Source organism: Cyprinodon tularosa, unplaced genomic scaffold, assembly GCF_016077235.1.
Source record: "Cyprinodon tularosa strain WSP-4 unplaced genomic scaffold, ASM1607723v1 ctg277, whole genome shotgun sequence".
Taxonomy (NCBI): Eukaryota; Metazoa; Chordata; class Actinopteri; order Cyprinodontiformes; family Cyprinodontidae; genus Cyprinodon; species Cyprinodon tularosa.
In genome coordinates, this window is record NW_024038982.1 from 1,150,789 (window position 1) to 1,263,017 (window position 112,229).

The window sequence follows — 112,229 nt, forward strand, 5'->3', positions numbered from 1 at the left end:
TAGATGAAGTTGGTCAGTCCGTAGACTGCTGGTTAGCAGACGGTATGCTGAGCTTTATGGGAAGATCCAATGGGGTGATACTAGAGCTTCACTCAGGGACCTGTAAGATGAAAATCCAGTTGGATAACACAAGTTGAGAGAACCTGTCCATGATAGGCAAGCATGGAGCGACAGTAGAGAGGAAAAACTTCCCATTGGGAAGAAACCTCTGGCAGAACAAGGCTCAACATGGCGGTCTTCTGCCAGATGAAACAGGGAACGCAGTAAGAGCCAGGGAGGAATGACACTCTTATGAAGCTTTAGCTACGATGGTGGAGGAGGGACTGGAGGTGGGTTGAAGCACATCCACCACCTGCACACAGAAGCACACAAGTGCATCGGAGGCCTTTTAAGATGAACTTTGGATGTAGGAGAGCAATGAGTTTCTTCAGTTGAACGTCCACCTAGGCTCCATTATCAGGAAAGGTTGACTCTGAGTTAGTTCAACTTTACTTAATGACGCAAAACTTCCTCAGATACAGGCTTATTCCTCCTTACCACTCCTTGGTAAAAAGCTTTAGGGTTTATTGTAGGCATCGCCAAAGTCGGTCCTCGAGGGCCGCTGTCCTGCAGGTTTTAGAGGTTTCCCTACTCCAGCACAGCTGATTTACAATGATAGTTGATTAACAGGCTTTTGCTTTTGATGAACTGCAATAATCAGAATCAGCTGTGCTAAAGCAGAGAAACCTCTAAAACCTGCAGGAAAGCAGCCTTTGAGGACCAACTTTGGGTATGCCTGGTTTATTGTGTCAGTTAAACCTACAGAAGTAGATACCTATCTTTTAATCTTAACTCAACGGGGAAATAAAGACAAACCTTTAGCCCTGGTTATGTAAAAGAGAACAGGCAAAACTGTCAAGAGTGTCCAATGTGTTATTAAAGTATGAAATGTAATTGTACAACGGCTTTGATCTGGACATATATGGAAAAAATAAGAATGGCATATGCACACAATTTATAATTCTATATTTCATTTCCAAACATAATTTTTTGTGTGATTTCCACTACCTTTGAACAAAAAGAAAACCCCTCATATCAGCTGTTTCAAGCTGAGTCTTGAAAAAAGTATAAAATGCAAGTAAGGAAAAGGGAATCGTTAATTTACATTTTTTTTTTAAATCAATTATCATATTAGTAAAAAAAAAAAAAAAAAAAAAGATTTTAGGGAATTTGGTTGATCCAATTCAATCAATCATTCTTTCTCCCAAAAATGTTGGTCACTGTTTAACAGTGAACTAAAATTGTGCTTTAAGTTTATTCAGAATTTTTCCACTTTTAAAGTATGAGACAAAACTGAAGTAAACTATCCAAATCTTGTAAGGGTTTTATCGTTACTATTTTCTATTATTAGAAAATCTGTTAATGAAAGAATTAAATAAATAAATAGGATGCAGCTTCAGACTTTTCTCTGTTGCAGTCAGTAAAACGCATGGGCGTAGGTTTGCATAGGGACCATAGGGACATGTCCCTACCAAAATTTTGAACCGACCTAATTGTCCCTACCAATAATTGGATGTGAGCAACATGTTTATAATTTACAGCAGTAGTTGTTGCAGCAGTGGCTTCTTTTCCTCTCGCAGCTCCTCTGCCTGGTCTCTCCTGTCCCTTTCATGTAGCAGCGCATGGAACTGTGCTGCGCTGTTTAACTCAACTCTCATTGGTTGTTATGCCTTAGGTTCCGCCTTCTCTCTCTCTGATTGGCTGTTTTCTAGTCCGCGTGTGCTTGGAGCACAACATTGAAAATGTATTCACAATAGAATGCAGCGGTTACTACAATTAATATTAGGCTACAAAACTAGTCCCAATAAAAAAAAAAAATGAATATCATGTTCACTAAAAAACAAAAACCTTTTTTTTTCTTTTATAAAACGAATTATTCTGAGTCAGCCAGGAGTTCTGAAGACTGCTGGAAAAATGGGCAAATAAAGGCTGTAAGCTATGAACATTTCTGATTCTTAGCCACAGCCAACTAAAAAAGAAAATGTGAGGATTTCCTTTTTACCGATATTAAGTTGATATTACTGTTTTCATTTTTTTGTTTTTATTTTTACAATTTTGATATAATAACTGATCTAAGTGGGTTGCTCTGTGGGGAAAGGCACATTTTACATTTATATTACTGTATGTTTTAAAGTCTCTATACTCCAGGTAATGATGAATCACGTACTAAATTAGTTGACGATTATTAAAATAATCAATTAATATGATTCATTTTTTTCAGCCCCAGATGAAATACATGAAATGGACGACACAGAGTAACTACAGCCCAGATGTTCCACTTTTATAGTGAAGTTAATATTTTAATGAATGTATTATTTTGCTTGATACAGAGAGAGAATAGTAGGTAAAAATATAAGAGTGGGGTTTAACTCTGCACAATTCTATATCTTCAAAAGAAAATACTGTATTTACCTTCTCTCTTAGTCGTTCAAATGAAACCGTTTTCAAAGTGGAAAACAGTCCTAATTCCACATTCATCAGAGCCGGTGATACTTCAAACATTGATAAACAGCATCTAATGAGTGTAGAGCTTATAACATTTTTATTAATGGAGCAAAATGTTACTTTTCTCTTTTAACAATGAATTCCTCTTATCAGTACGGATGCTCACATCGAGCATAAAAAAGGGCATGCATATTGCATAGCACCAATGACACCAGAACAATAGTGTCCCTACCAAAGTTCAAATCAAACCTACGCCCTTGGTAAAACGAAGCTTGCAGCTTTACTTTAGATCAGTAATGGCCCCTTATTGAAAGCCAACTTGATTGATGTAAAAACTGGCAGTGCCGAGGGATTGTGAAATGGAGCTCCCCCACATTAAAAGGCTGATGGGCCTGAAGAGCTGCAGTGGACAGAGCAAGCTGCAGGTGGTTTAACTGAAAGTGGAAAACAGCCGCTTCCTTTAAACCCAACTTGACCACATGAGACTGGAAAGGGGAAAAAAAGAGAAGCTTGTGTTTATTTGTTCTGCACTTTCATGCATTAGAAAGACTTTAAAAACTAGGTAGCATTTCCATCTGAATGCATGCTTCAGCGAGGTTAAAGATGTGAGGGGCCCTAAAAGACCTAGCAGACCCGCGCTGCTATGAACATATATACACAGAAACCACACAGGAGACCAACATGTGGAAGAACTGACGTTAAATAGAGTGTAGAAGCTGCTGCATTTGCAAACATTATGTGTTGAAGTAAAATCAGACTGTTTTTTTTGTGTGTTTTTTTTTTACATTAGCAACTCTTATAAAATAAAAAAAATATAGATAAGTATTATTACATTTTACAGACAAAGTCACTCAAAAAAAATGTTCCAAATTATAGTGAGATTTCAATCATTGACTCAAAGGTGTCTATTTTAGGTTGGAATGAATGAACTACCTAATTGATAAAAAAAAAAAACTGCTGCATGAATGAGAGTGAATTTGCCATGAACCTCTAATCTTAAAAGTGTTAACATTATACATTTAGGCTTAGATATATACATAAACACAGGCTCTGGCTGAATAATTTACATTTCATTACAGCTCTACAGTGCCCAAGTATCGTACATTGTTCAGGTAATTATAAAGACTTATTTAGAAAACCTTAAAAACTTGGTCAGTACAAAGATATCAGCTCCCAAAGGATAAAGAAGACTGCTGAAGGTCCATTCTTAGTATCATTGCTAGGTTATTTTAATTTTCTTGTAATGTTACAAGTAGTGGTGAATGAGGTGTTGCCTTTGAACAAATTTGCATGTTTTCCTTTATTTAACTGTGATGTTGTGAATCACCAGCATTCATTATAAGGATATTACCATCTGGACTTCTTTGAATTGATTATCAGCAAACAAATCTCATAGTGAATATCTAAGGCAAGCAAAAAAAAAAAGGCTCTATTTGTCATTTATCTGAAGGTGAAGTCATTTTTTAGCCCCAAGTGAACTAAAACAGTTTTTTTTCTGGTTTAATTACTGGTTCATGTGCCATTTTATCCAGAGTAAATATATATATGGTTTAAGCTAAACATATTTTGCCCTGAATGTTCGATTTTCAAAAGCCCTTTTTAATGGGCCATCGTCCCCGTATGTAAAAATAACAGCTGAACTACAACATTAAAAGCTACTAATAAACATGTTAAAGCTTTACATTTGATGACTGCATGTGAATCTGACTGGATCTGGATTGCAGAAAAAATAAGAATAAAGGGACAAAGTTTTGCTAATAGGACCATAAGGAAAAAAAAAAAACTCACAACAAAATACATTTTGTAGCTCCATGTAATTAATTTAATTCCTCTTAAATCAAATAACAATTCAGTTTATAAAAAAAAAAAAATCATCCATTAAACCCATATTTGCAAATATGGAACTTATTTTTGTTCAGGTTACATCAACAACAGGTAGATATGGCATTAAACATTAAATATCCAATTTAATATCTAATTGCAGTAGAGCAAAGAAACCCGCCTTGAATCAGACAGTGTAACTCTGTGGTCTGCAGTGATGCCAGAGCAGCTTGCCTCTCTGTGATGTGGAGGTCATTACTTTTTAATGTTGGGCCGCCACACGCTGCAGTCACTTCTGAATGCAGACGTGTGTTCAAAGTGCCAGTTCGGGTGGCATTAGTCGACGAGACAAACAGTGTTTACGAAGGCCTCTTCTATACATGACAAAGTTGTGATATTCGCATGGCGAGAAACATCTCACAGTCAAAACCAACCACAGCCACCACATGGTGGAGTAACAGCCAGCGTTCACACCTGACAGGCAAAGATCAAAACCTATAATAGCTAGAACACAAGATGCAGGAAACTTAGAGAGGCACCAAAAGTTAAAGGCTAACAATGTTCTTTCTTTCTAAAATTCTAACGTTTCCGTCTTTTTTCAGCTACTGCCAGTACATATATATTTTTTTTTTAAATAAAGTGACCTGGACTGCTTTGCTGCAAAATGACAAATTCTTCTTAGCAAAGACACAATACTGCACACTTAAATATTTGATCTTAAAAATTAATTAACCTCTCCATTTCTTTTACATCTATTATATTTTCTTCCTATAATAAAAAATACTCACACAGACAGAAAGTATAGAATCCATCTCAGAAAAAAGCTCTTAACATTAAGGTCCCTGTGTAATTCCAATAAATAACACTTTGTTCAATAAATACAGTTAAAAAGTGTACTGTTTTTGTGTTAGTACAAACGTGCAGAGAAATTCAAATTGATACTATTACTAGTAACATGTTAGAGTATAATATAAGAATATAGTCATTAAAGTTTTTTTAAGATGAGCTGGAAAATATGTTCATATTCCAAACTAAATGGATCCCACGCTCACAGACGTGTTATATCCTCTGTATTAGAGGTGAGCCTGGCTTGTCTGTGTCACCCTCTCAGTAGGTGGCTGACACTGATTGACACAAAAAGGGCTGCAAGGAAAAACATAAACAAAACATAAAAAAACAACAACAAAGGGATTAAAAAAATAAACAGAAAAAAGTTTAATAGGAAGAAACAGCAGAAAAATGTACCTGTTGCTTCTGTGTGCAGTTTGGAGCCGTCAGTGCTGCTTACTTTACATGAAATGAACTTTTTCTTGCCTTCCTCCTTGTCCAGAGTGGACTCGATCAGCACAGTGCTTCCTAGTGGGATGGGACTACAGACAAGGCTAATAAATCAGTGATCTCCTCATATATTAGCCCATTGATCAACATGATAACTGCCTCAAGATAAGCTCTCACAGTCACCAGTACTATATTTTATTATACCAAAAACAACAATCATACAATAAATAATTAATAAGATGGTGAATACAATCCATAAGAATCATTTAAAAATTACATTTGCACACTAAGTCATCCTACCTTTTTGGTAAGGCACTAAACGGTAGCAAATTCAACAAAAAAATATCTGAAAAGTATGTACCAAAGGACTTTGGCCATTGCAAAGTAAGAAAGGAAGTGGCTGCTCTGTTGAACCATTCAGAAGAAGAAAACTTACAAGAAACTAGCAATGTTCGAATTGAGTTGTAACTGTATGTAAACAAACAGAATTATGTTTTCTTATTTTCCTGTTTACAAAAGTCAGCAATTTTCATTCAGGCCAATTTTGGGGCGCTGTTGGATGAGCAGTTTGTTGAAAAGTCAGGAAAGCAGTGTGGAAGGTGTCATAGTTTGCAACACAGCTGCCTTGCAGCATGGAGTAAACGTTGCCTAGTTTTATAACTATTAAAATGAGATACACTTTATTAATAAAACTTAGTAAATTCACGTAACCAAACAGAGTGCAAACTGTTACCCATCTACCTAAAACATATTTCTATCTATCTGTCTCAAAACCAACATCTAACATGTGACCAATATTATGAGGCTCTGTTGAATTCCAGGCCATGGTGAATCTGCAGAACTGCACCAAAACAGTAAGATGGTTAAGAATAAAAAGTAACTTCCACTGCTAAATTCACATGTTAAACATGTTTTACCTGCGGTAGTTGATGTTCAGGTTGGCAGTCATAACTGGTGCAGAAAGCAGAGAGGCATGAGTTCCTGTGACTGTATCTATCATGGTGGCTATCGCCCCCCCGTGGACATGCCTGGAATCACACACTCCCATTTAGATGATCATTAAAGTTAAAGGAATAGTACACCCAAAACATGATTAGCCTTCATTTTCTACTCACCCCCATGCTGAACAAAACTCTGGAGTACTTTTTTGATATCTCAAATGCATCTGGAGATCTGGGAGGCTTCTTGCTGTCTGCTGACATTCAAATAATGGAGGTCTATGGCGCCCGAGACAGAAAGGTCCACAAAAGTCCACAAAAACTTGTCAATATTCCTCCATACTGCTCGTCCAATGTAATCCAAGTGTCCTGAGTGGGTAGCATCCAGAATTTACTCGAAACGAAGTCATTTAGAACGTTTTAGAGCCTAAACAGTAGTGTATAGGATTTCCTAATAGCGCCCCCATGCGCGCTCACGATTCTACGGAAGCCGGCAGACCAAACCAGCGCATTCAGCTCGGCAAAGAACTCATGCTCTTCCTCAACACTGAAGTCCTCAGACATTTTTCTTTCGTTGTTTCTTTCTTTGCACAGGTAAACAGCACATTTCTTCTTCTACGCTTGCATTATCGGCAGACCAGACGCTGAATGCGCACTTTCTTCCGGTTTGGTCTGCCGGCTTCCGTAGAATCGTGAGCGCGCATGGGGGCGCTATTAGGAAATCCTATACACTACTGTTTATGCTCTAAAAACATTCTAAATGACTTCGTTTCGAGTAAATTCTGGATGCTACCCACTCAGGACACTTGGATTACATTGGACGAGCAGTATGGAGGAATATTGACACGTTTTTGTGGACTTTTGTGGACCTTTCTGTCTCGGGCGCCATGGACCTCCATTATTTGAATGTCAGCAGACAGCAAGAAGCCTCCCAGATCTCCAGATGCATTTGAGATATCAAAAAAGTACTCCAGAGTGTTGTTCAGCATGGAGGTGAGTAGAAAATGAAGGCTAATCATGTTTTGGGTGTACTATTCCTTTAACCTAAAGATTTTATGACATATGAAGCTTTCCAACCTTTCTACTGGGACATGAAATTTACCTTTATTTCAAGTTAACGCATGTAACCGAAAACCATTAAACAATAAAAGGAATCAAAGGTTGAATATAGATATGTAAAGATGCTCAGGAGTAACCATCTCACCCTGGTGGCCCCTCCAGCAGGTGACCAGCTTGGAAGATGCACAGACACCTCTGCTTGTCGTTTCTGAAAAAGAGAACATACTCAAAGGCTGCTCCAGGGTCTCTGATGTTCCGGGTAAAAAGGCGAGCTTTTGACTGGATCATCTTGCTGAGATAAACTCCTCCTGATTGAAAACAAGAAAAACACAAACAATCATTAGCAGCTAAATGTGTACAATTACTTTCAAATATACTGTCTGTGCATAAGAGCTCAGGTACAAAGGCCCCAATGAGAAATCTCAATCAAATCATTTAATCTAAAGGTAAATCTGCATGTGAGAGTTTGTATGTTTGTAGTAACACCCCCCTAAGATAGTCTAAATATAAGGAGGACCAACTCTGACATCATTAAAAATATCCAAATAAATGAAAAATAAAAATATTGTAATAAAATATTTTTTCCCTCCCTATACTTTGTTATATTTTAAAGGCTACTGGTTTTTCTTCGTATTCTTTATTTTCAAATGGAAATATCTTTAAATCTAGATCTGCCACTGTTAAAGATGAATTGGGTTATTTTATTAATTTGAGATGTTTGGTCTGACCCATTCATGTGGGACTATTTACATCCATCCATTTTCCATCACGTTTTATCCCTGCTGGGGTCGTGGTGGGGCCGGTGCCTATCTCCAACCGTCAATGGGCAAGAGGCGGGGTACGCCCTGGACAGTTCACTAGTCCATCGCAAGGCAACAGAGACAAACAGCCACTCACGCACACACTCACACCTAAGGAGAATTTAGAGAAGCCAATTAACCTAACAGTCATGTTTTTGGCCTGTGGGAGGAAGCGGGATACCTGGATAGAACCCACGCATGTATAAGTAGAACATACAAAAATCCACGCAGAAAGACCTCGGGCTGGGAATCGAACCCTGAACCTTCTTGCTGCAAGGCAAAGAACTATTTACTATAAAAACATTTTCTTACATGAAATGCGGACTGATATTTTCAGAAATGTAGATGGATTTTTGATTTCAGCAGACAGAACCTAAGATGTTTGACAATCGGTGCAAATAGTATTTTTGTCAGACATCTGGAAAAAACCTCAGAGACATGTACAGCAGTGGTTCTCAATCTTTTTGAGTCGCAATCCCCAATTTGACATGCACTGCTGTTAAATTGTCTACAGTCTACAGACTGACCAACTGCTGTTAAACCCCGCCATGCCCAACCAATATATTAATACAGTGCATTTGCAATGTATAGATATGTACAAATATAGATTGTGCAATTACTATTTGATTCCTTGTGCAATAACCTGTTTCTTTATTTTTGAACCCCAGTGCAATAGCTACATATAAATATCATTTATATCAATAAAGTAAATCAATCATTTAAATAATCAGACAAGCATTTATGAATCTAATCCAGCCACTAGTATCTTTATCATTCTATTCTGAAACCAGAGGGATTTTTTTGAAAATCATAAAGCAACATCAAAATGCAAACTTTTTGAACAGACTGATAATGGTTGCGATATCCCATCACTTTGCAGTTAAATGTAAACGAATAATTCAAAATGTATTTTTCTTAATGGAATAAAACAATAACAACGTGAGTTGAACTTTAACAAAACCCACTAGAAGACAGCCTAAGTCTCCTTTTAAATGTTTCTGAGAGCTTAAACATGAAAAATATCTCTCCTCGTGAAAAGAAGTGTTGTTTTTTTCTGTAACTTGTTTGAACAGAGCGGCTGTATTCTTGGCTTTATGCTGGAAACGGCCAAATGGATATCACTCAATTCTAAGGTGTTGCTTTTCATGTATGTCATCGCATATAAAGGACTTCTTCCACAGAAATGTGAAAGAAAATGGAAGCTAGGGCTGAAACAATTAATTGGATTAATCGTGATTAATCGATGATTGAGATTATCGTCAACTAATTCAGTAATCAATGAATCATTAAATGGACTATAAAGACTGTAAAATATTCTTTTAGCTGACAGAGCGACCTACTTACAGCAGCAATTATGCCAAAATTATTAAAAAAAATGTAACATTTTGCATTTATTTTAGTTTTTGTTTCACCTGGTTTAAATTCATTGAAAGTCTTCTCTTGGCTATCCAATTATTAATTGATTAATCGAAAAAAATAGTCGACAGATTATTCGATTTGCAAAATAATCGTTAGTTGCTGCCCTAAGGGAATCAGATCATCAGTTGCAGCTTTTGACAGTGGTGCGTGCTGTCTTGCTTTTGACAACCAGAATTCTTCCATCTATAATGCAGAGAAAGCAGTCTGTAATGTGGAATCAGAGGAGAGATCGAACAGGGCGTCCTGCAGCTCTGATGAACAGGATAGGTGATGCGTTGTGAAAGGCTGGCATTTACAGTTGTACTTTTCCGGTGTGTTATCATTCAAGAAATCTTTATGGAAACTTTCAAGCAGAAATCTGAAGTAAGAATCAACAATTCCTTTCATAGTTTGAATGGTTATGTCGTAACTCTCCCTGAAGTCCTCCATTTCAACACTTGCCCAAACCATTCATACAGCCCAACAGACTGGACATTGCTTCTCATGTCCAGTTTCTGCATCTATATTCTTCCAAGATGATAAAGTGATGCCCAGAGATCATTTTGCGCCCTCAATTGGGGTCAGGACCCCAAGGTTATGAAAGGCTGAGAATAACTGAGAATTACATGCTGGGGATGTGATATATGGGAAACTGTGAATGCATTAGTACCCCAATAAACTGAGACTCTATTAATAGATATTTGGAGGATCCTTCTACAATCAGCTTTGATCCCACTAGATTTGTGCAGAGATGTGTATGTTTTGATATTGACCTGGTTGAAATAAAACCCTCCTTTGTTTAAATAAGTTGCCATCAACAGTCTTTTCTTGGGGGTTTTCTCACATCTGCAGTTTGAGGGTTACAAACCTCAACGCACACCAATATACACCGTTTAGCCAAAGACTGGACCCTAACAGGTCTTGAGGCGCATGTAAGCTTAGCTGACATCCCATTCTCAATCCATGGGTTCCAATTTGAAACCTGTGATGCCACTGAAGCTAGGAGTGCGTTTGTGACTTTTTTTATTTACCATTCTTCCAGAAGTTAATTTGTGAGGTCATAGATTAATGCTGTTTTGCTGGGCTTCACTAAACTTGACACTGCCAATCCCATACATAAGATTCCCAGATGGAGAAGCCTGTTGCAGTGATTTGAGTCCAGAGGCAGCGTGCTTTGCAACCCAACACTTGATGCCTCTCGTTGCACATGAGGCTCTCTTCGCACTGTTCTAGAGCTGGTCTGAAGCCCACATGAAGTTTGGACCTATGCAGTGATCAGCTCTGCAGAAAGTTAGTGATCTTTTGATACTATTCACCTCAGCATCTGCTTCCCCCAGTTCATCAGTTTTATGTTGTCTAAAACACTTTGTGTCTGAGTTGGTGTTTCCACTTTGTAATAAAGACATCAAAATTTCAAAACTGACCACTTTGTATAAGGGGCATCCTATAAGATCTATAATAGCATACACTGAGCTCCTGAGCGTGACCCATTCTTTCACAGATATTTGTAGAAGCAAGCTGCAGGCCCATATGCTGGGTTTATACAACTCTAGACATAGAAGTTAATAAAACACCTTGTCTCAAATAATAGAATGGGTGTGAGAATTACTTTGGAATTATTATATGTCAGGATATCTGATATAGATTTAAGCTGTTCATATCATCCAACTAGTCCAAACATAAAATGTATATCTAAGTCAAATTTTCTTTAAATAAATGCATTTCTCTTAAATAAAGCAAGTGAAAAAGACACTTTGCAAATGGAATAAGACAATTTACATTTAAAATAAGAAAGTGCATTATATCTAATTATCCTATTTTAATGGTAAAAATGCTCATTCCATTGGCAGATCATCTTATTTACCAGTTCAAACTAAGGCTAAATACTTACTAATTTACAAATAGTTTTTGATTGTTTTTGCAGTAAGCTGCTTTTCCATCAGCAACTGCAGCTCCAACAACTCTACCCCGTTAGGTCTGTTTCTACTCTGCACTAAATCTGTTGCGTTTCCATGGATTCAGTGACGGCTGCAGCAGTGGCTTAAAGCCCCACCTCCAGCCTTCAGCATTATGTGCATTGCCATAAAAAATTAAAGAAATCTGTTTAAAACAGTAAAAAATAAAAGATAAATAATAAAAAATAATAACTTTAATAATTAGAAATATCTATTTTCTGTCTGCTGTGAAGGTGCTTTAGAGTATAGCTTAACAACAAACACCCCAGTTTGCACACGTACCTGTTGCATACTTCAAAGATCGATTGTAGCTTGGCAATCTCGTCCACCGCTCTCCATCCTCCCCTTGTCCTGCTGCTTCCTCACTTTGGAGATTATAATGCTTATACAGCCGCATCATCTCTTCCCCCCATGAAGGGTTGGGCAGGCTGAAGTCTCTAGGTTTATGGGAAAACATTGAGGCCTCCTGAACATGAACATAAAGCAGAGTTGCTAAGTTTTAATCCTATGAACATTAATTGCTGTTATTTGCATCTTAAAAACTGGTGTTTTTAAGATAAAAATTTATTTGGACGTGTAGAGCTATAAATTAAGAGTTCAGTTTAAACCTTTTTTTAAGCTATACTAGATACAGACATAATTTTTTTTTCCAACTCCAAAATGCTATTTTTGGTGGAAAGCTAAAACTTAAAATCACCCTGTTAGAATTTATTTTAAATATTATTCATGTATGTGCTTGTTAAACGCTAATTAACTTAGCACAGAGCGTTTTGTCACTGTGCATTCATATTGCTCTAAAACCTGCTCCTCCACTAAAGCTGCCCTGCATGTTTTAGATGTCTGTCTTTTACAGATGTCTATTACAGATGGAGTAATGTAAAGAAAGTAATTTCTCCCTGGGATTATTAAAGTATTTCTGATTCAGATTCCTGTTTGATGGGACAGGTGTTGTGAATGAAACGGTGCCCAGCTTAAAAGAGCTCCTGTGTGAGCATTGATGACTGAAAGATATCTTCTGCTTCCATTTATCTGTTTACTACAGTGTGTTGAATTAATGGTAATGTGTATTTAGACATTTCAATTAGTGGAAAAAATTGCAGGGGGAATTAAAAAAAAGGTTTAGGTTACAGCTATCTTATACCTGTTTGACCTCTTTTCTCTGGTTAATTTGTCATTTATGTTGAAGACTATCTCGAAATATAAGTAATGTTTGCAGAATTTTAAACAATGTTATAGTGCTAATTCATATTTCCAAAAAGAGAGAAACTTTTTAAGATTAGATATTTTATGCGTCAAATCTTTATATTCTTTCTCTGACTTTTTGAAGAACTAAACAAAATCTAGAGTCTATGTTTCTGTTCTGACAATAAACTTATTGGAACAACAATGAAATTTTTTTTTAATTTATATCTTCTCATTTCCGCTCTTTTGTCAGATATTTGACTTATTTTTACTCAGAAACAGATCTGCATTGATGACTAAAAGACACCTTCTGCCTCCATTTATCTGTTTGTGTTGAATTCATGTTAATGTGTATTTATTAAAAGATGGCACGGGGGAATATTAAAAGAAAAAAGTCTAATCAACAAAAACTTTCTCGACACCCAGGTTGTACCTGGTAGTTGAAGGCCAGGATTGAGAACCACTGATCTAGAACACTGTTATCTGGAACCATCTCCACAGTGGAGCATGGTGGTGGCAGCATCAGGGTGTGGCAATGCTTTTCTTCAAGGCAGATGGGAAGTTTAAAACTGCACATTTTTCCTATTTCTAAACAATTTTGTACTACTTTGAGCTTGTTTGTACATATACCAATGAATGTAAGGTAATGAACTGTTAATGTTTAGGGGTGTGAATACTTTAGCAAATTACTATACTATATAATGGTTATTGATTATTTTCTGCTATCAAGGCAGGCATGTGTACATTTTTAAATAGCAAACATTTTATCCTGTAACAAGCAATTACAATTACAGTCACATCAGAGCAGAAACCCCTGGAGCCCAGCATTAGGTAAACAGCTTCATTCCATTGAGCATAGAGTAGTTTATTATAGAACCTACCACCCCGGTCCGCTCTGAGCTCCATCTGGAACATTGTATCTGTAGCTGTGTATTCCCGACAGGTAGGCACCGCAGTCCAGCAAATAATCGACCGATGGCGCTTCGTGCCATCTCTAAACTCCTACAACTCTGAGCAAAAACACAATATTTGGAGATAACGGCGAACGATTCGTTTTCTAATGCTGTAACCAAACTGCTGCCGCTTCACTAAAACCGATCTGCTAAAACTATTTCTATAAACGCCTCCTCCGTTTTTCTTAATTCAACCAACTCAAAGTACTCTTCTCATTCATTAATGTTGTTTTCCCGGTGACTTTCATGTGTCACGGTGATCCACGGGTTCTGTTAACTTCCGCTATTACGCCGATTCGCCGGTGTGACCGGTTCCAGAGTCCCCTCCTCGCTCCGCGCGCGCTTGTTCAGCGCTCGTTACCAGAGCTGCGCGCGTGCAAGAGAACTACGGAAACCGCCAAAGCTCAAACAACTCACAGTATGTAGGCGAAGTTGCCCAACCTTTTTTGGCAAATGCTGTCATCCAAAACATTTTCTCTATCTATCTATCTATCTATCTATCTATCTATCTATCTATCTATCTATCTATCTATCTATCTATCTATCTATCTATCTATCTATCTGTCTGTCTGTCTGTCTATCTGTCTGTCTGTCTGTCTGTCTGTCTGTCTGTCTGTCTGTCTGTCTGTCTGTCTGTCTGTCTGAGTAGCCCTGATGAATACTTGTTTGCAGCCTTTAGCAGCAGTCAAACTGTGCAAGAAGATTACAAAGAATCAAATGTCATTTTCCAAAAGTATAAGTCAGGAGAAGGGCAGAAAAAGAAAACATAAAGAGATAATTAGATGAAGCATTTAAACGGTTCCCCTTCTAGGGTTTCTTTTCTTCAGACGGAGCTTGGCATTCATCAAACTGAATACATTTATAAAGACATTTGTGAGTCATTATAAAACTATAAATCCCTCCATTTTATAATTTCTGTCATTGTGAAGAAATTTATACCACAAACGGTACAAAAACTACAATTCTAAAACACTGAAACAAGAGTTCAAGACTAATTCTGAAAGAAAACTGGTGACTTTGAGATTGTAGATGATAGATGCATTCACAACCTGTGGGATTCTGGAAACTTTTACAAGGCAGAATGAGCCAATAGAGCCATGCTAAGATGTGGTATACTATTAAGACTGCAACACAAGAACAAAAAAGTGATTTAGCAAAGTTCTACGTCATGATTAAGCATGTTTTGAAACACATTTTTTTTGGAAAATATTTGAAAGGTTGTTTAAATTGAATAATATGTATATGTAAAGTGTTAACATCTATCTATCTATCTAGAAATATGTTTTGGAGGACAAATATTAGGGAGAAAAGAAGTACCATTGTTTGAATTTTAATTAAAACAATAACAACATACACAATATGTACTATAGTCCACTTATTTGATTTGCTTTGCCTTCTCGAGACAACCACATAACTATCACGTTATCACGGTGAAAACATTGTTTTCTAGAGATAGCAAAATAATTAGCTTGTTATTACAAGAAGAAAGTTATTGATTTCATGAGATAACTAGATGATTAAGCTGTATGAGTAATGAATGAGGCTGGCCAAGAGCCAGTGTTCAGTTTTTATTTTCCTTTTTCTTTTCACTCATCGTCAGGTTGTGGTGGATGATTGGGTAGTATGAAATACAGTAGAAACAAATCTGACAGGTTTTTTAAATGAATATTATTAATCTTGACTCCTTTTGCGGGTTAATGCATCCATGGGTGTAGGTTGCATAGGAACCATAGGGACATGTCCCTACCAAAATTTGGGACCGGTCTACTTGTCCCTACCAAAAATTTGATGTATATAACAATAAATAATAATTTACAATGCGGCATTGTTTCAGCAGTAGAGGAGTTCCGTGTGATATTGGAGCTCTTTCAGACCAGATAAGCCCGCTATATAAATATACTTTAGTATATTGTACTGTAGCATGATAACAGGTGGAAAGAAGCCAATCTAGATGGAATTGGAAGATTGGGTGTTTGATTGCTACTTGATAATTATCTTTGCTTTTATTTCTTTTGTTTGTCCATTTATGAGGTTTACCTCTGTGGGTCAGATTGCAGGATTCTTCTGTGTGATTGTCATTTGTTGTGTTTTTATGTAGATTGTGATTTTAAAATCAATCAAAGCACATTTAACAGTTGGTTACAAAACATCTGTTCCTGGGAGGTTGAGTTCTTCTCACCACGGCTGAAGGTTTATCCCATCTAAACTACACTGCCCAGTCTATATATGTCAATAATTCAGTTTATAAAACTGATAACAAAATGTTGTCTGACTTTTTACAGAAAAAGAAAACAAATTATTTGTGCAAATATGTTGTCCTGATTAATGATAAAGGTGAAGGCCTAAATTTAGTTTAAGAAAATCTTTACATTTTTAAATATAGAAAACTAAACTCGATCTGGAACTTTATTTCACATCTCCTTTCTGTCCCAGACAGCCTTGAGTTTCTCTTACTCTAATCTCTCCAACTTCCACCAACAAGTAGCCTGCTTTTAGCAAGGCCCCTTATCTATAAACATAATTTTTCTCTGCAATGGTGTCATCTGGAATAATAGTTATATTGTACAAAAAAAAGGTCCATATTCTTTCAGAAATTGCTAAACTATGGTGTTAAATTAAATATTTCCAAAGTTTAAATCTGCTTGCACATATTTTATGGGGCCAAATATTAAGTGCCCAAAACTAGAATTAGTTTTTTTTTTTTTACAATGTATTACAATAGACATATTTTTTTTTATTTCAAATTAAGTATAACTATATATATATATATATATATATATTTATATTTTTTTATTATTTTTTATTTTTTCAAAATATGTGCATTTAAACAATACCAGTACTTCTTAAAAGTTGGGATTGAAAATTACATTTATGCTACTTAAAGCCCACTTTTTAGCACTAGCAGCCACAAATTTATGAGTTTATCAATTCACAAAATTTAAAGATTTCTTTCCATAATTTGAAACCCTTATAAGAAATATTAAGTTTATGCAAAAAATAGAAACATCCCAAATTGTCCACTAGAGGGAGTCACAGACCAAACAAGAGAGCTACACTGGCAAAATGTATGATTTTAATGTTTTAACAATTGTCATGTTTTAAACATAAAGTTCTGTGATGACCTAACAGTGCAAGTAATTTTTTAGATTATAATTCAGGACAGTTGAACTGTTCAGCAAATCAAAATAAAAACCTCAACACAATGGAGCTCAAATACCTTTGAATGCAATAGTTAACAGCCTCATTTAATTAAAAATTATAGAAAAGAAGCCAAAAGAGCTCAAACTGAAACAAGCACTTTAAACAAATATACAATGTGTATAAAAATATGAAAAACTATTTCCCCCACCCCAAAAGTCAGCTCCATTTAACCAACACGTTTAATGTGCATGACACTCATTTTAATCAAAAAACAAACAAACAAACAAAAAATATATATATATATAAAACACCAAATTGTTCTTTTTAAGAGGTGTTCCTTTGTGGAAAAAGGGTCTTCAAGGTTTAATTGTACTTAATTTTATTGTGCAGCACCGGACTCTCCACACAGTTTCCTACAAAGAAAAGAAAACCAAAAAAATCAGACTTGGCAGGCTCTCTGTTGCAATTTCTTGCCGCAGCTCTTTTGCATAACTCATCTTACCGTGCCTCCTCCTTGCCCATATCTGCATAGACACAAATAGCTTTGTCTCTGTCCAAGATCTGTTGTTTCAAGCTCCCAATCTCCCCCTGAGCCTTGGTCTTTTCCGCTTCATGGTCAGCTGAAAAAAATAAGAAATGTCTATACTGGATGCTTAAAAAACACATTTAAAGGGTTGCTACATCATCATGTCCAACACCCAGAATCATGCTTAAAAATAAAAAAATAAAATGTTTCTCCACTGTGGGGCAATAAAGGCATTTGTAAGCTTAGATGAGTTTAGAGAGCAGCACCAGGAAATAGCAAACTATGCTATTTAACTACACGTCATGGTTGAAGTGTTGGTTTACAGTAACAGCATTCTTCTCTCTGCGGCTGTTCCAGAAGATTTTCATAGGGTTTGCTGAGCACACATTAATTTGCACTGAAGGATGGCCAAAACTAATGAGCCTATATATATGTATATATATATATTTAGATTTTCCAAATAGGTCCTTGAAGACAGCCCTGTTTTTAATAATGTGAAACTATAGCTATGAACAAATTTATACATTGGTGGCGTTAAATCAATTGGTGCTTCTACATGCATTGTTCAAATAAATAAAGGGAACAATCAAATAACACATCCTAGATCTGAATGAGTATTCTTATTGAATAGTTTGTTCTATACAAACTTGAATGTGCTGACGACATGACACAAAAATCATCAATGGAAATCAAATTTATTAACAAATGGATGCCTGGGTTTGGAGTAACACACAAAATTAATGTGTCAAAATACCTTACAGGCTGATCCCTGTAATGTCTTTAAAATGGGTTAAAATGAGGCTTGGTATTGTGTGTGGCTTCCATGTGCCTGTAAGATCTTCCTACAAAGCTTGGGAATGTTCCTGAAGAGGTGGCGGATGGTCTCCTGAGGGAACTTCTCCTTAGCCCTGTACTAAAGCATCCGACTAACGCATCCGCCAACTCCTGGTTAGTCTGTGGTGCAACGTGATGTTGTTTAGTTGTTGCCCTCCTACAGCCTCTTCCATGTCTTCTGGTGTACTGGTCTGTCTCCTGGTAGTGCCTCCAGCCTCTACGCCATGGGTGTCAAATTGGTTCCAGAAAGGGCCATGTGGCTGCAGGTTATCTTTCCAACCAAGCAATATCACACCAGACTCCAGTCATCTCATCAAGTGACTCCAATCTGAACATGACTTGATGAGATGACTGGAGTCTGGTGTGCTTGGTTGGAAAGAAAACCTGCAGCTACACGGCCCTTTCTGGAACCAGTTTGACACTCGTGCTCTATGCTGACAGACACAACAAACCGTGCCACAACTTGATGTACCATCACGGATGAATTGCACTACCTGAGACACTGGGTTATAGAATCCGACTCATGCCACCTTGACTGTTCATTCAAAAGCGACCAAAACATCAGCCAGAAACCATAGGTACTAAGAAGTGGTTTGATGTCCCCACCTGCAGAACCACTCCTTTGTTGAGTGTTTCTTTCTAATTGCCAATCATTTTCACCAGTTGTCTATTTGATTTGCAGACCAGCATGGAAAATTGATTGTCAATGAGTGTTCGTTGTCTAACTGTTTGATTTCACAGAAATTTGTTTTAATTGACGTTTTTTTTACTTGTTCCCTTTATTTTCTGGAGCAGAGTAATATATACATTGAACTGGTTGAGCAGTTGGTCTTTATTACTAATTATGTGGAAGACTTCCAGATGACTGCAAAAACAAACTCTTCTCCATAAAACCTAAATCTAATTTGTACAAGAGCAAGAATTCCGCATTAGTCCTCTTTATCTATAGTGACTAATTTTTGCTGTGTTTTATGTTGTCGGTTTTAGATTAATACACTAAGTTTGAAATGGCAAAGTAGGGCATTCTACACAATGGTATCACTACTGCCACCTTCCGGTTTAGAAGAGAGCTGCTTGTAGCAAATAAGGTTGTGGGAACAAACAATCCCACCTGTGCCTTCCCTCTAGATCAGCCCCTGCACCTCACTTACTTTTGAGCTTATTTATGGAATCTTCCAGCTCATTCTTCTTCTGTTCAGCTTTTCCCTAGCAATTTAAGAAAGCAAAAGCATTAGTTAGCAATGGAAATGAGACTAGACACATGCAGTAGAATACATATGAAAAAAAAACATAAATATGTATGTTAATCAAACGGAATAATGATGCTCAGAACCTAAAAAGACATCATATACAGTGTCATATACTGGAATATGCTGACTTCCTAATTAGTTTTTGTTGGCCTTATGAGGTTTTATCCAAAAGGAGTGGGCACTTTCATGAGCTCTTTGCTCTATAAGCTATAGGAAAATATTTTTTACTCCAAGTAAAATTCTCCAGAAATCATTTAAGCTGTTTCCCCTTGCAAAAATCTTCTTTTTCATTAGGTATTTCACTTAAATGTGCCCGGATATAGCTTATAGCTGGGTGTTATTTTAATTAAGTCGAGGTAACTCCATAATAGCTACTGTCTTATTTGCTTTAAACCTGAGTGTTTTCCTTTATGTGCGTGTTTGCGTGTCTTACCTTCTCTGCGTTGCAGGTCTCCAGACCTTTCTCTGCCTGCTTTACCGCCGCCTCTTTCTCAGTCTTCTCCTTCTTCAGCTCCTCCAGCTTCTGGTTGGTGGTTTCCACGGAGGACTTGAGCTCCAAGATTTTAGATTTCAGCTCCATGATGGAGTCCTCTCTTCTTTTGACTTCCACGGTGCTCTCCACCATGCGGGCCTTCAGGTTGCGCAGACTCAGCTCCTGGCGCAGAGTCTGGAAAATCATCGCTGCCATCACCGCAATGCTGACGGCTACAAAAAAAATCAGCAGCTTCATCTCCGCTTATTTATATATTTTCCCCCTTAATTGATGCTTAATGTTTGCATGAAGGAAGTGCGTCTGTTGAACCGAATAGCGCAGATAGTCACTGGTTCATCCCTGGATGAATGTCGCCTGTTCCTCCCCAGTAAAGCGCTGGGAACACCGGTTCTACCTGTGGAACAAACTGGGCGTGTCGATCCACCTGCTTCCTGGGTACCTGCTCTCATTGTTTCGCACAGACATCAGATAACCCAGCATATATTTACTTTCCAGCGAATGAAATCTTTCATAAAAGAAGCTGATAAAAAAAATAATAATAAAATCATTAGTGTGTGCCTGCTACTTATTTATGCTTTCCTACAACTTTATTTAAAACCTCACAGCGATTTTAAATGAAGTAAAATAAGGGAAATAACTTACATTTATATTTCAGAATGTTTTGTGAGGGTTTGTTGCTCTGATGGTATATACTTAAACTTCCAGAAAACTGTAGAAATGCGAAAAGCCTGAGTTCCTTCAAATGAAGACTATTTGTTTAGGATTGCCTCCGACTGTTCTAGTTAAAAAGTTCAACTGAAACATCATTAGTTCATTTTTTTTTCTTTAGTCCAACTGCTTTTAATGTTCTTTCTTGTATCTCCATTTTTTTTCTACTTGCTGTGATTCTTTTTTACTTCCCCATATTTTAATCGTGTAAAGCACTTTGCATTGTCTTTGTACTGAATTGTGCTATACAAATAAATTTGCCTTGCCTTGCCTTTCCTTGCCTTAAAGATTGGGGCCAACGCAAAATAGGAGCTTAAAGTCTCAAAAATTGCTTCATCTAAAAAAAAAAAGGAAAAAAAAGCTATTTAATAAAACTTTGACTGCTATTATTTTTGCTTTGAATGGCTAAAAGTGGTTATTTAATTAGAAGATTAAGAGCTGAAGTGGTGCACCCTCAAAGATCTTCCTGTAAGATGTGCTATTGGCTGAATTGATCAATTAATAGCCCTGATACACTAAATGCACTTTTTCATTGGATATTTAAATGTATATTATTTATAACAATGACATATCAACATCATTATTTTTGGTGACTATCACTATTAACTGCATTTTCTCTTTTTTATGCCTTCTTCGTTTGAGCCACAAATAGGTCAGTACCCTCTTCATTTGGGAATATGTTCATGCATCAAAGTATATAATCCATGCTTTTTTTCCCACATTTTCTCATCACATATATCAGGCATTTACTCTGACATGTAATATTTTATATGTTCCGTTCTCGGTATGTGTTTCTCAGGGATACATTGTTAATGATGCACACTCTAGTTAATCAGTTACCTTGTTATGTAAGGTTCAGAGCAGTTGTGAAGCTATTTTATGGGTTTAAATAGTACTTGTATTGTTTTAAATGGAAGTTGCCTCATAGGAAATGAAGTGCACTTTAATCTCAGTCAATCTAGATATGTACTAGAAAATAATTAAGAGTATAAAGGTAAAATATATTTACTCCTGATAAGCTTTTAAGACAACCTCAATCAAAAACTCAGAAGTTTTTCATTCAAACTGGAAAAACACGTTTTGAGGTGTTACCAGGGTATGGTAACAGGTGCAGCAACCTGTTCCTCTTTTAGAAACTATTCAGGAAGGGGGCGTGTCTTTTTGTCCAAACAGCATCAATCCCAATGTTGAGCAAAAAAGAAAACTAAGGTGAGTCAGCTACAGGTGAGTGATCGATTGGCTTCAGTTTGCCAGCGATGCGCAAAGAGGAGGCGCAAACGGTGACGCGGAGCTTTTCTCTTTAAGCTGAGGATTTCTCATGGCGGATGAGGAGTAAATAACCTGGAGAAAGAACAATTAACACTCTGAACTTCAAGGGAACTTAATTTCATAAAAAAAAAAAAAAAAACAGGAAGGTGTTTATTCAGGATGAAAATCGCGTTTGTGCTTCCTCTCACTTTGCTGGTGTCTGTGGTTTTGGTGGGATACATCAAGATACGCAAAAAGGAGCACGAGAAGGAGGAGAAGCGCAACCGGTTCCAGGATATCAAACTGCGGGTGACCAGCGATGTTCTCCAGGAGTACGAGAACGAGAAGGTGGAGACTAGGAATGAGCTGGACAACCTGCAGAAGGAGCTGAAGGCGTTAGAGGAAGAAGTGAATGTTCTCAAGACCAAAACAGAGAAGTCGACGGGGGATTTAAACGGTTGCGATGGCTCCAAGGTGACTAGTTGGTTGAAAAAAATCTGTGTAAATCACTTAAAACATAGACTACATCTAATGCATCCAATTAAAACACACAGATCGGCTATTTTATTGAAAGTTCATCTAAATATTTTGATACAAATTTATCATTATATTAACATAAAGCAGTTTTGCATAATTTGTTCTTCTATATCTAATTAGAATCTGGGTATTGATTTATTTTGTTTTTCTCTGTCACTTTCTCCCCTTTTCCACTCCCAAAATACATCATCAGCCCTCAGTTGGAGCAAGCAACCTGTTGCTTTGAGGGCTGCAGCATCTAATCGATATATATTTGTCCAATAATGGGGAAAATATAAACAATTGGTCTAATTTATTCCACATTATGTGTAATTATGAAATTATTATTTTTCTCTGTAAATATTATAATTTGCAAAATGATCAGGGTGGTGTGAAAAAAGGCATACTTACCCTTATTAGAGAAAAATGGAAGGCGACTACACTAAATCTGTGTATTTTGATCAAAAAATTTATAAGTGCCTCTCATACCTTTTTAATGGAGGAATAATTTATAGTAATAATAATTTTTCTCTTGATATTAATTCTGTAGGATCCATTTTTTAACCTAAAAACTGGTACACATTGTATCGTGTTAAGGAATGTCAAATGACTTGTTCATTCAGCACTAACCAGAAAAACAAGATGGACTTCTTGCTAGGTGGACAATTGCTAGGGGTTAGGAAGTTCACTCTTCTATATTATCATAGAGTCAAGGCAGCTCCTACTTCCAAGAGCAAATCAGTGGTTTTCCCAACATATACCAAGTGCCTGAATATAAATTTCTATAAATATCTATGCAAAGTCGAATGGAATCAACATTTTTTTTTTTTTTTGGCATCTGTTTGTTCATTGACAGAAATCTGGTGCAGATCAAGTGGCAGCGCAGGAGACAAACCTGAACAACCTGAAGGGTAAGCGTACTTCAAATGTTAGCAATGGGGTTATGCTTGTTTTTGTTGTAACACCTACAGTAACCCTAACTTATTAGCAATACATTTAAATCTCCTATTGATGTACCATTCACAGCCGAAAAGGAGAAGGAGAAGACTGAGTGGAATGCAGAAATAGATCGACTGAAAAAGCAGCTGTCCGAAAAAAGCCAAGTCTGTAACTTCTTGAAAGAACAACCAGACCCCATAAAGTAAAGTTATCATTTTACTTTTATTACATTTGCAGAATAAGATCACAATGATGTGTTGTTTTAAAAATAGTTTCGCCTTTTCTTTAAAGGACTATGTGCGGCATTAAAGACGAGCCAAAGGCAGAGGCTCCAAAACCAGAAGAGAAAAGGGAAGAGCCCCCCAAACAACAGGAGCAAAAAGCAGAGGCTCCAAAACCAGAAGAGAAAAAGGAAGAGCCCCCCAAACAAGAGGAGCAAAAAGCAGAGGCTCCAAAACCAGAAGAGAAAAAGGCAGAGCCCCCCAAACAAGAGGAGCAGAAAGCCGAGGCTCCAAAACCAGAAGAGAAAAAGGCGGAGCCCCCCAAACAAGAGGAGCAAAAAGCAGAGGCTCCAAAACCAGAAGAGAAAAAGGCGGAGCCCCCCAAACAAGAGGAGCAAAAAGCAGAGGCTCCCAAACAATAACTAAAAAAGGAGAAACTCTTTCAAAAGAGCAAATAACATATCCCACTGTAGAACAAGAAGACATAAGGACAGATGCACTGAAATATACATATTCACTACCAGCATTTTTTGCACTAAATCTCAGGGTCATGTAGTTGTGTAGATATGTCATCAGGTACACCAGTGTCCTTGTTTCATTTTGGGTGGGATACAATGTTTCCGTTGACATTAAGCATATCCAAGTAAACAGAATAAATGTGGGTGTCGGTCTCTCCACATTATTGTAAACTGACCTTTTAAAGTTGTAGCTTTAAAATTATTAGTGCAGCAGCCCAGCAAGTGGTCAGTGAATTCAACCAACTAAAGCAACATAATTGCAACTGAATCCATCATTGGTGTAACATAGATACAGACACCAAGTCCAAAGAAAATCCTGTATATCTAGGAAAATGCTTTGTTCCTGCAAGTCTGAGATAAAGACCAATTCTCCATTCACTAACATCCCAACTGCCAAATGTCCCAGTTTCTTCAAAAGTGTCATCGTAATTTTAATTGCCATGTATGTCAAAACAATAAATGTTACATGTAGTGGAGGTAGGTCCTAGTACTGGTTAGAATTACTCTAGATCCTTTTTCATTAATTAAATAAAAAAAAATAAAAACGTGGTGTAGGGTTTTTGTTTTGGCACATATTTCATTTTGTGAATCTAGTTTTTTTTTATGTGTTTTTATTTTCTTAACATGAAACACTTTCCTTAGGAATTTTGCTGTAAGCATGCGTCAAACTGATGTTGCACAGCTGAAAATGCATAAATTATTTTAACGCTAAGTTTAGTTTTATATTGCTGAAGGAAATGGGTGCATTTACTCTTTTTAAAAAAAAATAAAAAAAAATATGTTTAAATTGTGTTATGCTTTTTATATTAAATTGCCACAGGACTTGACCAAAGCACTTTACACTGCATTCAGTCATTCACTCACACACTGAGGGTAACAAACTACATTGTAGCTACAGTTGCCCTGGGGCTTAATGACAGAAAAATTTTTGCCCCCCCCAGTCCCCCCAACCACCGTCAGTTGCCTACAATGCCGGTGAGGTGTTTTGCCCAAGAACACAGTGATACTAAAAGCTGGAGCAGGGCTTGAACCAACAACTCTCTGGTTAAAGGGTAAACTCCTTATCTGACGCCATTGTCACTCCTACTATATGAAGCCTTTTTAAGTTAACGTCCTTGAAAATAACCATAGAATTTAGCATTCATTGGCAGTTATCAGTCCTGTAGAATGGCTTCAGATTGTGCCTCCTACTTCCCAGTAATATTCCTAACCCTAAGGTAGTTCCTTTTTCGCCACAAAATTGATAAATCTATTCATGTGTGAGCCGAAAATAATTTCTGTAGTTCTAAAATAAACCAGAAAAATCTCATATCCTGTTAATTGAGTTGTTTTTAATCGCCAAATTAAATCTGTGTGACTGAAATGTAAAATTTTAAATGTAAAACTGAGACATGTATTTGTTTTTTTGTTTTTTAAATAGGTACACTTTAAATAAAATCAAAACTATAAAGTAGGTACCGGTAAATAAATCTTACGGTTTAAGACTCAGCCAAAGTGGCTGTTATCAATGATAAATTGCATATTATCAGCTGTAGGAAATTTAGCTTCTCAGGTCTGATTTTTAGGAAGGCCATGCATCATACACGTCTTTCAACATTTTATTCTCTCTCTCTTGTTGAAGACACTGAAAACTACAAAAATAAAGAATATAAAAACATTTCAATTGCACGTTCACAAAACTAAATGTCTCTAATCACACAGATTTAAAAGAAAATTGGTTAAACTAGATTAAACAGGAGATGGATCCTATATGCTAAATTATCAACATGAAACATTCAAATCAACAAAAGTGACTGTGTGTGCCTTTTAAACCAGAACAGAATCATCTTTTTCTCTTGAGTGGAGAAGTAACGTTGCTGCAGTGCTGGCATGTGTCTCTGCAGCCATATTGGATTACCAATAATTCAGTTCAAATCCACTAACTGAACTAGTCATGTGACCTTTATTCACATACAACTCAAAAACAGTAAATGAACTTTACTAAATGAATTAAAATAATTATTTATAAATTATAGAACGAACCTAACCAAAGACAAATTTTTTAACTCTTAACTATCACCTGGATACCTACAAAAAACCTATTAGAAGGTAGAGGAGGAACACCCTGAAGTCATTCTATGGGACTGGTGCCGTATGACTGCAGTTTTATTTTCTGTAATGCTGTTTTCACACTAACCAATGCTCCTAACTGATATCAAGTTCAGTTAAATAAGTCTTTGTAATGCTGCAAATCGGATAAGGTCTTGAATGTATGTGATGGATTTTGAGGTGAAATGGTAGTGCTCATAAACATAATTTTCTGAATATGAAAGTTACATGTTCATTCTCTGTCAATCAATACGGGTAATTCTTTTATAAGAACCTCCTCAAAAGGAAATGCAAAGTTTGCTTTTAAAACCAAAGGTGCCCAACAGACCTTGTGAATTATTATTTTTTTGTATCCAAAAAACTCTGACAAAAATCTCCAGACTAAATTAGGAAAGAAACCAACATGATTGGCTCTAAGGATAGCCGACACAGAGGACACTCCAAATTTACTGAACAAAATCTGCTCCCACCAGGTTAGCTCTGGGGAGCATGTTACCATGGTCACAGAAACTGAGGATGAATAAACTCTTAATTGGAAAACTCAGAGTTTCCCTGATATCAGGTTTAGTTTTCAGTAAACCTGCTTTTTGAAAGAGACCCCTGGCGTTTCATGTGCAGCTGAAGGTCATTTCCCTTTTAGACAATTGGTATGTGTAAACATAGCAACCATACCAAGGGATTTTCTTTTTAATCAGGAGCAACTCTATAACATCTCAAAAGCTAAATGATACTTCAAGTGCTTCTGCAAGTCACAGTTGAGTTTAGTGCAAAAGATGTAAAGCAGGAGCAAGGAGAATAAGGTGAGCAATGTAAGATCTTTCGAAATCAAGTTACATGCAGAATAACTCAAATCCCCAGCAAGGACCCATACAGAGTATGGGGAATGGAATATTATGTGTTTTACTGTAACGTGGCTGCAGGCTCACACAACAGCTTCAGTTTTATTCACACCTCGTTATTCGATCATCTTTTCAAGCTTGTTGTTGCTGTTATCTTACCACTTTTGGTTTAGTTAACAAATACAAAGTAATTTGAGGAGATATGTGTTTAATTATACATGTATCAATATCTAAAAATGAATAAAAAGAATAAACGTATCTTTCCTTACAATAACCGGAAACTAGAATGATGATTAGCCATATTTTTAAAAACAATACTGTGTAACTTTTATCCACTAAGGGTGCTAGACCTTTAACTTCAAGGTTTCCCTCCCATGAATACAACCGACCTTACTGAACTGTTGCAAAATTAAAAACTCCTTCTTTCACTTTTGAAATTTGATAGCAGACTTCTTTGGACAAGCAGAAAAAGTGATACTTGTAAAGACAAGGCCACACCTTTCAGCCCGGTTGAATCCTACATCCAGAGCTCAACATATGCCTGATCAAATCGTCATATCTGTTTTATTGCCTAGCAAAACCTCTTTGCCTATTCGGCTCTCATTAGCTTATTCTGTTCTCAAGTGGCGATCTGGGTCACATGACCTATTCAGTGATGGTTATGTAAGGTGTAAATTAACCTGAAAAATCATTTATTATATCTCAAACCCAAGCTTATACTTGGGTTAAAAGTTAAAGTTTTGTCCCAAAGAGAACTCTTGCATTGCATCGTAATAGCAATGTTGTTAGAATATTTACCCTTGACAAGACAAATCATTTAATTCTATGTCATATAAAACCAACAGTCTGAATAGAAAATAGAATCACAGTAATATCTAAAAGATAAAAGCTAGTTGCTGTTTGAAAAGGTCTGACAAGCTGGTCTGTAGTTACCACCTTATTTGGTTACCTGGACATAATTACAAGGAAATGACTTCTTTATCACCTGAGGGTTTAGAAAGACGTTGGTTAGTTCCCAACTGTTACAGAGACATTCTCTGAATATTTTTTTTTTGTGCATGAAAGAAAGATGCAGTTCTTCAAGTTTATCAACAAATTTGCATGAAAGAAAGACGCAGTTCTTTAAGTTTATCAACACATTTGCATACAGGTCAGTCCTCCCAGGGAGGAATCCATTATACCTGAAATGAACTTTGAGTTTACTATAGAGATATTCAGGTATAACCACACAGTGCACTGCAGTCAAGGTGTGTTTAATGAGTGGTTGTGAAATACCTGTTAAACCTGAATCTTGGTCGTGCAGGTAATGATTAATGTGTGTTCACAACCAAAGAAAGCAGAGAAAGCTATTCTCCAAATGTGACACACAGAGGCACACAGAAGTGCAGATAAAAGCTGATTTGTTTTTCTATTTGCTTGATATTTGACTTCATGTAAATTCAGACGACAAGCAGAGAAACACAAGTTGCTACCAGAGAGAGAAAATGAACAATGTAGAAGATCTGTTTAGTTTTCTGCACTCTACAGTTTCTCAGCAGAGTCACCTTTCCACTTCTGCCTTGCAGGTTTATGTCGTGCATTTTATTGTTGGTCTTTGGTTTCGGGTAGGGGGGTCAATTTTGGCTTCAGATGTGTATTTTCCTCTCTGTTACATAATTCATTTGCCTTCAGTTCTGAAAAAAAAGATATGTATTGAATAATCACCATTAACCTTGCCTCCCTCTCTCTTTCTCTTTGACTCTGCCTCAGGCGGTGTGTGTGCTGCTGAGTATGTTTAACAGAGAGAGGGGGGGTAATAGATACAGGGACAGGATTCCTGGCCAATCATATGACTGAAAATGTTTGTAGCTCCTGATGATCTTTACATTTCCTGTTTAAGGTCCGGCTCATCTTTTGCACAGACTGATCCTACAATATCATTATCTCTGCCTGAGTGTTAGCTTTGAATAAGTGGATAAAACCTTGCCTTTTGAGTGTATCTGTTTGTGTGATCATACATTTTAGTTTTTTTTTTTTTTGTGGTTGCTTTCTTCTTATATTAATTAATAACTGAGTTCAATGACCTATAAAAAGCCCTATAAAAGTCCTATAAAAATAAAGATCTTTGATGATAACAAAAGAATGTTGGTGATAACAAAATCCTTTAGAAAGAATTTTGTTATCACCAACAGAAGAAATAAAAATGACTGCATTATGATATATAATATATATATATATATATATATATATATATATATATATATATATATATATATATATATATATATATATATATATATATATATATATATATATATATGAACATCAAGAAGGATGAGAGGTGCGTATAACCTATCTGAACAGTGTGTGTGCAAAGTAACTCCATGAAGCCAGGGGTCAATGTCCTTGACAGATGTAACAGTTCGTCATCCGACCAATAAGGCAGCTTCACAGATGAGCCGTTGTGTTATTTAAGTCAAAACTGTTTTTGATTACTAACAATAATACTTTTCAGAATTGATGAATGCCTAAAAAAAGGATTGATAGATGGTTTACTTCTTCTCATCTGTTCTTGACATGATGTGCTGCTTTTTGAGCACTATGTTTGGCTGTGTGCAACATTTAGCTTTTTGCCAGCTTATGTTTCTAAAACATATACTTAAAACTCACTAGCATTACATTTAGAATATATTGTCATTGCATCTGCCAAAAATCCCCCACTTGAACTTTAAATGTTTTGTTGAAAAGAAAAGAGTTTTACAAGAAGTCTCCTTTTTCACTTGGCCAACAATGAATGGGTGTTGCCCAATCACTTAAAAAACAAAACAAGTCATGCTTCAACAGAGGATTATGTTTAACTGGTACACATATGTGACTTTACAGGATGTACATAAACATCCCTTGCAGCCATGGTCCAATCCCACCAAACAGTCAACCATTTTAGATCAAGGGCAAATTTAATCTCATGTTGTATCTGAGCAAATTCCTCCTAGAGCGTTTAATACGCAGACTTGAAAAATACTCAGCTTACACTAAATGCATTTGAGATCAAAACATATCAAAATAACTTTGCTGCTTCAAAACATGTCTTTGTTGAAGAGTTCAAAATTTCTACCCCTTGACATTTGGATACGTGTGTTTCTACATCATACATGCTTGATCCCACTGGCTTCAGACCTTGATATGAGTGATCCTTTGCAGACTGAAAATAATTCCATTGGACTCAATTTAACTTTGACTTAGCAGCACCCTTTACAATTGGTGAACAGTCATATCCCCCAATACTTTTGCTCCAAATATTGTGTGCTTCATTATGGACGATCAATGACACATTGGCATGCTCCTTTGATGACATCACTCTAGTCTCACAAAAATAAGTCATGTTTTACTTTTGGAGGTTCTCCTTCTACACTCTCTGTCACACAAGTTTCAGGCTGTGTCTGATGAAAAAGTACAAGGTGATAAACTACTCCACTCTAAGCGGTGTCTGTTTACAGGACCATATAGATGTGTCAGAGCACCAGTTAGATAATTTCACTCTCTCCAAGCTGCTGGCTCAAAATTAAACATGCCATGATCGAGGTTGCTTCAAAACGTATATAAATTATGTTTGGCTACCTTCCAGGAGCCACACTGAATTTTACAGCCATTTGACTCAACTGCACCTCTTAAATTATGTAACTAATAATTCTCCCCTGAAACATCATCATATCTGCTCCAGATTTTGTGCTTCTTCATACACCACTGTTTAAAGTATTGGCAAGCTTATGTGATGAACTGACCTTAGCCCGGCCCACACAGAATAGGAAGTACTCACAATGACCTTCAGAAAAGTCAGATGTAACCCAGATTTTGGATGAGATTAAGGGGAAGCTGAAGGCTTCCTTGCTGTACGCCTGGTGTAAATGCAGAACATGGCGCCTGCTTCTGTAGAGACATGAAGGCGAAGGCTGTCCATTGCAGCTTGTGGCTTTGATGATCATTTGATTTTTGTTTTTTAATATTTAGCATGATTAATGGCACACTCAGATTAACATTATGGTTTCACAGAATATTAACATTTGCAGCGTTAAAGCACCTTCCAACAGCCCTCCTACTAATCAAGCATTTTTCCATTTCCATTATGTTACAACAACAAATATCAATGTTTCATGCTGAGTTTTACTTTCAAAGACCAACTCAAAGAAGTGCAAAATACAGAGGAGAAATAAATTATTTATTTTTTTTATTTTTTTTTTACAAAAAAATGACTTGGCCTAGATTAACACTTCCGCCTCCGACCCTAAAAAAATTAAGACCTTCATAGAAATAGAGTCTACCTGTGCGTTATTAAATCTCACTTTAGAGAAACATAGATTGTTTTCTTACACCTCAATATTTTTCTTCATTTTTTCAATCGATCCTGAAGCCTCATAGTAAATTACATGGAATTTTGAGGTTAGAAGTTGACAAATTGTATATCTATATGTGTTGTTTAAAGGGCAATGCATATTTTTTTTTATTCCTTAACTGTTTTATTATTTTTCACACTGCCCTCCATCTGTTGCAGATTACAATCTGCCCCTGCCCCAGGCGTCCAATTCGCCGATCAGTACCAGGGAGCTATCATTACGCCCCAATAGGCTGACAAGGTCATCCACACACATGTGCTGGAGAGGGACAGTCAACCTGACTATTGTCTGTGCTATTTTTTAACCTGAAGCTCAATTTTTAGACATGAAGAATACAGAACTTGTTCTATTTCACTAGTTTTAATGCCTAATCTCTTAAAAGCAGAGTAAGAAAAATATTGTTTCTTTCTGCAGTGTGTAAATTTAAAGCTGAATGCCTCATTAATCCCATTAAACATGACACCGTTTCACATCTGTGTAATTGCTGCAATAAATAAAACAAACACAGTCACGACCCACTTTGTGTGTAGAGGTGAAAGTCATGTGCTGTTAATAGCAGGTATCTGGCATATAATGTTGATTTAAGCTTTGAGAGTCTAACCATATGTCTGCACACAATCATAATTTAACTCAATGTCTGAGGGCTCAGATGGACTGAGAACAGAGGACACTACAACCTCTGAGTTTGTCCTGTTTCACCCCATATGTAAGAAACTTTCTGTAAGTGGAACAATGTATATAAAATAACAAGAGACACATACTGTCAAACAGCAGTTGAAATTTGATTGACCAGGGAATTTGAATGCATTAATTAATGGAATACATTTGATCAAAAAAAGTAACGATAAACTTAATCCCTTATATTCATATACTTGAATTTTAATGTGATTATGTGTGGTAGACAAACAGGAAGTATCATGAATTTGAGCTTGAGAAGGAATTATTTTCACAACACTTCAGCATTTTGGATCAGCTGAAGGCTTTTAACTACAGTTTGTGGACTTCCTGATAGTAAAGAATTGCAATAGTCCAGCCTTGAAGTAACAAATTAATGGACTAGTTTCTCAGCATCACCCCTGGACAGGATATTTCTATTTTTTTCAATATTCCGCAGATGAAAGAAGGAAATTCTAGAGACCTCTTTGATATGGGTTTTAATTGACAGGTCCTGATCAAAAACAACACAAAGACTTTTTACTTTATAGTCTGAGATCAATTTAATCCCATCCAAATGAAGTGACTGGCAAATCAGCTTCTTTTACAAAGACTCTAGATCAAGAACTATAACTTCTCTTTTGTCTGCATTCAGGAGCAGAAAGTTAAGAGAAATCCAGATTTTTATGTCTTCAAGAGATGCCTGTAGTCTATGTAATGGGTTAGCCTCATCTGGATTTATAGACAGATATAGTTGAGTCTCATCAGAATAGCAGTGGAAGTTTATCCCATGCTGTCCAATAATTCTACCGATTGGGAGCATGTATATAGTACTTTGACTAGGCCATTCCAACACATGAGTGTCTGTTGATCTAAACAAACTGAAGTGGCTCTAGCTGTATGTTTAGGCTCATTGTCCTGCTATCAGTTACTCGGCAGATTGAACATCTGCCGTAGTCTCAATTCTTTTAGCCACCTCTAACTGATTTTGTACCAGAAATACCCAGCTTAATCCATCACTCAATCAGAAACCTACCTCCCATTCATGATGCCGACACCACCATGTTTCCCTATGGGGATAGAATGTTCGAAAGATTTGGTGTTATTCAACCATTTTTCTATAGTATCTCCTTGAATTATCTGCTTTGTTCATGAAGTTATTTGCTTCATGTTTGCTAATTGCTACAAACAAACATCCAAGGCCTTCATGAAACAGTTGTATTTAGCCTTATATTAAATTACACAGCAGGACTCTGGTAACTTTTTATGCAAGTTCTACGTGCAGTTAGTTAAACTGAACATATCTCATTTTATCCTACATTTAGTTTTTCTGTCCCCATGACAATGGACACAGTGAAGTGACCATCATGCTTGTGATTTGTCCTCCCTACAGGCAAAAACTGAAAGTTATTTGACTCTGACTATGCTGTGGTGTGTGTGAATGTATGCATGTGTGTGTATTGAGTGAGCATGTTCACAGTAGGATGAACATCACAAGTATTGATCAGACTAATGTGTGGAGGAAAGGCTGCAGGCCACAGCAGCTGATCGATACATGTCTAATTACATCTGTGTGAGTTTGTATGGACCCAAAAAGGGCGATTATTGGTACCCACACCCCCTCAACTCAAAGAAGGGGTATAAATATACGCTGCACTACCAATACAAAGCATTTTAACTCGTGAGAGACTTTTCTTTTTTGAACTTTTCAGGTCAACCTTAAAATGAAGCTTTCCTTTTTTTGTTCACTGAAATGCTTCTTTAAAAGATATCCATCTGAGAAGAGACTGTGGCATCATGTCTGGATTAAGAAAGTAGGTAAGTCTTGTTTTATGTTTGTACATGACGTTCAACCCTGTGCTCCCAGAAGCATTTAAAATGATGATCTGAAATGCCAGCCAGGTCTCTGACTTCCTGTGTTAGAGGTCCAGAGCCCTTAAGGCTGATCCTCTGTCCTTTCCTTACAGAGCCCATTGTTCTGCTTTTTTTTGTTGTTGTTGTTTTTTTTCAGTCCAACTGACACCAATGATGTCTCTTTTGTTTTTGTTGCTTTATTTTCTTTCCTTTAATTGCATCTTTTTTCCTTTACAGCATCTGCTGGACCTTACGGCCCCACTGAATCGCCAGAGGCTGTGTGATATGTTTGATATTCGGTTGTTCTTGTGCATCATCGTATCAACTAAATATCAGACATATTCCTACAGAGTCTGGCTCTGACATCTAAGCTACTCTGGCGAGGCCACTCGGGTAAAAGGACGTTACTCTTTAGACCATGGCTTTAAGTCATCATAGGAGCAACTTCTTAAGTGAGAAACAAATGCACTCCATACCAGTACAACTTGTTCCAACATTTATTTACCAAAGGTTAAAACGATAAAAGAAACAAAAGGAGTCTGAATTTCAAGTTTCACATCTGAACAGCTCTTTTTTTTTATATCCTTGTTCTTAATTAGGCACACACCCACTGACAAACTCACATATGGTTTCTAGTTGCGACTGTAAATAAATGAACAGGAAGATCCTGCTACAGCGAGGAATGATCAGACCCTCCAGTCCATGTTACTGACAGCAAACTCATTGTCTAGTTCAGTGAATATTCTTTAAAAACTTTTATTTTATTTATTTTTTTAGGAATTTGGTTGTTCTGTGAACAGTGCATTGTGCATGACTTGATTATGTTCTTGAGTTACTAACTTTAACATTCTATCAGCTATTTTTATATAATGATATGATGCTTTTTGGCTTTAATAGAGCAACTCCCCTCCTATTCCGTTCTTTTTCTCAAAGGGCATCTTATTATGTAAGGTTTTATTCAGGGAAGCATTATTTCTACCATCCTAATGAGCCTGTGGGAACAGATGTGAGCAATAATGGGATTTTTAATCAAATAAGACACTGAACTGTTATAAGGATATTTTTAAAGTAAATAAATAATTGAGTACAATAACCACAATTTGTCTTTATGTAACTTATCTGAGTGATTTCTTGAAAAAAGGTCAATGATAACATTGTTTTTGCAGCAACCAAAAATAAAGGTTGGTTGCAGCAGAGTTTTTTTAGATTTATCTGATTGAAGGTGAGCAGAAAGCAAAGATAAGACACACATTTCAAAATAGTATAGCTATTCTCCATCAGAACAGGCTGTCAGTAGTGTTTAAACATCGACTTGGTGATGCATATGATCAATCAGCAGTCACTCTAAAATCACTATAAACGTTATATTTGTCCATAGTCTGATGAATGCCTGTTGTTTTTATTAACTCCTGCAGGTACTGCATAAATAAATACGTTTATTCAAAAATGTTTTCTGTTATATTTTCATTTTGTTCTTACAAATTGTGGTTGGTAATGAAAATGTACAGTAAGGTATTATAAAAAGATCCATCCATCCATCCATCCATCCATCCATCCATCCATCCATCCATCCATCCATCCATCCATCCATCCATCCATCCATCCATCCATCCATCCATCCATCCATCCATTATGCTGATTGTTTGAAAGATCAACCCAAATCCTGAAGTTCAACTAAATTTTTCCCTCTAATATGAAATCAAATAGATATAAGCAGTAAATATAACATTGCTGTGTATCACTGTGCACGTCTATCTATACACTAACAATATGAGGTGTGCATATCTGAGATTTTTGGTAATACCGATCAAGATCTCCCACCAGGTGGGACTATTGGAACTCCAATAAAAAAGTAAATGTTAAGAAGCACCAACCATGACCAACAATAAACAATTATTATTGTTTAGTCTCTGATAATCTATGTTAAAGAAAGCTTTAATGCTCATTTTAATATTTTAATTTTGTTTGTTCGATTGTATACATTGTAGTGTTCTTAATCCACATTATTAACATAAGTGTTGGTACAGGTCACAGAAAAGTTTGGACAGGACTGATGCAGTTAAATAAAACAGATAAACTGTACATCATAACACACGACAGGCACCGTACGTCCTAGATGAAGCCCTTAAATAACAGTACCTGTCACAGAAAGAAAGATAATATCTTGTGTAGTTAATTCACTGCTGAATCATAAATTAGTTTTTTGTTTTACTCAAAGAAAACTCACAGGGAAAGGGATAAATTGATACCTTAAGGCCAAACAAAAGGATTTTTATCAAGAACAAGCCTGTTAATGTTTATACCATATTCTTAAAATTTAAGCTCACTTGATCAAATAAGACATTACTTCAATACATTAGTTACATTTATTTTATACGTTATTTTTGCACCAGTGGTTGTGCAAAAAAAAAATTCTTGTAGTGGGTTTTCCTAGAAGTGGTTGTAGAGGGAATCGTTCATTATCTCATGTTAGTGTTGGAAAATATATGAGCTGCATTGAGGTGGTCTAATGAGGATTTATCCAAGTTATTTAAGCCTGTATTCACAATGATTTTAATAATTGGCTTAGAAATCAGTGAAGAACAAACTCCATATGTATTCAGACATCTGAATGCGTCTCACTGAGTAGGTGGCTTAGACCAAAGTCATGACTATTTCCTGCTTTAGTTACACTTGAACGATTATTTGTAGGGAGATCTATATTTGACAAATAAGATTTGGTGTGCTCCAAATATAGTTTTACAGAAGAAAAAACAAAGTTTTGAATTAAACATTAAATATGTGACTCTTTATTTCCTTTAAACAAACCCCACATTGGAGGTAAAGGAAAAGGAGATGTAACTTTATTGAGAATCAAATTTGGTTACGGTAATAGATTATTCTTTCTCTGAATTATCTGAACAAAATCCCTTTGAGAAATGATAAAGAGAAAAGTAATAGATCCAAAATTTTACAAAGATGTATTTGAATGTAAGACAAAATATTTCCTTTTTTAGCTTTATCTAAAGTAGGAGGTCAAAGGTTGATGTAAACCTTCTACACACACAAATGCAGTTGTCCTATGGATGATGCAAACCAAGCAGTAACAGATGGGGTTAAATGGGATCCATTGAGACAAACACTATCTGAAAGGCTGCACACTGTATGCTTAGGAGGGGAGAAGCAATGGTGAACAAAATGCTTGTGGGTTTATGGGTCTCTGTTTGTGTGCAGATAGTAGAAGGTAATACATGAGTGGGGGATGATGAGTCTGGGGCGTTACAGTATAAATATAAGAGACCAAAGGGAGAAAGTGCGTCAGTTCAACCGTGGCACTGAAAAGGAGGTGCAGACATTTAGAAAGAAAAGAACAGGAGAAGAGAGGAGAACATGAAGGCAGCACGACGGTGAACGAAACGAAGACGAAAAGGAAAAGCTGACTGAACTCACTAAAAGGTCTGAAGGTTTTTTAAACAACCGGGCTTGAAAACCTATCTAGGTTTGTACCTTTTATCAGATTCTGTTTTCAGTGTTTTTGTTTTTTTCTTTATTCACCTTTGCACAGTTTTTCACCAGAAATAACCAAAACAATGGGAGTACTACTGGCTTCACTGCTGCTCCTGGGAGCCAGTCTGCCATGTTTCTCTGTTTACAACAGTGGCGAATGCTTCTTCAACACTAAAGGTACATAAAAAAAAAACTGTTTTTGTTAATAAATGCATATCATTTAAAAAGCCTGGTCTCAGCATGTGGGGCAAAATGTTTGAATAGTTACCATGTTTGTGTTTTTTTTTTTATTTTTATTATACTCAAATCTTACCTTTATTTATTGTTCTGCAGATTCAGATGAATTATACAGTTTTGACTTGAAAATTACATTGCATAAATACATGAAAAATCATAATCCTGATTTCAGTGCTTAAAATGAATGGCTAATAATCTCATCAATGATTTAAAAAAAAAAGAAACATGTTTAAAGTTCTGTTGAGGTGAAAATTAATTTTCTGTCCATATCAGCAAGTTGTGAACACATGGGTCAAGTGTATGGGATTGGGGAGAGCTGGATAACCAGTGACTGCTACCAGTGTGTCTGCATGGAGCCTTTTGGAGTAGGATGCTGTGACCTGTGAGTTTGTTTACTTGTGCAGTTAAGATCAACCCTTTCTAAACATTTGCTATTCATATCATTGCTGTAATTTGAGTCTCTTCTGCCCTACAGTGCAACTAAGCCCATTGACTACCCAGAATGGTGTGAGATCATTCGTAAACCGGATTCTTGCACCAGTGTTGCTGTGATGAGAGTGAATCACAAATTACCCTGCCTGTGGGGACAGGGTCGTCTGAGAACAGCTGGCCAGCCTTGGAAATCCGACAATGATCCTTTATTCTAAGTTCTGCTAATGAGACAAAATAAAAAATGTGATGCATGCTTGGATATGTCAAAAAAGAAAGGAATCATGTAGAAATTTGATTTTCATATTTAATATTGTGAGCAATATTTTGTTGTGCATCTGTTGATTACAGTAGAAGAGTTTTTTTTATTAGTTTTTTTAAAATAGTATTTAAAATTAAAGTCATTAATAAAACTAAATGCTAATACACTAGATATGTGTGTTATGTTTATAGCCCTGTGGCTTAGAATTAGACCTCATTATTTAAAATTTATAATGGTGTATTTTTTATTGTTTAGTGTTTGACTAAGCAACAATAAAAGACAACGTTGCATATTTGTACTTTATTTTAATCTATTTCTACTTGGGTTTTGTTTGTTTTTTTTTCCAGCAAAATTCTACCACAACAACAAAAAATTCAACGCAGAAATAAATTGAGCCGGTTTTTATGTTAGCAAATGAATAATGGATTATATGATTTTTTAAATATTGGATTGTTTTTATTTAAGAAAAAAAATGTATTCTCCATAGATTCATTGTTTATTTCTTTGTTGTATAGCCCATAAGTACAATTGAGTACATGATTTAATACATTTTATGTGCAAGAACTACATGTTACCTCGTGTGTCTGATGGTTAATTAAGTCACAACCAGTATTTTCTGAAATGGTTCTCTGATACAAACACAAATTATTAGGAAATATTTTTAAATACACATTTTTGTTGGTTTCCCTACTACTTATCTTGTTTAGTGTAACTAATTTGATGAATGATGAACAAATACAACACTGTTGTTATACTTTATTGTGTTTTCTATTTTGGCAGGGCAGTTTTTTTATTCAGACATGCTTTAATGTATTTATTATTACAGCGCAACGCGCTTTCACTTTTTACCTTTCTTTTATTTTGAAAGACGATGCGACGCAGAGTGATGACGTCTCGTGGCGCGCCCGCGCGTTCAGCATGATGAGGATTTGTTTATCAAAAAAAATGTTTCACAGTCCGAATGTTTTTGTTTTTTGCAATTAATGAATCGTGAAGCAAAGACTGAAACATGTGGATATTGACTCCTCAGCAGTCTGGAGGTAACTTTATTTACCATGGTCGACATTTTGAAAGCTAGCTGCGGGCTAACGGGTCAAAGTTAGGCTGCATGCAGTCTCACGATGGTGATTTTTTTTCTTCTGCTGAATACATTCCTTAAAGTTTTTGCATTGATTGTCTGATGATAATAAAAGGATATAAGGGGTCTTAAACGCACATAATGTCTTTAACAACAGGCTAAAGGCTGCAGTGAACCTTTAAATTGAAATTTATCTTATCTTAGACATAAATACTTTTCAGTCATTCACTGAACTTAAACAGCATAGGTTTTTATGGAAAAACAAAATACACCTGATGTTTTAACACAAAGCAGACTCCAACTTTCACACAGAGGGGAGCTGACACCATACTGTGTGGGGAAAAAAAGCCCTCATCATTACTACCCCACTACTGTACCTGAGAGTTGCAATTTGGTCTTTTTTGTTTTCTCTCTAAGGGGTGCTTTACATTACAATGAAATATAAATACTTGTTTTCCTTCTGTTTAATTTTTCTTCTTTTTGTTGTTTGTTTCTCTTGTTGTTCAGTACTGATGGCTTGGCAAACCTGAAACATGATGCAATATTCTATACAGAACTTCTCTTCAGGAAACTTACAATACACACTTTTTCAGTTCTAATTGTACTGTCAGACCCTTTGGCATTTAAGATTCAGAGCCTTGAAGTTTGGGCTTTATGCAACTTTCCTTAGCAATGCATAGTTAGATTTTATGGTTAAATTTTGTTGGGAAACAAACCGTATATTTGCAGATTAGATCCAAGTTTTAAGCTCTGAAATTACTTTTCTCTTGTTAGATGGAAGATGTTGAACTATAAAATGGCTGTATTTTAATTTCATAACAATGATCCAAACGTCTTAATTTTTTTTTTTTTTTTTTTGTTAAACCATCAAAGCTCCTTTTAATTGGGCATTTATACATTTTAACGTTGTCATTGCTGTTGCCTGAAGACTTTGTACCCTTGAGAACCTTTAAAGACAAAAACTAGACTTTACCCCTTGGTTGAAAGAAGATGCTTTAGTGCATGTATGTCTGATAGCTAATAACAAGTGCAGTATAATGTATATTTGTTGAATTTGTCATTATAGTGAAACAGAATTAAATAACTGACTGAACAATTTAAAAAGAAAATAACTTTTAGAGGCTATCCAAAGGCTCTCTGGCTGACTGCATTATCTGGTGAGTACAAAAGGAAAACATCAAGTACAGGACAAAGTCCATCATTGAAGTCAGTATCAACCATATCTTTTAATAATGTAATAAGTTGTGAGCAATGACCATGTTCACCTATGACACTGATGTAAACTGCTACACTTTATAATGTGAATTTCACCATAAAGTTGCGAGTCTGCTAGAGAAAAATCAAATCTGTTTCTGCACTGAATCAGGGATTTATTAAATAAAACGCTATTTAGTGAGTTTTGAACTGAACAGATGTAGGTTGAAGGCTTAGAAGCATAAAACACAGCAACTTTTTACTCTTTTCAGCTTTCCTAGTGTTGTCTCTCATTCTGAATGAAGCTTCCTACTGGGGCGAGGCATTTAACTACAGAACCATCGGTTTGGTCACATTAAATCTAACAAGACTAAGACCCTTACTTTCACTCCAGCCCTTCAGGTAATAATTTGCAGCATACAGAAGGGAAGATAGTTGCAGCTTGCACACCGATCAACGTATGCCTGGAGAAGTAAGCACCTTTCCATATAACAGTAACAGTAAAGCCCTGTGACATAGGCATGTTAAGATAATCAAAACAATGAATCCCTGGAGTGAAAGATCTACCTGCTTGTTGGAAAATCAAAATAAAATGACATTTGCAATAATAGTTGGGGAAAAAAAATCAGTAATTTCTACTTTTGGCAGAATCATTTGGCATTTCTTCTTAGACCTCTGTACTTCTGTGTTTTGTTTAGATGCAGTTTACTGAGGCTCAACTGAGCTAGCTTTGAGTTTTCTCTCAGCAGCCATGTTCTCAAAGGAGAGTATTACTTTCCATGTCTGCTGGTAGAGCTGAGAATAATGAATTCATTGATTAGAAGAACAGCAGTTTTTCTGTTCCCTGCTGCCTTGACTGAGGTCAGGGCTGTTATGCAAAAATATGAGGAGTGTTGAATATGTTGAACATTTCATCTATTACTTGCTCACCAGTTGGGCTTCATTACTGAAAAGTCTTTTTGAATTATTGTTAGTATCATTATTTTTAAATGACCAAGTACTCCAAAAAATTGAAATCTAAATAAGAATTTTTTTCTTAAAATAAGTGTATTTATTTCTTGAATTTAGGAGGTGAGTGATACACTTTTCCAATGGAACAAGACGATTTACATTTAAAATAAGAAAAAAACAATTACATTGTCTGTTTTCAAGTGTATATTATCTAATTGTCTTATTTTAAGAGTAAAAAAACTAATTACATTGACAAATCATCTTATTTACCTGCTCAAATTGAGGGTAAATACAATTAATTTAAGACATTTTTACTTATTTATTGATGGTTTTTGCAGTGTATCAGGTTTTTAGCTGACGTTTCTTTCTTTTCAGGTGCAGCTTTCTATCTCCTCCCTGGTAAAACGTGCGTCGTTGGCCGTAAGGCTTGTGACATCCTTCTGCCCAGTGACCAATCCATCAGCAGGTCTCATGCTCAGCTTACTGTGACTGAGCAGGTGAGAGAAAAAAAGGAGCGGTTGCATTAACTTTTTATTATCTTTCAAGTTTTGTGTACAATTTTTTTGGTATGTTGTGCACAATTCGTTTGCATATGAATAAACCAAATTTATAGATTTGCAGATGATTAGATTTGCAGTTTAAAGTTCAGCATAGATGCCCCCCACCCCCTTGCACACATACACACACACACACAAACACAAACATACACACACACAGACAAAATGAATAAGCTCAGGGTTTTCCAGACAGATGTCATTTTATTCCTTTAATTCATCCTCATCTAAGAGTTTCTCCTGCATAACTATTGTGTTTTTATTCTGCAGTAGCACCTGACTGATTAGAGATAGTGTAACCTACCCAACAAGTGGGACTGTAGCCGTATCATGTGAAACAGTCTGGCAGAGAGCCTGCCATTCATACTCTAACAAACAGGAGCAATCTAAGCAATCTAAGCAGCAACTGAAGCTTGGTAGTAGCTTCTTTTTGTTTTTCTTTACTGACATACTGATACAATAAAATGGAAGGTTAATCATTAAAAAATTAATAATAGTTAATCAGGTCAAGTTTGTTAATCACTTATTGAAATAATCTCAAACTAATCTTTTAATGAAATGAAATCAGTTGAGTATGCAGACTCTAAAAACACCAATTTGCTGCAAGAATAACCAAAACTGTAAAAATAGAAACATTTTCCATTTGAAGTTTAAAAAACACACTCTTTATTTTTAGGTATTCACTATCCAGAACTCGTCCAGTGCCATAAGTCATATTATACAAGCTTTTTAAACTGACTTCTAGGTTTGAAAATGTCTTTATGCTGTTATACTTTCATAAACCCAGGTAAAGCTGTCATCTCTCAAACAGTACATTCATCCCTAATTTATAGTATTGGCTTGCCTCCATTTTTTTCTTAATAGTGCTTTTTGAAATTTCTAGATGTCTCACAGACTTTCCCGCTTTCTTCTCACTTTAGATGTTGTGAGTGTTTCATGCGTGCTAACTGTTGTGCTTTGTTTAATCTGTGTTCAACACCTTTTTTTTTCTTTTAGACCCTGACACTTAAGGACACGTCCAAATATGGAACCTTCGTTAACAATCAGCAGCTAACGGCGCCCGTTGAACTGTCATCGGGGGATAATGTCACATTTGGCGTTTTTCATAGCAAATTCACGTGTGTAAAAAAAAAAAAGAAAAAAAAACTTTTGTAAGTACTGATAACCTCCAGTTTGGTCATTTTACTGCTTTGTCTGCCTCAGTGTGGTGTTTCTAGAGAAGCCAGTGGTGTGTTCGTCATGTTTGGATGCTGCTGGCAAGACATCGCTTTCTGAGGCCCTTTCAGCTATGGGGGGGAAACTGGTGAACAGCTGGACTCAGGACTGCACCCACCTGGCCATGCCAACTGTTAAAGTCACCATAAAGGTCAGAGCCGCTGTCTGTCCCTGATTTCACCCAGTGGATGTTTTAGTTTCCAAACATCTGCTAATGTTTTTTCCACCTTTCTTACTTAGACCATCTCTGCTCTGCTGTGTTGTCGCCCCATCGTGAAGCCAGAGTACTTCTCAGTGCTGAGCAGCGCCATTATGCAAAAATCTGCCCCTCCCAAAGCAGAGAGGTAACAGCTAACCCCCCATTTTTCAGTGAGGTTTCTGTTTAAGGCCCCGTCCACACGAAGACGAACCCTGGCCTAAACGCACAAATTTTTCACCAAACCAGCCTCTCATCCACACGAAGCCGGTGTTTCGGGGGTCTGTAAACAATCTTTTTTTTATTCACCCTTCAGAGTGGGAAGATTCTGAAACGCCGTTTTCGCGTTTCCATCTTTACACCCTAACCGCATTTTTTTTTTACACGCATGCGTCATAGCGTCGCCTCTAAACACGCAAGCGCGACACATCACAACAACAATGGCGCCGTTGCTGCTAATGCTACTCACCCTGCTGTCGGGCTGGTCGGGCTTACAACAGAATCTTCTTCTTCTGGAATATCTCCAGGAAGAACAGAGCAATATCGACCACATAGTTCAGCACCTGAATTTGACTTAACCACGAAAATAGACCCGCAGGGCAACCATGTATAATATTAGTGCGCATGCCCTACATTTCGTCGCTTATTTTTGCTTTGGCACCACAGCGCCACTTACAGGCCTGGCATACATTTTGCAGCGTTTTCATGCATTCGTGTGGACGCTCACATTTATTTTACGTCTCCGTCTTTACGGCAAACGTTTTGGAAAATATCAGCGTTTCGTGTTCGTTTTGACTTCGTGTGGACGGGGCCTAAAGTAAGCTACCTAACTGTGTTTAAATGTCTGTTCTTGTTTGAAGTTATATCCCCGAGATCGATGAGCCCAGCTTGAGTAAAGAGGATGTTAACCTTGGATTGATGCCAGCTCGGAAACAGCTTTTTACTGGAAAAACCTTTATTTTTCTCACTACCAAACAGGTTTGTATTTTCTTATTTAGTTCAAGGTGATCTTTTTCTTTCATTCACCACCAAATGCATCCACCCTCTTTGATTAAAAGAAAAACTAATATGACAGTTGTCAAGGCTGTCAAATAATACTTGAAATGTTATAATAATCTGTGTTGAACAGAAAAACCTCCTCACTCCTCTTAGAGCCATCACCCGCCTAATTGACAAAACATTTGACAAGGTCATTTTCTGCATTTGAAATATTTGCAAACAAATTTCTCTCTGTTCAATTTGTGCATGCAAATATAGAGTAAAAACAAATGTACTTACATAACTGCAGTGGATAACAATTGAGTTATAAAATTGATGTCTGAAAAAATGAGATTGTATTTCATTCTCAGGCAAACCATAATAAGGTGCATTATTGCAGCGATAAAAACATGATGGGGAAAAATTATGTGTATGAGACTGTTATTATTCTCAATGCGCTCAAAATTTTTACTCTAAGAAACTAAAAGATGTGTAATCTGATGTATGGTAAATTCCAATTTTTCAGAAATATATTTGCTATGTGACTATTTTAACACCTGTTTTGAATATCAAGTAGATGTGGGTGAGATCTGTTATCAGTGCTAAAATTAATTTAAAGCATTTAAAATTTAAAATTCTTTAGCATTTATTGTCGATTCAGTTAAAGATATGAGGGCAAAAAAGGAAAAGATTAAAAATAGTGAAGAAGAGGAGAGGCTGAAAAGTACTTTAAGCAACATGTTTTTTCCTTTTCTGTTCTTTTCTAAGGAGGAGTTCTGCGTTTATTCCACATAAAGTTGGTCCCACTAGGAGCGTCCTGTTTGCCCTGAGCTTTACTATTAGCGTAAAGAGATTGTCCCACCCCCTCTTTTTTTTTTTTGGAAAATAAGGAATAATGGGATAAAAATGGGAGATCCCACAAATGGGTTGATAATGTGGCGGAGAAATGTAATATAAACAATCTACTGCAGAGGGCGCTGGTGGGCTTTATTGATTGGTTAGCTTTTTGTGACCTTTTGTTTGCTGGTGCTGGTCATGTTATAAGAACATCATAAAAAAAAGGTGATTTATTTTTGTAATTCCATTAAAATGCAAAACCTATATGTTATGTTTATTCATTACAAAAAGTGTTTTATTCTTTTAAGTTGTATGATTATAACTAACCACTAGTAAAAACAAATTCAGTATCTCATAAAATTAGAATAATGTGAAAAAGCTAGTCACTAATCAGCCATTCAAAGGCCTTTAACTGCAACCTGATTGTGATACAAAGCAATTAAAAAATTGGGGGGAGTTTCCAATAGGCTGCAGCTGGAGTCAGGACTGCAGCACAAAGACATGTGTTTCTGCTGTTTATTCCTTATGCCTCTTGAGTGAGACACAACGTCCGAAGCGTTTCACCTGAGCAAAAGGACAGGACTGGTCCAGTGTAAAGTTTTTCCACAGTCAGCGATGGTTTTCTGTGCCGTCGACCAGGAGGGTTTAGAGCACTATGCTGCCTTCTCCTGACCAGCTTTATGGATATGCAGATTTAATTTTCCAACAGGACATCACACCTGCACACATTGGCAAAGCTACCAGTACCTGGTTTAAGCACCATGGTAGGGCTGCAACTAACGATTATTTTGCAAATTGCTCTAAGTGGGTTGCTCTGTCAGCTAAAGGCATGTTTTAGAGTCTTTTTACTCCAGTTAACAATTAATCGATTACTAAATTAGTTGATGATTATTTCAATAATCCTTTAATCATGATTAATCTGATTGTAAAGAGGACTGCTTTATGACAGATCTAACAATGAGGAAGAACTGAGGGCCTTTATCAAAGCAGCCTGGTCTCTCAGACTAATCGGCTCCATGCAATGCCGCATTGCTGCAGTAATCCAGGCAACACAAGTCCCAACTATGCATTAATTGTTTTACATGCTCATTGAGTTTCATGTTTGTGCCTTTTTTTAGTTGGTCAACATTTTTAGAAAGAATTTTGTTTTGTATTGGTCTGAAGTAATATATTTCTGAGAGACTGATTTGTTCTAAATCTAAATTAGAAGAAACAAACACTTGGAATCTTTCAGTCTGTGTGTAATGAACGGATATAATATTTAAGTTTTAGTGGAACTACTGAAAAAAATAATTGTTGATATTGTCAGTGCTTTTAATTCTGCCTGTTTTAACTTCTTACAAACGGTTCACATTTTTCCAAATAACACTTTTTAATGATGCTTTTTAAAGTTTTTTGTAACTATTTTTGTTCCTTCTTTTTGTTTTTATTTGCCAAGTCACTCTAAAAGATTGTTAATGTCAATGCTCTTGGTTAAATAAATATTTTATAAAATTAATAAATAATAACTAAAGCATCTTAAGAGGGAGCTGCACTAAGTTTAAAGTAAAAAAACTAACTTTACAAAGAAGCATTGTTACTTCCTGTTTGGAGAATATTTCTGTTGCTTTGATGACCGTCAGAGGGTTAAATCTCATGCTAACTCGGAGCTCTCCTCTTCTGTGTGCAGCTAAAGCGACTGAGCACAGCGGTTAGTTTTGGAGGAGGCAGAAGTCAGCTGCTGGAGGAGGGCTCCCTCCCCCGCGACCTGCTGGAGTCTCCTCACAGCTGCGTGGTTGAGGTCACCTCGGGCAGCTCCCAAAATCTCCTCTCTCCATCAGCCACAGAGTGGGCGAACTCTGTGAAGAATGTCGTCCACAGGTTCCAACTCGATCTGCAACTTTAAAAGAAAGATCTTTAAAGTTTGTTTTTAATAATTGCGAGTGCTTGAAAATTCTTCCCTTTTTTTTTTCTTCCTTTAAACAGAAAAGGTCTCAGAGTCATCACAGAGTCTGAAATCGGTCTAGCTGCCATATACGCTTCTTGTGACAAATACTGCAATCCATCCCATTTGACCAAAGACTCAGGTGAGCGATCACAAAGAAGAGATCCAACTCTTATTTGATCCCGTTTCTTCCTGCATTTCATTTCATTTGTGCTTAATTTGCTTCGTCTTTTAGAACCTGCATGTGAAATACCACCCAGAATCCCAAGTGCTTCACTTTCACAAAATATGACTGTGGATGAAACTGTTTTAGCTGCAGCTTCTCAGAACGTCACAGCCTATGCAGCCAACACGGAAACGTCACAGAGGTACAGAGTAGAGCTGCACTATGTCAGAAAGACCTGACTTTACAAATACATGTCGGATTGTTGATAATGATGAATATGCCGCCAGTATCAGTGTTAGTATCTCAATAACCAAGATCTAGTTTCGCTGTTTGGATATATTAAAGGCTGACGTATATTACAATTAGTGTTGCACCGATACCAGTATCGGGCGGGTCCCCGATCCAGCACTAAAATGGTTGATACCATTTTGATGTTCGTATGTCACTTTAAAGGAATAGTACACCCAAAACATGATTAGCCTTCATTTTCTACTCACCTCCATGCTGAACAACACTCTGGAGTACTTTTTTGATATCTCAAATGCATCTGGAGATCTGGGAGGCTTCTTGCTGTCTGCTGACATTCAAATAATGGAGGTCCATGGCGCCCGAGACAGAAAGGTCCATAAAAGTCCACAAAAACGTGTCAATATTCCTCCATACTGCTCGTCCAATGTAATCCAAGTGTCCTGAGTGGGTAGCATCCAGAATTTACTCGAAACGAAGTCATTTAGAATGTTTTTAGAGCATAAACAGTAGTGTATAGGATTTCCTAATAGCGCCCCCATGCGCGCTCACGATTCTACGGAAGCCGGCAGACCAAACCGGAAGAAAGTGCGCATTCAGCGTCTGGTCTGCCGATAATGCAAGCGTAGAAGAAGAAATGTGCTGTTTACCTGTGCAAAGAAAGAAACAACGAAAGAAAAATGTCTGAGGACTTCAGTGTTGAGGAAGAGCATGAGTTCTTTGCCGAGCTGAATGCGCTGGTTTGGTCTGCCGGCTTCCGTAGAATCGCGAGCGCGCATGGGGGCGCTATTAGGTAATCCTATACACTACTGTTTATGCTCTAAAAACATTCTAAATGACTTCGTTTCGAGTAAATTCTGGATGCTACCCACTCAGGACACTTGGATTACATTGGACGAGCAGTATGGAGGAATATTGACACGTTTTTGTGGACTTTTATGGACCTTTCTGTCTCGGGCGCCATGGACCTCCATTATTTGAATGTCAGCAGACAGCAAGAAGCCTCCCAGATCTCCAGATGCATTTGAGATATCAAAAAAGTACTCCAGAGTGTTGTTCAGCATGGAGGTGAGTAGAAAATGAAGGCTAATCATGTTTTGGGTGTACTATTCCTTTAACGCAGCCTTCTCTCTCCCGACAATCACTAGAGTTAACTATCGCTATTGGCCTGCTCCAGACCAATGAGAGCGGGCCAACAGCCGCTCTTAACCAATGCCGGGGCAGCTTTTTCATGCGGTGGGAAAACAGACCAGGAGAAGAAAATGTCTGCGGTTTGGAAGTATTTCGTTATAGAAACGCCGGCGACTAAATTGGTTAAATGTAAGATTTGCGAACTGAAAGTTTTGAGAGGCGGAGTTAAACCAGGCAGTTTCAGTACCTCGACCCTGATCAAACATATACTGTAAGTCGAAACATGTGAACGAACACAAAGAGTTCAAGACTGCCAAGACAAACCGGGAAGGGTCGCAGCTGCACTTGGAGTAATGCACATCAGCCTAAACCTAATTTACAGGAAGAAATTATTTATGTCAGTTCTGATTAATCCTATTTGTTCTTACCTCAGATATGTCTTAATGCAGCCATCTCTCAAATATACCTCATATATTAATTCTTATTTTAATATAATCTTACGTTCTTACTGTTACACCAGGATTATACATGTTACAGTTTTATGAAAGTTGCACTATTTTGGCATTTGGGTGCCAAAACTCAGGGCTTTTAAGAGTTTATTCAATTATTAATGTAATTTTACTTTTTGCTGTTGCACTTGTATTATACATGTTATATAGGTTCATGAAAGTTGCACTATTTTGGCATTTGAGGGCCAAATCTCAGGGCTTTTAAGAGTTTATTCAATTATTAATGTAATTTTACTTTTTGCTGTTGCACTTGTATTATACATGTTATATAGGTTCATGAAAGTTGCACTATTTTGGCATTTGAGGGCCAAATCTCAGGGTTTAAAAGAGATTATTCAATTATTATTTATTTATTTATTTGTCTTTTTCCTGCTTCACAAAGGTAGGCAGCTGCTTGACAGAGGCATGATGGTAATTATTTTACATCCAAGTAGTATGCAGTTCTTTACCAAACACACACACACACGCATCAATTTCAAACAGATGGTATTGGTATGGTATCGGTATAGGCCAATACTGCACAGCCAGGTATCGGTATCTAGGCCAAAAAAATGGCATCGCCGCAACACTAATTACAATGACTCATTACTCCATACAGCTTTAGTTAAAAGTATCCACTAGTGAAAGATATGCAGAGAGCAACTGCATTATCTGGACTATGAATTGTTCTTTGTTGTCAGGATGGAAGTTTGCAATGTGACCGGAGTTGTAGCTGTGGGAGAAACTCCTGAGAAGAAGCAGAATGTAGCCAAGTTACCCGGATCCAAGTTCATGGCGGAGAAAAGGGCCACAGATTCCATGGTGGAGGACACAATGAGCTCATCTCTCAGTGCTGGCGGCAACACTGACTCACAGGGAGTGAAACCAAAACCCAAACTAAAAGGTGAAGTCTTGGAAAAATGTGCAGCTGTGTCCCTGTTTCACAGATTGAACAGTTCATCTCCAAATGGATGATTTTCACTTATAGTACTTTCATTCAATGTTTGTTTCTATTAGAAAATAAGAGAGGGGAGACATAAATGACAATTATGATTAAATGACATAAAGTTAGTTGATTTTTGGAAAAAATAAATAATTTATTTAATATTACATTTGACATTAAACTGAAAATTATTCATACTTCCCTTTGTGATCATAGATGAATAGACAGGAAAGCTTTTGATTATTTATCGTTCCAAAGACAGGAGAGTGTAGATCAGGATGTTCTTTCTCCATCCTTATACCAAACTATGAAGTTATTTATCTTTAAATATCAGGCAGGCTGACTCACTCTCTTTTATTAAATCTCGTCTTAGAAAGCATTTTTCTCCTTAGCTTTTAACCCAGTTTTATATGTTGGCTTCAGAGGGTGCATTGTTCGTTTTTAGGCATAGGTTTTTAAGTTTAAGTTATTTTATTGTATTATTTTTTGTTTTACATTTTAAGTTATTATCTTTTTAGGTAGAGCCTGCTGAGTTGGATTTTAGTCTCCTAGGAACGATGAGTCCCCTCTTTTTTTTTTTTTTTTTTTTGCTTCTTAAAGATATAGCGCAGGATGTTTGTGAATTTTTTAAAAGACCCAGCCTCTCCACTTAAAAAAGAAATTGTACATGCACAACTCTGTACCCACTTCTGAGAGGGAACATCTATTAAATACATGTGAGAGCACGCATGAGCCCATTTCTCCTTGTGCACGTTCTTTTTTAAAATTTGCTGTTTGCATCGTTCATACAAGCTTACTTTCCTAAAGAAGATTTTGAATATCTCCACTATGTCAGATTCACCATCGGTAAGTGAAAATGGGCACAAGCCTTATATAAACATATCACCAGAATGATTGAAAGTTAGGAGGACCATTTATGATGATGATCCTCCCGGAAAAAGAACATCCTCTACTTTACCTTTAAGCTCTATAATTTTCTTTACCTGAAAAGAATAGGAGGAGGTTTCCTCACTGCAGCAACCGTTCATTGTTGTTTTATGTCTTTGTTTTGCTGTTTAAGGTTTAGGGGGACACACCTTCAAATCCCCGCTGGCTTCTCCTAGAACCAATGGAGGCAGCAGGCCGTTCCTGCATAAACAGTCCCCACAGAAACAGAGAGCTCCTGCACACACATCCCCACAGAAACAGTCCACTCTGACCAGCTTCTTTCAGCCTGCCAACAAGAAAAGGTAATAGTCTGATTATGCAGGGAAAGAAGGAGAAACATGCCTTTGACTAAAACCAACAAAGACAGACAAAGTTCCAGGTTAAGGGATTGGTGCAATTATGCTTTCTTTCTGATACTCTAAACAAAGTAGGTACTGTTTTGTTTTTTTAGAGACAAGCGGTACATAAAATCTATTCTCTGTAGCATGTCCAAACTATTGGGTACCATCAGGATTGTAGTTCTGAAGAAATTTTGTAAGATAAAAAAGACTGTCCAAATGGGACATTTTTACTGTTTTTCTTTCCAGAAAGACGGACAGAAAAGAAAGATTGGAAAAAACTTTTAAAAATTTTACTTTTAAAGAACTGGTTTTAGTTCACATCACAAACTTATTTAATCTTGTTTATTTATATAAACAAAAACTCTTTTCACTCCTACCCATCTTTCCGTTTTTTATTTTATTTTTTTGCTTCTCTGTGTCATTAAGACCTTTAGAGGAAGATTACTCAGCGGTCGTGTCTGCACCGAAGCGGCCGGCACCTGAATCAACCATCACTTCGCAGGATACAGACTCACCTAGAGTCTCTGGAAAAAAGGCCTCACTTCCCTCCGATGGACCTTTAGCTGTGTGTGAGACTCCGCTTGAATCTTTGGAGGATTTTCATGCTGAGCGAGCAGACGCTCTGGCAGATCAACGTCTAAGCAGAAAGAGGAAGGAGATGGAGGAGGAGATAAAGATGGAGGAACTGGAGTCCTTAATGTCAGAGGATATGGACGTCTTCTGTGATGAGCCCCCAAGCCGTCATTGCCAGAAGGAGCAGTTAATGGTGCCCAGTTTGGACAAACATAAGCAAAGTTCACACACTGCTGCGGCCTCGACTAAGAAGCAGCGCCTGCAAAGTGAAGGAGCCACACAGAGACCTGATTTACACCTGGAAAAGGAGAGTTCCAAACAAAACCACAGGGGAGAGTCTGTCTCCAGTAGGACAGAGCGGCCTCGTCTTACAGAAAACCCTACGCCTTATCCTGACTCCAATAAACCTCCCAGCAAGGCTCCTAGTAGTCCAACTAGGTCTATTGATTTTAAAGATGACGAGTCATTTATTGAGGTGAGGACAATTGTACTCTGAAAGGGATTCAGTTTACAAATGCAGAAAACAGTAAATATGTTGGCTTGAGTTTACGGTTTTATTTCTACAGGATGTAGAGCTACTCCAAGTAGATCTTACCCAGCCAGCAGAAGAGACTAAAGCATCTGATAAACCCGTAAAGATCAAGGAGGAGGTGCAAGTAAGTGTTCAGGAGAAAATCTGTAGTTTTTTTGCTCCTGCTGAAACATCAAATCCTGCTGAACAGAGAAAAGAAACGTGTCTCTTAGTTTTGTCTGACTTTGTTGAGTCTTTTTTATAAATAATTGGATATTTGAAAATGAGCTTATTGAGGTTAACATCCTGTTTCCTGTGTGATCTGAGTAAGTTTCCTCAAGTTTAGTGTTTGATCAATTATGCTGCACTTAAATGCATACAGATGTTACACTGCAAAAACAATCTAGAAATAGGTAGAAATGTCTCAAATCAAGTGTATTTTCCCTTAATTTTAGTAGTTAAATGGGATGATTTGCCAATGGAATGAGTATTTTTGCTATTGAAATACAATAATTAGATAATATGCACTTGTAATAAGACAATGCAGTTGCTTTTCTTATTTTAAATTTATTTGTCTTGTTCCATTAGCAAAGTGTCTCACTTACCTCCTCAATTCAAGAACAAATGTACTTAGTTTAAGAAAAAAAATACTTATTAAGATTTCAATTTTTTGCAGTGTACAACATTTGACGATCAAGTTTGAGTTTCCTTTTTAACACAGACTTACGAAATGAATCTTTTGAGGAGTTTTTTTTTTTCCAAGGAATATTAATTTGTTTAGTTCTGAGTTGATTTCCATGCTTTTCCAGGAGACTAAGATCGATCCAGACCTTCCCAAGCAGCTGCTGATGGTTGAGTTCAGGTCTCTCACTGTTTCTGTGCCCACAAAACCCAAAGCGGGACAGGCCCAGCAGAGCGGACACGCCAAGAACTTCAAGTGTTTCCGAAAGGTCGGACTTTAATCTGACACGTACAATAAAGGCTCTAATTGTAGTACAGTCTCAACAGTCATTCCTTTTCTCCTGTTAATTTGGACTAAAGAAAATTATTTTGATTTATTCTGACCAATAATTCAATGCTGCCCAAAAATATTCATAAACACTTTTTTGCTCTTATCTAATTGCATCAGAAGCTAAACAGTATTTCCTTTATTGTTAGGCCAACATAAGGCCCCGTTCCTTTGAATGAAAATGTTTTCCCTTTTAAAAGTCATATAATATCTCCAGCCTTTGTAGTCTACGTGTTAATGCAGTTGTACATTTATACTTAAAGGCCATTTTTAAGTGTTTATTTAATCTGATTACCTCTGCATGTTGTGTGACAGAAACACCTTCCAGGCTCAGAGAGTTTCCCTCACATCATCGGAGGATCTGATCTGCTGGTTCACAACAGGGGGAAGAACTCTGATATGGACGAATGGCTAAAAGACACAGCTGAGGTACCAATATCCCTCCTGCTTGGTTATTTCTGTCTTTTCTGGGATGACGGGTCTCTGATTTAAACCGATGTTCTTCCAGGAGGAGCGTCAGAACAGGAGAGATGAAGCCATAGGAGACGATCTGTTCAGGTAAGAGACTGGAACATGTTGCTTTTTAGAAAATAATCTGAAGTTTCCAAACATAACTGGCCCCAAAGAGCCAAATAAGGGTTATCATTAAATTGCTGCAAGGGTTATCATTAAATTGCTGCAAAAGTTCATTTAAAGTTTACAAAGTGGCTCACATTGCAAAACAAATGGGAGTAAAGTTGTAACACCTGCTTTTTATTACTGACATAATGAAATCAGAAGTTTCATCCAGGCAGAGGCAACTCGCCCCTTTAAAGAGTTGATATATAAAAATGGGTTTGACATGCCTGCTTCAGAATTTTGGATGAATCTAGACGGATTTTTTTTTTGTTACTTAAACTTTAGTGTTTTTGTTGAACAGAGACTAGAAATGTCCCTCATTTGCTTTTTGTAACCTTTAAAAAATATTTCTAAAGAAACAGCTGGCAAAAAAGAAAAAGAGGTTTGCATTCTTAGGCAATTTACTCTATGTTTCAGATGGATTTTCCGAAAGGCAAGCTTTTAACGTCATTAACCAGAATGATACATTGGCCTGGGCTTTATTTTTGGCGATACTAGCGTTTTTTTTTTTTTTCTTGATTCGTATAATCTGACATGCATATATATATATATATATATATATATATATATATATATATATATATATATATATATATATATATATATATATAGTTCACATGTCAGTGCGGTTTTAGATTTTAATAAAAGGAGGTTGAGTTCAGTTACACGATACATATATATATTCAATATATATATATACAGTTACACTATATATATATATATGTGTATGTATATGTAACTGAAGCTATTAGTTTAATGGTTCCTAATGATGGGAGGCGCCCCAGTGTAAATGAAGGGGGCGTGGTAAAAATGAATTGAAGTGATCCAGTTTTTGCAGTTTTTTTTTTTTTTATCTTATTTATTGATAATGATAATATTAAATTTGTTTACATATTGGAATAAACAGGTGTTATTTGCATTTTAAAGTTTGGTTTATTGTGACTGGTTTCTTTTTTTTTGCAATATTTAATTTTCTGCTTTAGACTTTTTTTTGTTTGAATGAGGGGCCACACTAACTTGCTTGCGAAAAATGGGAGCTCAGATGATTTGATTGTTTTTTTGTTTAAATTTAGACTTGTGTAAAGTTTGAAATCATTGTGTCGTTTTTATCATGGAAATGGATGGACTCTATGACTCCATGAATATCAGCAGCGCATATCAGGGATCATTTAAGCTGAAGTCAAAATAAAAATACCCCGTTTCCATCGAGTTCTAATATTAACAGGCAGCATCCGTTTTGTGATTAAGCACTGTTTCTTAATGCCAACCATGTTGTACTGCTATGTTTGGATTATTTTCTTGGTAGAATGGAAACTGCTGCATCGGTTGTGAAGTTTTTTAGGTGTATATGCAGTTTGTTGTATTACAAATGCAACATACCGGCTCAAACAGATTAAGTTGTTCATCAAAGTCGATCAGCCCCTCAAAAGGCTCCCACACTGGCTGTAGCTGTTTGACTTAAAAACCAGTCCCATCTCTGTTTTCTCCAAATCTAAACTAGTTCAGTTGCTCGGCTCTCAGGCTACACTCTAGGTATGTAAAAAAAAGTCCATGAGGCCAATAAATAGCAGCCACAAAAGTTCACTTCTTGCTACGCTGAGGAAACAAAAAGGGTAGGGGTGAGTGGAGACTGATGCACAGGAGTGAAACTTTTAATATTTCTCAGTTTTTTAGCAGAAAAATAAGGAGAAGCAATGAAAAAAAAATGCACTCTGATCAAGCCCATCTAAATTTATCACATGAATTATTTGTATCATGCAATTAATTGATTTATTGCTTTTAGGGACATAAGGGATGATAGGATAAATTAGTTTGGGAACCAAAGCTGCAGTTCAGTGTGGCATAAAAAGAAAGAGCGGATATGTAGAAAAACAACCTCTTAGGAGGATCTCTGATACTAAGGCCCTGACTCCATTAGGAACCTTGTGAAAGTGTACAGGAAACATGTTAAAGTACTTGGACTTTTGATAAAAAAAAAATATATATATATATATATATATATATATATATATATATATATATATATATATATATATATATATATATATATGAAAAGGCTATCATCATATTGATGATAGCCTTTTCCAGAAAACTGAACAGTAGTGTTTTCTTGGATCTTTTGAGCTCTACAAAGATCCAAAACATGTTGACGACATCACCAGGAAAAGTGTTCACTGGTAACGGTCAACCTTTTTTCCATGGTGATGTCACCCCTCAGACCTTAATCAAATAGAAAACATGTGAAGTGAGCTGAAGGGAAGATAGGCTGACCGATGTTAAATGTTACCAATAAAGACTAAACATGCTCCTATTAGCCAAATGATTTCTGTTACCTCCTGAGATAATTATTACAATTAAAGGTTGTTTGTGAAGTTATGCTTTTGCATTGTATTGTAAATTTAATTTTTTTTTTTTCTTTTTACATCTTTAGCCATGATGCCAGTAATTCTGGAGACTGCTGTATTGGCTTAATTACTTAACTTAAACATAGATGCTTTTAAAAAGCTGAAAGATAGCTTCAGCTTGAATCAATCAGGAATTCACTGTGGTCGTCAGGGCGACAGCGGTGATGTAAGCCTACGCTGCCTTGTTTTCTTTGACTAAGCAGTAAAGAGACTGTCTGAGATTTTTTTCCCCTGCATGTCAGTGCTGAGGTGTTTGATCACCGAGTCATGCTCAGCCAGTCATACATAACATGGTAGCAGACCCCGCTGCTGAGAAAATAGTTTATAAAATAGCAAACAAGTTTCCCAGACGAGGTTTTATAGGAAGCTTGTTTACTTTGAGCTGTTCAAACATCATCGTTGTTTTACAGCACTTGGTTTGGGCTGTTTTTTATTGTTTCAAAATGCCTTAGAGCTCAATAAGCAGTGATAAATTAGGAATGTTAAAAACCCATCCTAACATGGACAGATGTCTGAGATGCTCCTTTCTGTTGTTTATTTATTTTTTATTTTTTTGTTTAGGTACAACCCAACCAAACTAACCAGGAGAAGATGAAGTGCCCTCATCCTTGCACTCCAGCCTTTGGCTTTTGAAAATCATTTGAAAATAAATCCAGCAAAAAACATCATACATGTCAAATACATGCAAGTTTGTGTTTTAGCTGTTTGCAGTTGTTGCCGCTTCTTCTGGCACGTTTCTAATAAAGTCACTGACAGCCAGCAATGTAACAAGGAGACGCATTCAGAGGATTTTTCAACTTTTTTTATTTTTGAATAATAAAAAATAATTAATACAAAACATTAAAAAAAATATTTCGCTTGTATGACAGATTATACATGAAGTCTATTGCCTTTCATTCACTTTATTTCTATTTCCATGCCTCTTGAGAGACGGGAAGCAGGGGAGAATTCAAGCATTGCTTTTTTCTTTTTCTTTCAGCTATCTCAACCCTTCAGGCACTTTTCCATTTTTTTAAACAGTTCAAATGAGTTGTTTTCTTACCAAAGAAACAACAGTTGACCTTTCCGTGCACATGCTTTTTACTTTAAGAGAAGGTTCTTAGTTGAATTAAGTCAGTATTTGGTATGAATGTTACAGCAATTAAAACTTCTTCTTCCTCAGAAAAGCTACAGGCTGTCCAGGAGAGTTACCAACTGGCTCTAAACATTTATTTCTAGATTCAGAATAAAAATATATGGGATGTTATTTAAGCTTTTGCAGTTTGAATTTCATGTCAAAGTTCATACACATCTATGCTAATGTTTCAAGCTCACACATTCAAGCAAAATGATAATAAAATAATTAATTCAAAAAGCAGTATGTCTCATCTTGAATTCTTCTATCCCTGTGCAAATAACATCCTGCAGCATCACTCTTCCAACACCTATATGATTTCACTCTCATCAGCAGTCACTGCCAGGCAATGGCTCATGCAGACATACATGTATTTTGTATTCCATATTGCAATAAAACGAAGCAAAAGAAAGCAGTTAGTTATATGGTTGAGCTGAAAATGATGGTTAAAAACCGCCAAGGTCTGTTGTAGGCAGCTGATTTTGGTTCCACTTAGATATTTTGTTAGTTGGAAAAAGTAAATTAACTACAGAAATGGTAATTTGCTACTACATTAACCAACTTAAATGACTGAGTTAGCAGCAGAAGTTGACCCTGCAATCGAACTAAAGGGTCACATCAAAAGGAAACAAAAGAACAGTGGAGTTGTACATCTCAGTTCCTTTGTTAAATCATCAAAAACTTAACATTTTGCCATAATTTAACTCAAAAATGAAACTCGTAAGATTTATTCCACACAGAGGAATATATTTCAAGCAATTGTATCTGATCATTTTGATGAAAACCCAAGGTAGAGGTTCTCAGAAAGGGAGTAAATTGCATAGTGCTAATAAATGAAGCCATTTTTATTGTGTATATATTGATGTTCAGGGTATTCACTTTGCTTTATCCTTTTTTCATGACCTGCTCTCTCCCTGTTACATGGCCTGGAAGTGATAAGCTTGTGGCCCTACAGAGTTGTAACAGAAGCTCACAATGCTTTGAAATCAGCCTTCAGATTATCTGCACTGTTCTGTCTTGTGTCCCTCATCTTCATTTTGACACCTCCCCATAGGTTCTCTATGAATCAGCATAGTGATGCCATACTCATTCTTCTAAATAAATGCTTCATAAAGCTGCACCATATCCTGCATATGACATCAAAACACTGATCATCACTGACTGAAAACATAACTTCTGCTCCTCTAGATTCTTACTTCAAACTCTGAGACCTTGATTTCCAATTTGAAAATTGGAATTTTGTACCACTGCACTACATTCCTCTCTTCTTTTTTAAGATCAGAATAGATGCTTTCTGTTTCATTAGCTTGCTTGCTGATTCTGAAAGCTCTGACTTCAGCCTCGTTCAAATTTTATGGATGTTCCTTTAACGTTAAGGTTTCAATACTTTCCAAGTTGTGTTTGTCGCCGCTTTCTGTACCCGTTTCAGTGATCCATGCTGAATGCTAGAATCTTCCCTCTGAATAATCTTGCTATGGATAACATTTTTGCATTAAAATACTTTTCCTTTATTAATTATGCAGGTCATCTGAGACACTGTTTTTTTTTTTTTTTCTTTGATGTATTCCTTACATTATTCGATATTAAGACTTTAGTGGTAAAAATGCCCTATATTTATGTAGTGCTTTTTCAAGCCATTCAAGCACACTGATGGTGGCAAGCTACATTGTATCCACAGTGGCCCTGCATCCGACGCCACTGTTGCCCCAATGACATCACTCTGGCATGAGTTTTACCTTCTTAAATTACTTTTTATAAAGATAAAGTTTTAATAATATTCTGGTTGAGATGTAACTAATATAAAAAAAAAATCAAAGGAAATGATATATAACAGCCATCTAATCTTTTTTTCTGCCGTCTAATTTGTACTGCCGTAATGATAAACAGCAGAAGGCAGAATTTATTCATTAACATATACAAATGTAAGAAAATCAAAATGTGGTACATTCTTTCACATTCTTGGGTAACTATTTTCTATTGCATTGAAGGATCACTAATAATAGATGTGGCTGTTATGATAATGCAAGTTTTATAAGTATAAAAACTCCAAGGCTGAGGTCTGAACTGGTTAGGTTAAAGAACCTAAGATGCTGGATGGTTTTAATATAAAATAGGAATATAAAAATAGAAGGTGAGACTGATATCTGTAGGTGGTAGATTGTAACACTGGCTGTTTTATATTTCCCTCTACCTATTCGCTGTTAATTGAAACCTCACAGCCAATAAGATTATTTAAACATCAGAATGAACTTTTTGGCTTTTTATTTTTGTACTCGGAAACTAGCAGGGAATCTTATGGTGGCTTTATTTTCTACATTTAAGTCAGTAAGTGACATAACTGGGATCTGAAAACGAATTCATACTCAAAAAATTTTCACATTTGATCATGTTATAAACAAATTTTTGTTTATATTGTTTGGATTTTCAGTGACAGAGCAACAAAAAGTATTGCTTATTGTGAAATGAAAGAAAGATATATTTTTAAGAGGTTCCTAAAACGTAGATTGTGGCTATATTCAACCCAGCTCCTCTAATATTTTAACCAAATCAAGTGCTTACTGGTGTATAGTAACAAAAGATCTGTGAACAATCGTCATCATGAACACCAAATAACAGAGGAGTGAAAGGATAAGGCTCTGGAGAAGCTAAAAATGGACAACACAACAAAAAAAAACCTGTAACGCTTTCTTTACAGTACATCAGTAACCATGTAATGACATGGTAATAACATAGAAAGTTACACTATATTACTAAGTGACAAGAAACACTTTATGGAGAATTTTAGTAAGTGTGTCGCTTCAAATTTTAAACTCAGACTCGGAATATTTTTAACTAAACTTATATTTATATGTCTCTTGAGTTCAGATTTATAATGTTTTATTTACCTGATCATAAGCTACACTTTACTTTGTAAGCCTTTCGTAGGTGGTGGCCTATAATACAAACTGTTATGTGGTACCCTAATGGTAATTACCCACCAAAAGTTTCAAATGTTACATATTAACATACAATTATAATAATTACATGAAGGTAATTACTTTGAAATTATATACCTTAATTTGGGGGTAATTACCAAATAAAGTTTTTCTTCTTACCTAGTAATATAGTGTGACTTGCTCTGTTACTGGCTTGTTATTACATGGTTATTGATGTACTGTAAAGGAAAGCGTTACCAAAAGATCTAATGTATTTTGTTGCTAAGTCATTTAGTAATAAATAGACTAGCCTGACCCTGTTCACTATAGTAATGAACCATGGTCAACACTGTGGAGGGCTGTGCCATGATGCAATAACAACATCACAGAGCCGCTGTGAGCACCAAAACCAGAATGGAGGAAGTCAAAAAAGGTTGTCAGATAAAATGCTATAAAGTTAATTGGTTAAACAGTTTTAAAATGCACTTTATTTGCATAGAAGAAAGCATTTTAAGTTGTGATTTCAAAATAATTGTACTAAATTGGCTTTAATTACCTACATGATATTCTAAACTGAAAATCTACTGGAATAAAAAGAGAAAAGCTTACTAAACCGATACTGTAATACCTCTTTCAGACATTAGCGTGTAGGGTCAGATGTTATTCATCTGTTGCAGAACCCGCTCATGACTGGTACTTGATATGCTTTGCAAATGGGATCAAATTAGTGTTAACATCTAGGACATGTCTACAGTTATGGGCTGTAAAGATAAATATTATCTAAACTCCTTTGTTTTAAATGTGTAAACTGCCTGAAGACACACCGTGAAATGACAAATAACCCTGAATAAAACTAGGTTCCATACTGTTATGAGATGACAGATCAGCTATATACCATTGGCATGCGGTATCCTGAACCTAAAGAGACTTCATTTGAAGTCAGACAAATGTTTGTACATCCATTGTCATTTTGGCTTCATGAACAAATAAAACCCATAAGCCTCAATAATAAAACACTGCATCAATGATTAAAGTAGATTAAAAGAAAACATGTTTTACCTGGGGGGGTTTCTCCAGGAAATTGTGCGTTAAGACTTGACTCATGTTTTACTTCATTGTTTTTCAAATGAAGCTGTTCCCTTCACTGCTGAAGAGCTTTTCTTTCTTTTTGAGTCTTTTCAGCAGACAGGAGGCAATGCCTAAAGCACCCCCCTTCAGAAATCGAACAAAGTTGTCTCCCACTAACGGGCCCATGGCAAACAGCCCTGGCTCCTTGGTGCACTCAAAAGTGTAAGGGTTTATGTCGATAGGGTTCTGCTTGCAGGAGATGGGATTTGTTGGATCTTGTCCCAGGTACTGGCCCTGACCTTTCAGGAAGAACAAATTTGGATTGGTCCCAATCAACACCAGGGCCATTGAGATCTTGAACGCCTTTAGAGAGTTGTCCCCTTGTAGCAGACACTTCATGTCAGACTGAAACGAGACAACACAGTGCTCGGGGAAACTGGTGTAATCAGGGAAGAGGTTGACACTAGAACCTCCAGTGATACTCCCTGCAGAAAGCTGGGGTTTAGGGCACATCTTGGCGCATACTGAAGAAGCAACACTAACTGCCTGGGGTCTGTTAGACGAGGACGAGGAGACCACATTATGACAGGTCTGGGAAGACATCATGTTGTACACTTTGTGGTATTCTGGGTACAGGGTCTTGGGAAGCTGCTTAAAGATGAGATCTGGGTTGTCAGTGTTCTTCCGGAAAACATGCAGTACTCTGATATTGCTGTTACATGCACACAGAACTGCATCAGCTGCACTTAAACCTGCACCTACAACTAAAACTGGATCAGAGTTCACATCAAGTTTTCCCTGGCTTACAGCCAAGCCCAGGTCTGAGATGCTGTGGAACACAAACGGTAGATCTTCCCCCTCTACACCCAATCGGACTGGAGAATCTGATGCACCGGTAGCCAGGACAACATTCTCAGCAAACAGGGAGAATGGGACATGAGTGTCACTCTGTAGCTGCCGATAACCTCTGACTTCCCAGAGAGTTCCTCCTCCTCCATTGTTTTCCCCCTCTTTGTCGTTCTCCTCAAAGTGCCCGTTCTCACTATCAACCGTCTTCTGATCTTCTTGCCCATTCTCTAGCCCTTTCAGCTCTTGCCCACGGCAAAGTTTGTGAACAGAGGTAACGTATGTGTTGTCAACAAAATTCTTTTGCAGACCCTTTAGCTTCACATAGTCTTTGTAATAAGATGAGATCTCCTCAGGGGTGGCTCTGTCACTTGTCACATTTCTAAAGAAGGAGATGTGTACAATCAAAACATGGGCACAGAATAAAGCTAAAGCTTGGGCCATCTCAGTAATGTTAAGACCGTTTTACCTTCGCAAACCATTGGTCAGGTCTCTATAGTTGACTCCGGGAAGCTCCATCCAGATGCCAAGGCTAACAGTTAACATTGAGCCTTCCATTGCCTAAGAAGAGGCAACCAACAATGTGATCAATGTGAAATAATCTGTTAGGACAAAACCCCAGATAATTACGCGGATTCTGTAGAATGAACTTACATGCCAGGCACCCCCAGGTGTTCCCTTTCCCAGAACCAGGTGTGGGATTTGTTGATGCTTGTCTTTCCTCCACTTGAGGACTGGTGGGAAATCATAGCCAAAGTCAGCATTGGGGTGTAGTAGTGTATCAAATAGCACAGCAACGGGATTCCTTGACCTCCCCTCAAGACCTTCGCTCAAATATTCCATAGCCTGGGGGGAAAAAAAAGAGTCTGTTGACACACCTGAGATCCATGTATTAAGAGCTCTTGTGTGAAGATGGAACTTTTTCTACCTGTTCAGTGATGGGGATGTGCTTGGCCTCCTGCAGTTTCCTGTACAGAATGGGGTTAGGGTGAACCGTCGCAGTATCAAAATAGGGCTTGTATCCACTTAACAGGTAGGACAGGCAAATACCCGATGGGCCATTTCCTGTAAACAAATAATTGGAAACTCAGATACAACTAATACCAATATGGAAAGAAAAAGGTGGGCCTGATGAATGTAATCATTAAATTCACCTATAATTACCACAGGAAGGGTAGGTGGGTGTTCTTGAGGCAGAGTGGTCTCTTCCAGAAGAGGCATGACTGCAGCCTGGGCCAGAGCCGGCACTGAGGGGAAAACACTAGAGATATGGGAAAGGTTCCAGATATTTCTGGACTGACCTATCAAACATTCAACTAAACGTTTCATTCATGCTTTGTCTCTCTTCTGGGTGAGATTATTTCAACAGGTTTGAACTGGTTTGCTGTCTTTGTCTATTGATGTTGTTTTTATCTTAGATCCTGTCTCTGTCTACCATCACCAGCTGACTCAGAAACATACACAGAGAGGGAGAAAAAAAAACTTTTTCTGTGGCATTGTTTCCATACACATCATTGACCCACCCTGTCTGTCTGGGCCTTCAGCCACGTGGAAATACCCCGCCAAAACACAACGTGCCCCCTGATTTTTTTTCCAGCGCTGTTCATTGAAGTCCATACACACCCCCTGTCTTTTCACTCATGGCCCGTGGCGAGGCTAGCCTGTATTAACCCCACCACTGCGCCCAAAACAAAAGGGAGTTCTCATGAGATAACATGGGCCTGGGTCAGTTGTGAGCATGCGTGGTGTGATTTTGTGCGTTTCGAGACAATGCCATTGTGTGCCCGTCGGGAAACAAATCCCCTCTGATCACTTATCCAACTGGGTCCTAATCCCACTCTGGCTGTTTATGTCTTTGCTGGGTGAGAATGTGGTCCTGGCATGCTGACAGACTGAACCACTCAAACATAATCTGGCCAAAAATGCTCCCACCACTGCAGGCAAACATCGCCCACTTGCCTCACATTTATGCCAACCAAAGCACTACCTGTAATGAGTTACAGCCTGAAAACCCACATATACATGCACACAGTACCCCCTCCTCCTGTCTGACCTCTGTGTACAGCCAACTGGCTATATGCATTCGCTTGTTTACACATTTAGGACAAGACAGTAGGATTCCATACATTCCCTGACCTGTTTGGCCTCCAGCTGGCAGGGAAGTAGAGATATATCCTAGTTTCAGTTGAAAGCTGTTATAATGGCTATATAATCACTTTCATTCTCCTGTTGGGACTTCCTCTGGTTATACTTAGTTGTTTTTTTTTTATCTTGGACTATGCGGCTTAACAGCAGGCAGGACTTTGGACCTTCTCATTTTTCATTAAACAAATAATATCAGACAGATATCAGCAAATATTATAAAAATAAATAAAAAACACAACTTTCAAGGGATGTTTTTTAAGGTAAAAACAAATAAAAAATTCAAACCAACTGCATGTGAAAGAGTAATTTTCCTCAGAGACCACTGTCTTATAAAAATGACGGATTACCTTTGATTACAACAAAACCTAATTACAGCCAGACCTGCAGGATCAAAAACAGAGTACAACAGGTTGAGGTTCAGGGTTCATAATTTGAGAAGCAGGACTAAAATACCAGTTATGGGAGATATCTGTAGTCAAAACAGCCGGTGACCAAAAACAACAAAAAAGGACAGGCATACAGTCGGAAAAACAACATTTTGATGATTGCAAAGTCTTTTTGGGAAAAGGTTCTTTGGATGAGAAAAACGACAAAATATATCAACAGAAAAACCTGATGGCGGTAGGGTGGTGATCTGCCGTATCTTTGCTACTTCAAGACCTGTGGACTTTTTAACAGAGCAACTGATGTTCATATTAAGAATGTCAGGCAATCAGTTTAGGATCATAAACTTAACCTGGGTTTATCCACCAGGGCATGAAGCACACTATTGGGTACTTGTCTGAATAGCTAGGGGGGGAAACAAAACTACCTGAAGGTTTTGGAATGGTCTAGTCAAAGTCTGCGCTTAAATCCAGTTCAGATGCTGAGCTGTGAACTCAAATAGGCTATTTGTGCTGAAGAAAGCTGAAAAAAATAAACCAACTGCATTAAAACAGATCTACATAGAAGAGGGGATCACATAATTTCCTCCACAGCAATGTAGAGGAGCCACTGTCAGCTATCACAAAGGGTTATTAGTTTAATAGACACCTACTTTTCACATAACAGGTCAGTTTAGGAGCATATTCTCTTAATAGATAAAACCAAAAATTAAAACATGATTTTTATTCTCTCATAATATGGCGATCTAAAAAATGTGTGTGTGAAAAATCAAAATAAGAACAAAATGAGGGACAGACCATTGCAAACCTGGAAATAAGAGGCTAATCAGGGTTTACTTGCAATCTCTTTAGATAACAAATTCATTCAACAATCCCATTTGCAAATGGAATAAAACTGTTCAGCCAAACAGTTTATGGCTGTTTTTTTTAAACAGTTTGTGCAGTCTGTCTTTCTGCTTTCTCGCATTTGCAGGTCATACATGAAATACCTTTACTCTAAAGAGACAGGAAATGATGCAACAACTACTTTCCAAAGCATCATGTGCATGTGTTTTCAGATGTTACATCACAAAAGGATACTTGTAGGCAGCATATCGACATATGGTAAGGAGCATAATGTCTGTGTGTGTTCGGGGTAAAATTACAATAGGAATAAATAAAAAGTTAAATGGAGTGAAGTAAATGGGACAAAAAAATGTCAAACTTCTGATGAAGACCATTATAGTAAGATGGAAAAAAACATGGATTTTAGATTCAATTTCTGGAGCTTTCCTGCTTTTTATTCTGTTGTTTATTCTCTATCCCTTTGCAGCACTTTTCTTGAAGAAAGCTCTATACTGTCAAGTTATGTTGAAAATAAGTTAAAGGTCTTTTCAAATAAGGAACAAAGCATTACTCAAGCATTTAGACTCAGAAATACAGTTACAACACTGCAAAAAGTTGAAATCTAAATAAGTTTTTTTTTCTTAAAATAAGGGATTTTCGTCTTAAGTTGAGGATGTGAGTGACACAGTTTGCCAATGGAAAAAGACAATTTACATTGAAAATAAGAAAAAAAAAACAATTGTATTGTCTTATTTCAAGTGCATATTATCTAATTATTGTATTTTTAGAGTAAAAATCCTCTTATTTAGCTACTCAAATTAAGTGTAAATGTATTTAATTTAAGAATGTTTTACTTATTTCTAGATTGTTTTTGCAGTGAATATAGTTCTGATTTCATACATCGATACATGCCCTATCTAATCATATCGGTTGCTTGCAAAATCAAACTAAATCCAATCTGGGATGTTGCTCAAAGACCAGACCGGATGAAGTGATGCAGCATGCAGCATCCTCACTGTAACAGGCTCCAACATCCTCCTGCTCCTTCAGACTCAGTGCAGCTTCAGGTCCATTAATAAGGAGCACGTACCGCAGACGCTCGTTTTCATCATTGCATAATTTAGGTCAAGCTTCCATCCATTCGCCTCTTACCGTGTTCAGATTTGTTTTATTTGCGTCCACGCTCAGTCGCGTCCAGTTATCACGACCCACGGTAGTCCCGTTCAACCGTATAAATAGACACAGACCGGTGGGAGGATCTATTACTGTCTGGGGTCTCTTGAATGAGCTGATGAGCCAAACCTCTCCCCCGACATCAAACGCGCACACATAAAAACTCTCACCTCTGCACGGTCAAATCCGACCAGACCCAGAGTGCGCAGGTCTGATCAGCCTAGAAGTTTAAACTGAGGGTTGGATCTTCGAGCAGCGGAGTGTGAAAGAGACAAACCGGGTGATGCGTCTGCTTCTCCACAACCACATGCGCATCACGGCGCGCGCGGCGTGAGCGCGTTCACGCGACCAGATCAGAGCATCGCAGCATCTTCACAGCGCCGCTCACCAAGCAGCCGCTTTTACCAACAACACACTCAAATGTGTACTGAAATATATATATAAATATTTGAGTTACACTTTACACATCACCTTTTTCACATTGTGTCACGTTGCAGCCACTATTGTGTTGTGATATTATGAGATACAAAGAAATTAATTAATTTTTTTTAGTTCAAATAAAAATCTGAAAAGTGTGCCTTTCATTTCTCTTCATCCAGGTTTATGAAAATACAGTGCAATCAATTATCATCAGATATTTTGTAATTGGTAAACAGATTCCACTCACAGAGATGGTTATTTCATAAATATACCAGTCAGGGAATAGTAAATGTAGTTCATTGGTTTTTTTCTAAAGATAACACTTTAAGATGCTAAAGGAATCTTATGGAGCATGAATTCATTCATGCACTCATAAAAATGTTTACCCAAATTTTAAGATTTATGGAATTTTATTATTAAAAAAAATTGATATTTGCTTCTTCTTTTAAAAGTTTTAACTCAAACCTGTGAAATAAACATCAAGTGATGCATATGCATTAGTTTATTATACAGAGAGGAAAATAAGTATTTGAACACCCTGCTATTTTGCAAGATATCCTACCTAATAAATCATGGATTGGTCAGAAATTGTTATCCTAGGTACAAGTCCATGTTAGAGACATAATCTAAAAAAAAAAAAAAAAACTATCCAGAATTGATTTATTTGTATGATACAACTGAAAATAAGTATTTGAACACCTATCAACCAGCTCTAACAATTTACCCTCAAAGACCTGTTAGTCTGCCCTCAAAATGTCAACCTTATTATACTAAATTAGATGCACCTGTTTGAGGTCGTTAGCTGCATAAGGACACCTGTCCACCCCATTCAGTCAGTAAGAATCCACCTACTAACATGGTCAAGATCAACACTAGAGACAAGATTGTACACCTCCACAAGGCTGGAAAGGACTACGGGGAAATTGCCAAGCAGCTTGGTGAAAAAAGATCCACTGTTGGAGCAATTGTTAGAAAATAATGTGTGTCTATCATACATTGGTTTAATCTTAGACTAAGACGAAAAAGTTACCTGAGACTAATTTTATGTTTTTCCTATGCTACTATAATTGTTTTAATTACATGTTTATTATAAATATGGTTCCAGCAAGATGATCCTTTTCAGCGCTACTTCTTCATCCAGGTAAAAGACATAAATATACAAAGGCTGGTAAAGGTAAGTCTCCGATGTTTTATGATAAAATGCTTTCTACACCTAATCTAAAAAACACAGTCATGTTTTCAGATGCAACAGAGGAACAAGAGAGGCGGGGCATCAATAAAGCTCCGCCTCCTCATCTAATCATCCAATCAGCGGAGAGGATTTATTACTTCCGGTTGTTTTTCAGACGACCTGAAAACACATGTTTGTTAATAGCTAGCGATGGAGATGAACTACAAAAAGCGAGCCTAAACGTATCTGAGAATGGTCTACATCAGTAGAAGTTGTTTTCGGAAGGTAATAAACACTTGGTCCCGGGTGTTATGCTGAATGATTTATCGTTGCGGTTGTAAACTAAATGACATTAGCAGACAGAGCTAACAGTTTGATGTTAGGGCAATGTTAAAATCCTACAGTCATACGTTTATTTGCTAATTGATTCTGGGACTGATATTTACTTAGATGAAATGCTTTTCTCCAGACAATTTGTTGTGTTGTTACACATTTTTACTTTCTTCACCACCATCGGGGCTGCATAATACCTTCAACATCACCAACGTTTTTGTGTATTACTTATTTATTGCGATTTGCAATTCTTTTAGGGCAAAAGAAGTCAAAGCTGTTGAGCTTGTTCCACATTTTTCTTCTCGCTGTAACTTCTAAGGTTTCATAGAGCTGAACAACAGGCGCGGAGCTAGATGGGGGGCCAGAGGTGGCCATGGCCACCCTTACCCAATCATTTATTTCCCTCTAATACAGATGGTGGTAATAATCTCAAGTGGAATATTCAAAACATTTACATTTTGCATATATTAACAATTACTTGACAACAAAAACACTGTGGTTAATTATGCACATCAATTGTGAATTTGAAGGAAAGTTAAACAGTTGCTGATGTATTTTTATGTCTTGTCTAGGTAGTGCTTGGGAGTGTGTATATAAAACACCTATCTGTACGAGGACATACTAAATATATACATAACAAAGATTAAAAGCAATCCATGTGTTTATTAAATTATTTTTATAAGTTGTCTTCAAATGACATTGGGGAACGAATTGTTCGATCTGTGGTAGGAACCTTAAATCTTTAGATCAATCAGTGCATGGGGGGCGACTGATAAAAACGTTAGTTAAATGCGTCAACATTATGCTTCAAAACTTACGTTTTTATTCAAATACATTTTTTTTAGGCTTCCTTTACTGAGGCGCAAAAGTAAATAATAAAAGTCAGCTGCAGAAAACCTTACATATCCAAATCACTATGACTGACTCTTTTGTAGCAAGAAGGATTTCGATTTGTAATTCAGACACATAAAATAGATTTGTCACCACGAAGTATAAATATGTATTTAATAAAAAATGTTTCCCCTCTATTGTCATTACACTGTTACAAGTACAGAGCAATTAAATTAACCCTCTGGGTTCAACCCATCCCTTTGGGGAGCAGCGGGCTGCCATTGTGCGGCGCCCGGGGTGCAGTGTGTGGTTAAGGGAGCTCAGGGACCCAGAGTGGCAGTCTGTGGAAGTTGAGCTTGAAAGCACTTGGCCACCATCCCACTTAAATTATTAATTATTTAGATAGATTTAGACAGAAAGCAAACTGTCTCTAGGTCAGGCATCCCCAAACTCGGTCCTCAAGGCCCCCTGTCCTGCAGGTTTTAGAGGTTTCTCTGCTGATGATAATGATTGCAGTAGACCAAAAGCCTGCTAATCAGCATTCAATTAAAATCAGCTGTGCTGGAGCAAGGAAACCTCTAAAACCTGCAGGACAGGGGGCCTTGAGGACCGAGTTTGGGGATGCCTGCTCTAGGTGAAAGGGATACAAAGTTAGGCTGAACCTGCTGCTTGAGGTATGTTTATCATATGACAGTCTGGATACCGTTTATTTACCTGTAGGGCAGAAGGCATATTTTAGGAAAATAGGGAGGGATTTTTTTTTTTTTTTTACTTTATTGCCTTAAATACAGATTAACAGGCAATTAGTATAACAAAGAGGAACATGAAAAAACAGGTCTGTACTCCAACGAAGTATATTTTAGGTTCAGAAAAAGTTAAAATAATGATAATAGTAGTAATAATATTAATTATACTTGACTATAGTGTGTGTTTGAGAGTCCTAAGCAAGATACTCAATAACTTGGGTGTATATTCTCATAAATACAGATACTTTTAGGTGTAATTGGGCAGTTATATATTCCATCATGTAAATATTTTTTACTTTCGGTATCCACTGAGAGCTAATAGGACTTTCAGTTTTCATCCAATTAATGGTAATATTTCGTCTTGCAATCATCAACCGAATAAGTCATATATATATAACATTGTTCTGTGGGAAGCAGATGGTCAGGGAGCACATCCAATAGAAATAACAGCGGTCCAGAGGAAGGTCCACTGCCAAGATTTTTTCCACTTCTTTTTTGACACTTTTCCAAAAATGTTTGTAGTTTTGGGCAGTCCCGGAATATATGAGTATGATCACTGACAGGGAGGGAATATTTTAGCAACTTAAATATCAGACTTGTTTTTTTCTCTAAAAGCATTTGTTTTGTATAAAAATAAAAGTTTTGCGCCATAAGTTTATAGTTGGAGGGGCCTTTTCCCCTCCCATGCATGATAATAGGTTTCCTACACAAAAAGCACTTATAATGAAAATTCTCCTGTTTTAATGATTCCATACAGTATGGAAACTTCATGGACAACCTCCGTTTGTATGTACGCGGAGGCACCGGCGGGATGGCTCTGCCCCGTCTGGGAGGACATGGAGGAAACGGGGGAGACGTTTGGGTGGTGGCAACCAAAAACATGACTTTAAAGAAGATCAAGGATAAATATCCGCTCAAACGCTTCCTAGGCGGACCAGGAGGCAACAGCAGGTCTGCTTCTGCAACCAAAATGGAAATCTTTATTCTTACTGCTCACAGAAATATAACCATTCCACTTATCAATCATCGCTTAATGAGTTTGTTGGTCAGTAGTGTTTTTATTTCATTTTTACACCAGTGTCCGAGCACTAAAGGGAGAGAGAGGGAAGGACGAGGAAATCCTGGCACCTGTTGGTATCACCGTCACCACTGATAATGGCAGAGCTATTGGTATGGGAGAAATCTATCATATGTCAGAAATTTTGTTTTAATTTAAATATTTGTGTTTCTTTGGCAAAACCATATTTTTCTCATCAATTCTTCCACAAGGGGAACTGAATGCTGAGGGGGACCGGGTGCTGGTGGCGAAAGGAGGATCTGGAGGCACTCCTTACACTGGCTTTGAGCCCAAGAAAGGCCAGGCCAAACACATCAGGCTGGACCTCAAACTCATTGCCGATCTGGGCCTTGTAGGGTGAGAGCAGATCTCACATTAGCAAGTTTTGAATGTTTTGATTTATGAGAACAAATTTAAACACATTTAAATTGTGTGATGGTGTGATTATGACTTAGGACAATGCTGTATGTTGAAGAAATACTGAGCTATATAAAGGGCAATGCTTTAGTTATCCATTGCTAAAAACCTTAATGTTGCAAAAAGGGCTTAGCTTTAACCAGGAAAGCGTTCCCTTTAAAGTTACATTTAGATTTTTGTTTGGTCTATCACACAAAATCCTTTTTAAAATTTGCAGTCATGGCATGATAAAAAGGAGCAAAAGTCTTGAGTCACAAATTACCGAGTCTTTGCTGAAATGTTAATGCTGCATAGGTCCTGATTATCTTAAAATTGGCTTCAGGTTTCCAAATGCAGGAAAGTCATCCCTCCTCACAGCCTTATCCAACGCCTCACCTGAGATTGCCAGCTATGCTTGTAAGAACATACATTTCAAAGCTCAGCAAATCCGTCATTCTTTTTGTTTCTAAAGTCTTTTGTGCTTATCTTTCAGTCACAACTTTACGGCCTGAGATAGGCAAGCTGATGTACCAAGATTACAAGCAAGTATGTGAATTCTTACTAGTGCCTAATTTATGTTATTTTTTCCTTTCAAAAGAGTCAATAAACAATCTACTGGACTTTTTTTCCCAAGTTATAAGATGTATAAGATCCCATCCAGGAAGCTTTTTCAATAAAAAATTTCAGAATTAGCGTTTAGATCCAGGCTTAAATGAGCCCAACAATGCTAAGTTTTGGCTTAGAAAACAAGGCTTTGTTTTGAATGTTTTTATTTTTTTGGAATGACTAAGACCTGGATGACGGAGAATCTTCACAGCATACATTATTTTTTTCTTTTGTTTCCTTCACTGTTGCTTTTATTTTGGCAGATCTCACTTGCAGATCTGCCGGGACTGATCGAGGGGGCTCACATGAACAGAGGCATGGGCCATAAGTTTCTGAAGCACGTAGAACGGACCAAACAGCTGCTGTTTGTGGTTTGTAGAAACCAAAATAACTTTCAAGGCTGATGTGTCAGTGTTGCTGGTTTAACTAGCAAAAGGGTTGCTTACTTTTCTTGCAGGTGGATGTTAGTGGTTTCCAGCTGGCTAGTAAAACACCGTTCAGATCCGCTTTCGAAGCTGTGCAGCTCCTTACCAAGGTAAGTCTAATGCTGCAAAATGTTTGCATTGTTTTTGGGTTTTTTTTCTCCAAATCTCACCTGGTATCAGGTTAAATATGATCTCTTATATCGCTTAATAGAAAATCAAGTTTTTCCTAATATAAAAATATAAAATAAATGTTTGCTCACTTTATTCTCATTATGTAAATGTTGTAAATCCTTCCATCCTGCAGGTTCCGAAACGCTGACGTTTATAAAAATATCTGCCATAAATTTACTGTTAAATTCGTATTTATAGTTTCACAAAGGCTTTTAAAAAGATAATGAAAACTGGAAAATATATATCTGATGTAATTTCTTTTTATCTTCTTATCAATTCTCATTGAAGGAGCTGGAGTTGTACAAGGAGGAGCTTGTGTCAAAGCCTGCATTATTAGCAGTTAATAAGATGGACCTGCCTGATGCTGAGGACAAACTAGAAGAACTGAAAGAGCAGCTGCAAAACCCAGAGGGTAAGTTCAACAGTGACCTCTGTTTGCAAGATATTTACTTTGGATGTTAATCTAAATAGTTCAAAAGTGTTATCTTTAAGTCTCTGGATTTTTAACTAATTTGACTGAATGTATTTGATTTAGCTGATGTTAGTGTGTAGTGACATCTGGTGGCAGGTACAGATACTGATTTATTGAGAGTGTATAGAGTGTACAAAACATCTCAGTTTTGTGATTATGGCAGCATCAAATACAGTATTTTTTATACCCAGTATTTATGAATCAGTTTGATTAGAATATATTTATGGATTTGCTTGAGTTGAGTTGAAATGATATGCCTTTATTGTCTCACAGTGAGGAAATTCAGGTGTGATGAGGAAAAAACAAAAGAAAGCTTACAGGAACAAATAAGACTAAGTGACATTAAAAAAACAAAATTTTAAAGCTTACTTTCCAAAAGAAGAATTGAAATTTTTCCACTATGTCAGACTCGCCACCGGTAAATGAAAATGGTGACCAGCACTTAGGACGGCCTCACTTAAATATCTCATCAGTATGATTGACAATTAGGAGGACCACTTATTTTGATGATCCACCCAGAAAAGAACATCCTCCACTATACCTTTATGTTAAACTGTTCAGAAGAGGAGAAAAACACATCTAAGAAATGGAAAAGATGCCTTATTTATTGTTGTTAAAAAAATCTGGATAAAAGTTAATTTAAAAAAAGTTTAGGTTTGTGTAATTTTGCCTGCATATGAAATAGCTCACATCAAAAATTATGTTTGAAAAAAAATGTTTATCAAACCTAGCCTGTGTTCTTATTTTCTACCATCCAGAGTTCACTAATTTGCTCCCAGATGACATGATCCCCAATCACTTCATAACATTCAGACACGTGATCCCCGTTTCTGCCCTCACCGGGTTTGGCGTCGACCATCTGAAGAGCTGCATCCGACTCTCGCTGGATGAGTGCGCCACCAGGGAAACCAGCGCCGAGCATCAGGAGAAGCTTGAAGCATTGAGGCACCAATACCAGGATGCGTTTGTGAGAAACGTGGACAAAAATCTCCCTCTTTCAAAGGGAGTCGGCAGGACGCAGTGAGAGATGTCTATAGCACACCGTCCAGCAACAGCTTCAATGGAGGGAATATTGCCTACATGTCCAGAATGCAGGCCTGTTTCTTCTTTCTGTTGCAAAGCGATGCAATATACATATAAGATTCACAAACATTAATATCATATTAATGTGTAAACTTTAAAGCTGCTTTGATACTAAGTGTATGACGGATAACTTTGCATTGAAAACAACTATAATTGAGGATTAGTCATGTTTGATTGATCCCAACTTAACAAACTTGTGTTTGAATGAAAGTTTTATTTTGTATTAAATATATTACAATACTTAACGATAAAGAGAAAAAAATAAGTGGTCTGATTTTTGCATCAATAGTCTGTACAGCACACAGGTAAAAATAATAATAAAAAAAGAACTGCAGTGTTCCTGGAGTTGAGGGCAGACGGGTCTGGCCAGACAGGAGCACAACAAAGTACTTTGTCTGCTCGAGTACACAAATACATTCAAAGCTTCTGGCCAGAGAGGGAGTCCACAGCTCATCTGGAGGGTTTGACACTGTGTCCTGTTTGGATTGGTCAGTCCAGCTGTCTGTGCAGGCTGAATCCACAGACAGGTGGGAAGGAGACCCTCCCTGCAGCCTGCATGGTCCCGCCCCTCACAGACTGTGCTCCCAGGGCTGTGCAGTGCAAAGTCCAGGACGCCACAACAAATGTTTTCATCCAACACAGTGTTATTGTGTTAAAACGTTACTCAGCAACTCTAAAGAGGAGGCTTGCCTCAGGAAAAAGGAGTGCAAAAAAAAAATGATACAACAAACCACTTTTTTACAACAAACCACAGTTGTATATTCTTTGTACATAATGTCAGGGTTCCTACATGGTCCGTGAAGTTTGTAAAAGTTTCTAACAGGAATTTGTTTCCTTGTGTGGGTCAGTAAAAGAAATTAAATAAAACTGTATTAAAACAATTGCGTTTCCAGCTATTATAATTTTTTTTATTATCAAAGATGAATATGCATGTTTACTTTTTGCTTTGTTTTAGTTTAATTCTAGATTTGTAATAATCACAACCTACGGTTTCATCTAGTTTATTTGTGGTTATAGTCTGAATGAATGTAAAGCCACAGATAACATTTATCTAGAGCTCAACATTGAGGATTTTAAAGTAGACTTGTGGTTCTTAAACAATCTGGCTTTGTGTGGAACAAAAAGGTTATTTTATTTGTCGAAGAAAACAAAACCAACCTGGCCCTATGTGAAATTATCCCACTCCAGTTGTTACCAACGGTAGAGCCCCATTTATTAGATTTAGGGGTAATTACTTTTTCAGGTAGAACCACTTTTTTATTGAAATTCATAGTAATTTAAAACTACTTTTTATGTATTTGTTTATTTAATCTGAATATCCTTCAGTAATGATGGAAAATGCATGAAGATCTCAATAGAAATGCCAAAACAGAAGAAATATGTAATGGAAGCCCATAATCTTTTTTTTTTTTTTTTTTTTTTACAGTGCCTTATGTCAATATTTTTGATCTTGAATGTCCAAAGTAGGTTTTAAACTGCTGAGACAATTTGATTCTGAAAGATTCTGGGATTTTCAAATAATCTGTAGGAACCCTGTAATGCTAACAAAAAAAAAAAAAACATACAAAAAGACATTGAAAAACAGGATGTATGAAGCAGTATCAGTTCAGTATTGTGAAGATGGGTTCCCCTATGCAGATCTAATGCCTATTTGGCTTACAAATGTAAAAGCGGAACAGAAACACTAATAAAATGGCAAACTCAGGGCTTTAAGAAGACAGCTTCCACACAAGGCAAAGCAATGGGCCTTAACCGCACATTGGACTTGCTGTTAGGAAGCAGGCACCAAGACGCCCACCTTAAATAGCTGCACAGGTGCCACAGAAACACTACTTTGTGAGGTCCCACAGCTGAGCGGCAGTGGGACAGAAACCTTACGATGAAGGGAGCAGGGTTAAAGACCTTCAGTGACATGCTCTTTTTTTTCCCCTGTAATGATCTCACAATTAGCCAACCAGAGATATAACCGAAGGTTCGTTATAGAACTGCCATGCCATTGGTCTTCACAAGCTCAAACAGCAAGCACTGTACAGCATAATTAATCATTTACAAAGGCTTAAACATCTCTAACCCTCACAGCTGAATCCAATAATGCACATTTAAAAATATCCAGATCCTGGCACAGTTGAACCAACCATCTGACATTCAAAAGAAGTGAAGGGAGGGATTCCCTGTGAAAAAAAGGGCAGCAGATTTTTTCCCAAACATTCCTACGTACAATCAAGGGGCACATTTCCAAAATACTACATGAGTGATAAGTGGTACATCTACAAACTACAGCAAACACATCTGAATCCATTTACCTGAATGAGAAAAGACACGAAAAAAAACCCCTCAAATCTTAATTATGCTAAAATAACACTTGTCCAGAAACATCTGAGCTATAGTCTCAATGTGTCACAATCATCTGCAAGTTTATCACAGAGATTATTAGAAAATAATGCAAAGATGACATAAAAAGACACATTCTGTTGCTGATGGATAAAGTGAGGACGAACTCCTGGGAACAAAAGAAACCCTCACAGAACATTGCATTGCTTTATATTTATCTACAGACATCAGCCTCTGTCTACAGAAAAAAAAGAGAGCCAAGTATTCTCTATGCTTTTGTCTTTCAAAATAAAAGCACAGACATACTCTGTGTGTATTTTACTGTACATATTTACACACACATTAGCAAATTTTTGGGGGGAGAAGAATAAAAGGTGGGCAGGACTGAATCAAAATGTGACTTTTGGGTTATTGATAATGCAGATGCATGCTTTCCCTTCAGATCAAGCTGCTATTCTTGTCTTGTTTACACCAAGAAGATGTAGCTGATAATCAGTACTTCTCTCATGCACACAATGCTGCACTTTCTATATAAACACATCCTGCAAAAATCAGACAGCGCAGACTTGGAGTGATGCCGTGGCTCCTTCTTGCCTCCTCTGCTTTCTTCTTATAGGAGCTTCAAAGGCTTAGGCAGGGTGGGATGTGTGTCTGCAGAGACTGTGATGAGAGAAAAGCTGGGAAAATGGTATGGAGAGTGGGGTCCGGTTCCATTTATGATGCTTGAGTAAAAACGAACAGCTCGGGCCGAGCTCCTGGAGGCTCGTTTCTCTGCATCTTCTTACAGAGGCCGCCTCAGACATATCTGTACACCCTAACTCAAACGGATTTCCTTCTACATCCTTTCTATTCAGGGGTCTCACTTTCTCTCTCTTTAGGAGCCGTGGTGCAGCTTTATTAGTTTTTTTTTCTGTTGTCCATTTGTAGTAACGGAGCACGAATACTTCTTTAGGATATTTCTGCAGGGTCAGAGTTATATTGATGTTTCCCACAGCTGGAAAGAAAACAAGGGAAGGCAAACAAACATAAAAAGAATAAACATCTGCATTAATAATTATAGTGATGTTAATAATTTATTTATAGATCAACTTTCATGATGCAAAAAGTCACTTTAAAAAAATCCATTATAAAAATACAAATCTGGATTAAAAAGTGCAAGATTTTTCAAAGGCTCAACCAAAAGTATTCTTATTTAGTTTTTAAAAAAAACAAACAAAAAAACATCAGCATTTTTCAGATTGAGCAACATTTGAGTAATATTTCAGTATATTTTGTTGCAATGTTTGTTATGCGTCCTTTGCTATTCTTTACTGTAGTTTTCAGTTTGACATTGTTTAAGTCGCAGATACAATAACTACTATCAAATACATAATTTTGTTGTTCTTGGTTGTTCATCTCTAGTGAAATTCAACTTCTTTTTTTATCTGATTACTCAGAGTCACTTAGATCACTTATGGATGATTTCTCTCTAGATTACGTTTCTCATATTAAATTTGGGGAATTTTTAGAACAATAGTGTTGATGGTTAGTAAACTTTTCACATAAAAACAAACATTTACAGCCTTTCTGTATTTTTTTTTTTTCATTTCCAGTTGACCAAGTCCTTTTGTTAATGTCAGGATACTATTGTCATTGCATAAAAATCATACAATGCATCTGATGTTCAAGTCTAGATCTACCAAGGACCCGGACAGTAGTTGTGGCTAGATTATCCCAAAACGTGGAGAATGGTGTGATGTCATAGTCCAAACTCATTTTCATTGTGGTCATAACCTATTTAGATGTTTCAATCTGGTTTTAAATTGTGAAAACTGAAGGATGCTCACCCTGGCACTCTGCCTATTGGCTTTCCTCTGGTCGTCCGGCAGTGGAGGCATGGGGTATGGGTATCTTCTGCTGGATGCAATGGATCCAGTAGATGAAGTAGGGGACTTGGCAGGGGACAGTGTCCTGAAGTGAAGGAGAAGGTGACACCGTTAGATTTTCTTCTTTCTCCCTTCATATCTGGTTCACGAACATGTTGACCAAAGAAACAGATGGCTAAATGAGGTTAGACACAAATATGCTGAGCTAATGTTAGATCTGTGACTTTGGGCAACATCCTTCCTTAGCTGCTCCAGTAACTCAGTTTCACCTTCATGGAGACAGAAGTTGCTCTTAAAAGTTGAAGCTGCTGCTCACCGAAGGCATAAAAAACTTGACCAGGGCCCAACTCTTCAGAGCGACCTCTGTGCTCAGAGGTTCCCAGCTGCTGTCTTGCTCAAATATAATCATTTAATCGCTCAACAACACAGTGAGGAAGAACTAGAACTGATGAAACAGGAATTTTATTGTGTTGCTGACAGACTGTATCAGTCAGAGAAATGCTAAGTGGGATTTGGACAGCAGACCAGACAGAAGCTGGGAATCAATAACATACAGTGGTGCTTAAGTTTTTCTAAATGCAAATGTCATTATTTTCACAGTAAATGCAAAAAAGTTGTATTTTTAAAACACCACTGTAGTAAGAACAAAGGAGGAGAGGGAGACCGACATGTGCAGCAGCTTGTACACATGAACCACCTGCTGTGAGATGGTCGAAAAGACTGATGAAAGAAGCAAAGAGAGTGGAGCCTGTTTCTTCTAGATACCTTCCTGCTTCATTTAAATACGTAGAATCAATTTATATTTGAAGGCCAAGTAAATACAGTGCTGTTGGAGACTAAGAACCAACCGTCTTAGGGACAATTTTTACCCGACAGCAATAACAAAAGTAAATGCAACCAAAAATAACCATTAATCATCATGGATGATGTGTGTGAGAATGTACTATTCTTATTAGTTGTTTTGTATCAGTTATTGTTATTTATTTCTTATATTATGTGTAAATGGTGGTGACAGTGATTTTTGTTTTTGATTTTAAGCATATGCACTGGTCGATGGCACTTTTTAAAATTTCGTTGTTCTTGTGACAATGACAATAAAGATAAATTGATATTTGTCCAGTTCAGGTTTCTTATTGTTTGGTGTATTTTAATATCATGCTTATAGAGTTCCGAATATAAAAAACATCTAGTATTTGTTTTAAGATTATTATTTAACTTATTAAGGCAACATATTTATTAAAGCTACTGATAAAAAATTTTTAAATAAAGAACTACACATAAGCTAAACTATAAATAACTGTGATTAATCACATTAATTATGTTTGCTGTAACTAACTGACCTGCAAAATCTAATCACTTTGACAGAACCTTTTGTGACAAAAGGAAATATGTTAAAATCTATCAAAAAGTAACTAAACATGGTCCAACCCAAGACATTCAAGACAGAATAGAAGATAACCTTGATAGGAGTTACGAACCTATTAAAATCAAAGACCCACCCAGGGGTCACAAAATAAAGAACATTTTAAATACTGCAGTCTTTAAGAACAGAGGAATAAGCCTGAGACTAGGTAAAAATAGCCTTCACTGGATGGTTTTGACCAAAATAAACACAAAGGTCTGTCTCACGTGGACCAAAAACCATCTTATCAGAACACTCTGGATGGATGACCTAAAATTGAAAGACTCTTCAATATGGCATAAAATCAGAGGCAAAAAAAAGAGAATGCCTTTAGATTGAAAAAAAAAAGCATCAAATTGACAAACATGGGGTGGCAGGATTATGATGTGGGGCTGCTTTGCTAATTTAACACTTGGATGACTTCCTGTAATTAATGTAACCATCGATTCTGGTTTAAGTACTCAGGCTCCAGCCCATGTAGGCAATGCATGTACCTCTGAATGATTCCAGAAAAAGGCTCTGGAATCACCTAGTCAAAGTCAGGCTTAAATCCTGTTGAAATGCAGTCGCATGACCTATACAAGCCGATCAAGGTTGAAAAATACTCCAAAATGATTAAATCATAACAGATAACAGATAAAAAATAGAGGCTAATTGGTGTGGATCGTTTTTTACCTTCATATAATAATGTTTTTAAAGCAGCCTTTTGTAGGTCATCTTAAATGTTCCAAATTATGTCAATGAAAAGAGAAGAAAATCTGCAAGGGGGGGGGGGGGGGGGGGGGGGGGGAGTCTCTTAACAACACAGTAAGTACACATTTTAGGCCTTTTTTTAGGTAAAGATTGCAGCTGTATCTATTTCCAGGCTCCACATCGCTTTATTCTTTTGTTGGTTTCCTTCTCTAGTTGTTGTAAAATAGGGATGGTGAATAATGAGCTTCTGGACACGGTGAAGGTCTATAGATTCCAGTGCTTGTGCTTATCTTTTGGTCATTGGCAGTGAGAAAACTTGCAACCATCTATAGACTTCAGACACAATCAAAGAGTTGACTTTGTTTCAGCGGGATGGGCGTGGTGTCAGAGCTGCAGCCTGAAAATTGTTGGCCCAGCTGTGACATCAGCCTGATGCACGAGAAGTCAGGTGGGGCGGAGCGAGGCGGGGCGGATCCACCAACACTTACTTAAAGAACAACACTGAACATGCAGAAGTAACAAGAGACTGGGGGGAGAAAAGGAGCAAAGAAGGGAATAAGGAAAATTAGGAGGAAAATAACTTTCAAGTTGCTTTTATATGTTGGATTTTTATTTGTGTATGGCATTGGAGCAAAAAATAAAGGCTGCAAATTAAAAGGGGGGCTTCTTAAACATGGTAATAATCTCCACTTACTCTCTTAAATTGTTTTCCCTTCTGAGAATTCAACACAGCAACATGCCAGTTTCTTTTTCTCAGTTTCTCTCAGACTTGTGGGACCAAATTTGCACAAACTCTTCCCAAACCATACATCAAATCAAAAGTGAGGGAACTTAATACAAGCATGTGAGGTAGGGGGCATGATCTGAGTTAATACCTAAGGAAAGGTCCTTCAGTGTTTTTATTCACATCCTCTACCCATTTAGTTACATCATAAAACTCAGTTTTGTTGCGAGGGGTTAAATACCTGCAGGGAGGAGGTGGGGAAGGGTGGGGATCATGGTACCAACAAAGGAGGGGAGAGGAGAGAGAGAGATAAGGAAAGAAGGAAGTGAATAGATCTACAAGTAAGCAAATGAGGGAGGATAGAGGAAATATTTATAGGAGAGCAGAGTGAAGATAGAATATGAGCTGCATCTGAGAGAAAGGTGGAGATGTTGAACAGACCTTTGTGCGGTTTCAGACGAACATAGCACCACCACGGACAAACAAACAGTGTTGTGTGTCAGGCTCGCTGCGCTTTAGTCACATCATTCCAACATCATTCCAAGCAGCCAGCTTCTCAGCCACTGAGTCGGCAACATGCTCAGATTGACAGCTAGTGCACCACAGAATGCGTCATTGGCAAAATAGGGTGATAGATTTCAAACAAGCAAACACGGCAGATTGGGGGGGAGCAATCGATGCACGCTGAAGATTCGTTCAAAGTTCATTCAGTCAAAAAAAAGAAAAACAGTGGATTAATTCATAGGCTCGGAGCAAGGCAGCAGTACAGCTTAAAAAGCCAGATAAAACAATCGCCATGATGAGAAGAGCAATTAAAATATGTTTTCATTTAGGATAAAGACAGAAGGGTTTCTTTAAAAGTTATCAAACTTAAAGTAAAATAGACTTTTTTGGTTATTAGAACCTGACATCAGATCAGATCAGATTGTCACACTATTTAAAATACTAACTCTAAACAGTGGCATCGCAGATAATTCTCAGTTTTCTTGAATATAATAGAATAAGTTAAAGATTTTTATGTTTATGTATCCTGAGGAAAAAACAGGAATAAAATAGTCAACATTCTAAGACTAAAAATTCCGTTATTCCTCAGATGCCTGGAGTCGCTAATTCACTTCATGCATAAATATAAACTAATTATAGCTGCAATGTTGAAATGAACGATCTCTATTTAATCTACCATCTGACTGACAACAAAAATACTGATCATATTTTTTGAACAAATGCTTATAAATTTGAGCATTAAAACATCTATAAAACTATATGGGCAAATCCCCTTGTTAAAAATCTGACAATCTAAATTCGACTGCTGACGTCAGTGTTGCATAAATGTCTATTAGGCACAATTCAGGTATATAGCAATCAAGTGAAACAGTACATTGCTGCTTGTTTGCAGCAATACTGTGACACCAGACTTTAGTTTGCTCTACTTTTCTGGATTGAAGAGGATCAGCACTGACTGAAGTGAAGCTGTAAAACTGACAAAGAACAGGTGGGCTGGTCTGACCAAGCACAGCCAGTTCTGCTCTGAGGAATTTTTCAGCAAACTGTTTCGAAGAAAAAAGTTTGAATTATGGAGAAATAATTTCAGAGGACCTGATATGTTAGAGAAGAAGAAAGACCTTAAAGGGCTTTTTAGTGCATATAATGTTAAAGGCTTGCGAAGGCCCAGCTGGTAATAATACATCCTTGTCAATAAAGTTACTTTATATACCTATTTTTAATAATGTAAAATCCTTAAAAAAGTATTTTCAAAATAGGAAATGAGTACCAAAGGACAATAGTGTTAATTTTATTCCTAGAAATCAGTACAAGAAACTCCATCAGGTCTGCTCTGTTGAATTCTACAGCTACACCTTATCATGAGAAATCATTTTTATACTATTTATATTTTTATGGTCAGGTTGTTATCTTGTTTTATTTGTTATATGTTTTAGGTTGTATAGGTAAGTATAAGTTGAAGAAGAGAAGTCCTGTTTGTAATACGGATGTCATGAATTGTTGCACTGATACATGCAGTAATGATGTAGCATATAAATACGCCTAAGCTCAAACGCTTTAAGATAAAATCTGCGCTTTCACACACTATCAACAGATTATTTTCCCTTTTATGTGTTTTACTGTGAAATTAATATAAACACAAAACCTAAAAAGTATATATTTTTTGGCAATTTTCAATTTTTTTAAATGCTTCACTACAGATTCTAATGTTGAAACAAATTACAAAGCAAGTAGCGTCTTCAAGTCCTAAAGACGTCCAATGTGTCTGCAGCTATTTCAGCTTTTCCACTGTCAGCTCTGCTAGCTGCTCCAACAGACGCCCTAAACATTTGCTCTACTCTCTGATGATTGATGTTTTTTTTTGTTTGTGCTTCATTTCTCTAATAGTGACTGAAGCAGTCAGTTAATGTGCTGAGGTTATGTGCAATAGTCTGAAAGCCTTATTTTAGGGGGATTGTACCTATATATATACCGGTAGAAGAAAACTAAATTTCATTTCAGGAGCATGACATTTCTTTAAAAATATTTTATCAATGTCAACTATTTATACATATACATTAAATACTTATAAAAAAAAACATACCACAAACTCCTTAATTAAATCCATGTGTTACTCTGAGACGGTTGCAAGTATCTAGTTCGATCCCCACTGCCAGATCGAGTGGCAGCCCATTGCTCCCCGAAGGGATGGGTTAAATACGGACATAAATTTCTCCAATGTGTGATCAATACAGACAAACAAAAAGTGATGTTTGGTTCCTAATCTACTTTATATATTTGAAAATGTATCTCTGTCAGCTGTATGTCTGTCTATGTGTAGCTTCATCAAAACTAATTCCTCTTACGTTTTAAATACTCTTTTCTGATACTGATCCATTTACTGTGTCGCCACTAGGCTGCCACGTGTCTCCTTCATGTATTCCTTTGAAAACATTTTTTTTTGTTAAGAAAAAAATGAATCCTCTGCTGATAATAAATCATTCATATATAAGTAACTGTGCATTCCATTTTAGAAAAAGGCTTTTTGTGCGAAATGGTTATTTTTTAAAATGTTTATCTGGTTTTAAAATGAAATGAAGGGGTAACTGTGAATCTAAAACACAAAATGTTTACTTTTATATATTAATTTAAAACCTAACATACTTTTTTTTTTAACCCAAACTATTCATTTCTAAATATTTTTACTGTGACACTTGTTCAATAAAAAGAACCAGTGAAATAATATGGCAAAATGTTAGATTTAGATTGTTGAATCTGTTGCCATATAAAGGTTGAAATGTGAAATTTAACTTGATGTCTACTTTTTTAATAAATATCCTTCTTAGATAGCCGAGTACACGGCAGCACTGAGTGGAACTCACTCTGTGGAGTTGGAGCGAGCCCTGAACTTCTTTCCTTTCAGCTTCTTCCGATTACCGCTCAGGTTTCCTAGAAAGAAAGTTGGAGCAAGAAAAACAAGACAAAATTATATTTCGATGATGATAAAGGAGGAGATAAATATGGAAAAAAACTGTATGTTTGTTTCCAGTTGCTCTACAAATGATTCAAAACGATAAAGCTTTGATATCTATTATCTAAATTCCAATGTACAGGAAACACATCTGCTTCAGGTTATCAGTGCGTCACCTTGCCATGAGTTGCTTCGTGGTCTCCCATTTTCACAGACGTCGGTGATGTGCTTGGCATCTGGAATCCTCTCGCTCCATGAGTGTGACAGGCCATTAGATCTACCCACACATAGCATGAATAGAGCAGTTTAAAAGCTTTTCTTCAAAATTTTCTGAGAACTCTAATGTGAAATGTAGGAAACATTTCGAATGATAAGTAAAGGCCCAGAGCTGTGAATGAATGGAACAGGATGTGAAGAAGTGAGTATGCAGCGCAATGAATGACTCAGTTCTTCATCGCCAAAATATCCTCCATTTTGACATTCATTTTTTTCTGCTTCGAAAAAAATGCACTGAATAAAAAACGCATCTTAAACAAATACATTATAGCTGCAAATGCATAATATGAAGTCATATTATGAGCAAGAGCTACATCAGCAATTTAAAAATGCTAACTGACTCAAACAGCTGAAAACAAGCAAATGGATGAGGGATGATGAAATGGCACACCTGAAGCCAAACACTGAGATGTTCTGAGAAATGGATGGGAAGGATGGAGTGAAGGACAGTGTGCAAATCTGCAGCTGGGACAGGCAGGCTGACCTCTTCTTGGAGCTGCATCCAGAGTTGGTGCTGACACCCGGAGGCATGTCGCTGTAAAAGGAATCTGCATCCCCGGGTTTGGTGATATAGTCACCGGGGGGGATTTGTCTGGAAACACCAAGGGAATATTTTTAGACTCCATATAAATGGACACCCTCAAATTCTCACCAGACCTTGTTTTTGTCTGAATAATAAAAAGACATTCTTCCCTGTACAGCTATGTTGTATTGTTTTATACATCACCAAACAATCCAATTACCCCTTTTAAAATGGTCTGAAATATAAATTCATGTACAATTTCTGGTAGGTTAATACTAATTAACTTTAAAAAAAATATGGATTCAGTCTAAAGCTAAAAAAAAAAAATTAATTCTTCCTAAATTTTTCATCCAAATGCTTAATGTTATTTTTTCTATTCACTCAACATCTACTATCTACATGGTGTTTAGTCCATTGCTCATAGGGCACATCAACATATGAGAGGAGGAGAAATTATCTTTAGTCACTAAGAGTTATATATATATTTTTTTTTAACCAAACAATTTCAAAGGCAGGGTGAAAGTAAAATCTTCTTCCTTAGTTCTAATCACTACTCTTTACTGTAAGATCTGGGGCATTCAAAAACATTGAATTCAAACCAAACATGAAAACTAAATGGTGTCTTCTCCTTTAAAGGAATACATAAAAATATACCGTTGTGCATTTTGCAACACAAGACAAAAAAAAACAAAAAAAAAACTACAGCAATAATGAAAAGCAGCAAACCGGCAGAATTTTCTGTGAACCTCAGACTCATTGTGTCGTCTCTTTTTGTAGCTCCTGTGAAAAGAACAGAATTCTGCTTTTATCTTCTGTTACCAACATCTGAGCATCACTCCTTAAACCTTAGTTTGCACTCACTTGTAGCACCAGGCAGTAACTGCCAGTATGAGAGCCAGAAAGACGATGGAGCCAGTGATGGCCCCGATTATGATGTTGGTGCTGGTGATCCCTGAGGAAGACAGAGGAGGAAGAGATGAGAGTGGGGAGCCAAATGCTTCTCCATTGTTTGGGTTAGTCCTGTGGTCTTGTAAGAAATCGGATCATTAAGGGGAAACACAAACCACAGCAGAAGGAAGTAAAACTAGCGGGAAACGTTTGAAGGGAGGAGAGGGGAGAATAAGCTTAAAAAAGACCTTCACCTTCAGCACTTCTTTTAGGGCAAGTAACACAAAGTTCTGCATCCCATTCAGAAGAACAAAAAGTGCTTGCTACTTTATGAAACAAATGCTACAATTACAGAGCACTCAAACTGGGATGAGCGAGGAAAACAACCAGAAAACAGTTAAAGAGAAACTCAAACTCTGACCTCGAGGCAATCCGTCAAAGATCAGTCTGTTGACAAAGAACGAGCATCAAAATAATGACCAAAAAAAAAAAAAAACATGCATGATGCAGCTACTTTAAATGCATGGCAGAGTGATAAAAAGGAACAGTAATAAAATGGGTGGAGCTAGTATACAATTATGAGTATGAATTGTAGATAAAAACAGAAAAACAGGAAGGAAGAACGTGAGATAATTTAGTTTTTTTTTTTTTTTTTACTCAAAGGCTTTACCTGGACTAGGAGCTGCTAGTCCGTCCACAAGATGACTGAGGAGGGACCTGGAGTAACAGTCGTCTCCTGTCCAGCCCAGGTCACACACACACTTCAGCTCATTACTGCAAACCTACAGAGAGAAGGATCATTGAAGCAGCATGTGGTGGTCAATAAATGGCTGCATGTTTGTGCAGGGGAAAAGTTGCATACTCCGTGTCCAGAGCAGATGGTATTATCAGTGGTCCCTGGGCAGGTGCTGAAGTTGAACTGTTCAACCGATAGACACTTGTGATCCAAACAGATGCTGTCCGTCCCACAGGCTGTCCCATCTTCTACGTACCCTAGGTCTGTGTCTCCGTCAATCAGCACATGCCCCCCACTGAATAGAGGACAGCAAAGAGGAAAGAAATGGATTGGAATGTATTATACCATACGCAGCAGCATATCATACACATGCTGCTGCTCTCCAGTTTAGATCATAACTTGCACTTATAACTTGGTAGGAATATTGTGCATTGTTACAGAGATTAAAATTCTTTGCCACAGAGCAAATTAGCAGCTGTAATCTCTAAGCTGTGTTCTTGGTTGCATACCTGCAGTCCAGGGGGGAACCATGTTGAGCAACAGAGAAAGAGGTGAGTCCTCCCTGCAGCTCTCCCAGGCGTGGGGATGGTGAGATGTTAGAGCACAGCAGGTACCCACAGTGAACATCTCTGAAACACAGGAGGACAAAGACCCCAGATCAGCAGGAGAGAAAACTCTCAGAGCAGATGTTTAAAGCAGAGAAAGGATCTGTTACCGTTTGTTACACTGGACCCAGGTGTCCTTTTCCTTCCCACAGTTTCCTTTTTCTGTCCCCTCAATGTTGAGCTTTTCGTAGCAGAACTTGTCGGCTGCTGTTGCCTCTGGTGGAAACAACAAGCAGACAAAGGGTAAAACTCGTCTAATTCAAATCCCGTCAGGTTTCTTCGGTACACTGGCCCAGAAAAATATTAACCCTGCTAAGACTTTTACCAGCAGTTGACTTTCTAGTTGCATGTATCAAGTTAAGTGTAATTTGCAGGGATATTACAAAACACAAAGTAGTTTGTGTCTTCATGAGACTTTCACAGAATAACTCCATTTATGCTGATATTTCACTAAACACAGTTAAACTAGCAATAAAGTGGCTTTTTTAATTTCTTTTGGGGAAATTTGGGTAAATAGCACTGAATAAAATCAAAAAAGCATCAAAACAGTTTTGCACGACTTTGTGTGGGTTTTTTAACTAAAACGTATTACAAAAGTCTGTCTGGAAAATAGCAAGGCGAATGTTTTACTGCCCGGTTATCTTATGAGACCTGAGACCATTTCACACTTACTTTCTCCCCAAATGTACTTGCACTGTCTGTCTTTGGTTTTACATTTTCCATTGAAGCAGCGACCCTGCAGAAAGACAGAGGAAAAGCTGCAAAGACTCAAGTAAAAAACAATTACAGGCAAATCTAATCTAAATCCAATGTCTTACCTGATCTTTTTCACATGTGTATCCATCCATCTTATGCACATTTGGTGGACACTGAAACAAACAAGAAAGGTAGTTTGACATATCATGGTTATTGTACAGGTTGATCACCAAACAAACAGCCTGTGGGAGACTCATGCTCACCTGGCTGGAGTTGCCAGTGCATTTCTCTGGTATGTCACAGTCGTTCACTGCGTCTCGGCACAAAACTCCCATGACTTCCAACTGTAGAAGAAAATTATGCAAATTAACCAGACTGTAAATAATAAGCATCATGTATTTGGGCAGCACATTACTGCATGTTTTTCTCCTATGAATTAAATAATGATATAGGGCATGCTCTCCTCGGGCCCTGAGGAAGTGTAGCATTTCTTGTTCTTTACCTGGCAGTTTCTGCAGCATAGTCCATTGCTACAATCGGAGCCTTTGGTCAGAGTGCAGTTCTTGCAGCAATTCCCCCCCTCGTTGGCACATTCCTTAAAACACAAACATTAACTGTTTAAATAACATCTAATTTACAATAAGTTATTTTGTAATAGTTCTAGTTTAAACATAGATCTGACTGATTTTTATCCAGTCAAGTTACCCGCTTTTAATAATGGTTTTAGATATTATGGGGGTTTGTGATTTCTCTCTTCCTTTATGAAAACCATCATAAAAGGCTGGAGTCCTTGATAACATTTTATTGTCTTTTTTTCTTTAATAAAAATAATAATAATAATAATAATAACTTCAGACTGTTGTTGTCGTTTTTTTGTGTCTCACCCCTTTAAGGTTCAATTACCATTGTTCCCAACTACTCATTTTTTATAATTAGAGTAAGAATTGAGCATAAATGTTTTGGAAAGAATGATATTTCACAAGCTTAAGAGAGGCATCCTGTCACCTATATCGAAATGCTGACAGCCATTTTTCTTTAACAAAATTTTTTTGGGTAATTTAAACACTTCAATCCATCATTTTAGAGGAAGATCTCAGTATTTTTAGAAATGTTTGCATGGAATCCAGCCATGTATGATGGTTTGCTTAAAGAAATAAGCAAACCATCTATGCTATCTTAAACTATAATCAAAAGCAGGTAATAGAGTTATTTTTGTGTTTTTTTTTATCAAATTCAAGAACAAAAACTGATCTGAAAGGAAAATAAATTTGATAGCAAAATAAAAATAATAGAAAGTTAATGTTCACACTGACAGCAAAAACTGTTTCTATTTGAGACTGAAGAAAATGTTTTGAGAGAAAATATTCCAAAAGAGTTAAAAAAATATTTTGTCAAAAATAGATTTTTACTCTCAAATATTGTTTTTCTTTTGCAATCATATTTAAAACATTTTCTCTCATAAAGAGATTTCTCACTAAAAACTTATTTTTCTCTCAAAACCCAAGTCTTTGCACTAAGTTCAGGATTGTTCTCTCCATGTGTTTTTTCACATGTGCTCCTGTTGGCCAGTCTCAACAGATTTAACAGCTGATTGGTCTGGGTTGGAAAAATAAGCTCCAGGAAATAACTAATATTTCATAACAAAAGGATCCTCTATAGTACCAAAGGCAATATGTCATCATTTATATGCCTATTGCTCATTTTGGAACTTGAAAAAAACAAACACACAATATAGAACCTTTATAGAAATTCTTTATCAGACAAATACAGTTTCTACCTCCCAAATACACGGGAACAGTTAGATACGACTCCTTCCGGATGGATATGACTCCCTACCAGGACGCAAAGTGAGACCAGAGAGCGAGTTTAGTACAGACGAGCTTTAGCGGGGAGAGGCCGCAAAGAGTCGGAGAGGCACACAACTTCAACCAACATCAGTGTCTGACCTAGAAAATTATTATTTGACAGCATGGTCAAATATTCCCATAAGCCCAAGGTCAAAACAACAGCACCATGTTTTGTTACGGTAATTTAGAGTGAAAGTCTTGGACCAAGTCTCAGGTTAGATTTCCTTTACTATGTAACTGAGGTAGTGTATTTCTGATTTTTGCTGATTTTATTTCATTACAGTTTAGAATGTTAACAGATGTTTAAAGGTGACTTAAATATCTTTACACTTAAATAATAGATTGTTGATCTGTTTAAATATTTAAAAAAAACTTTTAATTTTGAGATCTAGTAAAAGTTTGTCCTGCTGAAAATCAAAGCTGTCTCAAAAGGCTCCCTAAGGAGCCATCGGGATCACAGTTTGACTCGGTAATAGAAAGAATGAAAATACTTGTGGAAAATACTAAACAAACACACCCAGGTGTAGCACTTACCTCTGGGGTACCACAGTCACACTCTTCTCCTGGCTCCACAAAGCCGTTACCGCATTCTGGGGGGTCAAGCAGCTAAGTGGAAGACGGAAAGAAGAAAAGTTTGTATTCGTTCAAGCAGAAAACTCCACAAGATGTAGATTAAAACTGAATGCAGCGTTAAAATAAAATAACCGAAACCTTGTATTTATGGAGCTACAAGAGCCTTAACACTTACAAACTCACATATGTGATCCACACGTCAACATAGTGACACATATTGACACATTCACAAGACAAGATCAACTAAATTATTTGTGATGAATACACAATCATATCCAGAATTACAAATTACTACTTTTCTTTGAACTTTACTGCATTTGTGTATAGATTTTTGTGACACAATGCACAAATGCATTTTTTTTAACAAAGCTATGATTTGCAACCAATTAGATAACTCCATTGTTTGTTTCAGCCAATTACAGGGAATGTACATCATGCACTGTGCATGTGTAGATCACATATACGAGTTTGTCAATATTGAGAAAGTGGAGGAAGGCTGATGGATGTAAAGGATGGGTGGAGACACATTTGGAAAACTGTATCGCATAACCTCTCCTTTAGCCAACACCTACAAACAGCTCAGAGGCTCATTTGTCAATACTGCAGAAAGACCAGTTAAAAAACAAGCCCAGACTTCAGAGGGTCCTATCCTGCTGGTATAGTGACAAAAACAATGACGCGTTGTTGCTCTTTCTGTAACACATGCAGCCTCGGTCCATTTGTAATAGACTGAGCTCATATAAGATTCGGGAAACGGTTCACTTAAATACCTGATTTGCGGTGGCTTCAATTCAATTTAATTCAGTTTATTTATATAGCGCCAATTCACAACACGTCATCCCAATGCACTCTACAGTTCACCAGATCATACAGTCAAATTGATTCAAAGTTTTCTATCTAAGGAAAACTTTGAATCAAAAGCTTTGATCTTTACAAAAGTGGTATCTTTGATGTTTTGTTTTCTATTGGGATAGAAATCCTTAAAAGCCATTAAATTTATGCGTAAGGGAATTGAATTAATTCATCCACATTGTTTTTTAAAGTCTCTCTCTCAGATTCTGGTGCTGAATAAAGCATTTTAGGATCATCTAATTCATTGCTTTGCAATTCTGCTGTTTATATTTCTACAAACTATTGGAGTGATGTTCAAAATGTGATTGTGTATAGATTTACAGTTTATGTGTGCGTGTCCTTTACCTTCATAGGTTTGTTAAAGAGGCAGGCTCCTCCCCCACTGTTCAGAAAGTTATGGTACTCCTCCACGTTGCAATCAGTAAACCTCTGGGGTAAATAGTACCTGGAAAAAAAAACCAAACAAAAATGAGGAAACAAAAACCACATCTTATAAAATCAAGGACAGAAGCCTAGAAGCATCCATTGACAGGATTTCATCTATAGAAACACAAGCCAACGAAATCCTGAAACTGAATAGGAAATTTTATTAAGTATGATCCCAGTTCTGCTGCAGAAATGAAAATGAGCAGATTCAGGGTGAGGTAAATTAGAGAGCTTTTCATTTACCTTGCTTAGGATTAAGTATTTTTGTACTACCTTTACCCTTTACAGATTGTTTCATTATTTGCAAGCTTGGGGATTGTTTCTGGTTTTTTCTTCTTCTAGGCACGGTGATTTGTTCAGAGCATTAAAGTAATTTTAATATTAATAAAATAACTAAAAAAAATATTGGGAGGGGATAAAATCTGCACCTATAGCTGAAACGACCAGAGCCCGTACATCATCAGTGACCCCTCACACTCCCACCATGGACTGTTCTCCCTGCTTCCCTCTTTTCTCTGTCAAGAGGCTTCGCAGTATCCCATGCAGTCCCAGCAAGTTCTGTATCAGCTTTTTCCCCACTGCTATCAGACTGCTGAACTGTTAAAAAAACTCTAAATCGAGTCACAAATCCAGACTCTGCATCCCACTGATAACATCATACCAAATAGTACTAAACTCAAATGTTTTTCTACAGCAATTTTTCAGCAGATATATTTGTTTTTGCACTGCTCTGAACTTCCACATCCATACCTTTTGCACCATGTTTTTTCTCTCGCACTGTTTATATCAAATCACTGCTGCACTTTATTTATTTATTTTTCTTTTATTTGTTTATTTACAGTGTCCTGTCTGGCGATGTCGAAATAAGAATAATTGTCTTGATGCCAAAAAGACCCAAACAGATTTTACTTTCATAAGTGGAGCAGTACGGCTATCGCCATAGTGTTCCGCTTGATTTATGCATATAAATAGCTTTACTATAATTATGCAGGGAGTTTTACAGATTATATGCTGCTGCACTTTATGAAATAGAAATGTTCCTTTTCCCTGCTAAACTGCTGCTCATTCACTGTCTGAAATCTGTATAAAAAAAATTCTGTTTTGTATACAAATAATAAAGTTGTCTAAGTCTAATAAACACTGAATAAAGAGCATCTTTGAACATCAGTTTTTACATTTTACAAACATTTCATGTTGTGATTTCAGCCTGTACTTTGAGGGGGCCATTCACTATCTGCCTTAAAAAAACATGTTCCAACGTAGCTCTAACTGTATGTACGTATGCTATTGTCTGTTGAAGCCTTTAACCTGCTTTCTTCCAGCATTGCCCTACTTTAAGCTCTATGCATCTTCCCATCACCTCAGACCAGACCTAGATCATCTAATCCAGCTGTAAAGCTCTGACAACAAGTTTAAAAAGTTTAACAGGTATAAATACATTTTTAGCATTTTGTAGATATTTTGTTTGATTTTATTTTTTATTAAAATGGACAGGAAGTAGAAACTTACAACAGCTAAAATATAAAGTCAATACAACAACCCTACAATAATTCTAAGAAACTCACTCTTTACTCACTCTTTACCAGGTTGACTTAAGGTGTGGGTAATACTGACAGATCTGCAATAATTAAATATCAACTAAAAGAAAACACAGATCAAATCTGTCCCATTCCCTGTAAAAACACAGTATTTATTCAGCTAGACACTCGTGCTCATGCACACAGCAGCAACGCCCTGTGGAAACAGCATGAAAACTGTTATTCAGGTTAACTAGATCAGGCATGCAGGAACTACAAGATAAAAACAGGCGATTCATTGAATACAAATGTCTGAAATACCATTGACTTGACTTTAAAAATTAAAATTGTGTCTCAGTCCATTCACAGGTGACAGGCTGAAAGTAGCACCTGTCTCCTGCCATGGGATTTTCAATAGAGAGATAAAACCGGATCTAGAGACTGTATCTTAAGGAAGTCAGTTACTGTTACACTAAAACCAGCTAGATAAATATCTAAATATCAACAAAGAATGAAAATGACATTGCAGACTGTATCAATCGGTTAGATGTAGACAAACATAAGTGATGACAAGTTGGAACTTGTCCCAGGAGAAGACGGAAACCTTTAAATGAGAAGAAACGGAAACAAAGTTTTCCTTGTTGATCAGCCAGTGACATCGACTGAAAACTAAAGAATAGAAATCATCTAAATGTGGAATTCTGCTGAGTGATTATGAAAAATACAGCAGATCAATGAGCCGTATTTGTTCATATTGTCTTAATCAGAGGTGTCCAAAGTGCGGCCCGGGAGCCATTTGTGGTCCTTGGAAGCAGAGGCGGTTTTGGATTAGTTTATGGGCATCTGCTACAGGTGACTTTAGAAAGAAGGAACACTGGCTACAGATACAATAAAAACATAGCTGCTCTGTTGTATAATAACAGATTAATTCCTTACTTTTTATTAATTTATGGGCTGGCAGAATGAGTAGCTTACATAGTGCCAAAACCGCTACTGCTTGGAAGGTATCTGAGCGTCCCGCAACCACAATTTAAAGATGATACAAACATGGCCCGTTAGGAATTAAAGGTAGACAGTTTAAAATTGAAAAAGTTACATACAACAAAAAAAATCAATCTTTTGTTTACCACGCACTTTGTATTTATTTTATTCTAATGATTTCTTGTGAGCACAAAAGATGCATTTGATTAAACACAGTAAGTATTTCCAAATGAACACATAAAACACATTTTCTAGACTAACAGAATAAAAACAAAACATTAGCAAAAAGCAAATAAATAATTGAAATGTGTTTTTAGTTTATTATTGAGCAAGTTCAAATAAGAAGATCAATTGAAAATCCATTTTTTATAGTAAAATGTAAACGTGTTCATCTTCACAATTTTGGAAGAAAAGTTTGGACACCACTGGTCTAAATAAAAACAGAAGCTGGTGCCGTGGTAACGGTGGTGCTGCTGAATGTTGGCAATGGTTGTGCTGATTGAAAACCTCTCTTGGAGGCAGCCGCTTTGCCCCCTCACACCAAAATAAAAAATAAAATAAAAGCCAAAGCAAAATCGAGCGAGCTTCTGCTCACCTGCTGTGCCTTTGAGGACAGAGGGGAAATGCAAAATGTATTTAAATAAGGGGTATTAAAACTCACAAACAAAAAATATATTCACAGACTCTCACATCCCGTTCAAAGCGCTTGCAGCATAAAAACACACCTCAATACAACATCTGGATTTAGGCATGAAAACTGACTAATCAAAATAAATTGTTATTTACATTGGTCTTATTCTAGCAATGACTTATCTGATAGGAACTGGGCATAAACACATCTGGACTGACATCTAGTGGTCTATTAAAGGACTACAACAGATTTAATACTATTTTCTTCTATATAAATATTCCATATTTACATTCACTTAGAAAATACTTAATTCAAAAACATGAAACACAAAAAAGACATAAAAACCAGAAATGCCTTTAAAGTCTGCAGTTATCTGTGATTAATTGGTAAATATCACAAGTTTAGAAACATTTACTCTAACTTACCCAACGTCACCCATGATACATCCTGTCCATTTATCAGGGCACTTACATTCACCTTATATAGACAAAAAAACAGAAATGAGGCTTTGAGTTCAGGTTTAAAGAAATTGAGAAAAAAACGAAGAAAGTTTCCTGCACATACCGTTAAGGATCCTCTTCTTGTCAGAAAAAATGCCGATGTTCTGACCCAAAGACTGAGCCAAGGTGACAGCCATCTCACCATGTTTACCGTACTGATGCAAACAGAGCGAAAACAAAACAGCATAAGTGCTAAGAAAAAAGAATATAACTATGAACTATATTCCACTGCATGTCTGATCAGAATCAAACACTCTGATCAGCCATCAGAAAACTCATGTATATCACTAAAGCCTCAGTTATAAAGCTACACTTGTCTAATTTTATCACAGTACAACAGGAAGCTAAATTGTATTTCAATGTGATTTTGTATGATAGACCAAGAAAAAATATGCTTTAATTTGAAATGGGGCTTTCCTCTCTGGTGAACACCAATAATCACCTCGATTGGGAAAAGTGCATAAATGGTCGTTAACCTTTTTGCCTACATGCAAAAGGCTGTGTGGATTAAAACTGGCCTTTTATGTCAAACTGACAAATCCATTCATATGGTAGGACATGGTGGTGGCAACATAATGCTGTGGGGATGCTTTTCTTTGGCAGGGAAAGGGTTCAGAATTAAGAAAGGGCAGATGGTGCTGATTGCAACACAGTTGTGGAAGATTCCTGCCAGAGGCTGAAAAAGATTTAAAACTGAGGGAGCAATTTTATGGTTTTTCCACATCTGCTTCACATCTATTTTATTTTATCTTTGCAGTTGTGGACCACTTTAGAGTTCCTTTGTCATAGAAAATTCTTATGAAATATAGAAATTTTTGGTTGAAATCTAACAAGATATGAATAAGTGGTTCATCTCACCTCATTGACTCCCCCTCCTTTGGTGAGAGAACAAACTCCTCCCATATAGGAGGCTGACCCCGAGCTGCTGCGAAACTGATTCCCTCTGCAAGTAAAAATTTGTGTTTCACAAACTAAAACTGTTCACATAAAACAACAAAAAACAAAATCCTCTTTCATGTCAGAAAGACTCACAAAAAGAGCTGAACAGAGTCACATTTCTCCTTGATGAAGTCCTTCCTGTACTTCATGAACTCCTTGAGCGTCACCATGGGATCGTCATCGATGTTGAACTTGTTGTCCACCGACCAGGTTTCCATAGCGACGAGAACAATCCGGGTGTTGAGCTGTTTCCGGAAAATCTGACCACGGCAGGATAGAGAGCGTTAATGGTCAAAGGCTCTGGAAGTCAAAAAAGCTTCATCTTCAAAGTCGCTGAGCGAGGAAGAATGATGAGGCCAGATCAGCGTGACAGCTGACAGACGCGTTTCATAATCAGGAAGGTCTCCAGCTGCTTATTATGACAGAAGTCAAAGCGCTGCTGTGATCCTGACACCAGACAGCCGCACATCACAGGAGACCAGACAGTCAACAAAGGTAACAGTCTGAAGGACAACACAGGCGAAGGCAAATATTTATGCTTGTGCCTTTGAAGTCTCCGCTGAGTTTTGTTTTATTAACGCAAACAGTGAAGAAGACCAAAAAGATTACATTAAAAGGAGAATGAAGAATCTGATATAGGAAGTATTTTTCACACTGATCTTCACCATTCTGTCAAACCAGTTCATTAATTTAGAAGAATTAGAATACAAGCAGATAATAGGAACACATAGACAATCTTCAGCACAGATTTTGCACCTAGGCTGTGCCGCTCTCCAAATGTAAACACTGGTTCTATCTATAATATAAAAACAAATATAGGTCAGAAGACCTGTGCTGCATATTGTCAACATAGGTTTATAGTGACATTTAGGTTGCCATTTACAAAGGATGTTGAGTAAAAGATAAGACATTAAGAGGTTTTTAATTGGATGAAATATTCTGGTTGATGTCTAATCTTTTTCCTTGTTACTTCTTCTTCTGTTACATGTTAGATCTGACCGGTTATCTTGGACTTTTTAATAGAACTGAAAATTAGATGTCTTAAGTCTTAAGTAAGATAATGATTCAGAAAACAGAGGAAATACCATAACAGAAATTAAATTAATATTCTTCCATGGTTATATTATCATCCAGATGGAGGCCCTATAGAAAATCGACTAGGTTAGGTAAGAAGAGGATAAGGTCCAGGATCCATGCTAGGATTGTTATAGCAAACTAAGTGCAGGACTACTGGTAAATACAGCACTACAAAAAAAATAAATGTAGAAGTTGGATTTTTTTTAACCCTTTCACTGATAAATGTGAGCATGGTATATTCCATTGCCTACACTATCTGGATAGTGTAGCATTCTGGGTCTAAATCAATATGTCCTTTGTGAACTCAGATGGTTCATACAAACATCTCCAAGGGCACGACAGAAAGTGTGACCTTTGTCACAGCCTCTCAGTTTACAGATGTAATCCTGCAGCCGGTCAGATTTCAGTAACACAGCAAGAGTATCAAGGCTGCAGAACAGATTCAGCATCAGAACCATTGGAATGCTGCAGCCTCCAGCCACAGAAATCTGACAACTCATCGTTGGTCGAGTTAATGGCTGCTTAAATCCCCATATTAGGGAGAAAGTAGAAATGGCTGGAGCAAGGCTGGTTAATTGATAAATCAGTGCAATGGGTGCCTGACCAGCTGGGGGAGATTGTGGCAAGCTTTCCAAGAAGAAGATCGATCCAGTTCCTACCATGTCAGCTAAATTGACCACTGTCTTAGCGTTGTGGTTCGTTTGCCCAACGGAAAGACGATGCCTCTTATACTGAAGGAGAAGAAAGACAGACAGAGGGGAGCGAGGGGGAGACACATAAAAGAGGGATTAATGTCCTAAAATCAATGGAATATAAAGTGTAAATGTAAAACCACATTAGTAAATATTTAACGTTTCCTTTTGTTTGACAGGCAACAATAAAGGATTACGTACAATAAAGATAAGCATTTAAAAAAATAAAGCCTTTTTAGTTGGCTTTTATGGTTTTCTAAATTCCCACAAACTTTTTAACACTCAACACTGCTAATTATTTGGTTCCTAGCCAGATATTAAAAAAACTTATTTTTAGAAATTTTAGATAAATTATCTTGTTTTAAGACATAATTTCTAATGCTTATTTCTAGATTTAAACATTTTAAATCAAGAAATCTTGTTAAGGAAAATTATCTTGCTGCATGAACAAATAATTTCACCAGGTTTGCAGCTTTTCCATGGGATAATTATTTTCATTTCATTTTAGAAACCCCTTTTTTGTAGTGAATGAATTATATAATAAAAAAGTTAAACATCTTTCACAAAAGCAGTGTAAATTAGGATATCTGGATAGATAATGACAAATGACTTTAATAGTCCATACATTTCTAAGAGTGACCCGGTTGAGCTGGTACTGGAAAAGTGAACATTAATCTGCCCAACCCAGTTTTGTTTGGATTAAGGATCATTCTTCCAGTTAAACCCTCATTTCTGTCTAAGTTTCAGCTGTTCATTTGAGGTACGATTAAATATTTAAAGGGGTGTCCCTGAATATCTCAAACATTACATCTTAAGGGGGCAGTTTTAGTATAACCAAAATCCCTGACATTGGTTTGGTATAAATCAAGGCATCTTCAGAATGTGGGCTCAGGTGTAGAAATATTTCAGTTTGGCAGTTTTTCACTGCATTACATTACATCTAACAGGCCTTATTTATGATATAACTGGAGCAGGTCCAGGTCTGAGAGAAAACACCTCTGCATACATGAACAACCTAAACCTTTTTATCTACGATGTTTCAATTCTTACCTCAGACTATTCAACAATGCAATGGTTTGAGGTAGTTCTCAGAGCCTACTCCAAAAATAACTTTGAAAATCAAAATTAAAAGCCCCAAAGTGTAAAGACATCAACATCCCTTAAGAAAATATGGAAACAAAAAGATTTAAAATGACAACTTACCATTACATGGTCATTGATCACCATAAGCTCTATGTATTTGGTTTCATCCTCTACACTGCGCGAAAAACGTTGAGCCTGAAAGTAGACAAAAGATTTATAATTTTTCCAGACAATTTTCTTCCAATGAGCAATTGCATTTTAATTAAAAATCTAGGAATAGCACATAAACCCAGTTATTCACTTGTGTTTCCATCAACACAAGGAAAAACAAACCCATAAGTAGGAATCTGCAAAAGTCAAACAAAACCAGCTTGTTCTTAGAACAAAAGGAACTTCAGGGGCTAAGATACAAAAACCTGCAGGTGTCTAAAAATCTGTGTTCAAAAGACAAGTCTCTACTTATGTGACAAATTCTGTATGAGACAAGAAAGGGGGGAGGATTAAAGAAAGAGGTTTTTGGACAAAAGGGCGAAGAGGTCTAAAAGGTCTTGTAGTGGTAAGTCACCTGTCCTGCAAACAGCAAGCCTGGGTTCATATCTTAGCTGGGGGGAATGAGCTGCCAGTGTGGGTCCTTAGACAAGACCCTTCACTCTAATCCCTGTTTTGGGGAGTGGAGGCCTAGTGGTTAGGGCATTGTGCTTGAGTTCAAGCCCCACTCCCACATACTGCCACTCTGGGTCCCTGAGCAACGACCCAACCCCCACACTGTTTCCCGGGCGCCACACAATGGCAGCCCACTGCTCCCCAGCGGGATGGGTTAAATGCATAGAGTTCATTTCGTATATCTGTACTTGTAACGGTGTGATGACAATGACAACTCTGGGGGGGAAAAAATCATTAGATTTTTGGCAACAAATAGCTTTAAAAGTTTACCTGTCTCTTTTTTCTCCAATGCACGACTTTTGACCCAGGAAAAGGAGGACTGGGTAAAGGTGGCTCCGGTAAATCTCCTGGTAAAGAAAAAGAGGATTTAGAAACAGTCCAACACATTCACTGTGTTCAACTTCGAGGCTGTAACCAGGAAAGGATGGGGGGCTCAATGACCACAATAAGTTGTGATTTTTGCTTATTGATTCATGCATTTTTTTCATCTCATTTAAATTAAATTCTCTGTCATGCAACAAAAAAGCAATAAGTCTCATAACTATATATATATATGATTTTTTTAACCAAAAAAATTATGTTGAAATAAATCCCAAGAAACCAATCCAAATCTCAAATAATAATAATAAAAATTTTAAAAAATCTTAATCTTTGGGTTCTTCCCAGGAAAACCGCAGCATTCCCAATTGAAACATACCCGAGTGAAAAGCGTGCTTTAAAGAATTAATTCAAAAGAAACAACACATAATTTTACTTCCATAGTTACCGGTAGACATTTGCCATTAAGCTCCTTAGTCATCCACTCACCACCAAAGATTTCACTCAGTTCCTCTTCTCCAGCAGATTTGTATATCATGTGAATGTCAAGTTCTCCCTAAAAAAAAAATGAGGGATGAGAAAAACAATCAGTTTACTAAAAATATAAAGATCACATCCATTACTTTTAAATACAAAACAAACGCTGTATATTAACTTGGTTTTGAATGTGTATTCTATTGAAGACCTGAAACTTCAGGAAGATGTTACTCTCCTGTGAGTCAGCGCTGAGGGCAGAAACACCCAGAGACGTTCAGATGCGACACCCTGTTAGCTGTGTTTACGGACGGCTTTAGCTTTAGCTAAGTTTGTCTTCAAGTATGTAAAAGGGATAATTCACAAATGTCACTTCATTCACTTTGATCTACGGCAGATATCTGGAAATATAAGGTATTTCATCCTATATTGAAATGGTAGATTTGTTTAATTTAAATAAGGGAGATGTTACAGGTCGCTACTGTAATGCTAACTTTGTTAGCTGTTGGCTAGCTGGCTAATTAGCATCCACAGATTGTGTCAAACAGAATAATTACCGCTCTGATAATTTTTGTACAGGTTAAATATCATGCTTTGGACATTTTAAATATATTAATAAGGGGTTTAAACGCTTGTTAGAGGTGGAAACTCGAAAATAGGTCGAGCCTGTTCGGTTCCTTGGCAAGCCTGTAATAATAGTTTAATTTTTATTTTTTCTGGTTCAAAAGATATTGTTCTTAATAGAAACATAAACTTTAAAAAAAAAAAAAAAAAAAACATACTTTTTTTTCTTATAGTTTTACTGTTACTACTATAAATATGTCAGGTAATAATTGATGCTCCAAACTTGGTGTTGCCCAAACAACAAATAAATTAGGTAAGTATTTATAGTCCACATTTTATACACTGAAATGCAACACAATCCTGTTTAAAGAAGTGAAACAGTTAACTAATATAACTGTAAAAGATTGAAAATGTTTTTATGTAAATACTAAATTATATTTGTCTGGCTACATGTGGCGTATAGACCCTAAACAAAGAGAAACATTAAACTCTGTGACAGATAAGAGATAAAATATAGAATACGGTAGTCAGTAAGTAAATAACTAATCTTAGCTCCCTGCAGCTCTTTCTGATGGCTGTGTCAAAAGTGAGGGTCATCATGAAGAGATTAATCTTTCAGAGAGAAATCTTCACTGTATCATTATCAAATTGATATAGGCATAAAAATAAATATCAGTTAAAAGTAAAATAAAAACATGGGGAATAATCTAGAGTTTTAATTTTAATGTATTAACAGAAAACCTGAGAGGTCTGAGTGGCTTAGAAGTCTTCCAGGGTAAATAAAACAAACAAAAAACCCTGACGAATACAAAAAGTGGAGTAGCAATAATTATAAAAAGGTAATTATAAAATTATAAAAAGATTACATTTCAAAAACAGATTGTGCAAAGTGTTAAATATAACATGGTTCAAGGGCAGAGAAACATATTTCAAGAGAAAAAGAGAAGCATAGTGTTAAAAAATCTAGCAAATACGAAATGCAATTTAATACATAAGTAAAACAGGTCACTAAAATAGTAAATTATGGGAAAAGTAACATTCAGAAAATATATTTAAAAAAAGAACAACAAAGTTTGATGGTGTGTACAAAAATATTCAAAAAGCAATGCTGAATTTCTAGATCAGATCCTTTCGTTAAACCAAAGATTCTACATTAATGTTGGATTAAGTATTATGTGACGGGTGTAGAAACTATCTGCTCTGGTGTCATAGATATGAAAAGTAATATTTAGAATGTATTTGCATGAATAGCTAACACATTAGAGATCATTTAAACTTTTTTATTCTGTTGATTTTCCACAGTCAACACATCTACGTTTGGGTGCTTGAGGTGCAAAAAATAATTATTTTCAAGTAATAGCTGAAAGAAAACAAAGAAAAGCAACATCAATCAAGAGAGAAATATACAAAGGAGACAGATAATAGTCTTATAAAGATATAATGGAAGGTTTCTGGAGCTGACACAGTTTGTCAAATCTTTCCCTACTTTAGTTGTGAAGCTGAATATATTATTAAAAGCTAGAAATTAGGCTGAGGCAGCACTCTTTGACTTCTGTGAGAAGAACTTTTCATATGCTTTAAAGATATTTACTAGTATTTGAGAAGTTGATCTCTGTGTTAACTGTATGCCAACTATACTGTATAATTTGTATCCCTGATAATCTCTCAGTACCTTTTTGTTTGAATCAACAAAGTTAGTTAAAGTATAAAGCAAGGTTCTGTCAGCACATAGACTTCAAGCTTTTTTTCTATTGCTTTTTGTTTAGCTGTAGAGCCTATGTGATGCAGTCTCATACAGTCATTCCCACTTTGTTTGCTAATTAAATGAGAGCATTGTCACTCAGGGACTGGAGATATTGGGTCAACTACATGCTGGTGAATAGATGTGTTATAGGGGTGGCCTGCAGCTAGGTCAGCATGTGCCACACATACTCCATCAGTAACAGGGTCAGTCAGTAAAGCTATAAAATATATTTTTTTTAATGGGTGTTTTAAAGCAGTAGGTCTGTTTCATATTGGAATAACTGGTTCTGTTGCTGCCTTATTGTGCTTATCCTGAAGTAGGAGCCCCGGTTCCAACCATCGAAAAAAACAACAGCCATGACGTGCCGGGATATCCACGCCACCAACGCCTTTGCCTTCATCATTGCCTTCGTATCAGTGGGTGGGATCACTGTGGCAGCGCTGATCCCACAGTGGCGCATCACCAGACTCATCACCTTTAATCGCAACACCAAGAATGTCACCGTGTACGACGGGCTGTGGGCTAAATGTGTAAAACAGGATGGGTATTCAGGATGTTACCACTATGACTCAGAGGTATTACTCTCTGATATTTTTATCTGCTTTTATAATTTCAGTGAATTCAGATCTGAAAACTCCTAAAATAGAAAACAAAAATTAATTGAAACAGGCCATTAGTATGGGTGAAGAACAATATAATTAAAGATATATGAGGATAGTGAAAGCAATTTTGTTAATGCTGTACTATAAATAAAAATATATCTGCATCCATAAATTTTTTTAAAAGGTTTTATTTACAAATGACAGGTCTAAAATGTTTACTAGTAACTGTACTCAAAAAATATGGATCCCTTAAAGTAAGACCTAATAGAAACCATTGCTTCTTCTTTTTCTTCTAGTGGTACTCCAAAGTCGACCAGCTGGATCTGCGGCTCCTGCAGTTTTGCCTTCCAACTGGCCTCTTTCTCGGCTCCCTAGCCTTGCTTCTTTCCATGTCTGGGATGTTTAAAACCTGCTGCTGCTCAGACAAGCCTGAGCCGGACATTAAGACCACCAGATTTATAGTAAACAGTGCAGGCTGCCATCTAGTGGCTGGGATGTTCTTGTTCCTCAGTGGAGCCGTCTCCATCGCGCCTTCAGTGTGGTTCCTGTTCCATACCAAGGAGATGAACCGTAAATATGCCAACATCTTCTCCAATGGGTTCGCTGTCTATGTATCCATAGGCTGCTCTGGAGGACTCATGTTAGCCGCGCTACTTACATTCATGTGGTATTGCATGTGTAAGAAGCTGCCTTCACCTTTCTGGTTGCCGCTGACTCCAATGTCTTCCTCTACTTCCACCCAACCTCTCACCGCCAACGGATTCCCTCCTTCCCCGGGTTATGGCCCGCAGCAATTCCCACCACAGGTGCTTCCCCCTACAGTCATCGAGACACAGCCTTTTGTGACTTCGCAGGGCTACATCCAAAACGCAATGGCCCCTGCACCTGGTCAGCTGTATATGTCTCAGGTTTCTGCTGCAGATGGGTATGGATCTGAGGTGGGAGGAAGCCAGGCTTACACCTACGCCCCTTCCCAGAGCTACGCACCATCGCAGAGCTACGCCCCTTCCCAGAGCTACGCGCCATCGCAGAGCTATGCCCCTTCCCAGAGCTACACACCGTCGCAGAGCTATGCACCTTCCCAGAGCTACGCCTCATCTCAGAGATATGCATCCAGTTACACAGGCCACCGTTACTCCAGCCGTTCACGGATGTCAGCCATAGAGATTGACATTCCTGTTCTTACCGAGCCAGAGTGAGCAGGAAGGATGATAACTAGAAAACACTAAAGGCCTCTGCCTATAGGGCACCAGAAAGTAGTGTGCTGATAAAACTAATAGACCCTGATTGATGAAAGCCATCTTTAGCCGCTTACAGTTTAAAAGGTCTATCCAAACAGTTAAGGTTTGTAGTGCTGATTATATAAGACGAGAGCCACCCCAAACAACACTACTGAATGAAGGACTGTGTGTGTGTGTGTGTATATATATATATATATATATATATATATATATATATATACACACAATATTTATAAATGAAAATGAAGATTCCTTAAACAATGTGTTTCTTATCATTATGAAAAGTAATTTCATTTAAATGTTTCCCACCAAAAAGGAAGCCAATTCCTGCCATACTCGTCACCTATGTTTTTCACTACTAGTTTTCCAGGTCTGTTGCAATAATAGACCTGGAAATAATAGTAGTGTAATACTTATCATTTCTTTCTAAATAAAATGGGAGCAGTCGACCAAATAATCCCAACAAACCTACCGTACTAGTTTAATGCATTCCCTTTACTGTTACATTCCCTCGGTCAGATAACTGTTGTGGAGGACTCTGTTATCACTATTGAGCATTAACACTGGCTACCTTCAACTCTATATTGTTTTCTGCACACTAATCTGTTAGCGTTTCTGTTTTGTTTTTTTCTCTAACAAGTTTATGTCACAGTGTCAATGTGAAGGGCAGCTGCCTTAATGCACTAATAATATGAAGACTGTACCAGTTTACTATTTGATTATTGTTCTTAGAGTTGTCCTTTTTAATGCGTAGCCTTTAACGTTGAAATCGTGGTGTAAAGTAAATAACACTCTGTGCTAAATCTGCCTTTTTAAATGCAAATTTTACATTAACTCTGGAAATGAATATTTGTGTCAAACTGAAGTATCTATATGAGGTGAACAGTGTGGAAGCCAAATGTAACCTCGTTGCCTATTGTATGCTTTGCATATTAAGTGCTGATCAATCTTTTTTTATTGTTTGGATCATATTCTGCTATATTCAGATCCATAATTCAATTGTGCTGTTTTTTTACACTGTCAACTCTTTGTTTTAAATAAATTACAAAACACCTGTGTGGATGTTTTTGAATGTAATCCATCATCCATCATAGGCAGAAATTATAGAGAAACTGTTTCCCCAACCAACTAAAACATTTGGACCAAGGTTAAACCTACCAACACAATAAAAATTAAACATTGCACACTTGGCACAGATAGGTCCCTGGTATTATTCATTCTAGCTGCACTTTTTGGATATGCTGTAGCCATAACATAAGAAACGTGATTTTGGTTTTTTTTATATTGAATTTCATATAGGTGTCCAAAATGAGCTCCATTGTGGTTCTTAAAGGAGAAGTTCGGTTTTTTACACTTTAAGCCCATTTTCTGTAGTGTCCAGGATGAAATCGAATGATCGACACCAAAAGTTTGACAATTGCTCCTGTCTCTGCTTTTTGGCTCATTTAGAATCAACCCCTGGCTGCTTTAGAATGGCTAGCATAGAGCATGTCCGATAATGTCCTTAAAACAACCTTAAACGTTCTTTTTTTAAAATATGCTACTCACCGTGTCGTCAGCGCTGTTCAATGACGTTCCAAAAAAAGTTTCGTAAAGAAAAAACGTTCCTGTAGTGTTTTATTTAGCATTTTGTAAATCCCATTGAGTTCTGTTGGAATAGTCAATATTCCGCTGCCACCGGAAACGGAAATGGGGCCTGTTTACACAGTTGTAGTCTTTTCGCTTCACTCTGTGTACTCCGACGTCGAGAATCAAGAATCCACCTTTCGTATTCCATTTTCAGAGTTTTTTAAAGTGTTTAACAGAGACGTTAGCACCTCGTTTTTCTGGAGATCTAAGTTGAAGAATTATCTAGAAATAATCTGGAATTCATCTTCTGAAGTAAAAAAGAAAATAACTTGAAAAAACATATTGGGTAAAATAGGCTTTATCTTTAAAACACATGCATATATAGAAAAGTACAAGTCAGAATAAACAAAGCACAGCAAAAACAAAAGATTGTATGTTGACTAATACAAAAAAGGCCTTGGAAGAGATTTTCTCTTTGCAAACAGCTTGACACGTAGCCCATCCCCCACCCTCCCATTCATCCAGTACTGCTGGAAAATAATTATTGTATCATAAAATTAAAACTTCTAAGTTTTGCATCTTTTAATTAATAATCAGCATTTGAATTAAGAAGACACTAGAACTCAGAATTCCTCCGCTGTTAATGTGTTCATTCTAGATTATGATGATCATTTATTATCAGTTTAATTCAAAGAAAGGGACACAACCAAGCCTTTGTGTTGTTTGTAGCACATCAACAGCCCTGGTCACCATTATCGAAGCACTTACATCTCAATTTGATGCTCTAATTTACTGTGTCTTTCTCTTTGTTTCTCAGACCATCATGAGAGCCAGTAATCCCAGTTCAAAAAGATAAACACGACGCACAGACTCAGCATGGTGGGTGTAAACGGCAGAGATTAGGGGTCAGCACAGATGGCTTTCATATGCTGGCGTAGGGAGACAAGGAGGGCGGGGTCTTGGTTGCCACGGGAGACAACACCTCACACAGGCGGCCAAATACAAAATGAATGAATACATGAATAGAAAAGCTGTGAGAAATGACATGCTTCTCATTCTCGCTGCCAGTGGATCTGTGAATGAGGTGGAACTGGTTGAGTTACTTGAACTTGGCCCCAGGTCACAGGGGAGCCCGTCTTGCTTTTCTTCCTCCTGTCAGCTCCACTATTATCCTCAGCTTGTGCTTATGTAAACTGTATGTCATCTGCCAACCAATGCAAATCCCCCTCCCAATGCAATAACCTGCCACCAGCCCCCCATCAGTAAACTCCTTTCAAATCATCACCTTCATCTTCAGTCATTCCCAAAGCCTGCTGTCTCCTCCGCTCAGATTCTCAGATCAACATACAGATATTTACTAAGACATTATTGGTATTGGAAAAATTCTAATAATAAACTTTCTTTTTAAATTATTTTAATTCAACACTGATTTATAGTGAAATATATCAAGGACTGATACAAATATGTAAGAACATTTATGGATCAGAGATTTTTGCTTGCATCTAATGCGCATCTGTTCAAAAGAAGAATATGCAGAAAAAAACGAATCCATTATCTCTAAAGCTTTAAATGACCTCAGGAGCCACTTATCCAGTAAATTGTTGAACAAAGTGGTTAAACAAAATAAAAATTATAAAAAATATTCCTCTTCTATGTAGACTAAGACTAGGCATACTTTCATTTTTAAATAAGGTATTCAAGCATGAATTTTGTGAGTACATCTATTTTGACGAAATGAATAATCAAGCAAACTGAACACACATCTATCCTTAATTTAAGGGAAAACTGGAAGAGGGTGAAGTTCTTATCCCCCCGTGGCACAACAAGGCAAGTTTATTTATACAGCACATTTCAGTGCTATATAAATAGCAGTGTCTTTCATCATGATGATTCAAAGTATTGTAAGTAATTGGAAAACATACAGGCACAAGTATATTTTAAGAAGTACTTCTTGGCTTTACCTTGGCCCTATTGTAGCTCTACCTTTCTTATACCTCGTACAAAATTGTTAGGATATGCTGAGCTATTTTCTGTATTTGTGCTGCTATATGTTTGGACTGCTGGATCACATAGGGACCACTTTTCCTCATTCCGCCTCATTCTATCTCTATTCTCCCACTCAGCAATATTTGTCAAGTTTCACTTATAACTTAATGTTCTCTCTGCTTTTTCCTCACCATAGTAGCTTCATTTGGTCTGTTCTTGTTTGGCTGTAAATCCATCCTGGACTGAAATATCAGCTGTGCTGCTGCAATTGGCATATCTGTTAATAGATATTGAAGCTTGGCCTGTTTCCAGTATAGTCATGTTTTTTTTGTTTTACAGTGAATAGCAGAATTGGCTTGGAGCTCGTCTGCCTGGCTGTGTCTTTCCTGGACGGGGCCACATCTGGCGCTGGTTTACAGCTACCCATTGTACCTCTGCATCTCTCTGTATGTCTGCTTCTGTCTCCTTGAACCCCAGTCGGCCGCAGCAGATGGCCGCTCGCATTGAGCCTGGTTCTGCTGGAGGTTTCTTCCTGTTAAAAGGGAGTTTTCCTCTCCACTGTCACTGCATGCATCCATGCTCGGTGTGAGAAATTGCTGAAGAGTCAATGAAATGCATGCAAAGGTCATCGCCACAGGCTCATCCAGGAGGAGTATGTCCTGCAAGTCAATGACTGAATGCAATCAGCTGGTTTTCCTAACCAACTTGACAGTATTGTCTCTGTCAAGTGCCTTGAGGTGACGTGTTGATAAGTAGCATTATATAAATAAACTGATTTAAAATTGAAGATTTAAAATAATAAAATAAAAAGATGGACCACTAACTTAAAATAATAATGTTTATATAGCACAGTCAAAGGCCACTCTAAAAATTTTAGTTCTTATTCTAAATTTAAAACAACTTTATGTTTTAGAACTTTCATAGTTTTCTGGGACTTATTCCAGATTAGTGGACCATAAGAAGTATAAGTGGCTTCTCTGTGTTTGGTTCTGGTTCTGGGTAGGCAGAGTAGATTTGAGCAAGACGACCTGAAAGGTCTGGATGGTTGATAAACTCACAAAAAGTCTGAAACATATATTTTGATGCTAAACTGTCAGTTCTACTATACTAACATATACACGAACAGAAGTATGAGGAGTTAGTGCAACGAACTTAGGTCTGGCGTAATATGCTCAATTCTCTTATTTTTAGTGAGGATACAGGCACCAGCATCCTGGATCAACTGCAGCTGTCGACATCGCTGCAGTAATCAATCAAACTTCAGATAAACACAATAATCAGTTTTCAAGGTGCTGCTGAGATATTAGCCCTTTAATCCTTGAGATCTTTAGGTGACAGAAGGCCGACTTTGCAACTGTCTTTATGTGCCTCAGGTCTGCGTCTGTCACCGCGCCCAGAGTTGGGATCTGATTAGTGGTTTTTAGTTTTATTAAGTGAATGTGTGTGCTAACTTCAAACCTCTCTTCTTTTGGTCCAAAAACTATTACTAAATCTTTTCAGGTTTTCTTTAACTGAATAAAATAATACAAGATGTTGAAACTTTATTCAGAACTAACAAAAACATAAGGATTCTATCTGTGTTGTATTTGTTGCAGCACAATTCTAATCTTTAACAATGGAAATTATTTTTGTTGTTACTTTAACTATAAAAAAATCCTGAAAACCATAAACCAGAATGATATAAAAACTCATGCTTCTTATATATTTTATTTTTAGAAACTGCAACATACAGTATGCCCTAACAAACACTGCTTAATCTCATTCCTCATTACAATCTACACTGCAAAAACAATCCAGAAATAAGTAAAAAATGGCTTAAATTAAGTATATTTAGCCTTAATTTGAGCAGGTATATAAGATGATTTGCCAATGGAATGAGTATTTTCACTCTTAAAATAAGATAGTTAGATAATATTTACTTGAAATAAGACGATAAAATAGTTTTTTCTTATTTTAAAAGGAAATTGTCTTGTTCCATTGGCAAAGTGTCTTACTTACCTCCTCAAATCAAGGAAAAACACACTTATTTTAAGAAAAAATAACTTATTGAGATTTATATTTTTTGCAGTGTAACAAGTAGAGGTTTACATCACTGGTTTTTACCAGTGTTGTAGATGTAGGGCAGGAGGGGTGAAAATATAAATGTATAATTAAGAGTCTGATGGAGAGAAAATGTGGAGCTTTCTTGATGTGGGAGTTAATGTCAAACCTGCAGTCCAATAGATAGTAATATAACCAAAAAATGTTTCTCCCTGCATGGGAATAAGCTGCTCTCAGCTTGTGGACCATACGTTTTTATATCACTAAATGGTGCAGCGAGCTTGTAAACACAAACCCAATTGAGCTGAGTTAAGTTGAAGGCTTTTCCGGGACACTTTATAATGGCATTGTGTGTAACTTTTTCTGCCTTGGTGGTAGAAGGACAGAAGGATTTACCATATGGTCAGCTGGACTCATGCTGACTCTGTGCTTTGGTCCTACTGAGGTTTTGTTTAAATGTGCTGCATTTTCCTTTATTTGTGCTGCAGACGCTGTGAGTGGTGCCTATCATGGCTAACATGGTTTGCATTTATTGCTGTTACTAACTGATAACAAGGCAGTTAACAGAAATGTGCAACCAAGTAAGACCAACGAGGCGCTTGTGTTAAGAGTAACAGCAGTGAGAAAAAAAATCAGATCAATAAAAATCCCGGCCAATGATTGGAGTTTTACTTTGGATTCATAAGCTCAACGTGCACAGATAATAAGTGTAACTAGAAAATTTCTAAAGAAATTTTGAGGGGGGCCACCTACTGCCCGTCTGGGTAACTGGGC

The 112,229-nt window shown here is 37.0% G+C and overlaps 9 protein-coding genes across 19 annotated transcripts; 5 read left to right on the forward strand and 4 right to left on the reverse strand.

The window, feature by feature from the left end:
• Positions 1-4,293: 4,293 nt before the first annotated feature.
• On the reverse strand, positions 4,294-14,216 carry them4 (thioesterase superfamily member 4). Its single transcript, XM_038290160.1, has 6 exons — positions 13,797-14,216; positions 12,016-12,199; positions 7,726-7,888; positions 6,501-6,611; positions 5,551-5,675; positions 4,294-5,448 (listed from the first exon to the last, which is right to left on the reverse strand). Exons 1-6 carry the CDS (start codon positions 13,905-13,907, stop codon positions 5,405-5,407), a joined length of 738 nt encoding a protein of 245 aa, XP_038146088.1. The 5' UTR covers positions 13,908-14,216; the 3' UTR covers positions 4,294-5,404.
• A 2,705-nt stretch (positions 14,217-16,921) lies between these two features.
• si:dkey-87o1.2 (uncharacterized protein LOC796684 homolog) lies at positions 16,922-20,506 on the reverse strand. Its single transcript, XM_038290161.1, has 4 exons — positions 20,053-20,506; positions 19,521-19,575; positions 17,512-17,629; positions 16,922-17,422 (listed from the first exon to the last, which is right to left on the reverse strand). Exons 1-4 carry the CDS (start codon positions 20,347-20,349, stop codon positions 17,389-17,391), a joined length of 504 nt encoding a protein of 167 aa, XP_038146089.1. The 5' UTR covers positions 20,350-20,506; the 3' UTR covers positions 16,922-17,388.
• Positions 20,507-22,019: 1,513 nt separating this feature from the next.
• Positions 22,020-24,810, forward strand: zgc:174935 (uncharacterized protein LOC796019 homolog). 2 transcript variants are annotated; one of them, XM_038290159.1, is made up of 5 exons: positions 22,020-22,542; positions 23,441-23,495; positions 23,611-23,725; positions 23,815-23,851; positions 23,912-24,810. In XM_038290159.1, the coding sequence occupies exons 1-5, from the start codon at positions 22,249-22,251 to the stop codon at positions 24,164-24,166; spliced, it is 756 nt and encodes a 251-aa protein (XP_038146087.1). In that variant the 5' UTR covers positions 22,020-22,248; the 3' UTR covers positions 24,167-24,810. The 2 variants fall into 2 exon arrangements, with proteins under 2 accessions (XP_038146087.1, XP_038146085.1); XM_038290157.1 differs by having other exon boundaries at positions 22,023-22,542; positions 23,815-24,810.
• A 12,532-nt stretch (positions 24,811-37,342) lies between these two features.
• Positions 37,343-38,790, forward strand: msmp2 (microseminoprotein, prostate associated 2). 4 transcript variants are annotated; one of them, XM_038290194.1, is made up of 4 exons: positions 37,343-37,502; positions 37,612-37,730; positions 38,064-38,172; positions 38,266-38,790. In XM_038290194.1, exons 2-4 carry the CDS (start codon positions 37,637-37,639, stop codon positions 38,435-38,437), a joined length of 375 nt encoding a protein of 124 aa, XP_038146122.1. In that variant the 5' UTR covers positions 37,343-37,502; positions 37,612-37,636; the 3' UTR covers positions 38,438-38,790. The 4 variants fall into 4 exon arrangements, with proteins under 4 accessions (XP_038146122.1, XP_038146124.1, XP_038146123.1 ...); XM_038290196.1 differs by having other exon boundaries at positions 37,345-37,545; XM_038290195.1 differs by having other exon boundaries at positions 37,345-37,545; positions 37,623-37,730.
• A 411-nt stretch (positions 38,791-39,201) lies between these two features.
• nbn (nibrin) lies at positions 39,202-57,408 on the forward strand. The gene is made up of 17 exons (XM_038290190.1): positions 39,202-39,521; positions 42,080-42,201; positions 43,255-43,376; positions 43,462-43,624; positions 43,714-43,817; positions 44,530-44,647; positions 47,154-47,344; positions 47,450-47,550; positions 47,644-47,776; positions 50,141-50,343; positions 51,443-51,611; positions 52,077-52,698; positions 52,790-52,879; positions 53,544-53,684; positions 54,059-54,172; positions 54,252-54,301; positions 57,328-57,408. The coding sequence occupies exons 1-17, from the start codon at positions 39,491-39,493 to the stop codon at positions 57,359-57,361; spliced, it is 2,508 nt and encodes an 835-aa protein (XP_038146118.1). The 5' UTR covers positions 39,202-39,490; the 3' UTR covers positions 57,362-57,408.
• Positions 57,409-57,552: 144 nt separating this feature from the next.
• Positions 57,553-67,552, reverse strand: osgin2 (oxidative stress induced growth inhibitor family member 2). 3 transcript variants are annotated; one of them, XM_038290193.1, is made up of 6 exons: positions 67,406-67,552; positions 63,874-63,956; positions 63,638-63,774; positions 63,364-63,555; positions 63,179-63,270; positions 57,553-63,091 (listed from the first exon to the last, which is right to left on the reverse strand). In XM_038290193.1, the coding sequence occupies exons 4-6, from the start codon at positions 63,550-63,552 to the stop codon at positions 61,918-61,920; spliced, it is 1,455 nt and encodes a 484-aa protein (XP_038146121.1). In that variant the 5' UTR covers positions 63,553-63,555; positions 63,638-63,774; positions 63,874-63,956; positions 67,406-67,552; the 3' UTR covers positions 57,553-61,917. The 3 variants fall into 3 exon arrangements, with proteins under 3 accessions (XP_038146121.1, XP_038146119.1, XP_038146120.1); XM_038290191.1 differs by having other exon boundaries at positions 63,864-63,956; XM_038290192.1 differs by lacking the exon at positions 67,406-67,552 and adding an exon at positions 67,215-67,397 and having other exon boundaries at positions 63,864-63,956.
• Positions 67,553-68,953: 1,401 nt separating this feature from the next.
• Positions 68,954-75,682, forward strand: gtpbp10 (GTP-binding protein 10 (putative)). The gene is made up of 10 exons (XM_038290208.1): positions 68,954-69,111; positions 71,494-71,687; positions 71,815-71,906; positions 72,006-72,150; positions 72,533-72,606; positions 72,683-72,735; positions 73,059-73,166; positions 73,253-73,330; positions 73,680-73,803; positions 74,622-75,682. The coding sequence occupies exons 1-10, from the start codon at positions 69,079-69,081 to the stop codon at positions 74,885-74,887; spliced, it is 1,167 nt and encodes a 388-aa protein (XP_038146136.1). The 5' UTR covers positions 68,954-69,078; the 3' UTR covers positions 74,888-75,682.
• LOC119786712 (disintegrin and metalloproteinase domain-containing protein 22-like) lies at positions 75,141-101,810 on the reverse strand. 4 transcript variants are annotated; one of them, XM_038290204.1, is made up of 26 exons: positions 101,725-101,810; positions 101,188-101,264; positions 100,375-100,449; positions 99,139-99,210; positions 97,496-97,662; positions 97,322-97,406; positions 96,528-96,618; positions 96,389-96,440; positions 92,754-92,853; positions 91,518-91,589; positions 89,639-89,731; positions 89,400-89,480; positions 89,259-89,309; positions 89,113-89,176; positions 88,551-88,656; positions 88,345-88,464; positions 87,962-88,130; positions 87,770-87,881; positions 87,073-87,163; positions 86,938-86,991; positions 86,080-86,280; positions 85,589-85,689; positions 85,324-85,390; positions 82,113-82,202; positions 79,104-79,227; positions 75,141-78,271 (listed from the first exon to the last, which is right to left on the reverse strand). In XM_038290204.1, the coding sequence occupies exons 1-26, from the start codon at positions 101,771-101,773 to the stop codon at positions 78,251-78,253; spliced, it is 2,385 nt and encodes a 794-aa protein (XP_038146132.1). In that variant the 5' UTR covers positions 101,774-101,810; the 3' UTR covers positions 75,141-78,250. The 4 variants fall into 4 exon arrangements, with proteins under 4 accessions (XP_038146132.1, XP_038146134.1, XP_038146133.1 ...); XM_038290206.1 differs by lacking the exon at positions 82,113-82,202 and having other exon boundaries at positions 86,173-86,280; XM_038290205.1 differs by lacking the exon at positions 82,113-82,202.
• Positions 101,811-101,964: 154 nt separating this feature from the next.
• On the forward strand, positions 101,965-106,916 carry cldn12 (claudin 12). Of its 2 annotated transcripts, none has more exons than XM_038290209.1 (3): positions 101,965-102,123; positions 104,335-104,592; positions 104,916-106,916. In XM_038290209.1, the coding sequence occupies exons 2-3, from the start codon at positions 104,374-104,376 to the stop codon at positions 105,816-105,818; spliced, it is 1,122 nt and encodes a 373-aa protein (XP_038146137.1). In that variant the 5' UTR covers positions 101,965-102,123; positions 104,335-104,373; the 3' UTR covers positions 105,819-106,916. The 2 variants fall into 2 exon arrangements, with proteins under 2 accessions (XP_038146137.1, XP_038146139.1); XM_038290211.1 differs by having other exon boundaries at positions 101,966-102,123; positions 104,338-104,592.
• The last annotated feature ends 5,313 nt before the right edge of the window (positions 106,917-112,229 follow it).

Coding starts and splice junctions, on each gene's coding strand:
- gtpbp10 (XM_038290208.1), top strand. CDS start 69,079: ATGGTCTACATCAGTAGAAGTTGTTTTCGGAAG. Junction 72,151..72,532: donor GCCGATCTGGGCCTTGTAGG/GTGAGAGCAGAT, acceptor AATTGGCTTCAG/GTTTCCAAATGCAGGAAAGT. Junction 73,331..73,679: donor CTGTGCAGCTCCTTACCAAG/GTAAGTCTAATG, acceptor TTCTCATTGAAG/GAGCTGGAGTTGTACAAGGA.
- zgc:174935 (XM_038290157.1), top strand. CDS start 22,249: ATGAAAATCGCGTTTGTGCTTCCTCTCACTTTGCTGGTGTCTGTGGTT. Junction 23,496..23,610: donor AAACCTGAACAACCTGAAGG/GTAAGCGTACTT, acceptor TACCATTCACAG/CCGAAAAGGAGAAGGAGAAG. Junction 23,726..23,814: donor GAACAACCAGACCCCATAAA/GTAAAGTTATCA, acceptor TTTTCTTTAAAG/GACTATGTGCGGCATTAAAG.
- osgin2 (XM_038290191.1), bottom strand. CDS start 63,930: ATGCCTCTTCTGGAAGAGACCACTCTGCCTCAAGAACACCCACCTACC. Junction 63,775..63,863: donor CCTTCCTGTGGTAATTATAG/GTGAATTTAATG, acceptor ATTTGTTTACAG/GAAATGGCCCATCGGGTATT. Junction 63,092..63,178: donor CTGACCAATGGTTTGCGAAG/GTAAAACGGTCT, acceptor CTCCTTCTTTAG/AAATGTGACAAGTGACAGAG.
- nbn (XM_038290190.1), top strand. CDS start 39,491: ATGTGGATATTGACTCCTCAGCAGTCTGGAG. Junction 43,818..44,529: donor GCCCCTCCCAAAGCAGAGAG/GTAACAGCTAAC, acceptor TCTTGTTTGAAG/TTATATCCCCGAGATCGATG. Junction 52,880..53,543: donor AGATCAAGGAGGAGGTGCAA/GTAAGTGTTCAG, acceptor ATGCTTTTCCAG/GAGACTAAGATCGATCCAGA.
- msmp2 (XM_038290194.1), top strand. CDS start 37,637: ATGGGAGTACTACTGGCTTCACTGCTGCTCCTGGGAGCCAGTCTGCCA. Junction 37,731..38,063: donor ATGCTTCTTCAACACTAAAG/GTACATAAAAAA, acceptor TGTCCATATCAG/CAAGTTGTGAACACATGGGT. Junction 38,173..38,265: donor GGAGTAGGATGCTGTGACCT/GTGAGTTTGTTT, acceptor TCTGCCCTACAG/TGCAACTAAGCCCATTGACT.
- LOC119786712 (XM_038290204.1), bottom strand. CDS start 101,773: ATGATATACAAATCTGCTGGAGAAGAGGAACTGAGTGAAATCTTTGGT. Junction 99,211..100,374: donor TGATCAATGACCATGTAATG/GTAAGTTGTCAT, acceptor CTTCTCCTTCAG/TATAAGAGGCATCGTCTTTC. Junction 89,732..91,517: donor GTGACTGTGGTACCCCAGAG/GTAAGTGCTACA, acceptor TTGTGTTTTAAG/GAATGTGCCAACGAGGGGGG.
- si:dkey-87o1.2 (XM_038290161.1), bottom strand. CDS start 20,349: ATGAAGCTGCTGATTTTTTTTGTAGCCGTCAGCATTGCGGTGATGGCA. Junction 19,576..20,052: donor AGACCTGCAACGCAGAGAAG/GTAAGACACGCA, acceptor TTAAATTGCTAG/GGAAAAGCTGAACAGAAGAA. Junction 17,630..19,520: donor TTCCATAAATAAGCTCAAAA/GTAAGTGAGGTG, acceptor TATTTTTTTCAG/CTGACCATGAAGCGGAAAAG.
- them4 (XM_038290160.1), bottom strand. CDS start 13,907: ATGGCACGAAGCGCCATCGGTCGATTATTTGCTGGACTGCGGTGCCTA. Junction 12,200..13,796: donor GCTCAGAGCGGACCGGGGTG/GTAGGTTCTATA, acceptor GTTCATGTTCAG/GAGGCCTCAATGTTTTCCCA. Junction 5,676..6,500: donor CTGAACATCAACTACCGCAG/GTAAAACATGTT, acceptor CCTTGTCTGTAG/TCCCATCCCACTAGGAAGCA.
- cldn12 (XM_038290209.1), top strand. CDS start 104,374: ATGACGTGCCGGGATATCCACGCCACCAACGCCTTTGCCTTCATCATT. Junction 104,593..104,915: donor GTTACCACTATGACTCAGAG/GTATTACTCTCT, acceptor TTTTTCTTCTAG/TGGTACTCCAAAGTCGACCA.